The sequence below is a fragment of the Cervus elaphus genome, chromosome 33 (assembly GCF_910594005.1).
Source record: "Cervus elaphus chromosome 33, mCerEla1.1, whole genome shotgun sequence".
NCBI lineage: Eukaryota > Metazoa > Chordata > Mammalia > Artiodactyla > Cervidae > Cervus > Cervus elaphus.
The window spans coordinates 3,084,163-3,227,037 of record NC_057847.1 but is presented as its reverse complement, the minus strand read 5'-3'; the positions used below and the strand labels follow the sequence as shown (position 1 = coordinate 3,227,037).

Below are 142,875 nucleotides of genomic sequence, written 5' to 3'. Positions count from 1 at the left end.
TCTTCAGGAGTTCTTCTTGACCTAGGGATTGAACCCATATTTCTTGCATTGGCAGGTGGATTCTTTACCACTGAGCCACCAGAGAAGCCCAAAATAATCATTACAGCCCTCATTTTACAGATAAGAAAAGTGAGGTGAGGAGGTGAACATGCCAGGGGGCGTCAGAGCTCAATAAGGTTTCTGAACAGCAGTTCACCCACGGCTTTCATATGGCCTTGCTGATCACGCTGACAGCACCTTCACATTCCTGTGACTGGACTTAATAAGATCTGCATTTGGAGAAAACCAGTGGAAAAATTGCTCTGTAAATTGTGAAGTGCTACCAAAGACATAAGACCTTATGATGCAGGGCTTCAGAACACTATGGACTCAAGAATCCCTTCACTGTATATAATAAGATGCTTCCAGAAGGATGCTTGGCATTACAAACAAAATAAATGGAGTGGTTTTTAGTTAATTATTTGTATATTTATAATTTAATGATTTGTAATAAAATCAAGCTAATGTAAAATTAAGTTTTCTTTCAGGTAAGCTACTAAATTTAGCTAGACTTCAGTTTTTTAACCCAAAAACAGTAGACAAATTGTAACACAGCTAAACAAAACTCTATTAGAGGCTTCTAGGTACTTTCACCCAAAGCATTTTGCTACAAACATTTTTGCCTCATAGCTAACAGGCCATAAGGCAATTTTTCCATGAAAGATAAAATAACTGTTTGGCAGTTTAGTTTCAACTGGTTGAAATCCATTAGCCTTTCTTCCAGTTAATGACATTATTAGTGGTTTATCAAGCTGACAAATGACAATGATCTGCCCCAGAAGCTGGTTTACTTTGAAACACACTACACTGCATGAGAAAGAGGCCAAGGGTCTTGAAGGCACAGAGTTGAACTCACATTTCCCATAGAACTTTCGAACGTCTATCAGCAAACATATGACAACCTGTCAAGAAAAAGCACCGTAGACGAGCCCACAGTGCAAGACCGAGGATGAGCAGGCATGCGTCCTAGTGTTTGGGAAAGGTGCCTCTCCTGAGGAGGGAAGACATCTCAGTGAAAATGTGCAGGGACAAATCAACAAGTGAAAAACACACTTATAAAACTCTGTGAACCAAAGACCTGGAAGATAAGTGCTTAGGTGCAATCCACAGAACAGGATCAGTTATTTGTGCAGTGTTGCCATGGATACATACACTGTTTACTTATTGTTACTTTAACTTTTAAGGTAAAATTGCCTTATCAGTTATTTGACAAGAATGTTTGTGGCAAAGATGTTTACAACAGCAACAAAAAAAGATGCTTACAGTAAAGTACTTACCCAGACAGGACATTAGAGATCCCAAACCTCTCAATTCTCACCTGGGGTTCTGGTAGTAGGCCACATTGTCAGAACTTTGGAAGTCATGGAAACACAGATGAGGAAACAAAATCTCCTGACTGGTCATCGTCTAGTACTTTCTAAGTAAAACTATATTCCTTGCCTTTCTGAGAATGACTGAAAAGCCGAGCTTCTCACCTTGGTTCTCACTGGCATCCTCTGAGTGGGACTGGCCCAGCTTCCAGAGGTCCTGGTTAGTTGGTCTGAAGTGCTCCCTTCAGTTCAGTTCAGTTCAGTCGCTCAACTGTGTCCGATTCTTTGCGACCCCATGGACTGCAGCACATCAGGCCTCCCTGTCCATCACCAACTCCCAGAGTTTACTCAAACTCATTTCCATTGAGTCGGTGACACCATCCAACCATCTGAGCCTCTGTTGTCCCCTTCTCCTCCTGCCTTCAATCTTTCCCAGCATCAGGGTCTTTTCAAATGAGTCAGTTCTTCACATCAGGTGGCCAAAGTATTAGAGTTTCAGCTTCAGCATCAGTCCTTCCAATGAATATTCAGGACTGATTTCCTTTAGGATTGACTGGTTGAATCTCCTTGCAGTCCAAGGGACTCTCAAGAGTCTTCCAACACCAGTTGGAAGCAGCAGTTCTTCGGTGCTCAGCCTTCTTTATAGTCCAACTCTCACATCCATACATGACTACTGGAAAAACCATAGCTTTGACTAGACAGACCTTTGTTGGCAAATGTGGGTGTTTTTTTAAACAATGATCTCTCTAGACAATTGTAATCTGCATCACCTTACTAAGCCTTGTCTGCCCCCTTTCCAGTGGCTCCCTTCCATCCGAAGGAACTCCCCTGTAAGACAGTGCAGAACAACTTCATTTTTAATCTGGCAAATCCATGATTCTGAGTCAGGACATGTTCATGGGCTGACTTAACTGACAATCTAAGAGGTACAATCTGGGCCAGGGAGGAGACCAGGAGAGGAAGGAGAGAGCAGCTGCTCACTGCCCTAGCCTGTGGCCTGTAGGTGGCTTCCTGGGTTTCAGGCAGGTGTGGAGGGTAGGTGGTGATCTGACACAAGACCCCATCACTTTGGAGAACTCGTTTGAAAAGATGCAGTGTCCCTTAGGGTATCAAAGGCTCTTGTGTTTATTTGAAAATAAACTTTTCAATAGAAAACTTCATTCCTGTTTTTCATGTAATAGGAATTGACATCTGTAGTAGGCAAATTAATGGCCCTCCTAACATGTCCCTGTCTAAACCCTGGAAGTTGTGAATATGTTAGGTTGTACAGCAAAGGGGAAATTATCCTGGATTATCTAAGATATGGAATCACAAGGCTCCTCAAATGTGGAAGAAAGAGGCAGAGAAGGAGCTATGAGGATGGAAGCAAGGTCAGAAAGAGATCTGAAGATGCAATGCTTCTGGCTTTGAAGCTTGGAGATATGGAGGAAGGGGCCAAGACTCAAGGAATTCGGGCAGCCTCAAAGCTGGAAAAGGCAAAGAAATGGCCCTCTAGAGCCTCCAGAATATAACACAGCCCTGTTAGCACCCTGATTTAGCCTGTGAGGCCAATGTCAGACTCCTGAAGTACAGAACTGTAAGATAAGTTGTGCTGTTTTTAGCTACTAAGTTTGTGGTGGAAACTCAAGCAACATCCTACATGAGGGAACACTGATCTACAGCATACTCTACCTAACATCCCAATCAAAAAGCAAAACAGATACCAGGCCTGTGTGACCCTGGGTCCTGGTAGCCATCACTGCTCTCTGAGCATTCACAAGCCACCCTTCATAACCCCTGTCTGGGATCCTGCCTTCATGTCCCTTGGGTTCATGAAGAAAGCCTGACTCATCTTGGTTAGTGCAAAGGTCACATTTTACATAAAAAACGACGAGCATAGAATGCCTCAGTTGTTTAAACAAGAGGGTTATACATACAATTTGTACACACTTGAGTATTTCTGAAAGGATGATTAAGAAGCTTGCTAAAGAGAGGGCCTCGGTTTGGGGTCTGAACTAGAAGGGAGATTCTTTGTACTGTACACACTTTTGTGTGTGTGTCTTTCAGTATTTCTATAGTTTTATCTGGTACCACTTCTTTACATGATCATGTGCTCTTTCCCTACAAAACACAAAGAGCTAAAGAAAGAGGAAACATGCAGAGCACAGGTGGAGGCATGTGGATCAGGTGCAGCATACGCGAAAAAGCCTAGGGGTATCCTCACTCAACTGTGGGTGCTGCCTGGGCCAGTGTGGCAATCTATCTGTCACATTTCCACTGGGAGTTTCCCTCACTAAGCCATGCTGTCCTTTGTTGGAAGACAGGATATTCAGGGTTCTGCAGAGGCACCGTGACTCACATAAGCACAGTGGTAACTGACGGAACGGCTCCGCTCGGCAGCCCCCGTGAAAGAGATGAGGTGTGAGAATCCAGACGGCACACTCTGCTGTGGATGCGCCTTCACAGACAGACAGTTGTGCCGTCTTAGGCCTCCAGCTTCTTACCTCAGCTCGAGAAATGCTGGATATTCAACATCAAGTTAGGATGGAAAATAAGACCAGACAAAAAGACCAATGTGAAAGTTTCTGGTAGTGAGAATTTTTCAGCATTGACCAAAGTCACAAAAGGAAGTGGTGAAAACTCATTTCAAAGGAACTCAGTAGCAATAAGGTAGAACTTTGCCTGCTGGGACTCTCAGACCAACGTGTGAGGTGGGTCATCCCCACAGACACCCTCTACTGTGTCGTGGAAACATCTACAACAGCTGTTGTTGACAGACAGTCATGAGCTGTGCTTGCCATTTCCACAAGGGAACTAGCTTCATCACATTCACTTCTTCTTCATCTCAATTTTAACATCACTGGGGAAAAAAAGTTGTCAGTGAAACTGTATGCTAATGCAAACAAATGGGGGTGGTGGGAGGTAAAAGTAATAAGTAAAATCTACTGAATGATATTTGATTGGAGAAGAGCCCATTTATAATGATTTATTCTCCAGGCTAACATATCCCTGGCTTTCTGTATATCCACTAGTTTTCTAAAGGAAAAGAGTGGAGCCAGATAATGTAGAAATAGAAGACAGGACAAGTATCCTCACCTTTAGCATTAAATAGTAATTGTGAGATGGTTGGATGGCATCACCGACTCGATGGACATGAGTTTCAGCAAGCTCCAGGAGTTGGTGATGGACAGGGAAGCCTGGCATGCTGAAGTCAATAGGGTTGCAAGTACTCTGGATACTGGGGTAACTGCAGCCAAATTTGGATCCTGCATCTAAGAGCTCTTTGCTTCTAAGTGTTCTTCCAGAGTTGGTGTTTTGGTCCAGAATTCCAAAGGATTATTACCCAAAAAATCTTACCCAAAAAATTATTACCAAAAAAATGTCACCCTATACTTAATTTGGGCTAACAGTCTTTATAAGGAAAGAACGAACCTCTCCCATCCTTGTGAATAAATTCTTGCTAGCCTAACTGTCATCTCTAACTGTTAGGAGAAGCACACGGACTGAAACCACCCACCCTGGCGGGAAACCACAGTAACCATTTGCATGAGTTATTTTATGACAGGAGAGTCTGGTAAGGAACACGTAACTAACAAGCCACCACCAACTGGAAGAATTCCAGAGAGGTCAAAAGAAGATGCCACCTGTCCTACCACCTCCCAGAACCTTTCTTGCTGGCATCCATCTTGGCTGAGCCATGTGTGTGCCACCAGGAAGGACCCTGAGTCAGATTGACTGGCCAAAGAAAACCCAGAAACTAACCCCATCACCATAAAAACCAAGACTAGGAGCCACATGACGGAGCAGTCCTCCTGGGTTCCCTTACCCTCCTGCTCTCTACCCGGGGGCCCTTCCCAAGAAAGTCTTTGCTTTGTCAGCACATGTGTCTCCTTGGACAATTCATTTCTGAGCATTAGACAAGAGCCAATTTTTCGTCCCTGGAAAGGGTTCCCCTTCCTGCAATGTAACCCCTGGCTTTTCTGGCTGATGTCTGTTGCTGAGAAGCATGCCAGAGCTAGAGGGCCAGCACTTGTTCAGTGCAGCTTCTAGCCATTTGCAGTCTTGCTAACCCAGCACAGGGCTCAGAAGCAAAGCCACAAAGAGGTTGTGTCCCAGAAATATCTCTGCTGATTAGAATCTTGTCTAAACTTAGTTTATTAACAGAATCAATGTTTCAAGCAAAAATGCAGTTCCTCTAGTCTCCTGTGTTCCCTGGTCTGTGATGTGTTCCTGGAGGTGATGAGTTGATTACAGAGACTCTGATGAAAAGTTTTTTATATTAATAGTTTGCTATTAATTTTTATATGCATTTAAGAAACTATTACTAGCAAAATATTGCTATTAAGCAGCCAAGTAGAAGGAATGATTATATTCAAAGTCAAATCAGAAAAAATATTAAGAAAAATAGAATTAAAACATAGATAGCCATGAAAAATACCATGAGTCATAGGCCAGTGACTGATGCTGGGAAGTGCAAGGTGTGTGTGAGGGTGGTCTTTTGCGGGTCTTGCACAGGCCAGTACGTCAAACAACACACAGCAAGCTCCTTCACTCTGAAGACCCTGCTTCACCCTCTCCAGCTCCTTAGACTTTATCCCTTGATTTGTTCACTGTTTTTCATTGGAAGAGTCTCCTGCAATTTTACCTCTCTTACACACCATTGTTTTCACTTTTCCACATTCTCTTCCAGGAAGAGGCCATTTGCATGAAACTATTTGCATGCATATTTTTCCATGGTTGTTTTTATCATGCAGATAGTTTACATTTTGGCTTTATTTCATTCAGTATTATATCAGAATCATTTTCCATTTGCAAATAGTTTTCATTTTTAAGGGTTAGTTGTTTCCATGTTTTAGAAATGAGTATCATTGGACACATAGCTCTTGCCTTCTACTGAACTTTTAGGCTTTCTTAGAGAATAAATTCGTGTAAGTGGCATGAATGAGTCAGAGCATATACGTTTTCATTGGTCGTTTTTTTCCTGTTTATCTGATTTCTTTTATTATTTAAGAAAAATATAAAATCAAAGGTGCAATTTTCATTCAATAAATATCATTTGATCCTTTGGCAGTTTTGTTGCAGAAAGTGAAGTCCATGATTTTAGAATGATGGTAGCAATTCATCAACCAAGTAATCAGTTTTCACACAGTTTAAAAAACTGCAGCAATTTACTTGAACTGTCTGTAGAAATCTTGACACTGTGGAACTGTCATTTCAAAGGACTTGTTCTTTACTTGGCCTGAATGATCTGCCACCTTGAGCATCACTGTAACATAAGGATACTTATGTGATCTGCAGCTGTCCGAGCTCACAGCCATACCCAGCTTCCACTGAAAATCTACGAGTTGGCTGGTGACCTTGGACTTAGTATCCATCCGTAGCTCACTAGACCCCTCCATAGTAGTGTCCAGGGCTCTCACCACTAACTCAGGTGGAAGCTCCTGAAGCCATCTCATTATCAGTTCTGAACTGTCCACACCTTTGAGTCTTCTTAGACCCTAAAATTAATGATTGCCTTTGTTCTTATAGGCAAAGAACATTTTCAGAGAAAGGGGTAAAATGTTCAGTGGAAAAGTGACAAAGGATATGAATGTTTTCTCAGAGAAGAAGGAATACACTTGGCTATAAGCATATGATAAATTCTCAATCTAATCGATCATTAAAAATGTGCAAATTCAAGCAAAAAAAGATACCTAGCAAGGTCTGAAAAGTTTGAGGACACATCCTGAATATAAGGTTGGGGAAACAGCTAGTTTCATTAAATTTCTGCAGATAAGTTAACTGACAATATTTGGGGGGAGGATAATTTGATAATCACTGCCAAAACTTAAAATGTAAATGCTTTCTGATCCAACAATTCTACTTCTAAGACTAGATCTTGGAGACTCACAAAAGTTCACAAGGGTAAATAAACAACTGTATTTATGTCAATATAATGTTTAATAGTGAAAACTGGAAGGATTTGTTCCTCCACCCACAGAAGACCTGGTTGAATAAATCATGATACATGTACCTCAAAGCACTGCCACTGACAGAGGAGAGGTCTGAAGCATAGTATAGACATCTGCCAGGGTCGGTCCCAAGGGACACAGTTGATGTGAACTCTTAGTTGCATGATGTAGGATCTAATTCCCTAGCCATGGATTGAGCCTAGGTCCCCTGCATTGGGAGTGTGGAGTCTTAGCCACTGGATGACCGGAGAAGTCCTCACAGTATTTCCTTTCTCAATAGAACTTGCCAGTGAGTTCATTCTTTTTCCCTTAGTGAGTCTTCCAGTGACCAAAGTACTAGCCTAGGTATCAGAAAACTAGCATTCAGCTACTTTCACTGAATGAGTCACTGGATTCCACACTGTGCCAGAAGCTGACTGGGAAATAAAATCTTGTCATTTATGGATGAGAAAAATTGCAGCACAAAGAATACAGATAACTGCCAGAGGTTGTTGAAAATGCAATCTGAGAAAACTGGCCAGCGCTGGGTCCAGGACTTCTCTAGCCTTGCTCTCTGCTGCATGGAAACAGAACTTGCGTCACAAGCCCAACTTTCCATGCATGACAGCGTCCACATTCTGACCACTGTCCACAGAGGTTTGATGCAAGCCCACATGCAAACACTGCTGTGCCTTTGTCCTGAGAGCTACTGCTACACCTCTGACTGACCCTACCCAGATCCATACCTGCCAGAGGCCAGCCTCCAAGCAGGCTTCTGGCCATGATAGAATGTTCTAGACATGCACTCACCACACCACCACAAACCACAGATGCTTACTGAGCACTTGAAATGTGACTGCTACAACTGATGGACTAGGTTTTTTATTTTATTTAGTTTAATGAACATACCTTTAAATAGTCATGCATGGTTACTGGATACTGTGTTGGGTAAATGACACTCTAAAAGTACAGCCTTTTAGAGTGTCATTTAAAAGTACAGTGTCATTTAAAAGTACAGCCTCTTAGAGTGTCATTTACCCAACACAGTATCCAGTAACCATGCATGACTATTTAAATGTATGTTTACTAAACTAAATAAAATAAAAACCTAGTCCATCTCCTCCAACTAATAAAAATAAATGAAAAATAAAAAAATAAAAGTACAGCCTTTGCTTTAAGAACTCTGACAAATCTGACTACAACATGTTGGACTGTGGTTAGCTGGACTGTGTAAATTACTTATGGGGAATTTTGTGTGCAATACAAGAAGGAAGAATAGAAAACAAAGAAAGCAGGAGAAACAGAAGAAAGGAATGAGAGTGCCTATTTTTGAAGTGTGGCAAAATGATGGGGCCGCCAGGGATTGTGGTTGCATCTGAATGGCCATGGTCAGTGCCCCAGGCATGCGTGAAGTCTGGCTTTGCAGCCACTAAGAGGGGCTTTGCTGCTTCCAGCCTCTGAGTATCACCTGCCACAACCGGAAGCTCATTTCTGTGCCTTGCTATGGGATCAGCCTAACCAACACTCTCTGTACCTACATATACAACCCAAAATGCTATTGGATATGATGGCTTACAAATCTCGATATACATAGAATGGATTGGCACAAAAAGAAGCATAGCTTAGCTTCTCCATGATCCGGTCTAGTGTAGAGTGGGGTTGAGGTTTGCAATACAACAACAGGCTGACCCGCTCTGCCAGTCCACTCTCATTTCTCTCTTGGGTTCCTCTACCATCTGTGGGATGCATCAATATTTCCCAAAATGAGCAATAAAATGGACCATTTTCAAGGCAAGTACTCTTAAAAACACCTGCAAATTCATGTGGGGACCCCATTTGGGATTAGACTTCTCCAATTTCTTAGAGCATCCAATTGTAAGTCAATTTCAGTTTACATATTTTTTTCACCTTTAAAAAATATATCCATTCTTTTTCATTTGTTTTAGTCACATATGTAACTTACAAATACAGTGATAAACTAAATGACAGGTATATAGATAGCTATTTTCTACCCCAAAGGTATATAATATTCCCCCATATTTTCTAATATACCTTTATAATTTTTTGAATATTTAATTTTTTAATATTTGTGAAATTTAAATTTGCTAATAATGAGAAAGAGAGCTGCCAAATATTTTTCCAAATTTTTAATCAGTTCTCTAAACATTAATATATTTCTTTTTTTCCACCCATGTAAAACACTTTCTTCAATATTTACCATATTCCGAGATGTACATCAGCTTTTTCTAGATCTGAGATTTTTGTTTCTTGTTCCACCTATCTCTATCAATTTAATTAATACAGTTCTCAAAATTCCTAAAATTCTTCTTAACTGTTGCTGTACATTTTCTCTTCTAGATGAATTTTAGTATCAGTTTGTCAAGTTTAATTCTAAAATCCTTTAGGTAACTTGATTGCTTATTTTCTAAGCCTAAACAGTATGTGCTGTGCTTAGTCACTCGGTCATGTCTGACTTTTTGCGACTCCATGGACTGTAGCCGACCAGGCTCCTCTGTCGATGGCAAGAACACTGGAGTGGATTACAAAAGATCCTCCTCCAGGGGATCTTCCCAACCCAGGGATTGAACCCAGGTCTCCCACATTGCAGGAAGATTCTTTACCAACTGAGCCACCAGGGAAGACCATGAATACTGGAGTGGGTAGCCTAACCGTTCTCCAGGGGATCTTCTTGACCCAGGAATCTAACCAGAGTCTTCTACATTGCAGGCAGATTCTTTTCCAGCTCAGCTACCAGGGAAGCCCAAGCCTAAACAATATGGTGGGAAGTTAAATGTTACCCACTATGAATCTTGCCTCCTCCCTGCCCTTACCAACCATATTTCCATACCACACATTGCTGGCAGAAAACAGCACTCCTCACACAAAACATATCCTATCTCCACTCATCCTGTGTTCTGCCATGATGCCAGGCCAACCCCTACACGTTATGGCTGCTGTGGTCTTTCTTATTGCCTTTTAACCCAAGGAGTCCACTTTGGAGGATCAATCCAAAGCAAATAGACATGCATTCAAGTGAAAATGTATGTATACCTCAGCATTATTATTAATAGAGAAAATATCCCTAACTATGGGCATAGAAAAGATCTGTGAAGCAAATACATGCCACTAGCCATGCCAGGTAGACCAAGTTTGGACTAGCTAGTAGAGTGCTCAGCCATAAGTGGCTACTGTCAGTGGAGCTTGGTGCTACCCTCATAGTGATGTCTACAAAGACTTCAGGTGGCCTGGAGATACTTCAAGAAAAATGTTAAATAGAAAAGTGAAGCATATAGCTATAGGTATAAATATATATAATCTTAACAGCAATGTAAAAGGAACTTATATATTCATTCAATGAATATTTATTGAGTATTCTCCCTCTAGGGGAGATATCCACTCTTAATCTATCTTTTTCTCCATGACTTACGGTGATGTTGAAGGGGGATGACACAGTATATCCTTAAGGAGAGGCTAGCTAAGCCCCTGGACAAGGCTTCGAAAGATGTTACCACACCTGTTCAGGTCCAGAAACTGGATTTTTCCCCCAGATACCCAAAATTGATGAGGCTTATGAGGATCAAATAATGATGATAATTTATAAGTCAATTGCCAAGATGCCTGTGTACCACTTTCTTCAATGCCAATAGGGATAGAATTCTCCAATAAGTGGAGAATTCAGTGATCCCTCAGGGGCTTTCTGATCCCAGAAGAACCTAACTCAGCCTTGAAGGAGAACTGGCTGACCCAGAATTGGAGCCAGATGTGTGTCTTGGAGAAAAGCCAGCCAGACCCCAGTGAGAGAGCCATGGCAAGGCTAAACGGTCCACTTTGAGGGGGTTCCAAACAGGCCACATCCTATCAGCTAACATTTTGTGTTTTACCTCTACTGTGTAAAGCAAATTACCGAAACTTAAAAGCTTAAGCAACAACTTCCTGTCTCAGTTTTCCCGAGTTAGGAACCTGGGTGTCGCTGGGCCAGGACAGGGTGGCTCCAGTGGCTCAGGCCACAACCTTGGGTCTGTGTCCACACATCACCTACAATGTGCATTTTATACTTTGCATACTTATTTCCAGCAAAGCCTTTCTATGACTAGACATCTAAGCACAGGAATTTTCAGTGCCAGCTTTTAAAGTCTGAGTATTCAAATAACTCCTGACCTGACCACTGGATTTGATGAGATGAGACCACAGAGGAGGCAGGTGAGCGGTGGGGCCACACACAGTCTGTCCAGTGGGGTCTGTGTGGGTGTGCTGAAGTGGGCCCCCCCAGCCCTCTGCACAGCACCATCTTCCTCCCAAGCTTCTCTGAGACAGGAGAACTTGCTCCTGGAGTGTGCCTCTTGCTTGAGGCCTTCTTTCTTTTAATGCCAACACCCCCTCCTCACCCCGACCCCTGACCCCCCCAAGCCCCAACCTCATCTTACAGATCAGATGCCGGACTGGATCAGGGGCTGAGCACCGTGCCCCTGCCCCCACAGCTTCACCGCAGGCGTGAGGACCGCACGCCCAGCCCTCCGGTGCCTCCTCCTAGCGCCCGGTGATTCAGGCACTGGCCTTGTGCATGTGAATGTGGGGACAAGACAGCGTGGTCAAAGCCCCTGAAGCAAATTCTATTCCTTAACCTAAAGTACACCCCATGGAACCAGATACAAAGCTGGCGACTCGGACACTGCCAGCCCTTGTGACTGCTCTGCCGTCCCTCCGCTGGGGCTCAGGCGCAGCCTTACTGGGCATACTACAAGAGGCCACCAAGGATGGGGGCTTCTCGCCTGTCATGTGCTGGGAACTCTTCCCTGGTCATCCTCAAAACACACACGAATGGCAGTTCTATAAAGAAGACTGTATTAATCAGTCAGACCTACTAGTCCTGGACGCACAGGACCATAGTGCCTGCTCTTTCCACCGGAGGGACAAAGATGGTCTCTTGAGAAACACACACTGCCTCTATCAGTGTCCGCTGCCAGGAACTCAACTGGAACCTGCTTGCCTACAAGTGAGCTGGTAAAGCTCGGGGAAACCAGGCTCCTTCCCAGACTGCATCTGCACTCCCACGGCTGTACCTTCATCTTTGTTCACAATGGTTGATGCCTGTCTCCCAAATGATGTTTGTCACCTCTACCTTCTTCTAGAAAATATGGTGCTTGCTATTGATAGTTCTAACATACCATGATTTTTTATCTTTCCCTTCCCCAAACACCATGCCCTCAATTCCACATTAGAGCTAAAATTATCTCTTCGTCTAGAATCAGAAAACTGCACTGGGAAGACCCAGAGGAATCGGGTGGAGAGGGAGGTAGGAGGGGGGATCGGGATGGGGAATACGTGTAAATCTATGGCTGATTCGTATCAATGTATGACAAAAAAAAAAAAAATAGAGTCAGAAAACTCAGTTGCTTAAAAGAAAACATAACATGGGTCTCTTTGAAAAACTAAACATATGAAGAAATTTAGAATACGGGGGAAATGCAGAAAACTAATATTGGGAAAAGTGTGTGTACATATGTGTGTGTGGGTGGGGGGACTAGGGGAAAGAACCAAAAATTGGTAGGGAAAAGCCATGAGACATATTTTATCTTCTTCCAGCAAATAGTAAAGGCATTCTACAAATGTACTCATTGTTCTCCAAGAGGACATTCAGTCCTGGGGAATCTAAACTTCTCTTAATGCACCCTCAAATGAAGCATTTTGTAGACATGAAATTGTCTAGACATCTAAACCTATCTTTTCAAAAAAAGGAACAATTATATAATTGAATTCTAATCTTGTATAGGAAGACAGGTGCTAACGATGAGAGCTGGGTGTTAATTTTAAATTGCATAAGATCTGGTTATATTAGTGCAATCAAAATTTTCCTCAACTCAAACATCTATTGTTCAGGTCCCCACCAATCATTAAACTCTCTGAAAAGCAGGGAAGTTCAGAGCCACTTAGAGAACATTTCTTAGATATTTTATTCTGTGGCTGACATGTGTACTGTGTGTGTAAGGCACATAGTTTGATCAAATAAGTGTGCTTATGTGGTTAAGATCATCTATGTGAAACAAACAAATAAATAAAGGACTAGAAGAATAGTTGCCAGAGGCCTACTCTTCCCACCCAACTTCTCCCGCTGCCCACCCAGCTCCGTGGCCTGTGTTCCTGAATAGCAGGGTTGGGGTGGGTCCTGCCCAGTCTCGGTGAGAAGGCCACACAGCTGTCCCAAGTTCAAGGAGCAGAGTGTGAGATGCCCCCATTTTCCAAATATACATGCTGGGCATGGTGCATGTGTAGTGGGCACATCTGGGGGGAAGTCAGGTATTGCAGGGAGAAGCCTTGAAGTTTCTATACGGAAAAGCACTCAGCATCAATAAATGAGGGAACATCACCGTGTTTCAAACGCCACTTCCTGGTCATTCATTCTTACCTGTCCCCGCAGTGTCCTGTCCATGCTCACAACTTTGCCCATAAAAGTAGAACACAGCCATAGAAGGACACTGTGCAGGTCTTAGCTCCTTGTCTGAAACAGGCGAGGAAAGTGGGGAACAAGCAACGGCGGATTCAGCACACTCGAGTCTCCCCAGTGGGCCGCCAGCTCACACAGACGAGTCTGCCTTTCACGATCCTTCCAGGAGAGTTTTATTTTATCGCTTTTAATAATCACACAGCACTATCCCAGAGGGTGATACCCCTCTTCACAGACAGACGGCCCCCCTCAACTCCAGAGAAAACCATGTTTAGTGAACTTCTGAGAATATATCCAGAGAGTAGACTCCTAGTGAACTGGTTTGCTAAAGGGCAGCCATTATCAAATAATTAATGCAAACTGTTAGTTCAGTATATTTTCCCATTGGCAATACATGAAAGGACCAGTTTGCACGTTACGGGGTCTCTGTGGTTCTGTTTCCATGACTCCAGGAGAACATAAAGGTCAACTCTCACTGGTAATTAGCTTAGCCACAAGAAACTGAACTCAGTGAGTATAGCTCTGTCAAGGTGTCATTTCCTGAGAGGCCCCTCCTGACCCCTCCTTCCTCATTTGTTACTGGACCAAGACACACCCACCCTTGCTCCCCACGGCATTGTTTATTGTACTTTTCACCTAGATAGGAGAGTGCTTCCTTCTCTTTCTGCTCCCCTCCTTCCTCTGTCCTGTGCAAACTATAGTGGTTTCCCCAATATACTACCCATGTTGGTGTCCTTTTGCTCATATCTAAATACATCTGCCAAATTTGATAGAAACAGAAATATGGCTGAGTCTTCTCTCCTAAACTCAGATGTCTTGATCACAAACATTTCTCCCACTGCCAAAACAAACCCAAATTAAGGAATACGAAGCTGAATAGAGTATTCAAAGCAACTGTTTCCAATGTGTTTTTTCCAACCCCACCAAATAATTCTGCAATTCTCAGTAGACAGTGACTGCGTGCATGCTAAGTCACTTCAGTCATATCAGACTCTTTGCAACCCCACAGACTGTAGCCTGCCAGGCTCCTATGTCCATGAGATTCTCCCAGCAAGAATACTGGAGTGGGGTTGCCATGCCCTCCTCCAGAGGATCTTCCCAACCCGAGGAATAGAACCTGAGTCTGTCTCCTACATTGGCAGGTGGGTTCTTTACCACCAGCACCACCTGGGAAACCCCAGACACTGATTAGGTGTTCCACAAATTAAGCTCAATTTTGACATCTACTTGCAGAAGGCATCAGATCCCACAGGTTAAGTCCTACCTAACCAGTCCTACTTTGTGTTCTCCTAGGGTCATAACTTGGCTCAGTCCTACCAAGACTACCCCACTTTAAATACCAGTGCAAGGCCAGGTTGTTACCTGTGCTTCTGACCAACTAGCTATCAGTTGAAGGTTCCCCCAAACACCTATGATTATTTGCTACAGTGCCTTACAGAACTCGGGAAAACAGCTTACTTAATTAGGTTACTGATTTATCACAAAGGATAGGAATGAAGAGTCAAACAAAGAGATACACAGGGTGAGATCTGAAAAGGTCCTGAACACAGGAGCTTCTGTGCCTGTGGAGTTTAAGCTGTGTCACTCTCTCAGCATGATGATGCATTCTGGTTAGCCAATCCAGAAGCTCTACAAAGTCAGAAGTTCAGGGATATTTATAGAGGCTTCATTACATGGGCATGACCAATTGAATCTTTGGCCATTGACAACTGAACTCAATTTCCAGCCATCACCCATGACCCCACATGACCTTCCCAGGTGGGAAGTTGGTGCTGAGTGTTCCAACCCTCTAAACATCTTAGTGTTTTCCCAGACAACCAGCGTCCAACCTCGGTTGCATGCAAAGCTGCTTCAGTCATGTCCGACTCTGCGATCCCATGGACTATAGCCTGCCAGGTTCCTCTGTCCAAGGTATTCTCCAGATAAGAATACTGGAGTGGTTGCCACTTCCTAGTCCAGGGGAATCTTTCTGACGCAGAGATTGAACCCATGTCTCTTGTGTCTCCTACATTGACAGGCGGGTTCTTTACCACTATTGCAACCTGAAAAGACCTTGGGGTTTTCCAAAAGTCACCTTATTAACATAAATTCAGGTATGGTAGAAATGGGTTTGTTACAAATAACATGACACTTATTTCACCTTTATGGCTCTGAAGCACTTTCAAAAACTGAGGACAAAAGATCATATATTATAACAAAAGTGCTCCCCTTGCTCTTACTGCTTAGGAAATTCCAAGGGTTTGGGGAGCTGGGAGCCAGGAACAATAGATGAAGTCAAAAATAAATATTTGTTACAAATCACAACATCCCATTGTTGATACTTTTTATATTGCTTGATTTTAAAGCGTCCACTGTATACATAAGGCAAATTTGAACCAGTTCCTGGTAGCTATAGAGCTGCTGATCCCACACTCTTGTGGGGGCTTTGACCTATTTAAAGGTCAGGGTGGAAAAAGTTCAACTTTAGGCTTTTAGGCATGATCACACTGTAGTGCTCTTTCTCACCAACAGTTTCCATTCTTATTAAATGCAATAAATATTTACTAACCCCAAACTCTGCTGAACCCATGGAAGAAAACAAAGATTTTTGAAACTGGTGTCTTGCTTACCACAATAAGTTTAACAAGATAAGGCAAAAATTCCTACTCCTTGGGATTTCCCTGGTGGTCCAGTGGCTAAGACTCCATGCTGCCAATGCAGAGGGCCTGGATTCAATCCCAGGTCAGGGAACTAGATCCCACATGCCACAGCTAAGTGTTTTCATGCTGCAACCAAGAGTCCGCATGCCACAACTATGGCAAGACTCAATGCAGCCAAATAAATAAATATTTTTAAAAATTTCCTACTCTTGGCACTTGAAAAAAAGTCATGGTAGTCACCCTGCTGACCTTATCAGTCATCAATCCCGAAATAGCCAATCAGATACATAGACTTCTTAGGGAAGTCATCCTCAAAGAGGAGGCTGCAGGCCATAGGCTTACTTGAGACCCGTGGAATCCACTGAAATCACTTCTCAAGCGAATTTTGTATTTATGTTTGGACCATCTTCTTAGCTCCTAAGTCTCTGAAATTGCTTAGAATGCTGATGTGGCTTTTACAAACAGTTGTCTTTCTCATATTTTCTTAAGGATTCGTATCCTCTGGAGCAGTATGTATATTCTACAAGAAATCTGCCATAAAATAAGTAAATAAAACAATTACCACTTACTAGATAATTTATTCATATGTTGACCTTATATTTGGACTAAATTTCAGTTCAGTTCAGTTCAGTTGCTCAGTCGTGTCTGATCCTTTGCAACCCCATGAATCGCAGGATGCCAGGCCTCCCTGTCCATCACCAACTCCTGGAGTCCACTCTAACTCATGTCCGTCGAGTCGGTGATGCCATCCAGCCATCTCATCCTCTGTCTTCCCCTTCTCCTCCTGCCCCCAATCACTCCCAGCATCAGGGTCTTTTCCAATGAGTCAACTCTTCACATGAGGTGGCCAAAGTATTGGACTTTCAGCTTCAGCATCAGTCCTTCCAATGAACACCCAGGACTGATAAATTTAGCTGTTATCAAACTTTGACCAATGAACAATAGATGCTTAGTGATTTCTTTCATGACTTTCACTGAGGCTGCAATTGGCATTCTGCAGGCTTTCCAACAAGACCATTTTGCAGGAGTCTCCAAAATTACAAATGCCTTATGACAGGTAATAGCATCAACACAAACAACCCACTTAAAAACTGGGCAGAAGAAAACCTGAATACACATTTCTCTAAAGAGGACATACAGATGGCCAATAGGCAAGTGAAAAGATGCTCAACATCACTAGTTATTAAAGAAATGCAAATCAAAACTACAATGAGATATCACCTCACACCGATCAGAATGGCTATTATCAAAAAATCCACAAACAACAAATGCTGGAGAGGGCATGGAGCGAAGGGAACCCTCCTGCACACTTGGTGGGAATGTAAATTGGTACAGCCACTATGGAGAACAGTACAGAGGTTCCTTGAAAAACTAAAAATAGAACTACCATATGACCCTACAATCCCACTCCTGGGCATATATCCAGAAAAAAACATGGCTGAAAAAGATACATGCACCCCCATGTTCATTGCAGCACTGTTTACAACAGCCAAGACATGGAGACAACCTAAATATCCATCAACAGTGAGTGAAAGTGAAAAATCACTCCGTCGTGTCTGACTCTTTGTGACCTCATGGACTATACAGTCCATGGAATTCTCCAGGCCAGAATACTGGAGTGGGTAGCCTTTTCCTTCTCCAGGGGATATTCCCAACCCAGGGATCGAACCCAGGTCTCCCACATTGCAGGCATATTCTTTACCAACTGGGAAAGATGTGGTACATATATACAGTGGAATATTACTCAGTCATTAAAAAAGAATGACTTAAGGCCATTTGCAGTGATATGGATGGACCTAGAGAGTGTCACGCTTAGTGAAGTAAGTCAGAGAAAGAGAAATAGCATATGACATGCCTTATATGTGGAATCTAAAAAGAAATGATACAAATGAACTTACAAAACAGAAGGGGACTCACAGACTTAGAAAACGAACTCAAGGTCCTGGTGGGGAAGGGATAGTTAAGACTTTGGGAAGGTTGTATATACACTGCTATATTCAAAATGGATAACCAACAAAAATCTATTGGATAGCACATGGAACTGTGCTCAATGTCATGTGGCAGACTGGATGGGCGAGGCATTTGGGGGAGAATGGATACATGTATATGTATGGCTGAGTCCCTTCACTGTTCAGCTGAAACTATCACAACATTGTCAATTGCCTATACCCCAATACAAAATGTTTTTGGTGTTAAAAAATTAAGTTAAAATTTTAAGGAAAGACCATTTTGCAGGACATGACTGAGCAATTCCACTTCCTGAACTGAAATCCACATGTACTGAGCAGTGCTGTGTACAGGGTATGCTCCAAACACATAGGCAGCAAAGAAGAGCAAGACACATCCCTGACCCAGAGAACTACCCTGCAGTCCCAGAATCATGCCAGCCAGGGAGGGATATGACAAGAGCTAACACCAGGTGTTCTGGGAAAGAGGCCAAAGGGCAGGGCAGGTGAGTGAATGCTCCATCCTTTCCCTGAGCAGCTGAGATAGGAGCTGGGTCCTGTGGGGCGAGGGAAGCCGCAACTGAAGGAGAGCAAGGAGCTTTGAGGAAGGCAGTGCATTTTGCTGGGAGCACTGGCTTTGTGTGTGAGGGAGAGTAGAAGGTGGGAAAAAGAAGTGGGATGGGGCCAGGCAGCCCAGTTACCCAAGGCCATTAGATTCTTAGCAGCCCCAGACCTCAGAGACTCCCTTCTATGTAAGATCTGAGAAGTTCACTGAGGACCTGAGACCTAAATGGAAATTCTTCACCTCTTCCGGCTGCATGAGATCAGTTATCAATTGCCCAATGTCCAGCAGCATCTTTTAGTACCACGCTTTGTTTCTGAAGGTAATGAGATATAGTATATGGGGTGGGGGGCAGTGCGGAGGGAGGTGAGCAAAAAGAGCATTGAATTAAGAGTTAAGAAACTGGGACTTCGCGGGCAGTCCAGGGGTTAAGACTGTGATGGCAATGCAGGGGACATGGGTTTGATTCCTGGCCCGGGAACTGAAATCCCACGTGCTGTGTGATGTGGCCAAAAGATAGAGTTAGGAAACGAAAATGAAGTTTCCATCACTGTGTAAAATACCTCTACACCGCTGGGGTTAAAAAATAACACATGTGACGAATGGATAAGAAAGCTGTGGTACATATACACAATGGAATATTACTCAGCTATTAAAAAGAATGCATTTGAATCAGTTCTAAAGAGGTGGATGAACCTATTATACAGAGTAGTATAGGATGTAGTATAGTATAGGATGTAGTATAGTAATAGGGTGGAGCCTATTATACAGAGTGAAGTAAGAAAGAAAGAAAAACACCAATACAGTATATTAATGCATACATATGGAATTTAGAAAGATGATAATGATGACCCTATATGTAAGATAGCAAAAGAGACACGGATATACAGAACAGATTTTTGGACTCTGTGGGAGAAGGCGAGGGTGGGGTGATTTGAGAGAATAGCACTGAAGCTAGCACAGATCGCCAGTCCAGATTCGATGCATGAGACAGGGTGCTCAGGGCCAGTGCACTGGGATGACCCTGAGGGATGGGACGGGGAGGGACCTGGGAGGGGGATTCAGGATGGGGAACACATGTACACCCATGGCTGTTTCATGTCAATGTATGAAAAAAACCACTACAATATGGTAAAGTAATTAGCCTCCAATTAAAACAAATTAATTGATATTTTTTAATTTTTTTTAAAATAGCACATGTGGTCACAGATAAGGCCTTATATTTTCTCAGAGACATCACAATCTAAAACAAGAAACAAATACTATACATAGAGGAGGAGTAAAGTCAGAAGATGCTGAACTCAGAAGGGAGAGAGGAATCACTGAGGGGAGAGTGGAGGGAGTGTCACCTGATACCACCCTACTTAAAAACAGACCACAACTTGTCCCTGTTTCATGGGTGCTGGCAGAAGGCACGAGATTACTGAGTCAACGACCACGGGGTACCCATCATTCTTGCATCTCCTGCCATGACATCCCACTGGAGAGGGATGTGTGAGAGACGGGTGCCACGAACACAAAGAACTGAATCACAGCTGAGGAGCACTGAACGCAGGCAACATTCCAGAGGGAGCCATGGCCTCTCTGAAAATTTCCTGCTGCAAACACAACTCTGAGGATGGCCTGGGGAAAGAATGGTCCAGTCTCACATTCTTGACACACCCAGTATTTGAGTTTCTGGTGGCTACCATAACAAATGATCATAAACTGGTGGCTTAAAACAACAGGTCTGGGATCCAATGCTTTTCAATGGAGGTGTTAGCAAGGCTGGTTTCTTCTGGAGTCTCCATGGGAAAATCCACTCCAGGTCTCTCTGCCAGCTCCTAGTGGTTTCCTTTGGTGTTGCTCAGCTTATAGATGCATCAGTTCAATCTCTGCCTCCATCTTCAATGACCTTCTCTCTGTCTCTCTGTCTCAAATCTCCTTTCTTTTATAAGAACATCAGCCAATCCTAAATCCAGGATGATCTCAGGGTGCTTAACTTAATTATGCTAGCAAAGATCCTTTTTCCAAAAATATCAACTTCACAGGTTCCCAGAGCTAGGAATTAGACATTCTGGGAAGGAAGGGCAATATTCCACTCATACCCAGCAAAGATATTCAGGAAAGGAAGAGGCCCACAGAGGATCGCTCTCTCGATGCTGAGTACCTTCTCAATGAGAGAAGGGCTGTATGTCACCCTGAAGCAATCACTATTGTGGAAAGATTTAAGGCACATTCGAGACAAAGCGTCATATTTTACTAAAAATTGGGAAGCTATTAGGTTGGTGCAAAAGCAGTTTTGGTTTTTCAGTTGTTGAAATTTTCCATTTGACATAGGAATACATTCTTATAATTCTTATATAAATGTGGCTATGTTATACATTCTTTTAATGCACATTTCTCACTATCTTTACTTGCTAATGACTTTTTGCTGTTTCTTTTATATACATTTTAGACTATGGAAATGATATTAGACAAAAAGCAAATTCAAGTGATTTTCTTATTCAAGTTCAAGACTGGTCACAAAGCAGCAGAGATAACTCTCAACATCAACAACACACTTGGCCTAGGAACTGCTAATGAACGTACAGTGCTGTGGTGGTTCAAGAAGTTTTGCAAAGGGAATGAGACCTTTGAAGGTGAGAAGCATAGTGGCCAGCTATTGGAAGTTGACAACGACCAATTGAGAGAAATCATCAAAGTTGATCCCCTTACAATTACACAAGAAGTTGCCAAAGAACTCAGTGTCCACCATTCTATGGTTGTTCAGCATTTGAAGCAAACTGGAAAGGTGAAAAAGCTCAATAAGTGGGTGAAAAAAATCATCATTTTGAAGTCTTATCTTCTCTTATTCTACATAACAATGAACCATGTCTCGATTGGATTGTGACATTCCACAAAAAGTGGATTATATACAACAACCAGTGACCACCAGCTCAGTGAGTGGTTAGACTGAGAAGAAGCTCCAAAGCACCTCCCAAAGCCAAACTTGCACCAAAAAGAGGTCATGGTCACTGTTTGGTGGTCTGCTACTGGTCTGATCCACCACAGCTTTCTTAATCCTGCCTGATGAAACCATTACATCTGAGAGGTAAGCTCAGAATATCAATGAGATGCACCGAAAACTGCAACACCTGCATCCACCATTGGTCAACAGAATGGGTCCAATTCTTCTCCATGACAACGTCCAACAGCACATCACACAACCAATGCTTCAAAAGCTGAATGAATTAGACCACAAAGTTTTGCCTTATCCACCATCTTCACCTGACCTCTCATCAACTGACTACCACTTCTTCAAGCATCTCAACAACTTTTTGCAGGGAAAACATTTCAACAACCAGCAGGAGGCAGAAAATGCTTTCCAAGAGTTCACTGAATCTTGAAACATGGATTTTTACACTACAGGAATAAACTAACTTATTTCTCATTGGCAAAAATATATTGATTTTAATGGCTCCTATTTTGATTAATAAAGATGTGTTTGAGCCTAGTTATAATGATTTAAAATTCACAGTCTGAAACCACAATTATGTTTGCACCAACCTTAATAGGAATAAACAATGGTTCAAAATTGGGAAACAAGTATGTCAAGGCTGTATATTGTCACCCTGCTTACTTAACTTAAATGCAGAATACATCATGCAAAATGCTGTGCTGGATCAAGCTGGAATGAGGTTGCCAGGGGAAATACCAACAACCTCAGTTATGCAGATGATACCACCTTAGTGGCAGAAAGCAAAGAAGAACTAAAGAGCCTCTTGATGAAGGTGAAAGAGGAGAGTGAAAAAGCTGCCTTGAAATGCAACACACAAAACACTAACATCATGGCATCTGGTCCCATCACTTCAAGCAAATAGATGGCGGGGGTGGGGGGAGGGAGCGGAATGGAAACAGTGACAGACTTTATTTTCTTGGGCAGATGGTAACTGTAACCATAAAAACATATCTATATATGTTCATATAAAAATACTTTTCCTTTTTTAAACATAAATTAAATCACATACTCTTTTCTTTTTTCTTCCATTTTACAATGTGATTTGGAGATTCCAACACACCAGGGCATAAAGGTACTTTCACTCCCTTTTTTAAATAGCTGCATAAAATTCCATCACAGCATTTATTTAACCATGATCCCAGGGAGAACAAATGTTTCCAGTCTTCTACTACTGTCAGGCAAGTGTATGCTCCTCGGTTCTGTCTCGTCACAACAAAGATTTGAAGTGACGGACATTAAAGCCCTCGGCGTGTCACAGCTCTCGGACAGACTGTGTTATAGCTCTTAGACAAATCAGTGTTACAGCTCTATTTTATTTAGAAAATAGCAAGAGAATCCATCCTCCAGGCGTGAGGGCATGCCGACCCAAAGACGCGAACCAGCGCAAGGGAGGAGGGCAGGAGGGAGAGAGAGAGAGAGAGAGACCTTTGTCCTCTTTTTATATGTTTTTCCCTCCCCCTGGGCCTGCCCTGTGCAAATTGGGCTTAGCCAGGAATGCTGTTTGTTCTACCTGAAGTCCTCACTCCGGTCCTCGGACCTTCATTTGACCTGCCTTTGTTCTATTTTCGCGGGCTTTTCCCTTCCTTGTCTTTTAGCCACCGCCATTTTGGACCCCTTTTTCCTATTCTAACAACCTAACATTCCTCCCTCAAGAGATGGGAGGCCCAATTCTTTGGGAATAGGGGCGTCGAGGTCTTTCGGCTACTTCCTGCTGAACTGGGACAGCCAGGGGTATTGGGCCTCCCCCTCTTGCTAGTCTCAGGCCTCAGAGTCCTCATAGTGGTGTCCATCTAAGGGTGAGTGATATTTTCCATGGTCAGCTGTAGCTTTGTATCTTTGTTGAACTGGCACCGCATGTTGTAGCTTGTTGACCCAGCTATTCTTTTATCATCTAAGACAAAGCTGCTTCCATCAGTGTACCAGATTTCCTCAGGATGGGTCAGAGGATCTTTCAACAATCCCTCTCAGGGTTTTGTCCAGTGGTCCAAGGTTTCTAGACAGGATCGAAAGGGGAGAGAGCCCTCAGGGGTAGGCAGGAGGATGGCTGGGTTAAGAACCTCACAACAGGATATAGTGAGGCCTGGATTTTCCATCAGCGCTACTTGATATCTGAGGATTCTTTGATCAGACATCCATAAATGGCCTCTCCCATTTAGGAGTTGTTTTACTTGGTGGCTGGTAAAAATAGTTTGCCCCCAAAGGAGAGTTTTAAAGCATCTTCTATCATGATTGCAATAGCTGCAAGATTTCAAAGGCAGGGGGGCCAGCCTCGGGCAGTTGGATCGAGCCTCTTGGATAAGTAAGCTACAGGCTGGGGCTCCAATCCAAACCTTTGAATTAACACTCCCAAGCCTATTCCCTCTTTCATGGACATAAAGTTGGATTGCTTTTTCTGGGTCTGGCAACCTCAAGGCAGGTGCCTGAGTTAAGGCTTGTTTTAATGTAGCCTCTGCCTTCTTTTGAGGGGTTCCCCACATCAGTGGGATTGAATCATCTCGTCCCTTTAACCTTACATATAAGGGATGGGCAATTAGACCATAGTAAGGTATCCAGATTCTACAATACCCAGTTAGCCCCAGGAAAGCTCGCAATTATTTTTGAGTCGTGGGGGAGGGCAACTGGAGGATTCCTTGTACCCGATCAGAGGACAGCCTCCTAGACCCATGTGTAATCTGAACTCCCAGGTAAGTGACCTTTGTCTTGACCATCTATGCCTTAGCACAGGAGACTTTATATCCCCTCTCTGCCAAAAAGTTTAGAACCTGAATTGCATATAGTTGGGCATTTTCCTCATCTGGAGAACAGATTAATAGGTCATCTACATGTTGTAATATTTTTCCATTAGGTCCCAGGTCCACATCTAGGAGATCCTGGCTAAGGACCTGTCCAAACATGGGGGCTACCTCTGAACCCCTGAAGTAATACTGTCCAAGTCATCTGTTGGTGTTTTTCTCCTGGGGTCTCCCACTCAAAGGCAAAAAGATATTGGGATTCTTTAGCCAGTGGTATGTGAAAAAAAATGCATCTTTTTGAGATCCAAGACTGTAAACCACTTGGCACTGGGTGGGATTTCTCCCAAGATTACATAGGGATTGGGTACTGTGGGATGGAGGGGGACTACAGCTTCATTTATGATCTGGAGGTCTTGAACCATTCACCAGGTTCTGTCCTTTTTCTTTACTGAGAGGATTGGGGTGTTACATGGCAAATTGGTGGGGACCAATAGCCCACAAGCAAGAATTTATTTATTAAAGGCTGTAGTTCCTCCCAAGCCTCTCTTTTGACGGGATATTGTTTCTGGTTAGGAAACCGAGTGGGATCTCGGAGGACAATGATGACCAGTTCAGTTTGGTGGGCTCATCCATGAATTCCCTGGTCCCACACCTGGGGGTTTATTTTGTCTTCCCATAGTTTTTGGTCCCTCTCTATTGGAGAAGGTGTAATGGGTTCTTCAGTAGTAACCAGGAGCTGTAGAGCTCTAGGGGCTGAAAAACTTCCCATCACAAGGGTGGTCCCCAATTTAGTGAGTATATCTCTTCCCAATAAGGGAGTAGGACACTCAGGGACCACCAGAAACTGGTGGGAAAATATTTGTCCATCCCAGCAACAAAGAAGTGCTTGGGTGAATCTTTTAGTAGTTGTTTTTCCTGTAACACCCAAAATGGTACAGGTTTGGGAGGAGAAGGCTCCAGAGTAGGAGATCAAGACAGAGTAGGTAGCCCTGTGTCAACCAAGAAATTATCGGACCTACCTGCCACATCCAGCTGTATCCTTGGCTCCAGCCAAGGTACATGATGGTTATCTGTGACAGGCGGGCTGGCTGGAGCGGGCCTCTTCAGTCCTGTGGAACCATCGTGAGGGAAGGCTTGGCGCTTGACCTTGAGGCTCTTGGGTCCTGAGGGCAGAGTGCCGCCCAACATCCCACTTGATGGCATTTGTGGCAAGCTGTTCTAGGAGACTTGTCACAGTTCGGAGTTCTTTGGCCCAATGCCCCGCCTGTCTACAGATTAGGCATTTGCCTCTTGCTTTGTCCTTCAAGGAATCGGGGTGTGCCATAGTGCTTCCGGAGGGCGGCCAGCATCTGGGCATGCCTTGTCTCTTTCCTTCTCTCTCTCCTGGGCCTTGGCCTCCTTCTCCTGTTCTCTGTTATAAAAGGTATCGGTGGCTGTCTGGATCATCTCATCTAAAGAGGCAGCAGGGTCCTGCTGCTATAGCTGTTGTAACTTAATTCTGATATCTGACACACATTGGGACAGGAATTTGTCCTTTAAAATCACCTGTCCCTCGTAAGAGTCTAAGTCCAGATTGGTTAACTTTTGGAGGGCCTCTTTTAGCCTTTCCAGAAAGGCAATGGGGTTCTCGTTGGGATCCTGAGTTATTGCTGAGACCCGGCATAGCTGATTACTTTTTGCTGGGCTGCTTTCAGTCCTGCCTTCACACAGATTAGAAAATGATCTCTTCCCCAGATGTGCTCAGGGTCCTTATAGTTCCAGTTAGGACCTGAGGAGGGGACTGCAGTTTCCCCTCCTGGGTATCTATCCCTTGACATATGAAGCCCCGTTGGATAACTTTGGGCTTCCTTTAAGACCCTAGTATGTTCAGGGTCAGATAAAGTTTGACTAAATATGACCATGATGTCCTTCCACGTCAAGTCAAAGGCCAAGGTAATATGTTGGAATGTATCTATATATTTGCCTGGGTCATTTGTATAGCATCCCAGGTCTTGTTTGATCTGTCTTAGTTCTAAGAGGGAGAAGGGCTTATGGACACGGGTTGGTCCGAATTCTCCTCCAGTTTCAACTAAGGGACATACTCAAACTGGCTTTTGTGGAGGGGGTGCTCCCGGATATGGGGGCACGTTTGGATACAAGGAAGGAGCACCGGACAACTCGAGAGCAGCGGGAGGCTCCAGTCTCTTTGGGGGCATGGAAAGTGAGCCTTCACAGGGGGTTCCCCCTCTTGGTTGCCTGTGCCAAACACCATCTGCCTAGTAGGCTCACTTTTAGGGCGTACAACAATCCCATACTTAAGGCATAGTTCCTTCATATCTCTTACTAGAAAGAAAATTTGGACATAGGGGATCTCTGTACATTTTCCTTGTCTTTTGCAGAATAATTCTAGCTACAGGATGGTATTGTAATTTAAACTCCCATCCTCAGGCCAGTGTTCCTCAACCCCCAGTGGATATTGTGGCCACACAGTGACACAAACGAATTTTTAGCGAGTCCTCCTCAGAGTTAGAGGATCAAACAGCTTCTAGTTATCAAGGATGCATCTCAAGGGCACCTGCCAGGAAGTGGATTGGTTATTTCCCATCTGAAAGACAGTCATGACAGGGAGGAAAAGAAAAAGAAGAAAACTAATAGGCCTCCTTCAATTTTCATGGGTGGACTTCCTTAGGGGTGAGTCTTTCTGAAGCTTATCCTACCCAGTACTGTCGCAACCTGAGAGCCAGGCGTCCCCAGGTCAGGATATTATACAGTATTTCCCTCCCAAGTCCAGCTATTTTCTAGTTGTCCCTCCAGATGATTGTAGAGGCAACATTGTGGGCCCGGATGGGGTTAAGGAAAGGAGCATGAAACAGGAGGGAAGGAGGCAGAGCACAACCTTTGAAAGAATGATGTAGCACAAGGGCATAACATAAACCAATTAAAATCAATTGGGTCCAAGATGACAAGTCAAATTCAAGTAAACCTTAACCCCCAATCTATAAGCCAAAAGACACACCCAGAGGTGGCAGGACAGCTCTAAGGCACTGTCAAAAGAGGGAGGAGTGGGTGGTTCCCCAATGGTTGGGATGATCCTCCCACTCATTAGCATAGGAATCACCCCACTAGCAAAACCTAGCCTGGACAATTCCATTTCCCCAGCCCTTGCCCTCGGCAATGGCCAACACCTTGAAGAGTGGCTTCTCTCTGAATCCTAACAAATCCATCTCTTACTTATAGCTTTGTCTCTTAATGAATTTTTGCAATGAGACAGCAGAGCCTGAGCTTCATTAGGTCCTGAAGCTGGGTATCCTGGGTTTTGGCTGGGCTCGAGTCCGGGAGAGAGCTGAAGGACAGGAGGAAAAAGCAGTGGGGAAAATGTGCCAAGGAATCCCCTTCACAGCCCGCCAGAAAATCTGCTAAATATCTGACAGGTGCTCACAGTTTTCATTGGCCTGATCCTTGGCAATGAGAAGATTAAGGACAGAGAAACCCCCGCTGGCTCGGGTAACAGCTACTGGGGCCCAGCAGATAGTGCCTTTGGGACATACCAAAGAGTAACCTCTCCAGAGTCCCTCAGTTGGGCCCACTGCCACCCACCTGTTTGCTGGGAGTTCAAGGAAACAAGAAACGAGAGATTGTAAAAGAATTAAAATTTTGTTAGGCATATTAGCCATAGGAGCAAGGACCTCCTACCTTAACTGGAGGTCTTCTGGAACCTGAGGCTGAGCCGTGTGAGCTTTCTGCTGAGTTCTTTTTTCACTGTCCTGGTCTCCAGCACGATGGGCCTCTTGTCAGTTCCCTTGCTCTGGGTTTTCTTCGTGTTCTGCTGCTACCACGGGAGCTTTTGCTGAGTTGGGCTCCTGCTGTGCTTGCCCTCCACCTTGTGGGGGCCACACCGAGGTTGTTTCAGCCAGGTTAAATCCGAGTCACGGCACCATAGATGTCAGGCAAGTGTATGCTCCTCGGTTCTGTCTTGTCACAGCAAAGATTTGAAGTGATGGACATTAAAGCCCTCGGCGTGTCACAGCTCTCGGACAGACTGTGTTATAGCTCTTAGACAAATCAGTGTTACAGCTCTATTTTATTCAGAAAATAGCAGGAGAATCCATCCTCTAGGCGTGAGGGCATGCCAACCCAAAGACGCGAACCAGTGCACAGGGGTGGGGGGTGGGGGTGGGGAGAGAGAGCGCGCGCCCTTTGGCTCCTCTTTTAATATGTTTTTCCCTCCCCCTGGGCCTGCCCTATGCAAACTGGGCTTAGCCAGGAGTGCTGTTTGTTCTACCTGAAGTCCTCACTCCAGTCCTCAGACCTTATTGGACCTTCCTTTGTTCTATTTTCGCGGGCTTTTCCCTTCCTTGTCTTTTAGCCACCGCCATTTTGGACTCCAGTTTCCTATTCTAACTACCTAACACTATGACAGTAAATAACATGGTGTAACAGTCATTGTGGAATTCTGTGACTACCTACATAAGATAAACACCTAGAAATGAAATTTCTGGTTCAAATTGCATGTGCATTTTAAATTTTAATAGCTATTGTTACAGTGCTCTCTGTAGAGGCTGTGTGAATTTATATACTTTCTGGCCTTGTATGAGAACATGTTTTCTCACATCTGAGTCAACATACTTCATTAAACTTTTTCATCCTTGCTAACATAAGTGAAGACAGTGATCTCAGTATAATTCTAATTTTCATGGTTTTTATTACACATGAAATCTCTGCACATTTTTTAGTTTGGGGACTTTATTTATTGATTCATAGAAACTTTTTACATCTCAGAAATTTAGCCTTTTGTTTTACCTCATTTGTAATTTTTTCAAGTTTGTCATTAATTTTCTGACTATGCTTATGGCAATTTTTGTGAGGTTGAAATCTTCATTAAAATTTATCAGTATTTCTGGGCTTCTGATTTACATTTCCATAGCTAGCAAGAGGTGTTGCAGTCCAAAATTATATAGAAATCTTCCCATAATTTATTATAAGATTTTTATGGGTTAATATTTTACATTTAAACCTTTGATGCATTTGGAATTTATCTTGCCATGAAGCATATGGTTCAATCTTGATTTTCCTAAATGGCTCACTGCACCCTGCTCACTGCTCCCATAGTCTTGCTGTATCTAACTGTTGGCTGAACCCAGGGTAGGCAAACACAAGTGGGGAAGCTGGAAGAAAACTCAAAGAACTGTAGAACTGCAGAAATGTTTATTCTCTCTGGGCTGGACAACAGCCCTAGTGAAGTAGAAATTGCTAGGCAGTCAGTATAGAACACTGAGACCTCCGTCTTGTTTTCAGTAAATATCTTGCTGCATTAGCATAAAATTATATCCTTTGTCTAGAATTCCTGGAATGTGTCTTTGATCTGATAACTCAGATCCAGAGAAGGGCAGTAATTAGTTTCTGTTCCATATGCTTGAGGGAAAAACAACTGGTGATCATTAATCTTAAACCTATACATCTGATCCATTGTAAAATGGCCAGGAGGCATGAAAAAGGGTGAGGAGAGAAGCCATAAAGATGTTAAGTTAAGCATCTTGACCTTTAAAGTGATTGGTTAGAAATAACAGGATTTAAGAACAGGAGCCAATCGAAAAAGGAAGAGATTAATACTGGTAAAGATACAAAACTGCTGTAATCCCCACATTTTGGGGGACCCTTTACCCCCCTCAGTGTCTTTGCTGAGAGCTTTATACTTTCCTCCTCTCTAATAAATCGTATTCGCTTGCTACCATGAGTGTTTATGTGTTCCTCGAGTTCATACTTCGGCTTCATGAACAAGAACTCAGATTCCCGTTTCAGTAGCAGCAGATACAACACAGCACACAACCTCCAGGGCTTTCCAGGTAGAACTTAAATATGCTTACTGAACAAAAGTAGCCTGTGGCCAAGTACCTCCTCATGCATACGCACAGTGCTCTAAGGGGTCTCAGCTGTTACATAATTATTATTAACAGGAGAGGGAGGGTGTGGTGTGAGAGAGCCTGACCCTGCCATCTTGGCTAATTTGCTCTATCCCTGCTGCTGCTGCTGCTAAGTCGCTTCAGTCGTGTCCCACTCTGTGTGACCCCATAGTCGGCAGCCCATCAGGCTCCGCCATCCCTGGAATTCTCCAGGCAAGAACACTGGAGTGAGTTGCCATTTCCTTCTCCAATGCATGAAATGAAAAGTGAAAGTGAAGTCACTCAGTCCTGTCCGACTCTTAGCGACCCCATGGACTGCAGCCTACCAGGCTTCTCTGGCCATGGGATTTTCCAGGCGAGAGTACTAGAGTGGGTTGCCATTGCCTTCTCTGGCTCTATCCCTATAGCTACTTAATTATATCAATCACCTATATTGAATAAATGATTTTTCTGCCCACTGATTTAAAATGCAACAGTTATTGAAGACTAGAACCACTAGATTTTAAGCAGGAGAATGTATAATTAAATTTACTTTCATTTATTTTTATCTTAGGTACATGTTTTTGGTTTTGTTTTTGTTTTTGAGGATCATAGTTCCCTGACCAGTGATCAAACCAGTGCCCCCTGCAGTGGAATTCTAACCACTGGACCACCAGGGAATTCCCATGACTCAAGTAGAGCGTTTGATATTATCATCTCAACTATATGGAATTCTTTTTTATTCTAGGGATAATAAAAAAAAAAGTTAAATATTCCTGTGTCTATTGTAAAAATCCAGATTCACAGTGTAGGAGCAAAGTAGCCAAGATGGCATGGTCAGGCTCTCTCACCCCATTATTTTGTAAATAATGATTATATAACAGCTGAGATCACTAATAGCACTGTGTGTGCCCATCACTGTGAGGTACATGTGAGGTATTCTCTTGGCCACGGGCTACTTTGCTCTGTAAGCATATATAAGCTCCACCTGAAAAAGGCCTTCTGGCTGCCTTATGGTGGTGAAGATGTATTATGGTTGTGTCCACTGGGTCAACCACGAGAGGAGAGAATATAGCATGTCTGCCGCTACAGTTGCTGTGCTAGTCGGGGAGAATAAATACATTTGCAGTTCCTAGAATCCTTGAGTTTTCTTCCAGCCTCTTAGCCCGTGCCTTGCCTACCATGGGTTCAATGAACAGTGCACACAGTGAGGAAGAGTGAGACACACAGTTATGTATGTAGCAGCAATATAATAAATATAATTTTATTGTCCCCATTTTATAGACTGGAAAGCTGAAGCATTGAGAAATTAAGACGCTTGCTCAAGATCACACTAGTAAGTGACTGACTCCAAGCTATTCTTCATTATGATATAGCCCAGCTTGGTTTAAAGAAACAATAAAATGATGGAAAGACGCCTCTTCCTTCTGCCATCGGCCCCCTCTCCCAAGACACTACTTTTTTCCCCTTCTGGTCTCCAGAGCACAATGACAATGTTTCTGGCTTTGAGGTTGGTTTACACTCTAAACAACACCTTCAGCCTTCTTTGCTATTAGCAACTCCAGGGCCTCCTTTCTGTCTATTTAAATCAAGATTAGCTCCAATTTTCACCTGTTGCCTGTTAAGCTAGGGACTCCCTAGTTTCTCTGCAGTTCCTAGTTTCTGCTGGTTGAACTGCTTCCTGTGCATAGACTATACACACTTGAAAAGCTGAGTCACTGTCAACGAGCATTGTTGTGGTCAAGGAAGACAAATTTCATGCTCCTTCCACCAACACTCAAAGGGCAAATGACTTGTCTCGGTGCCTGTAGTGAATGCAGGGGCCTGGACTTAATTATGGTTGAACATTTCTTGAGCAGAGGCTAGGCTGTTTATATTACCGTTCACTGAATTCTCATAGTTACTGTATGAGGGACGTGGCCTGGTTAGGCAGGTGGAACGTGGTGGTAATGCTCATCACAGACACAGGATAGCTTTCCAACAGCTTGGGGGACATACTGCGCTGGGGAGGAATAGCTGGCCATCCACCTAGATAAACCTAATATTGTTGGACAGACACTGCCAGAAGATCACGTCAGGAGGGAGCCTCACAGAGCAGGATCAGGGTTTTGGAGGATCAGGTGTAAATTTACTCACCTTTTTGTTTACCTTGTGTTCTGTCTGGTTTGACAGTTTTATATATCTGGCTGGATAACCCATCTGTCTGTCCAGCTAGAGCTTTGTGCGGCTCACTAGGTGTCTGCTGTCTTTCTGGCTGGAGGTCTGCATGTCTGTGCTATGGGTTTGCCTGAGGATCTTTTCAAGTTGGCAGTCGGTCTGTCCGAGGTTTTTCCAGCTGAGTCTACTTGGAGGTTCACCAATCTATCAGTCTGAGGTCAGTACATCTAACTGTGAGGCTAGTGGGCTGTCTTGCTGACTGCAGATTTGTCTGCCAAGCTGGTGATCTGTGTGCATCTACTGGCCAGTTCAAGGGCTGAAGCTTGTGTGGCTAGCAGCTAGGGGTCTGACTTGTTGGAGTCCTTTCATCTGTCCAGATGGGAGTCTACCTGTTCATGTGGTTCTGGGTGTCTCTTCACCTAACTTGGGATATAGCTGGCCAGTTGCTTTGGGATCCATCTGTTTCTCTGGTTGAGGATGGTGTCTCACTGTGGCTGAGAATCTTATCTGTCCAACTAGGGGTCCATCCAACCAATGGGATCCTATGTATCTGAGGGCTAGGAGCCCATCTGGCTAGCAGGGAGTCCATTTACCTGAAGGATTTGCAGCGTATGTCCCACTGGCAGGTGGTCTGTATAGTGGGGGGGGGGGGGGGGGGGCGGGGCAGGGTCCATCTGACTCATGTTACTTTTTCTGAGAGTCCATCTGCTTATCTGACCAGCTGACCACCTGGGAGTCCACCTGGCTGTCTTCCCAGCAGGAGATATATCAATGTGTCTGCCAAAATATGGATTCTGTATAGTTGGTGAGTTGGTAAAGTCTGTCCACTTGTCTGCCTAGTTGGAAGTCTGCCTGGCTAGGTGAAGTGTCTGTGCAATCAAAGGTCTGTGTGGCTGGTGTCTGCCTAACTGGGGTACATTTGGCTACCTGGGAGTCCGTGCGATTAGGCCTATCAGTCTGTCTGCCCACATGGTAGGTCTGTGTAGCTGAAGGTCTGTCTAACTCAGAGGACATCTGTGTCTATTCAGCTGGGGATCTGTTCATGGCTGTCTGGGAGTCTGTCCAGCCAAGGGTCTGTCTGGCTGGCGTCTATCTAGCAACCTAGCCGGAGGAGAGGGTCTGTCTTTTTGCTGATGTCTTTTGCAGGGGGTGGTCTGTTAGGCTGCTGGTGGGTCACTCTCCCTGACTGGAGGTCTACCCAGGGAATGGACTGTCCCTCTGAAGCTCTGGCTGTCTAGGGGAATGGCTATCTGCCTGTCCCAGTTGGAATTCTGTCTGCTTACCCATCTGGGGATCTCCTTACCTGTCTGTCTGAAATCAGTCTGCTTGGCTGTTGTTACGCCTGGCTTCCATCTGTCTGAATGGTAGTGGGGGGTGAGGGTCCATCCATCTCTTTGTGTTGTAAGCTGAATGTCTGAGTGAGGGAGTCTCAGATACTGAAATCAACCAATTTTTCAAGTGGTCTCCAGAAGTCTATCTATCCATCATCCCCTTCACAACGGGGACCCGACCCTCAACGGGGGTTGAGTTTATTCTTGAGTATGCTCAGTGTAACCTCACTAGCCATCATCACCCCACTACCTCCCCAAGTCTCATGGTGTTGCTGAAACTCGGCCTCTGTTTACTGGTGCCAAACAGAAATGCAGAGACAGTTTTGGGTGAAGTAGAAAAGGGTAGCTTTTATTGTTTTGCCAGGCCTAGGGGGCCACAGTGGGCTAATGCCTTGAATACCATGTGGCCCACCCTAGAGGGGGTGGTGAGGAGTGTTATAGTGTTCAAGGAGCAGGGGGCGATCGTGGACCGAGCTCGTGGACGGCCCTTGGAGTGGTTGGCATCAAGGTTAAGTTTCAGCATCTTCACCTTCTGGTTCAAACAGTCTATAGGGTCTATGTTTTTGTTGTCAGCACTTTTTATCTTGTGGGGATCTGCTTCCTGTAAAAACAACTTAGGAGGGAGTTGAGTGATTCTACCATGGGGTAGAATTATAGTCTAAATTGTTACCAGTTCCCTAGCTCAACAACTATTCTTTGTTTCTACATCTTCACATTTCCAAATCATTAACTCTTGAGTCAGCATTTTACTTCAAAAGACAAGGACACAGGGACTTGAACATGGTTTCAGTGCCTTGAATGCTATAACCACCAAGGCAAAGCCCCACATCTTCCACGCTAAGAAACATTTATTTTGATTCAGCCCAGCACCCCCATTCCCAACACTTCCCAAAGCAGAGCATGACCCTCAGCAGTCCAGGCACCCATGTGGAGCAACAGACAGGCAGGGGCGCAGCACTCACACCCGGGTCCACTCAGCAGGCGGATCTCGGGGTCCTTTAGGCCTCCCGATGCGCAGGTTAAAGCCTGGAAGAGGAAGGGCACCATAAGGCTCATAAGAGAAGCTGAGGTGTGGATAGGAAGACAACCGGTGGAAAATCATTCTCAGGCCTCCAGGCCCTCCTGGTTTGCTGCAGCCACATCCACAGGGCTCTGAGAATGTGAGCCCCCTGCCACCATCCCTGCCCCACCCCCGTCGCAACTGCAAACGGCCCCAGGAACCCAGGTTATCTGACTTACCTAGCCCACCACTCTGAGCTCCATCCGCCACGTCCTCATAGGCGCCAGGCCCAGCCAGGCCTTCGTCAACAGGAACTGCAGGCAGAAAACCACCCCAACAGGTCAACTCAGACGGCCCTTCAAACTCGGGCATCCTCCCTGCCCAAGAAGTCGGGCTGTGGGCTGCGGGTCCTGGCCCAGCGGGCAGGGGCGTGGCCAGGGGCGTAAGCAAGACGGAGCCCTCTGCCCAGACCAGGTGACCGGGTCAGAGACTGCGGCGGGGCCAGAGACCACAGCGTGGCCCGAGACGCTTCCGGGCGTGACCTGAGGACAGGCAACAGTCCTAGAGGCATGGCCGGGGAAACCCGAACCTCAGCCTTCCAGGGCGTGCTGGCCAGACTCGAGCTGGGGGGAGGGGAAGTCAGCGCGGCCTCCAGGCTCTCCAGAACCTAGCCGGAGAGGATCGGGAGGAACAGGTGGGGGACGATCCAACCCAGCTCCGCCCCCCGGCCTCCTAGACTTACCGCGGCCCGGCTGCGCGCCGCGCGCGTCCTCGGATGGCGCCTGGTGCCGCCAGGCGCGCGGCGTCACCTGGCTGTAGACTGGCGTGTCGTCCGTGCCGTGCGCCCGCGCGCCCGCGCCTGCCCCGGTGCCCACGGGGGCCGCACGCTTCTGCACCACCGCGTAAGTGTCGGCCATGGAGAGGGCCGGGGGCCCGGGCACCGAGATGCTCCTGCGGGTGCGGAGGGCGGGGAGGAAGTGAAACTTCAGCGCCCGGGCGGGGGAGGGAGGGGGCAGCTCACTGGGCGAGCGAACCACCGGCTTCCTTCCCGCCCGAGGCGGCACGCAGTGAAGGAGCACTGAGACGCAGGCGGCTGCTCTCTGGGGAAGGGGCCTCGTTTGTGTGTCCCTATGGGCCCAGCAGGTTGGGCGGATGAAGGAAAGAAGGGCGCAGCTGGCAGGTGAATGGGGCGAGATGTTATTGAGGAGTGGTCATTTCTGTGTAGTTGTTTATTGAATAAATGAATGAGGAAGTGACATCTAAAGGGAAGGAAGGGAAAGTCTCAAAATGGAGAGCTGGTCTCAGACCAAGGGCTGAAGTCCGCCGCACCAGATGTGAGGCCTGACAGTTGGGCAGCATCAAGAAATATCTGCTGAATTAATGACTTGGGGGGAATGTAGGGGTAGGGGCAGATGCAGTGTGATCTCGGTATTAAAGAATCATCTTCGGAAAGGTTCCCAGAGCTCAGTTCAAAGACAGGGCTGGTGAATATTTGCTGAACTGAACGACAAGGATGGCGCCAGTGTTTCAAGGGTGAGGAAAGGGCTAGCCTCCAAGAAGAAGAAACTGGAAAGGGAAGACTCCAGGAATGGGGCTAGGTACCTGAGGACTCCGCTGGATGGGCGGGCGGTGGCATTCAGGGTCTGGGAAGTCCAGAGGGAGAGGGCGTCATCGTAGAGTGGGACACGATTCTGGGGGAAAGACAGGAGGGGAAGGGCATGAGGCTTCGGAGGACACTGTCCAGGCTCCTAGTGGAGATCACTGTGGTCTCTGTGGGGGGAGCTTAAGAGGAGACACCCTGATAAGGAAGCGAGGAGGATGACAAAGGGAGATATCAGTCAGTCCCTGCTACTGGAAGGAGTCCAAGGGCTGGATGCTGCCATAGTGGTGGCCGTGGAGCTCTGCTCTGGGTCCTGGTCTCTGAGGGTTGGAAGGGGGCCTTGGTACCTCCTTGAGGTTCTGGTAATGACGGCTGGCATTCTGTAGCGCTGAGAGAAACATCTGAGCCACTGTGTGGTACAGGAACCTGTACTGCTCCTGGGATAGTGGGTAGGGGGGAAGACAGGTCATTGAGAAGGGAAGACAAGAGCAGGAGGGATGTGTCCTTGGAATGGGGAGACCCTGCTCACACCTCTGTCTGTATGGCCATAGGCCGCTGCTTCCGAATCTCCAGGACCACACTGAAGAGGCTGAAGTTAGGTGGGATCATCTAGGGCAGAGAGACAGGCACATGAGAAGGACCTCGTGGGCACAAGACGCACGCTTCACGTGCATGCCCTCTTCATACCTGGGTCAGAAGCAACTGTCTCACATAATCCACAGTGCACAGGACACCTGTTCGCCCGCAGCCAGCACTGACAAGGAAGAATCAGAGTGAGCTCGATCAGGGCCTTCCTGCAGCCCATTTTAAAGGGGACATTTGGGGTGGGGGTGAAGGGCTTAATTAATGGAGGGGCCCCTGCAGCACTTTTTGGTCCCCAGTATCCAGGTTATAATTTGAAAGGAAAAACTTTTTAATTGCTGATATTTGTTTAGCATCAGCTGTGTGCTTATTCCCCAGCAGACAGTCTGTGCTGAATAAATACTGACAATTTAAGTTGCAACTTTAGCAAGTGTGGCCTCAAGTTTCTCAAAATAGGCATTCAAGAAACTACAGGACTGGCTTCAAGTCCTGCACTATTCTTCCCTGCCTCCCTCCCCAATTACCATCCCCTCTGTCTCACCAGATCCCCATAAAGCCCATTTATTAAACCTGCAGTGGACGCAGAGGGGGTTGGGACCAGATCCCTGGAGGTGCCGAGCTTCCTCAACCATGGCGAGTACGTGGTCAGGATTGCTGGGGACCCCTCTGTCTGGCCAGGACATATACTGCAGCTGGGACACTGAGCGGGATTCCTGAGACACAGAAAATGAGAGGCAAAGAATAAAAAAAGAAAGAAAAGCATATATTGAGCAACTCTTTCATGTCAGCCCTATTCTCCACACCTTCCATTTAAATGAAACAGATGCTAACTAAAGAGAAGGGCACTGTTGTTAATGCCCATTTTACAGATAGAAAAGTGGAGACAGGAAGCTCTCACCATGCGGGAGTCCCCCCCTCCCTTTTCAGTACCTTCTGGAAGGTGACCTGCAGGGTCCTGAGTGTGATGTCTGGGTTCAGCCACATCTCCCTTGTCTGTGGATATGGGGCATGTGGGAAGAGGGCAGAGAAAAAAGATCACAGGTGCCAAAAGACACATTTTCAGGAAACAGCATTTCTGATTAAAAATTTTAAAAAAGGAGTTCCCTGGTGGCCTAGCGGTTAGGATTCTGGGCTTTTACTGCCATGGCCTGGTTCAGTCCCTGGTCAGGGAACTGAGATCCTGCAAGATCGTGCAACACAGTCCTCCCCCACCCCCCACCTCCCCTCACCAAAAAAAAAAAAAACACCTATTTCTAAAAATTCATTTAGTCCAAATATCTCCCATGACTTATGTGAAGAAAACAGTTTACATAAGGGAGAAAGAGAAACTATGAGCTAGTTCCAACAAGCTCATTTACAGTGAAAGAAAGAAATGTCTTTTGTTTTAAAACAAAAGTTTGCTTGTATTTTTCAGTACCAATTGTTTTTATAACCTATGAGAGATTTTTCTGAGTTCTTTTGAAATGGTAAGGGAAATAAGAATTTAAAGACCCTAACCAGGTACATTTATATTTACAGAGATAACCATGATAGTAGTTAAAATGCAAAATCAATATATAATGAGTTCTGACTTTTGCATGCTAATACCAGAGAGCTCCCTGCAGTGTGAGGGGGACTGTGGGGAAATTGTTCATCCTTTCAAGCCCAGCCCAAAAGCTTTTCACTCAGAATCTTCTGTGAAAGACAAAATCCAAGACTCCATAAAGTGCTGTTCCCACCTCTGCCCCAACTCACCAGAGTGATGCCGAAAGGCCCAATCTGCAGTGGTTCCTGTTGTAGGGCCCAGTAACGCTCACACTTTTTCTGCAAAAGACAAGGGGAAAAGGGCAGGGACTGAAGAGGGGAAGTCTGCCTCAGAGTTCATATTAACATGTGTACAACCTCTTGGGCCAGCCCAGCTTGCAGGTGGAAGCACAGAGAGCAGCAGAATCTCATCAGATTAAACACAGACTCAGTGGAGATGTGAGGTTCTGACTGTGCAGGAGGAAGACAGTCCAGAATATTCTACTGTAAGCAACTAAAAACCTGGAAAAAAATGTATGAGCCACTATTTTCAGACACTGGTCCGCATGCATTTGCAGGACTGTGATCACTGAACAAAGGGAAACACATGAGTGAAACCCTATGAGTTCCCAAGCTTACTGCCTAGAGGCAGTAACCAGGCTGCCATGAAGGGTCTGATGATCCCACTAGTTGAGAAACCAGAAATCTTGGCTCAGGGAGGCCAAGACAGAGTTCTTGAAAGAACAGTACTATGCAAACAAAAGCAAAGAACTCCAGAAGTCTGAATGGGGTCCCCTTGAGTCTGATAATAATCTGGGCACATATGATATGAAACCCCATGAAGCTAGGAAAGAATAACTTCCCATGAAAGCATAATAGCTATGGAACTATAAGATGAACATTTCCTAGAGCTCACAATGGAACAGAAGTAATTTACATTTCCTCCAGCCAGAGTGGAGACCTGATTGATTAAAAAGAACATTCAGTAAGGAACAAGACACCACACATTAGTAAGTAGGATGAACTTATTTCTAGAATAAAAGCTTCTTTAGACGCACCCTTAAAAAGCTTAAAAATAAACCTTAAAATGATCAAATATTCAAAAATAACTGCCTTCCAAAAAAAGTTCCAACACCTTTTTTAAAAAGTTCCTTTTTAAAGGAAAATAACAAGATCTAAAATTTATCAATACTTGTGTAAAATCTGGGCTTCCCATGTGGCACTAGTGGTAAATAACCTACCTGGCAATGCAGGATACATAAGATATTCAGGTTTGATCCCTGGGAAGATCCCCTGGAGGAGGAAATGGCAACCCACTCCAGTATTGCCTGGAGAATTCCCATGGACAGAGGAGCCTGGCAGGCTACAGTCCATAGGGTCATAAAGAGTCAGACATGACCCAAGCAACTTAGCAAGTGTAAAATTTAAAATATTAAGCATCCAATAAAAATTTACTAGACATACAAAGAAGCAAAAAATATGACCTACACCCAGGAGATAAGTCAGTCAATAGAAAAAGACCCAGTACAGATGAGGAAAAAAGTGGACAAAGACTTTAAGACAGCTTTTATAAATGTTCAAAGATGAAAAGGAAAAACATGAATGTGATGGAAAAAAAAAAGATATAAAAAAGACCTAAATGGAACTTATAGACAGGAAAAATAAAATATATGAAATAAAAAATTCATGTCTAAGGTACATGAAAAGATGTTCAACATTGGTAATTATTAGAGAAATGCAAATTAAAATTACAATGAGGTACCACCTCACACTAGTCAGAATGACCATCACTAAAAAGTCTACAAATAACAAATGCTGGTGAGGGTGTGGAGAAAAGAGACCCCCCCATACATTGCTGGTGGGATTATAAACTGGTGGAGTCACTATGGAAAACAGTATGGAGGTTCTTTAGAAACTAAAAAGAGTTGCTATATGATCCAGAAATCCTACTCCTGGGCGTATATGTGGACTAAACTTTAATCTGAAAAGATACATGTGTTCATAGTAGCAGTACTCACAATAGCCAAGACATGGAGACAACCCAAGTGTCCACTTACAGATGAATGAGTGAAGGAGATGTATATATACACACACACAATATCCTCATCCGTAAAAAAATGAGATAATGCCATCTTCAGCAACATGGATGGACCTAGAGATTATCATACTAAGCAAAGTAAGTCAGAAAGAAAAGACAAATACCATATGATATCACTTATATGTGAAATCTAAAATCTGACACAAATGAACTTATCTACAAAAGAGAAACAGACTCACAAACACAGAGAACAGACTTGTAGTTACTGGGGGTATGGAGTGTGGGATTAGCAAATGCAAACTATTATATACAGAATGGATAAACAAGGTCCTACTATATAGCACAGGGAACTATATTCAGTATCCTGTGATAAACCATAATGGAAAAGAATATGAAAAAAAATTCACTGCCTAATCGCAGATTAGGGGCTTCCCTGGTGGTGCAGTGACTAAAACTCTATCTCCCAACACAGGGGGCCTGGATCAGGGAATTAGACCCACATGCGACAACCTGAAGATCCTGAGTACCGCAGCTAAGATCTGGCATAGCCAAATAAATAAATTTTTCTTAAAAAAAATAGCAGATTAGATACCAGATGATCAGTGAACACAAAGGCATAGCAATAGAAACTATTAAAAATGAAAAAGAGAGAGAAAAAGTGGAGGAAAAAAACTAACAGAATCAGATATCTGTGGAAATATATCAAGTGGCCTAATGTATGTGTACCTGGAGTTCAGAAGGTAGGAGAGGGAAGAATGGAAACTATTTTTGAAGAAATAATAGCTGGAAATTTTTCCAAATTTCATGAAACTATGAACCCACAGACCCAGAAAGGTCAATGAACCATAAAGAGAATAATCTGAAGATTATTAACACCAAGTTAGATCATGATCAAATTGCTGAAAAATCATAATAAAGAAAAAAAATCTTAAAACCATCATACACAAAAAGACATTAAATTTGAGAAATAAGAATGACAGCAGAATTTTGTCAGAAGCTCACAAGCCAGAGGTCAATGGTGTTATGCCCTAAAAATGCTAAAACTAAAAATTCAGACAAAAGCTGAAAGACTTCATCATAAGCAAAACTGAAGTATTAAACCAAGCTTTTCAGGAACTTCCCTAGTGGTCCAGTGGTTAAGACTCTGCACTTCCACTGCAGGGGGCATGGGTTTGATCCCTGGTTAGGAACTAATATCCCACATGCTGCGTGATGAAGCCAAAAGTAAATAAATAAAATTCCGATTTCTTCTTTAACAAAAAAAAAGGTAAGCTTTTTATACAAAAGAAACATGATACCAGGTGGGATAATGACCTACACAAAGGGATGAAGAATAAAGAAAAAGGTAAATATGTAGCTAAATATAAAAGGTATTTCTCATTTTTAACATCTTTAAAAGATAATCTAGTGAATTTTACCAAAAAGAAGGAATAGCAATCCTTCACAAATTTTTCCAAAAATTTGAAGAAGGACTATTTTATGAGACCAGTATTACTCTGGTATCAAAACCAGACAGATAGCACAAGAAAACTATTCAACATCTCAAGAATATAGACAGAAGAATCATTAACAAAAGATTATACACAGTACACAAGATTGGCTCAAGATATGAAAGTCAATATATGAAAGTCAATCAATGTCATATACCATAATAACAAAATAAAACAGAAACACATGAGGAACTCAATAGATGCAGAAAAAATGAACAAAATCCAGTACCTTTTCATAATAAAAACATGAAAGGCACTAGACATAGAAAAGAAATTCCTCATTTTAAATTAAAAAGCAAAACCAACAAGTATCTAAAAACAACCTACAGGTAACATTTAATGTTGAAAGGCTGAATAGTTTGTGCTTAAGATCAGGAACAAGACAAAGATGTTTGCAGTTTCTACTTCTGAACAATTTTATATTGGAAGTTGTAACCAGTGCAGTTAGGAAAAAAGAAATGAAGCAAAGAAAGGAGAGGAGGTGGGAGGGAGGAAGAAAGAAAAGGACAGGAAAGAAAAAAGATGGGAAGGAAGAAGAAAGAAAGGGAAGTTACCCAGATTGGAAGAGACAAAACTATCTCAACTTGCAGACAGCATGATGTTATATATAAAAGTGATATTAGATGAAGTGTTAATCACTCAGTCGTGTCCAACTCTTTGTAACCCCATGGAACGTAGCCCGCCAGACTCCTCTGTCCACAGATTTTTCCAAACAAGAATACTGGAGCAGGTAGCCATTCCCTTCTCCAGGGGATCTTTCTGACCGAGGAATCGAACCTGGGTCTCCTACATTGCAGGCAGATTCTAGCCACTGGGAAAGCCCTATAGAAATCATATATAAACAACCCTGAAGAATACACACACACACACACACACACACACACACACACTATATTAGAGCTAAAAAGTGAGTTCAGCAAGGTTCAGAATACAAAATCAATACAGAAAACTCACTTGTATTTTCATGTAAAGAAAACTGTTGTTTGCAATATCTACCCTGAATTGATAGATTCAGTGCAATCCTTATCAAAATCCTAGGCTTTTTGATAATATTGGCAAGCTAATCTTAAAATTAATATGTTAACATCAACAAATGTGTTGTGGACACCCAAGGCTGCCCTCAGGTTTGATGATTCAATAGGAGGATTCACAGGACTCTGTACAGAGTTGTACTCATGGCTACAATTGATCACAGTGAAAGGATACAGAATAAATTGGCAAAGGAAAAAGGTGCACAGGGTGAAGTCTGCAGAAAATAAGGTGCCAGCTTCCAAGGGTCTTCACCCAGTAGAGTCACTTAGGATGTGCTCAACTCCTCCAGCTATGAGTTGTGACCACACTCGTGAAATGTCCACAGGGAAGCTCCTTAGGAATTCAGTGCCCGAGGTTTTTACTCGGGGACTCTATGTGGTATGTAGGCACCTCTGACTAGCATGGGCCAAAACTTCAGACTCCAGAAGGAAAGCAGGTGTCATATAAACCTACTGTCACTTAGACACATTGCTCATATAAATACTTCAGGCAAAGTGGGCCACTCTTACTGGAAATCAGATTTCCAGTTAAAAGCCAACCTTACAGGAAGGCCTTTCTAAGCAAAAGCCCTTATGCTTGCTATGTTAACTCTTTTCTGCACAGCAAGTGACCAAGAATAGACAAAACAATCTTGAAAATAGAACAAATTTGGAAGACTCATACTTCTTGATTTCAACACTTAACTACAGACCTACAACATGTTGTAGTACTGGCATAGTACTACAATCAATGGAATAGAATTGACAGTCCAGAAATAAACCTTTACATGTACAGTTGGTCAATTGATTTTCAACAAAAGACCAAGACCATCCAGTGGAGAGAACAGTCTTTTTAACAAGTAGTACTGGAACAACTGGATATCTATAAACAAAAGAATGAATTTGGATCCCCTACCTTACACCATATACAAAAATTAACTCAAAATGAAAATGAATCAGAGAACTAAGCATAAAACACTTAGAAGAAAACATAGGAGTAAATCTTTTTGACCTCTGGTTAGACAGTGACTTGTTAGAAACAGCCCCAAAAACACATCAAAACAAGAGATTGGAAGTCTTCAAACTTATAAAATGTTTGTGCTTCAAAGGACACTGTAAAGAAAATGAAAAGACACCCACACAATGAGACAAATATTTGTAAATCATATACTGATAAGGGACTTGTATTCAGAAGAATTCTTCCAACAATAAAAAGACAAATAATCCGATTTAAAAATGGTAAAGGGGGACTTCCCTGGTGGTCCAGTGATTAAGACTCTGTGCTGCCAATGCAGGCAGCACAGGTTCAATCCCTGGCTGGGGAACTAGATCCCACATGCTGCAATGAAAGCTCCCACACACAGCAACTAAGACCTGGCACAGCTAAATAAATGAGTAAATTCTTTTTAAAAATGGGAAAGGACCTAAACAAATACTTGTCCAAAGAAGACATACAAATGGAAAAATAAGCACATGAAAAGATATTTGGTAAATCCACAGCATTAGGCAAATGCAAACCGAAACCATGAGACACCACTTCCCACCCATTAGGATGGCTAAAAAACAAAAACAGAAAGTAACATATATCTTGGTGAGTGTAAGGAAAAAAATGGAACCCTTGTGCATTGTTGGTGAGAATATAAAGTGGTGCAGCCACTGTGGAAAACAAAACAAAAACATTAAACACAGCATTGCCACATGATCCAGTGATTAATTCTACTACCCAAAAAAATTGAAAACAAGGGCTCAAAACAGATACTTATATATTAATATTTATAGCAGCATTATCACAATAACCAATAGGTAGAAACAACCCAAATGTCCATCAACAAATGAATGGATAAACAAAATGTGATACAAATATAAAACAAAATGTTATTCAGCCTTAAAGAGAATGAAATTTTGATACGCTCTGCAACATGGATGAAGCTTGAAAACATGATAAATGAAATAAGTCAGACACAAAAGGACAGGTATTATATGATTCTACTGATATGAGGTACCTAGAATAGGCAAATTAATAAAGCCAGAAAGTAAAATAAAGGCTACCAAGAGCTGCAGGAAGAGTAAGGGGGAAGTAATTATTAAATGGATAGAGTTTCTCTTTTGGATGATGAACAAGTTCTGGAATTGGATATTGATAAATGGTTTGAAACATTATGAATGTACTTAATGTTTCTAAATTGTACATTAAAATGGCAAAATTTATGTCATGTATATTTTACCACAACCGAAAAAAGAAAGACACAATGAATACCACTTCATATCCAACAAGGATGGCTATAATGAAAAAGACAAAAATAACAAATTTTGGTAAGAATGTAGAGAAATTGGAAGACTCATACATTGCTGGTTGAAATGTAAACTGGAAAACAGTTTGGCACGTCCTCAAAATGTTAAAAATAAAGCTTACTGTATGACCCAACAATTCCACTTCTAGGTATATACTGAAGAGAAATGAAAACATACTTCTACACAGAAACTTGCACATGAATGTTTGTAGCAGCAATATTCATAATCACCAAAAAATGGAAATAGCTCAAATTTTATAAAGTGATCGTGCTGTGTGTGCTTAGTCACTCAGTCATGTCCAACTCTTTGCAGCCCCGTGGACTGCAGCCCGGCAGACTCTTCTGTCCATGGGGATTCTCCAGGCAAGACTACTGGACTGGGCTGCCATGCCCTCCTCCAGGGGATCTTCCCCACACAAAAATCGAAGTCAGGTCTCCCCCTTTGCGGGCAGATCCTTTACCGACTGAGCCATGGAAATATAAAACAGAATGTCATCCAGCAACAAGGACTGAAGTATTGACATGGGCTTCCGTGGTGGCTCAGTCAACACATGCTACACTATGCATGAGCCTTAAGAACACTACCTTAGTGTTTGAAGCCACTCACCAAAGACAATGTGTCATATGATTGCAGTTATATGAAAAGTCCAGAATGGGCAAATCTAATAGAGCAGGTAGATTAGCAGTTGCTTAGGATGGAGTTTGGTAGGAAATGGAGTTTGACTGAAAATGGATATAGGGTTTCTTTACAGGGTGATGAAAATATTCTAAAATTTATTGTGGTGGTGGTTGTATAACTCAGGAATATACTAAAAACAACTGAATTGCATACTTTAGATGGATGAATTATATATCTCAATAAAGTTTTTTTAATCTATATGAAAATAATAGCAGTATGTTGTGTAGTATATTTTAAATTTAGAACTAAACCTGTGGCAACAAGAGCCTGAAGCATAGAAACAGAAAATTGAAATATGCTGTTGTAAAGTTCTCACATTTTACCTGAAATGGTATAATAATAGTATTTGAACACAGACTGTGACAAGTACATATTTCACTAAACACACAAGCACACAACACAGAGATAAAACTAATAAGGTAATAATGACTATGAAATGGAGTCAAAAATTCTCAGTAAAAAAGACAGAAAAGAAGAAATGTACAAGAACAGATGGAACAAAGAGAAAACAAATACTGACACATTAAACATGGTGATGGTTTAGTCACTAAGTCTTGTCCAACTCTTGAAACCCCATAGACTGTAACCCATCAAGCTCCTCTGTCCATGAGATTTTCCAGGCAAGAATACTGGAGAGGGTTACCATTTCCTTCTCCAGGGATCTTCCCAACCCAGGGATCAAACTCCTGCATTGCAGGTGTATTCTTTACTGCTAAGCCACCAGGGAATCCCCCAACACATTAAATACTACACCAATTAAAGGCAGAGATTGTCAGATTGGATTTAAAAAGTAAGTATCCACAATATGATAGCTATAAGGAACAATTTAAAAATAAAAATGAGGAATTCCCTGATGGTCCAGGGGTTAGGACTCCATGCTTCCACTGCAGGGGGCACAGGTTCAATCCCTGGTTGGAGAACTAAGATCCCTCAAGCCTCACAGTATGGACAAAAAATAAACTGAAATTGAACACAGATTTTAAAAAGTAAAAGAATAGGAAAGATAATCACGCACACACTGAGGAAGTTTAAATGGCTATATTAATACCAAAGTATACTTCAGAGAAAGGGTCATAAAAGAGACATTACATATTGAAAACAGGCTTGATTCATCAGGAGACATAATCCTGACTGTATAAGCACTCAATTGTAGTTTTAGAGTACGTTAAGCAAAAACTGACAGAACTGAAAGAAAAAATAGATAAATGCAAAATTACAGTTAGAAATCTCAACACTCCTCTCTCAGCAAATAATAGGACAAGTAGACAAAAAAAACAACTATTTCTGCTTTATTGACTATGCCAAAACCTTTGACTGTGTGGATCACAATAAACTATGGAAAATTCTGAAAGAGATGGGAATACCAGACCACCCAACCTGCCTCTTGAGAAACCTGTATGCAAATCAGGAGGCAAGTTAGAACTGGACATGGAACAACAGACTGGTTCCAAATAGGAAAAGGAGTACGTCAAGGCTGTATATTGTCACCCTTCTTATTTAACTTATATTCAGAGTACATCATGAGAAACGCTGGGCTGGATGAAGCACAAGCTGGAATCAAGATTGCCGGGAGAAATATCAATAACCTCAGATATGCAGATGACACCACCCTTATGGCAGAAAGTGAAGAACTAAAGAGACTCTTGATGAAAGTGAAAGAGGAGAGTGAAAAAGTTGGCTTTAAACTCAACATTCAGAAAACTAAGATCATGGCATCTGGTCCCATCACTTCATGGCAAATAGATGGGGAAACAGTGACAGACTTTATTTTTGGGGGCTCCAAAATCACTGCAGATGGTGATTGCAGCCATGAAATTAAAAGACGCTTACTCCTTGGAAGGAAAATTATGACCAACCTAGACAGCATATTAAAAAGCAGAGACATTACTTTGCCAACAAAGGTCTGTCTAGTCAAAACTATGGTTTTTCCAGTAGTCATGTATGGATGTGAGAGTTAGACTATAAGGAAATCTGAGCACAGAAGAATTGATGCTTTTGAACTGTGGTGTTGGAGAAGACTCTTGAGAGTCCCTTGGACTGCAAGGAGATCCAATCGGTCCATCATAAAGGAAATCAGTCCTGAATGTCCGTTGGAAGGACTGATGTTGAAGCTGAAACTCCAATATTTTGGCCACCTGAGGTGAAGAGCTGACTTATTTGAAAAGACCCTGATGTTGGGAGTGATTGGGGGCAGGAGGAGAAGGAGATGACAGAGGATGAGATGGTTAGATGGCATCACTGACTCAATGGACATGAGTTTGGGTAAACTCCAGGAGTTGGTGAGGGACAGGGAGGCCTGGCATGCTGCGGTTCATGGGGTCACAAAGAGTTGGACATGACTGAGCGACTGAACTGAACTGAGACAAAAAAATATGAATAATACAATTTGAGTAATACTATTGACAAGCTTGTACTAATTGACAGTTATAAAACAGTTGAAGGTTTCAACACTCCTGTTGGGAACTGACAGAACATTTAGAGAAAAGAAATCAGTAAAGATATATAAGATACAATAAAGATATAAAAGATTAAAGTGTCTTTCAAAAAGACACAATCAATTTGACCTGATATTTATAGAATACTCAACCAAGCAGAATACACATTCTCTTCAAGTGCACACAAAACATTTACCAAGACCGATCGTTTTCATGGCCACAAAACAAGTTTCAATACAAAGAACAATATAAAATATAAAAATATAAAATTGTTCTTTGACCACAATGGAACTGAAATTTAATAACATGAAGATATATGGAAAAGTCCCCAATATTTGGAAATTAAGCACAGCCATGGTCAAATACCATGTCAAAGAAGAAATCACAAGGGCAACTAGAACACATGTTGAATTAACTGGAAAAAAAAAGACAACATAGTTTATGAAATGTAGCTAGAGCAGTGTATAGAGAAAAATGAATGACATTACTTACATGTGATAAAAATCACAAATCTATTATCTAAGCTTAAAGAACTAGAAAAAAAAAGAACAAGTTAAACCTAAACCAGAAGAAAGGAAATGATAAAGATAAAAGAAATTAATGAAATAAAAATTTAAAAATAGAGAAAATAAAATTCAAAGCAGCTTCTTTGAAAAAATAAAACTAATAATCCTCTAGCCCAGAGATTGGCTAACTTTTTATAAATGGACAGATAATAAATCTTTTAGACTTTCTGAGCCATACAGTCTACCTAACTTGCAACTACTGATCTTGACAATTGTGGCATGTATACACTATGTATACCAATGAGCATGACTATGTTCTAATACATTTTTATTTACAAAATCAGGCAGCAGGACAGATTTAGTACAACAGCTAAAAGTTTGCTTCTTTATTCTAGCCAGACCGAATAGCCAGGAGAGAAAGACATATCACAACTATCAAAATTAGGGATGAAAAATGTACATAACTACAGATTGCATAGACTCCATGATCAGCCAGCTATCCCAGCAGGCCAGGATGCAGAAACCATGTGCCTTCAATGTTGATATACATTTACTGAGTAACTAATTTATGCTTATGGGCAAAACAAAGATCCCTGCTCTCCTGGAACTTTGCTTTTACTCAGGGAGACAGAATAAACAATATACATAATGCATTTGTAGATTACCTTATATTTCATTCAGAAGTTGGTAAGAACTGTGAAGAAAAATGAAAGTAGGACCAGGAAAGGAGAGTGGGAGTTTCAAATGGGGTGAGGTCCAGGAAGATCTCATTGAGGAAGGAGCATTTGAGCCAAGACCTGAAGGTGGTGATGGAGCAGCCCAAGGGGGAAAATGTCCCAAGCAGAGGGAACAGACAAAGCATAGGACCTGAGGCAGAACAAAGGCCCCAGTGGTTGGAGCATAGTGAATAAGTGGGAGAAACGTGGGGAAAGACATCAGAGTTGTACTGGGGAAGCCAAAGTTATAGGGCCTTGTGGTCTATGGGGCAGGAAGATCAGCAGGAGAGGGTTGCCAACATTGGAGGGATGAGCCCCACGAATAAAAGAAAAAAGATCATAAAAAAAATTAAAGCCAGTAATAGTGGGCTTGGCAGAGCTACAGTGCGGGTCACTCCAAGAACCAGTCCCTTGAGTCACAGGATCAGGGGAGAGCTAGTGAGATTTCTCCTGTCTCCTGCACAAGGACATGCCCCTGAGAGTCTAAGCACACCTACCCGTCCATTCTCCATCTCCTGACAGGCCATCAGGATGACCTAGACATGGGGTAAGGGAGGAGAATCAGTTTAGGGGGTGCAGTTACCAGGGCCAGGGGAGGACCCAGAATACTGGCCACACCTCCCCCTCCCCCAAAGCTGACCTTGACCCCAAATTCCCAGATGAGGCGCCAGAAGTCCAGCAAGGTGTGAGGCAGGGGTCCTTGCGTGGCGATGTAGGCCTGGCTTCCGTCTGTGCCCTGGTAAAGGCTAAGTTCACTATCGAGGCTCTGCTGTCACCTCCACCGCCTCTGCCCCTTTCCTGACTCCCAGCCTGACCCTGATGAAGTTGCCATTGATGTAGTCGCCATGTCCCTCTTCCTGAAGCAGCGAAAGGATCACTCGTGTCTGATCGTCTGCCAGCAGGAGGTGAGAAACATGGAGTTTGTGGGTGATGGGGCCCTGATGGCCTCCCAGATGAAAGCCAGCAGGGGATGGCACACCTTGGGGGATCCCATCGAGGTGCACGGGTGCGATGCTAGGGAGAAATGCAGCCACTGCAAGGCTCTGGGACGGAGAGAGTTCTGGGAACCCAGCAGGACACAGGGACCCTGGCCAGCACCTGGATCCCACAGGGTGGGGGCACCGACTCCTCCGGGGGCCCCACCCCACCCCCGACTTACAAGGCACCACATCCTTGTAGCGGTTCTTCCTCACGTTCTCGGGTCGACTGCCGGCCTCTGTTGAGCGCACGCTTTCCGTCTTCCAGGCAGCTGAGCGGGCCCGGATGTCCTGGTGGGAAGACCGCAAGAAGACCCGGGGTAGGAAGAGAGTGAGAGGAGCCAGATCAGAGTCCTGGGACACTGAGGCTCTCACAGGGATATGCGGCACGTGGCCGATCGAAGGTGAGAGCTGCGTCCAGATAGTGTAGAGCCTACTAATTACATTGATTCAATAACAGTAGCCATTCAGAGTGCCCTCTCTAGGCTAAGCCCTGTGTAAGGGCACTGAACTATCTGCAAGGTCCCTCCGAAGTGGGTATTCCTGACTCCCCATTGTGTAGGTAAGAAAGCTGAGGCACCACATGTGTGAGTGACTTTCTGAAAGTGTCACCCAGGAAGTGGGTGAGTGAGTGTTGAACTTAAACCTCTGAGCATCTGTCCCTGTACCCTCAGTGTGTATTTACATCTTATCGTGAACAATAATTGTCATATATTATGTACTTAATATAACAAACATGATACACAAGAGGATAATATACAATGTATATGAATTAAATGTATAATATTACTTATGTAGATACTATTAGGAGCTTTAATACTGTTAGATTATTATGATCAGTGAATAGTATTGCCATCATCATCAGGTATTCATAATCATGACAATAATAAATAACACCTACCAAGCCACCGTGAGTGCAAGCCACCATTCTAAGTGTTCTTACACCCATCACGTAGGTCACTTAAGTCTTCATGGACACATTTCTGCAGTGGGTACCACTATGGATATTTCTACTATGTAGATGAGGAAACCAAGGCCCAGAGAGGCCTTGGAAGACTCCTGTGAGTGCAGGAGATTGCAGGAGGGTGGCCTCCAGCGACTGGCCCCGCTCACCGCCCAGCTTCTGCATAGGGGCCCTCAGCACTGCTCACTGTCCCAGACTGGACCCAGACCTGGATGGACATGATGTCATGTACTACCTGGGTATTATATGTTTACATTTATTATGCACATTTTCATATTGAATAAATTATATATTCTGCATTTATTACACATTTCTTATATATATTTATTATATATTTGTGTAAACAGATTTATCTTATACTTTTATCTATTACATTGTTTCTTAGAAACTTGAATAACTGCTCATTTTATAAATGATTATTTATGTTTATTCTACTGTTCTGTGAAATTAATGTATAAATTATAACTTATGACCATATTTATACATATACACTATATATTTTATATTTACTAATACAATTATTTCATAAATCTGTTCTCTATTTCTATTGTACTTAATAATTATATAGTCATTTATTACTTACATATATTTATCAGACATTTCTAAATTTGAGATGTCACCATATATGATTCTAACACTATGTTATTATATTTAAAATATCTCAGTACTTGTACAGTGTGATGCCTACGACGCTGCCGCATTAGCACTCCTTAAGTATGGCTTGCACTACCCCACTGTAAAGTTTAGGATTATTTATAACTAGTGACAAAGGCGCCTATAAAGTAAGCGCTCAAGATGTGCTAAGCGGTCTTTACCCACAGTGGCTATTTTAATCCTCAGGTCAGTTTCGTCACATCTCACCCTAAGAGAAACAGAGGCCAGAGAGACCGGATAAAGCGCCTCCGGCCACATCGTCTGTAAGAACTTATACTCCATATCCTCACCGCAGCGGGGCCTCTTGCCTCTTGGTTCCTCTTTTCCCAGCCCCTTCCTCCCCAGGACCACAGTAGTGGCAGTGACCCCCGGGTCGTCTGGAGCGGCCGGGCACCGCGTGAGCGCCCGCCTTCTGCGCTCAGCCACCGATGATACCGGGAGCGCAGCTAGGGCGCAGGGACCCGAGGGCGTGTGCGGCTCCGCCCGGGACGGCCGTGGACTTCGCCCTCTGGGACTCTGCAGGCAGAAGGTGAAGACAGGCAGGGAGAGAGTGCGACAGAGAGAGGTGCTGGGGAGAGAAAAACTGAGAGATCTCGAAGTGAGAAGACGACCCTGGACGCCGAGAGAGAAGCAAAGTGCAGCAGGGTGCACAGAAGAACAGGCAGAGGTCCGGACTGTCCAGGGCGAGGAGCAGGAGCTCGGCAGTCCACACTCGCCCACTCACGCTGAACTCGCCGGCGAAGACCACCCCATCCCTGCCGCCCAGTGCCTCCAGCTGCTCCAAGAAGCTCCGCGCAGCATCCAAACTGCGGCTCATGGCGCCGCCTGGGAGTGAGGTGCAGTCCACCTGTGGCGCTCCGCGCACTCTGCTGGGGTAGACTCCGCTGAAGGCAGCCGAGGCCCCGCCTCAGATCCCGCCAGCCAATGGGAGTGCGCAGCGGCAGACGGGGCGCGCCCCTCGGCCAATGACACTCAGGGCGCGCCCCAGCCCCGCCCACAGGCTCCCGGACTTGGGGCGCGGGGCTCTTCTGGCTGCGCGTGGGGTGAAAAACTGCTCCGGCGCTACCATTATTTTGTCTCCGCGGGCTGACTGAGTCCCTATGGTCATATGGACATCTCCTCTAGCTTGGGCCCGAGGTCCACGCCCTAGCAGGCCGAATGGCTGCACCCTCGCCCGGCCTCCAGGGCCCGGTCTTCTGGGAGCTCGACTGTGTCCGGATCCCAACCAGGGTGGCGTGTCAGCTGTGAGTAAAGACGGCTGCCTAGATCGAGCTAAAATTCCTAACCGGGAAACCCTGTATGGAGACCTTACCCCGCTCTGCGCTTGGGCGGAGTCCAAGGGAGGTTGGAAGAGGTTGGGAGAGGTAGCCGCGGGGGGAAATGACACCAGGGCACCTGAGCTGTGGGAAAGACAGAATTTCTTGAGGTTCCTTCTTTTTCTGGGTCGGGCCAGGAGGAGCTGAGGGAGCCAGGATCATCCTAATTTGAGCATCTCAAGCCGTATAAAACTTCCAGGAAACAAAACTGAGGTTTTGGGAGTGGGTTCCAGGGGTCTAGATGTTCTCAACGCTTTTTAAGGATTTTTTTTTTTTTAATCCTCATACTGTCGTCTTCAGAAAATGGGGAGAAGGCCAGAGGACAGCTGCTGCCCTAGGGCCACCAAGGGGAAGGCTGAAGAGTAGGGAGGAGCCAGGGGCCCCTGCCAAGGGCCGGTCAGTGTAGATGGGCTAGCCCATCCTTCACTTTGGAGGTAAGGAGTGTGAACCTAATTCATTGGGCTGTTATCAGAATGTTGTCACAGACAGGCAAACTGTTTCTTAAAGGACTCGGGTCTCTGGTTCTTATCCCAGCCACTCAACTTCGACAGGCAGGGCGAAAGCAACCATAGGCCATATGTAAAGGGATGAGCATGACTATATTCCAAACTTTATTTGTGGACTTTAAATTTTAATTTCATGTGTCACAGTTTTGTTTCTTTGGTGGGCTGCAGATTGTAGGTTGCCAATCCCGGTTTAAGTGACTAAGAAGGCAAAAAGCAGGTCAGTAGGGATGTTTCACTTATTGAGGGATCAAGTCGCTGTTGACTCAGTCATCTTTGAAAGTTCAAAGGTCAGTAGTGACCACTGAGGATGGACGTTGTCAGTGAGTTCATTGCAGGCCAGTGAGAGTTCCTTGGATGTTCATGGAGACTGTCAGTAGATATCAGTGACAGTTACTGGGAGGTCAGTGAGAGATTGAAAATAACCGGGGAGCCATTGGGACTTGGAATGTTAGTTTACTAAGTAATTGAGGGGTCAAAAGAGTCAAGGAAGTTCATTGTGGACCCCTAACCAGGGCTCTATAGTGAATGTCAGTGTAATCATAGAGAAATCTTGGATGGTCTCAGGACTCAGTTGTTGGACTCAGGCTGGTGAGGTAAAGAAGCATCAGTGAACTTTTGAGAAAATATGGAGGTCCACTGGAGGAGTCACAGAGGTCCTTGAGCCCCTGAGTAATCATGGACACTAAGGGCAATCATTTGGGGATAGTGGACACCAGAGTAAAGGGGGAGCATCCACTGTGGATCACAAAAGGGCTTTCTGAACCCTGCTAGTAGTGAATGTCATTGGATGTCAACGGTCACTGGAAACTGGCAACCTGGAGAGCAGAGGCAACACTGAGGGTCAGCGAGCCCTGCGTATCTGTGGTGGTGACTGGGAGGCAGGGCAGCTAATGCAGCAAATGGGTTCTGGCTAGTTGGGGGAATCTCTGTTCCACTAGGGGCTGGGGGTGTGTTTGTCCAACAGTATGGGGTATCTCTGTCTATCTGTCCCCCTGGTTTAGGGGACATCTGTCTATCCTTAGCACCTTTCTGATAGGCTGGGGTCTTTCTTACTGGCAGAGTTAAGACTGTCAAGCTGAAGGTCTGGCTGGAGAGTTGACTGGGTAGGAGGATGTCTTTCCACTGACTGTCTCTCTGTCCAGTTGTGGTGCTTTGTCTATTCTTGAGGGATTCTATCTTTCGGTTGGCAGATTAAGTCTCTCAGTTGGCAGGTGGGAGGGGTGTCTGTGTGTCTGAACACAGGTCTCTCTGGATGCCTGGCTGGTCATCTTCCCACCTCTCTTAAGAATCTGTCCATTTGTTTGGCTATCCTGCTATGTAATCTGTCTCTGCCTGGGATTTTATCTAGAACTCTGTCTTACCAGGGGTTTGTGTGTCTGTCTGCCTGTTTGGGGATCTATCTGCCTATCTGGCCTGTGAACAGAGTGGCTGAGACTTCAGTCCACCTGCCATGCTTCCACCATGGTTCACTGTTTCTGGCTGCACATTCACCCACAACTGCATACCCTCTTCCCTGCCCCACTCTTATGTCCTCCTCTTGTTAAGCAGACTGCCATCCTGACACTGGCCATCCCTCCATGTCTCTTCAACATCCAGATTCTCCTGGCTTGCCCTCCACTCAGCTCAGGCGTGGGGGGTGGGAAGACCACCAAGACCTCCTCCAGCAGCCCCAGCTCACCCCTCTCCATTCTCCCAGAGAACTGCAAGCTGTGTTCTTGCAATGGGACTCACTGCTGCTGCTGGCCTTCTTGCACATACTCCTGGTGGCCAGCAGTGGGCGCAGCTGACACTGTCCTGCAGGTCCTGGGCACTCCCACCCACATGCTAGTCTGCCGCCTGCTTGCCAGCTCAGAGGCCAGCAACAGAGCCGAGTGGACAGGGTGCTAGAAGGTGCTCAGGGAAGTTTTCACAATACTGTGCAGAGCCCAGCCTAGGCTGTTACAAAGGGGAAATCGTAACTTTTAAACAGGAGACATCACCTTCACCTAGAAAGCTTGTGAGGAGACAGTCTGAGACTACTGAAATCCCCACTGAAAAGTTCTTCTCTGACTTCCTTTTTTAACTAGGCCACAAGAGGGAAGAAGAAATTTGAAAAAATTCTCCCACTGCTGTACTCTGTTAAGAACCTTTGGTTGGGTGGGCTTACCTATTGGCCCAGTTGGCAAACAGAAAAATGCCACTCACTCCAGTTATAAATGGCAGTTTGCATTCACCAGTGACTGGCGGTAACTGCCTTTGGGAGGGCTTTTATTCCAGACTCTGGAAACTCTACAAGACAAACCAATTTCCTAAATGAATAAATTACAAAGAAAAAAGTTTAAGAGAACACAAATGCTCATAGCAGCATTATTCAAAACAGTCCCAAAGTGAGAAACCAACTTTCATAAACTGATGGATAAAGAAAATATGGTGTACACTGTTAGGGTCCACAGGGGGCTCATGGCATATTGTTAAAAAAAAATAGCCCATTGTGGTGACTTGACAAACGAGATGAAGTCACAGTGACCACAACGCCCTGGTGGCATGCTGTTTTTTTTTCCCTGCTGGTGCCAGTGTCTCAAGACTACATGACCACCAGTCTCTGTGGGGTCTCTGGTCCTGGTGCACACAAGGTTTATTTGAGCCCTCTGAGCATCTCTGGTGAGAATGGGGTTTGATTCTAAACATGATTTTGCCCTCCTACCATTTTACTGGGGCTTCTCTGCCCTTGGACGTGGGTTATCTCCTCACAGCCGCTCCAGCACCTACTGTCTTGCTGGGGCTTCTCCGACCTTAGACATGGGGTGAGTGTCTGTCTTTGAGTGTCTCCAGTGGAGGTACAGGTCAGCAGTGGACTGCTGCAGGGGCAGGGCTCTGGGTGCAGCAGACTTGGGTATGGCATAAGCCCTCTTGGAGGAGGTGGCCATTAACCCCACCATACAGCTGCCAGAACTTACTTACAAAGGCCTGGGAAATAGACTCTTGGAGGGCACAAACAAAACCTTGTGCATACCAGGACCCAGGAAAAAGGAGCAGTGACCCCACAAGAGACTGACCCAGACTTGCCCGTGAGTGTCCAGGAGTCTCCGGCGGAGGTGTGGGTCAGTGCTGGCCTACTGCCGGGTTGGAGGCACTGAGTGTAGCAGTACGTGCCTGGGGCCTTTTGAAGGAGGTCACCATTATCTTCATTACCTCCACCATAGTTTGGCCCCAGGTGAACAACAGGGAGGGAACATAGCTCCACCCATCAACAGGAATTTGGATTAAATATTTACTGAGCATGGACCCCTCCATCAGAACAAGACCCAGTTTCCCCCTCAGTCAGTCTCTCCCATCAGAACGTTTGCATAAGCCTCTTATCCTTTTCCATTTGAAGGCAGACAGACTGAAAACCACAATCACAAAAAACTAACCAATCTGATCACATGGATCACAGCCCTGTCTAATTCAATGAAAATATGAGTCATGCTGTGTAGGGCCACCCAAGACGGACGGGTCATGGTGGAGAGTTCTGACAAAATGTAGTCCACTGGAGAAGGAAATGGCAAACCACTTCAGTATTCTTGCCTTGAGAACCCCATGGACAGTATGAAAAGGCAAAAAGACAGGGCACTGAAAGATTAACTCCCCAGGTCGGTAGGTGCCCAATATGCTACTAGACATCAGTGGAGAAATAACTCCAGAAAGAATGAAGAGATGGAGCCAAAGCAAAAACAACACCCAGTTGTGGATGTCACTGGTGATGGAAGCAAGGTCTGATATAAAGAACAATATTGCATAGGAACCTGGAATGTTAGGTCCATGAATCAAGGCAAATTGGAAGTGGTCAAACAGGAGATGGCAAGAGTGAATGTCTACATTTTAGGAATCAGCAAAATAAAATGTACTGGAATGGGTAAACTGAGCTCAGATGACCATTATATCTACTACTGTGGGCAAGAATCCCTTAGAAGAAATGGAATAGCCACCACAGTCAACAAGAGTCTGAAATGCAGTACTTGGATGCAATCTCAAAAAATGACAGAATGAGCTCTGTTCATTTCCAAGGCAAACCATTCAATATCACAGTGATCCAAATCTATGCCCCGACCAGTAAGGCTGAAGAAGCTGAAGCTGAACAGTTCTATGGTTCTATGAAGACCTACAAGACCTTCTAGAACTAACACCCAAAAAAGATATCCTTTTCATTACAGGGGACTGGAATGCAAAAGTAGGAAGTTCAAGAGATACTCAGAATAACAGACAAGTTTGGCCTTGGAGGACAGAATGAAGCAGGGCAAAGGCTATAGAGTTTTGCCAACTGAACGCACTGGTCATAGCAGACACCCTCTTCCAACAACACAAGAGAAGACTCTACACATGGACATCACCAGATGGTCAACACTGAAATGAGATTGATTATATTCTTTGCAGCCAAAGATGGGAGAAGCTCTATACAGTCAGCAAAAACAAGACCGGGAGCTGACTGTGGCTCAGATCATGAACTCCTTATTGCCAAATTCAGACTTAAATTGAAGAAAGTAGGGAAAACCACTAGACCATTCAAGTATGACTTAAATCAAATCCCTTACGATTATACAGTGGAAGTAACAAATAGATTCAAGGGATTAGATCTGATAGACAGAGTGCCTGAAGAACTATGGAGGTTTGGGACATCATACAGGAGGAAGGGATCAAGACCATCCCCAAGAAAATAAATGCAAAAAAGAAAAATGGCTGTCTGATGAGGCCTTACAAACGGCTATGAAAAGAAGCGAAAGGCAAAGGAGAAAAGGTGAGATACACCCATTTGAATGCAGAGTTTCAAAGAACAGCAAGGAGAGATAAAAAAAAGCCTTCCTCAGTGATCAGTGTCGGAGAAGGCAATGGCACCCCACTCCAATACTCTTGCCTGGAAAATCCCATGGACGGAGGAGCCTGGTAGGCTGCAGTCCATGGGGTCGCTAAGGGTCGGACATGACTGACTGACTTCACTTTCACTTTTCACTTTCATGCACTGGAGAAAGAAATGGCAACCCACTCATGTTCCTGCCTGGAGAATCCCAGGGACGGGGGAGCCTGATGGGCTGCCATCTATGGGGTCGCAAAGGGTCGGACATGACTGACTGACTTCACTTTCACTTTTCACTTTCATGCACTGGAGAAAGAAACGGCAACCCACTCATGTTCCTGCCTGGAGAATCCCAGGGACGGGGGAGCCTGATGGGCTGCCATCTATGGGGTCGCACAGAGTCAGACACAAATGAAGCAACTTAGCAGCAGCAGCAGTGATCAGTGCAAAGAAATAGAGGAAAACAATAGAATTGGAAAGACTAGAGATCTCTTCAGGAAAATGAGAGATACCAAGGGAACATTTCATGCAAAGATGGGCTCAATAAAGGACAGAAATGGTACAGACCTAACAGAAGCAAAAGAGATTAAGAGGTGCCACAAATACACAGAAGTATACAAAAGAGATCATCACGACCCAGATTATCATGATGGTGTGATTACTCACCTAGAGCCAGACATCCAGGAATGCGAAGTTAAGTGGGCCTTAGGAAGCATCACTACAAACAAAGCTAGTGGAGGTGATGCAATTCCAGTTCAGCTATTTCAAATCTGAAAAGATGATGCTATGAAAGTGCTGCACTCAATATGCCCGCAAACTTGGAAAACTCAGCAGTGGCCACAGGACTGGAAGAGGTCAGTTTTCATTCCAATCCCAAAGAAAGGCAATCCCAAAGAATGCTCAAACCACCGCACGACTGCACGCATCTCACACGCTGGTAAAATAATGCTCAAAAGTCTCCAAGCCAGTATGTGAGCCATGAACTTCCAGATGTTCAAGCTGGTTTTAGAAAAGGAAGAGGAACCAGAGATCAAATTGCCAGCATCCACTTGATCATCGAAAGAGCAAGAGTTCCAGGAAAACATCAATTTCTGCTTTATTGACTATGCCAAGCCTTTGACTGTGTGGATCACAAGAAACTGGAAAATCCTTAAAGAGATGGAAATACCAGACCACCTGAACTGCCTCTTGAGAAATCTGTATGCAGGTCAGGAAGCAACAGTTAGAACTGGACATGGAACAACAGACTGGTTCCAAATTGGGAAAGGAGTACGTCAAGGCCGTATATTGTCACCCTTCTTATTTAACTTATATTCAGAGTACATCATGAGAAACGCTGGGCTGGATGAAGCACAAGCTGGAATCAAGACTGCCAGGAGAAATATCAATAACCTCAGATATGTAGATGACATCATCCTTATGGCAGAAAGTGAAGAACTAAAGAGACTCTTGATGAAAGTGAAAGAGGAGAGTGAAAAAGTTGGCTTTAAACTCAACATTCAGAAAACTAAGGTCATGGCATCTGGTCCCATCACTTCATGCCAAATAGATAGGGAAACAGTGGAAACAGTGACAGACTTTATTTTGGGGGGCTCCAAAATCACTGCAGATGGTGACTGCAGCCATGAAATTAAGAGATGCTTGCTCCTTGGAAGAAAAGTTATGACCAAACTAGCCAGCATATTAAAAAGCAGAGACATTACTTTTTCAACAAAGGTCCATCTAGTCAAAGCTACAGTTTTTCCAGTAGTCAGGTATGGATGTGAGAGTTGGACTATAAGGAAATCTGAGCACAGAAGAATTGATGCTTTTGAACTGTGGTGTCAGAGACGATTCTTGAGAGTCCTTGGACTGCAAGGAGATCCAACCAGTCCATCCTAAAGGAAATCAACCCTCAATATTCATTGTAAGGACTGATGCTAAAGCTGAAACTCCAATACTTTGCCCACCTGATGCAAACAAGTGACTCTTTGACAAGACCCTGATGGTTAGAAAGATTGAGGGCAGAAGGGAACGACAAAGGATGAGATGGTTGGATGGCATCATGGACTCAATGGACATGAGTTTGGGTAAACTCCGGGAGTTGGTGATGGACAGGGAAGCCTGGCGTGCTGCAGTCCATGTGGTTGCAGAGTCGGACACGACTGAGCTGAAAACTGAGACATGACCACCCGACCATGAGACCCCTCCGAATACATGATCACAAGACCCCAGCTGTGAGCTAAACTAAGGACCCGATCCTTCAAGGCACAATTTTCTACCGACAGGGTATGAAGGCTGGGCTGTAAAGGGAGAGCACGGGTGTCTAAGGTCACCCTCTCTCTTCCCAGAATGTATCTTTCTCTGCCTGATGCCACGGTCACCTTACACACATAGAATAGAGTACTATCTAGCAACAAAGAGGAATGAACTAGTGATATATACTACAACATAAAGTTTGAAAACAAGAGAAGTATGAAATATTTCCTGCCATTATCAGCGGGCAAGAATATCACCACCATCAGTGATTTCAGGCCTCTAAACATGAATGAGCTCCCAAAAGGGAAAATAATGCTTGTGATCCACTAGATGCTGCTGCCCCGCCCCCCACAGTGATTACTAAGGAGCGTGGAGGTGGGGGGGGTGCTGGATGTGAGCAAAAGCAGCAGTCTTCTGCCACACCTTTCGGTGAAAGAGGAATTAAAGATGTGAACACTCAAAAAGCAAGATTGCGGGATTTGGTCCCAGAGAGCAGAAGTGCATATGAAAGGAAAGACTTCAGTGAGCCCAGAAATTTGCATCTTCCCATATACAGAAGAGCAGTAAGTTCCTTGAGACATCTGGTTTTCCTTAATTAACAATAATCTTTGATGTTCAGACTGCCTGCCCTCTTTGTTGCAAACTTCTATATACAGCCTGCCTCCCTCTCCAGCCTCTTCAGAGCAGCTCCTCGGGGCTGGCTGAGATGCTGTTTCCCAGGCTTGAAGTCCTAAACATTCCCACCAAATAAAATAACTTTTTACTCTCAAGTTCTGACTATTCTTTAGTGGACAGAAGCCAGTCACAAAGCACTACAAACCATACAATTCCATCCCGTCACCGAGTGTAGCTCATACATACTAAGCTTGCTGCACAACAGGCGGGCTCGAGATAAGTCACTCAGACAAGGAACAGAGACTTCATTCAGAAAGCCAGCAAACCAAGATAATGGGCTTCAACCATTTTGCCTGAGTCTCAATTCAGGCTCCTTTATACCAAAAGGGGAGGGAGAAAAGTCAAACACTTCCTGGTTCCCTTTCGCCTCCAGAGGGGATGTGTTAATTTCCTCCTTCCTGCAGTCATTAACAGCTGGGCCTGGTCAGGATGTTTCCTGGAGCTAAACAAAGGTATTTTAGCCTAACACTCATTACCCGGAAGCAAGGTTCCCAGAGACTGGCCGTTATGTATAATTTAAGCTTGGAGGCAACATCCCTTTAGTGAATAACTTGTAATGGAATACAAGATTCTTCTCTATCACAGTTCTTATGGAATGTCCAGAGTAGGCAAATCTATAGAGACCAAAAGTAGATTAGTGGTTACAAGGTGCTGAGAGTTGGGAGAAGATTGGAAAGGAATGAGAGGTGACAGCTAAAGGGTATGGAGTTTCTTTCAGAAGGGACAAAAATGGCCTAAAATTAGATTGTGGTGATGACTGTACAACCCTGTGAATATAATAAAAAAAAATTTAATTGTATACTTTAAACAAATGAATGGTGTTGATGTGCATTATATCTCAATAAAGCTGTTTTAAAAAGGACAAGAGAACTGTCAACTATTTGCAATGAAATGCACCTAAGTTGCATCCTGGTTCAAATGAACATACCATATCAGGGAAAACTGAACATTAACTGGATATGTAGAGTAGAATCTGGAATAACTGTTGATTTTTTTTTAAGTGTGACAGTGCTATATTATTTTTGTTGAGTCTTATTTTTTAGAGCTGTATGGAAATATTTTTGGATTAAATGATATGGTATCTGGGGTTTGCCTCAAAATAAACAGGTGGAGCAGATATAGGGAGAGAGTGCAGCCACAAAGTGGGTTGTTGTTTAGCTGCTAAATCTTTCGCAACCACATGGACTGTAGCCGGCCAGGCTCCTCTGTCCAAGACATTTCCCAGGCAGGAATATTAGAGTGGGTTGCCATTTTCTTCTGTAAGGGATATTCCTGGCTCAGGGATCAAACCCATGGCTCCTGTGTCTCCCGTCTCCTGCACTGGCAGGCGGATTCTTTACTGCTGAGCCACCAGGATACTGGTGGATGAGATGGGCTTCGTGGACTCACTGTACAGTCCTCTCTGCTCTTATTTTGGAATTCTCCACAATTAAAAGACTTAAAACAATCTATCAACATAGAGGTAAACAACTTTCTACAAAGAGCTAACAGGTCACAGAGAACACACATATAGTCAATGAATATTTGAAGATGTCTATCTGTTACAAGCTTCCCTGGTGGATTAGATGGCAAAGAATCCGCCTGCAATGCAGCACACCCAGGTTCAATTCCTTTGCTCAGAAGATCCCCTGAAGGAGGGCATGACTATCCACTCCAGTATTCTTGCCTGGAGAATCCCATGGACAGAGGAGCCAGGTGGGGTACGGTCCATGGGGTTGCAGAGTCGGACACGACTGAGCAACTAACACTAAGATCTGTTATAATTTTAAAAATAAATTCAACTGAGGAACACTTTTGTGCCTAGAGCTTGGCCAAGTCTGACATTCCCCAGTGCTGACTAGGACACAGGAAACACTCAGATCTACTGACAGTGGCTGGAAGAGAGCCGCTTGGAGGACAATTCAGCAGCATCTATAATCATTTTCAAGACACAATTCCACTTGCAGCAGTTTACTCATCAGATATACTTAAATAAATATGCACAGACGTTATGTTCGGTGTTCCTGAGGCAATGTTTGATTGTAAAAACAAGAAACAAGTTGAGTCTGTGCCCAACAAAAACTGGTGAATTCACATACCAGACATCCTAGACAGCTTAAGAGATATCCTCGGTAATCTAGGGAGATCCTAAAGAGATCCTTACAGGGAAAGATGGCCATATGCTTCCCACTGCTGGTGAACCCAAGTGCACTGGGTTCTCTGAGGAACTTGAATTACACTCAAAAGAGACCACAATGAAATGAATAAATGGTTTGCATCTTGTTTATTTTCTGCCTGCCCTGGCTGAAAGCTGGTCCCCAGGGCCAATCTCCGCTGTGAGACTTTTGCACTCACATTTTTATTCCCATTCCCAGATGATGAATGTACAGGGTCACTAACAGCAGCACCAGATCTCCCAGGGTAGCACCAAACCCTCCCAACAGCCCAGGAGCTTGTCACCCCCATCAGGTCTGCCTTGTCCTACACACGTCACTACCGGGCCCGAGGACGTCCCGGAGCTGTGAGGTCCGCACCTGAGGAGACCCCACACCTTTCACACTCAACAGACAGACCTGCCCTGACCGCTTAGGAGGTAAACAGCGTGCTGTGGCAACCAGACTTCATCTGACCTCTCCCCACCTCCGGGTGCAGGGCCACATCCTGACTGGTGCGTGGGCTCACGCAGCACTCAGGAAGACTCTCTTGTGTGCGGTGTTGGTGTAGGGGTGCCAGCGCCACTCTACGTCTGCAGTGGCCTCCTGTTCCAGCGTGCCCAGGCGGATCATGTACACTGGGGCAAGGGGATGAGATATGGTCACCTACATATCCAGCACTGCCCACCACCAGGCGTAGGAGAAAGCCCCAAACTCACACTTCAGCTCAAAGCGCGGCCCAACCTCAGTCAGCTCCACACTGCGGTGGTTGGTCTTCTTGTATACGTGGTGCCTGGGGCAGAGGGGACAGGGCAGGGTTGAGGGGAGGCAGGGAGCGGCTGCAGGATGAACAAGAAACAGTACAGCGACATAAAGTTCAGGACATCACTTGAGCCCGGTCAACACACTCACCGGAAGGAGATGTAGTCGTCCTGGTTGGCGAAGGTGATGACCCGGTGGCTGTCATCTTTGGGCACAGGGAACAGGTAGCGGAGTATGTCAGAGACCTAGGGCAGCACGAAGTAAAGCCTCAAACGCCTGGCCTGGAACCCCCCAGCCCCCAGCCCCCAGCCCATGGCCTCAGACTCACCCGCTTACCCAGGCGGGAGGAGAATCCATGCATGATGAGGTGAGGCTTGGCCTCTGATGCAGTGCCCAGGTCAGGGATGTCATGCCTCATGACTACGTTGCACAGTGTGAAGTACGCAGTTGGGCCAAAGGGCAGGTGGCTGACAATGAGCCCCACTGGCAGGGCCACGAAAGCCGTCAGAGACCCTCTGCTCCTAGCCAGCCACCCTCGCAGCACCGAGCTCCCTCCCACCAGCCTTACCGGGTGTGCCTCGATGCTCATGGACAACCAGCAGGTCAGTGACCCCATTGGCTTTGCAGGCTCGCACCAGAGCTCCTACCTCATGCCGGCCACGGTTCATGCGCTGGGCACCAGGGAACACCAACTTCAGCTCCTGCATGTGAACTCCCTCTGGTTAGGACTGGGGCTCCGAGTGTCTGAACACCTCCCACTCACGCCTGTCGTCATACCTTTGCAAACATCTTAAGGCGGGAACTGGGATCTCGGGAGGTAGTAATCATGATCTTGGGATCCTCAACCCCTGCCCATCGATATTCATCATCTATATGGCTGGTCACACCTGTTAGGAGGATGAGGCACAAGAACACGATATTGCTGAGGAAAATGAAATGCTAACTTGCGGAGGTCAATCCACCTACAACAATACTGTCTGACAATACCTTCAAGGATGGAAATGCTCTGTACCTGCTCTGGGCAGCAGGGTGGCCCCTGGCCAAACTAGCTACAAGCACAAGTGTGATCAAGGAATTGAATCTTTCTATTTACTTTTAGTTCATTTAAGCTCTGGTAATCACATGGAACAAGCAGCTACCATGTTAGCACAAGTCCAGACTCTGTTAAGGCCAGGAGTAACAGACTCCTTTGCCTCACAGCAAATATTTATGCTGTGATTCCTTTCATGTTTGTTGAATGATGCAATGAATCACACATCTGGACACCAATGAAGTCCTGGCAGCTGAGGACACAGGAAGGAACAAAACGGACACTGTTGTGCCCCAGCAGAGCCTACGTTCCCAGTGAGAGGGCCAATCAACAGACCAAGTACAAAGTGGGTAGTACTGTGTCATGTGAGCACAACGGGGAGCACTCGGTGAGAGGCCCCTGAGGCGTCATCTGTGCACGGCCACGAGCGTGCCTGGAGGACAGTCTCAGGATCAGGCGCTTCACAGCCTTTCTTCAAGGTGTCTCAGGAATGACATGGGAGTTAGTGGGCTCAAGTGCAGCAAGAGAAGCTGGCCCATAGAGTCAGGGAAGTTCACCTTCACCGCCGGCATCATCAAATTCCAGGGACCCCTGTAAGGCCAGAGCTTCCCTGCGTAACTCGGTGGGAATCAGGCGGTTCTCTGCAGAAGGAAGACAGAGAGGTTGAGACAGACATGCACAGAACCTTCAGTTTTTACAACACTGTACAAACTTGATGGAAATACACCCCTTTACTCTGCTCTGAGCAGAGAGCTGATATGTAATCAGAAATGAAGGTGGAAATGAAATGATTTATTTTTGGCTATATGCCACCTTGTTAAGAGTGTTTATAGGTGATTTCATTTATTATGGGTCCTAAGTGTCAAGACTTGAGAGGTTTCTAAAATATCTAACCACAAGTAAGCATTCCCTGTATAGTCAGAAAAAAATTAACAATGTTAAAAAAAAATAAATGGAAACTACTCATTCTATACGAAGGTGGATCAGAAACCCTCAAACCCTCTGACATTAAAATCATTAATCGTGATGCTCTGTCAGAGGTTCCCTCTGTGAACTAAACCTAGATTTGGCAGAAGAGCTGGGCTGTGTGGCCATGCCCACTTTGAAGTATGTCCTTGAACCCAGCCCTTCTCTCTAACATACCCTGGACAAACTCTTGCACACTGTAGACAGTGTTCACAGCAGCAGGGCTGACCCAAACTAAAGATAAGCTGTCCACTCCCCACAGTGAACTGGATGAAGACCCTGTGGAATATGCACCTGCAGGAGCCCCACCTACATTCAATGGATCTTAGAAACGATGCCAAAAAAAAAAAAAAGGTGGCAAAAGAATATACAAAACCTAATACTACCTAAAATCAACCAATATGATTTAATATTACAAACAAGCATGATACAGGCAAAAAAGAAGAGGAAGGAAATGGCTTATTTTTAATCAATATTCAATACTGTGGTTCTCTAAGTTGGGGGAAATATTTCTGAACTTCAATATATTTATCATTGTTCATTTCTTAAGGTGAGCAGACAGGTCATTACATCAGGAGCTCAGTCGCAACGGACTCTCTACAGGCTCCATGGGCTGTAGTCCGCCAGGTTCCTCTGTCCCTGGAATTTTCCAAGCAAGGATACTGGAGTGGGCTGCCATTTCCTACTCCGGGTTCGAACCCACACCTCTTCCATCAGCACGGTAGATTCTTTTACCACTAGCGCTGAGAAGCTGTTTTACATTATGCTTGACATAAACATACATACACATACTACAATACTTTACATGCCTAAAATCTAAGACAATCAAAGTGAATTTAAAACGGAGGTATTGAGTTGATGTACTATCAGGAAACAGAGCTCCACCAACACAGGAACCAACAAGATACATATAATTAAAGCATTTCCAATCAGGCATGTGTGACAGACTCTTAACAGTAGGACAAATGGAAAATGGGCAAAATATTGCAACTTACAACGCAAATAAAATTAAGTTCTACACAAATTAAGTTTTCAAATACAAGGGACTTGTAACAGCAGTAAAAGACAATCAGATATTACCTTGTAGTGAAAATAGGGAGCAAGAACAGAAACGACGCAGGGGAAATATGTACAGGACCACGTGAAATGTTTAAATCTGGAAAGGCCTAGACACTGCAACTTAGCGACTAAACAACAACAAAGACACTGTAAATAAAATAAGCAAGCTGTAAAATCTGGATACTGTAACATAAATGACAAGCAATTCATACCATCTTGAAAGGAACATTTGCAAACCATGAGGAAGATCAAACAGTTAAGGGAAATGACCAGTAAATACGTGAAAAGCTACTCACCACACTAACACAAGTAAATGCTAATGAAACGCGTTTTACAGCATTGGGGCCTGTTTCCCGTTGGGTTTTAAAACTAAGGTCTCTAGAAAAGATCAGAGAGCGGGGGACACACGTACCCTCAAGCGCGCGCCGAACCTTGTCCTTCCTCTCCTGGGCCGTTCGCTCAGCCTCCTCTCGTGCCTTGCGGTACAGGTACTCGCGGCGAAGGCGGGCCTCGCGGCGCAGCTGGGAAACAGCGGGCCCATTCAGACACCGGTTTTCGCCAAGCAAAGCGGGCTCCAGAAACATACGCCCAGACCCCACCGGCCACAGCCCCAGCCTCCAACCAGTCCCCAACCTCCAAAACAGGAGTTTAAAACATCCCTCCTACCATCCTGAGCGCAACTTCCACGTGGGTGCAGGAGAATCTTTGGATACCGCTTGCGCAACGCAGTCCTCTCTTCCGCCGTCCTCGCTTCCGCCCTTAACCAAAAGTCGGTACAGACCTCACTGGATTCCGCTGATTCCGACAATGCCCGAAGTTAAAATGGCGAACAGAGGGTGGGAGTCGCAAAGCGATTGGCCAGACTGAAGCGCGTGCTCACTGAAGCAACCAATAGGCAGGATATAGGGTGGCAAGGTGCTGTCACGTGGCTTAGAACGGCAGTTAATAAAGGCGACAGCCTGCGGCTTCACTAGCTACCGCGAGGAGATGAATGTTCGGTTTGAAGGTGAGGAGCCCCTAAAATAACCATAACTGTAGGCTCCAGCAGCTGTAAAAGCTGTACAGCGATTGACCAGATGATCGCCTACCCGCCCATTCTGAAATCAAGGCCGCCCCTCCTTTAAAATGGACGCCTCGTTTCATCACCACTCCGACAACCCTGCATTTAAATCGCGGCCTCTTCCAGAAGTGATTCGGAGATACCCACAGCTCTTGCCGACTGTCCGGGTGGCTGGTCTCCTTCGGATGCTTGTCTGCCGAAGGTTATCACTTCCAGGGTCGCAGCTCTGAGGGCGCTGATCCTGAAAAGCGCAAAGCAGGCAGCCACAATCCACCCACGACTAGGAACGCCCCCGAGAGGGCGGGCCTCTCACGCCTGTTGGCTGTCCTGCTAGGACGGCGGACACTCACTGGGACACTCACCTGTCAGGAGCCGGCTCTCGACTCAGCCGAGCAGATGGCTTCTCGGGATCTGCGGGCCGAGCTGGACTTTCTTCTCCTGCAGCTCCTCGGAGACCTGGAGCAACTGGAGGCGAAGCGGCAGGCGCTAAACGGCCGGGTGGAGGAGGTGGGAGCTTAGGGCGGGAGGGCGGGCTGGCACCCGCACGGAAGTTACTTCGTTTCACCTCTCTCTTCTCTCTTCCCAGGGCTGGCTCTCGCTCTCCAAAGCGCGCTATGCCATGGGTGCCAAGTCAGTAGGGCCCCTGCAGTATGCCTCCCACATGGAGCCCCAGGTCCGCGTCTGCACCAGGTCAGGAGCCTTGCATGCTGCAGCGGGTGGGCGGGCAGAGGCCCGGCTAGGGCCGCCAAAGGTCCAATCTCTCTTCTCGTTCTGTAGCGAGGCTCAGGACGGACTCCAGAAGTTCTGGATGGTGAGAGCCGGGACCCAGACTCCAGAGGAGGTGGGGTCCCGCGAGGCAGGTGAGCTCCCCCTCTTCTTCCCATAGGGTCCCTTCCCATATAAAAGACAAAATGCATGGGACGTCTGAGGAGATGATTTTATTTCGGCTGTTGCGATAGAGCGCGCCCCAATTCTGAAGATCAGAATATCTCAGTAGAGCAGTTTTGTTGTTTTTTTTTTTTCAATATTGCTTCCGCTTTATGTTTTGATTTTTCGGCTGCAAGGCATGTGGGATCTTGGCTCCCTAACCAGGGATTGAACCGGCACCCCCTGCATTGAAAGGCAAAGTCTTAACCACTGGATCGCCAGAGAAGTCCCCATGCAGAGCGGTTTTTTTTGCCTTAGATTTATAGGGGGAATAGAAAGTTATGGGTGAGGTCCTTTACCGTTAGAATTGTTTTGCAGGCAGAGGAAGTCTCAGCTGAACAGAAGATGTTTATTTCTGTGTCTAGCTAGTTTCAGGGGGACAAATTTCGAATCCCAGTTAATCATTCATGAGACAATGGGGAGTTGAAGGGTGTGTCTGGCCTTTCAGCAGGTTCAGGCAAAATGGCAAAAGTCTGTGTGCCTTTTTCACAGGTAAACAAGGGGGGTCATTTGCTGGTTTTATGGCAGTCAGTAAAAAGGAGTGGACAGACACAAGGGGGAGGGTGGTTCTTTGTAATAAGGTATTTTCCGAAACATAAAACGGATTTTCCAACAGTTGGTATTTTCTGGGATCTTGAGCTTAGACCGAGTTTAACATTGTCGCCAAGAAGACGGCCAGGTATTAATAACGAGACCCTCAGCCTTTCTTTCTTCAGCTCTGCGCAGGCGCAAGGGTCTCCCAAGGACCCCAGAGCCAGACTCCTCCCCAGCTCCCCAGAACCCTTTGAAATGGTTTGGAATCCTGGTTCCTCACAGTCTTCGACAAGCTCAAGCCAGCTTCCGGGAGGGTGAGTGACCCTGAAAGGGACCTTCTATTTACCGGGAGTGCTAATGCCAGGCTTGGGATTAGTCTGCAAAAGGCTTTGCAGGTTTTCTCCATTTCAGACTTGTTGCACACCTACAGTTTTTTAAAAAAGCATTTATTGGCTGTTGGCAGAGTTCAGGTTCATAGGAGGTGCTGGGGATACAGCAGGAAACAAAAGGTATAACACCCTCATGGGATCTTTATTGAGTGCAGAAACATGCATGCAAACAAATAAGTAGGCCCTAAATAAAATACCAGGCAATGAAAGTTGCTGTGAAAAAATAAGGTAGAGAGAGTGCAATGGATGGCATAGCCTAGGGGAGCTGTTGAATATTTGGAAAGGCCTGGAATATTTGGAATAGCCTGGAAAGGCCTCTGAAGAGATGAAGGAAAGACCTTTGTTGGTGATCTGGGGGAACAGTGTTCTAGGTGCCAGGGACCAGCCAGGGCAGATCTCTGAAGTGATGGTGCGTCTGTCTGGTATGGCAGAGAGGAGGCCAGTGGGCAAGAGTGGAGGTGGTGTGGACAGTGGCAGATAGGATAAATGGGGGGAAACTGCATGTTTTTTCCAGTAGAAAACCACAGGACTTGCTGATAGATCAATTCAGGAGTAAGGGAGGGAGAGCAGTGAAGGATGCGCCCAATCTGTAGTCAGAATGCCTGAAAAAGTGAGGTGGGAGGGCCACAGAGCAGCAGCTGAGGTAAAGTCAGAAGTGGTGTTGGGCTATGTTCCTGGTGTGGTAGAGATTTTGAGTGGATGGTTGGGTACATGGATCTGGAGTTTGGAAGAGGCCTGGACTGGAGAGAGAGGTTTGAGAGCTCACTGCATAACACTGGTTTTAAATTCCCAAGTTGCTGACACAGCCACAGCATTAAAGTTGAAATGGGATGAGGTCAGCAGAGGTCCCAGGAATGTGAACAGGAAGTAAGGGGAAAAAGAAGGAAAGAGGCCAGTCAAGAAGACTAAGCAGTGGGGCAGAAGCAACATCAGGAGGGTAAAGTGTGATCTGGAGGGAGTGATCAGTAGGACCAGGCAGTATGGCAGAGGACAGGACTGGCCAGTGGACTGGGTGGTGTGGAGGGCCCAGAGGACTTCACAGCAGCTATTCAGGAGAGGTATCAAGTGGAAGCAACATAGGTGTGGATCCAGAGTGCGGGCCACTCTTGAGGGCAGAGAAAACAAGTAGAAGGAGAGAGGGCAAGAGTAGTGAGAGCCTGTGATAATGGAGAAAAGAAGGAATGATATAAGGACACGAGACTATGTTATGATCTGTGAATTTTTAGTTCCTGGTGGGTGCTATAAGAGGGTCAAGGAAGGGAGGGGGGATCGGGATGGGGAATACATGTAACTCCATGGCTGATTCATGTCAATGTATGACAAAACCCACTACAATATTGTAAAGTAATTAGCCTCCAACTAATAAAAATAAATGAAAAAAAAAGAGGGTCAAGGAAATCTGAGGAGGAGGTGACATTTTAGCAATGACCTGAAGCACCTGAGAGTATGATGAGTCCAGTGAGGTTCTCAAGGAGTCAATGCCAGCTGTACCTGGAATGTTTTAGGAGTAGTTTGAAGGCCAGAGGGTGTCCAGAGCCCCTTGAGTCATGTGGCACCATAGATACCATGGTGACAATCTCTTCTCCTCCTCTAGGTCTGCAGCTGGCTGCAGACATGGCCAGTCTTCAGAGCCGCATCAACTGGGGTCGAAGCCAGCTCAAGGAACTCCAGGAGAAACTCAAGCAGCTAGAACCCAGGGCTCCCTGACCTGTCCCCACAGAAGCAAAGCAGTGGGAACAGCTGTTCTTCGATGTGGCTCCCTTATCAGGCCTTCCTCCTTCACGGATTGCCCACCACCCCAACTAACTCCTGCTCCTTAATACTCTTCTGGTCTGCATGTTTCCAGCTTTGTTAGGTGGGGAAGTCTGAAGAGGCAAACTGCATAATGTTCAGAGTTACTACTGTGAAACCACTTGTAAACTTACATTGTTCCAGGACACATCCATGTGGAGCAGTCACAAAGTTGTTAGGTTAGTTCACATCATTGAACAATAACAACCTCACACATCAATTAGCTGTGGTTTTTCATTACTGGATGAAATACTACACAGCAAGTGGCAGGGAAGGACAAGAAGTAGGTGCTTCAGTTTCTCTAGATCCTTAAAACTGATTTTAATGGAGTGGAAAAAACATACATAGCTACACAGATCAGGACAGAATGATTCTGCACTGATAGAAAAACACACATACCTGAGTAGATGCAGAATGCTTAGCAGGTTTTAAGCCAGAAAGTAAAAAAGGATCTGACCTAGATTTTCAAGGGAACTCTTTCAAGAGATCTTTCAGGTTTTTAAAAAACTGTTTTTGCCTTTCAAGTGTGAATCTTTTAATTTGTTGAGGGGCCAGAAACTGTGTCCGGGCTTCATTTTTCTATGGGCTTGTTGATATTTTTAGCAGTTTCTAGGTGCTTATGGGGGATGTTAGTTTTTTGTTCATAATATGAGGTGTATTTTTCCCAGTTTTTGTGTTTTAACGTTATTTACTCTGGTGTTTTTTTAAGCTTTTTATTGTAAAACACGTTACATTAAACTGCACAGAACAGTTGAATAGCTTAATGAGTAAAGTGAAACCTCTCTCAGCTCTTGTGTGTTTAAATCAAGTTTCTTAGAACAGTTGAAATTATCAGGTAGCTATTTTATGATTTCTGGCTTTGAGATTGCAGTTGACGGGATAATAAGGGAATTCTCCAGTGTTTTCCTCAAGAACTTTTGTATTCAAGTGAAGTATGGGGTAAGGCCTGCACTCAGCTTCCTCTTTTCTACCATAGTTCACATACAGTGGACCATCCTTAGCACTGATTTGAAATGCCCCTCTTTTCTTTCAATTAATCCCAGTGTTGTATACCCCTACCATATTTTGGCATTTCCATTTTTTTCATTGATCTTAATGTAAGTTAAGACACAAGTACCACAGTGTTTTAATTCTTGAGCCTTTAATAAATATATACTTTAATCGCAGTAGGGCAAATTTTCTGGTTGGATTGGGGAATTTTGGAGAGGGGGCACCCTACCTTTGTGAAAAGCTTAACTGAAGCACTCGAAACAATGTGACTGGAGGAAAAAAGGGCATCCCTCCGCCAACACAAAGGCTGCATTTCAGAGCTTCTCAAGCCAAAATAAGTGAAGGGGAACACGCTGTTTTTGCTTTTCTAAGAAAAGATTCTGGGAACCTGGTCCTGAGGCGGGTGTGCAGGGAGGCGGGTGGCCACGGGGAGAGAAGTCTTTTGTTTTAGACGTCAGTTGACATCGAAGGTCAAGCACTAGCCCTCCTTCATTTACTGTTTGAAACTGGGCTTCGGGGGCGCCCACGGTCCAAGGGGGTTACAAGCGCCTCCTCACCCACCCTCGGTCGGGTTCTAGGGCGCGCTTTCCGGAGTAAGAGTTCCTTCCCTTCATGAGAGGCCGGGATGTGCCGACAAACACTACGTAGGCAGACCCCGCTCGCGCAGCCGCAGTCAAGCAGAAATGCTGCAAGCGCGCGCAAAGCCTCAAGTGCGCAGGCGTGTGGCTATGCTGACGACAGGCTGACGGAGATAATATATATACGAATAAGGGAGATGTACTTTCAGTGGTTCCCATATGGTCTAGCGGTTAGGATTCCTGGTTTTCACCCAGGCGGCCCGGGTTCGACTCCCGGTATGGGAACTGTCAGTACTTTTTTTTGAGTTGGAGTTATTTGCCAAAGTTTTAATTTTTTGCCTTTAGTACATCTCAAGTCAAATTAAACGCTTCTTTCCATTTAATCCTAGCGAAATCGAGGCCCAGGAAGCTCCAGGACCCATTCTTAAATGTTTTAAATATTTTAATCATTGTCAATTTTCATCACATTATTAGCTAGTTGTTCTCTACCACTGAGTTACATAAGATACATTATATACTACAGATGTGAATAATATTAATATTTACATATTAAATATTTAATTTTTTAATATTAAACCTCCGCTGCGCAGGGCGCCCCTGCTGTCCGGCTCCTCCCGGAAGGGCGGTGCGGCAGTCGGGGGTGGGGCCGACCGCTGCAGATTGGCCCTTGCCGGCAAGCCCCAGGGTGAGCTGCTGCTGACCTGTCCGCGGAGGGAGGAGCGACGGGCTGGGTGCCGGGAGGAGCTGGAGAGTTGCCTGACAAATTTAACTTTCTTAACCCTGTGGCTGCTGTGTTCCTCCTGTGATCCAGTGGCTGGGATTCCTGGTGAGAGGGTAACAGGCAGGAAGGCTAGGGGTCTCCAAAGAGAGGAAATAGGCTACAAGTGTCAGGCGTTTTTCTCTCTTAAGCGGCAGAAGGAAGCAAACTACAAGTGTCAGATTTTTTTCCCTTCTCTATACAAATTTAAAAGCAGGCTGCTCTTAAAATTCGGTGTTGCCATGATGGAACCTCGTTCCACCTGAACTTAACTTTCCTCAAACCTTGAGATAACCAATGCGTATTTCTTATGTAAATGTTTTTCTTAAGCTACGTTAATGAACTATGTGTTTACTTACCCTAGACTCTATTTTCAAGTAGTTACGCTTAAGATGCAGAACCAATAAGGGCTGAACAAACCAGTATCTTTTACTCATACACTGTTCTTTAATCTATGTTCAGTTCAGTTCAGTCGCTCAGTGATGTCCGACTCTTTGGAACCCCATGGCTATAGCCCTCCAGGCTTCCCTTTCCGTCACCAACTCCTGGAGCTTACTCAAATTCATGTCCATTGAGTCCGTGATGCCATCCAACCATCTCATCTTCTGTTGTCCCCTTCTCCTCCCGCCTTCAATCTTTCCCAGCATCAGGGTCTTTTCCAATGAGTAAGTTCTTTGAACCAGGTCGCAAAACTATTGGAGTTTCAGCTTCAGCATCAGTCCTTCCAATGAACACCCAGGACTGATTTCCTTTAGGATGGGCTGGTTGGATCTCCTTGCAGTCCAAGGGACTCTCAAGAGTCTTCTCCAACATCACAGTTCAAAAGCCTCAATTCTTTGGTGCTCTTCTTTTTTTTTTTTTTTTCTGCTTTCTTTATAGTCCAACTCTCACATTCGTACATGACTACTGGAAAAACCATAGTTTTGACTAGACGGATATTTATTGGCAAAGTAATGTCTCTGCTTTTTAATATGCTATCTAGGTTTTTCTTACAAGGAGTAACCACCTTTTAATTTCATGGCTGCAGTCACCATCTGCAGTGATTTTAGAGTCCAAGAAAATAAAGTCTGTCACTGTTTCCATTGTTTCCCCATCAATTTGCCATGAAGTGATGGGACCAGATGCCATGATCTTTGTTTTTTTGAATGTTGAGTTTTGAGTTTTAAGCCAGCTTTTTCACTCTCCTCTTTCACTTTCATCAAGAGGCTCTTTAGTTCTTCTTTGCTTTCTGCCATAAGGATGGTGTCATCTGCATATCTGAGGTTACTGATATATCTCCCAGCAATCTTTATTCCAGCTTGTGCTTCATGCACCCTGACATTTTGCATGATGTACTCTGCATGTAAGTTAAATAAGCAGGGTCTTTGCATACACTTTCAGAAAGTTTATCTAGAGGCCATTCTGGAGGACTGCATTGGCCTAGACCAGCAAAGGACGTGTGGTAGTGCACCCAACCTGTTTGCTGTTCTTTCTTTGCATATTCTTTCCAAAAGTATTTCCATGTCCCCAGCCTTAGAGGCCCAGTGGTATTCTGAATGAGGCTCCAACTTCTTTTCTTGAAAGGGAACATTGGCCTATGCCAACCAGGGAGGTGTGTGAGAGTAGCTCAGTCCCTACTGGGTCTAAGTCATTGGGAGCACCCTATGGAAAGTTTCTAGATCTCCCTCCAGAGGTCAAGACCAACTGGCTGGTTAGGGAGTCAGGAGAGACACATGTTAAGTGTATATGTTTATTTCTGGAAATGTACAATAAGCAATTTTAGACTTGGAGTGCTAAGAAAAATGTGGGTTGCATACACAAATCTGAGAGTTATAAACACACAGATGATAGTTGAGACTGGAGTAGAAAAGACTGCCCCAGGGAGAAGGTATAAATTTCCTTTCACAGAATCATTTCTACTCCTATGATTTCCCCCTTCTTACGGGATTTGTTCAGTTGTGTGCAGTCTATGTTTTAGGTAGTTGCTATACTCTGGGTGTTTGTGCACCCTCAAAATTAATAATTTGAAATCTTAGTGCCCAACATGCTGGTATTTGAAAGGTGATTATAAAAGGATGGTGGAGGTCTTGAGAATGGAGTTAGTGCCCTTATAAAAGAGACCCCAGCAAGTTCCCTTGCCCCTTTCACCCAGTGAAAACACAACCAGAAGTCTGATTCCACGAAGAGGGCCCTCACCCAATCATGCTGGCACGTGGATATCAAACTGATGCCTGCAGAACTATGAGAAATATTTATGTTGTTTACAAACCACCCAGTCTATGGTATTTTGTTATGACAGTCCGAACAGCTAGAGGAATGCAATGTAACAAACCGCATGAAAACCTAGTAGATCCCTAAAAGAAAAAAAAAGTTAAACGTTTTATGCAACAAGTCTTGAAATGGTGATGAGCAATCCTTTACATAAACAGTTTAAAAGTACAGTTTTAATTACGAACAGCAACAAAAGCACTACTCCACTTTCAGGCAGTGTTGCTGACTAAGTCCTCCTTGGCCCACTGGGAGTCACTGGGGGGAGCAGGAGGCAAGGCGCTCGGCCTGCGTGCGCTTTCTTTACACCTGCTGTAGTGTGAGCCACGTAGTGTGGCCCATGCAGGCAGAGCGGAACCCAAAGATCGCTGGATATCACCTCTAAGAGAAACCGAATGACGGGCAACTGACGAATCGTGGTACGAAAAAAACTGCGCAAACCGGTACATCGAACGAGAAGTGCCTGCTCTCGAAACATCAGACGTTAGGCCATCAACCAAAGTCAGTCAGAGGCTATTATCAATAAAATTAATAACAACTGCTTCTCCTTTGATGATATTCCTAAATTTAATCAGATGAGACTGGAGAACACACACACAACCCTGCCACCGACGAGAACCAGACCTAAAGCTCAACTTGACTGCAGCGCGAACTCTCGCGAGGGCGACGCGCAACGCGGCGGCAGCTCGAAGTCGCGCGAGAGCTGGCGCGACCTCGCGAAGAACGGCGGGAGCGCGGGAGGTATGGCGTCCCTGCCGCAGTCCTGGAGTCGGCTGGATAGACGACAAGAGCGCGACGTGCGCGAGCTCGTTCGCCTTGTGGCGGGCGTCCAGGACGAAGCGGACCCCAACTTCCAGCTCGCGTTGCACTTCGCCTGGTCCAACTTCAGGTGTGGACGCGGCATCGCAGCCGGGGAAGGGAAGGGGTCTGGCGAGTTGTGTTGCACGACCGGCAGAGTCCCCGCGCTCTTTGCCGCTCCAGCAGCTTAACGCCTTCGTGCCTGCTGGGTGCCCGAGACGGTGATCAGTTCAGTTCAGTCGCTCAGTCGTGTTCGACTCTTTGCTACTCCGTGGACTGCGGCACGCCAGGCTTAGCTCAAACAATGGGTTGTGGGTTGCTGAGGGTCGTCCTCCGATCTTTCTCCTAGTGAAGAGTTCTGTCGATCCGGTTCCCTGCTCTGCCCACTGCGCTTAGCTCGGGCCCCTGCCCATCAAACAATTTTTTGAGTGGTTGATGATTAAAATTTTAGAGCAAAATAATGGTCACACCCTATTCTCACTGACTCCTTTTCTGCTCGGACCACTCCGTATTTCTCTTACCCTGCTCTTCTCCAAAACGCGAAGCATAACACATTGAATAACTTATTTGTTGTTACTGTTTGTCTCCACCCCCACCATCAGGCAGAATACAAGCTCCACCAGAGTAGGGATCTTCGTTTGTTTTGTTCGTTTTTTATGCCAGCACCTAAAACAGTTCTTGGCATAGAGTATTCGAGGCCATCTAATGCAACTTTTAATACGGTTTTTTACTTAATTAATTTTTAAAGATTTACTCAGATTAGGTACTTAGGTGAAATCAGAGCTATCATTTTTCTTATGGGACATGTAAATCAGTTATGATCATTATCTGTAATAAAATTATTATTAGAAGAATGGTAGTCATTGTTAATCTTCTGCCTGTTTAATGTCAGTAGAAGTCTTCTTGAATGGTAAACAGTTTTTCAAAATCGGTAATCTTTTTATCAACCTTAATGATCATAGGTAAAGTGCCCACATGGTTTATAATAAGAATAGATGAGTATAAATGGCCCCGTTTTTGAAATAAAATACTCAATTCTTAAGTGTAACAAATATAACAATTCCTTAATAGATGATATTCAGAGAATAGGTCATGTTCAGAGAATAGGTCATATTAAGAGAAACGTAAATGTCCTATCCCAAATAATTTTTTCTATTAGTATATCTAAATGACAGTAGGTAAGCGGACATCATTTTAGAGTTAGGAGAGACATTAGCAGTTACTAACTCTTTTTACACATTGAGAAACTAAATTTATAGGTAAAATAGTATTCCACTCAGCCATTTGCTAGGTTAGAATTAGATATTTTATTTAGTAGTGTAATTTACTTCTTTTAAGTACAGGTTGTGTGGCTTCCACTAAAAGATGGAAAACAAGAGTTGAGTGAGCTACACTGTAATTTTGTGATGCTTTAATCCATCAGAAAAATGAACAATTCATATTTATATTTTAAAAAATTGAGACCACATTCTAGGCCTTAGAAATTCACAGACGGGTGCAATACAGCTTCTACTCTTAAATAAGACAGACAGAAATTATTACATATGATGTAGAATAGGACTTCTTAACCTGAGGGTCTGAATATATTAACAGTAGAATTCAGATAGTACAGATTTGGACAAGAAGAAAATTACATTAACCTCTAGGTAAAAAGTAGCATTTCCTTCAATTATGAGTGAAAGCAACAAGAAGTAATAACTTATGTATGACTGTGTCACCAGTAGAAATCACATATTTCACTGTCATAATGTAGTTACTGCAGGTATTTCTAATAAATCTTCTTTACTGTTATGTAGTTATGAACCCACTTCTAGATCTTGTTATTTAATGTTTTAACAAAGAAATATGTCTCACTATATCACAGACTTCAAATAATATTTAAAAACTATTTCAGTATGCTTGGCTTCCTTTCTGTTTCATTTGATCCTGAGACAGGATCCCTAGGATTCATGGGCCTTCGCAATGGCATAAAAAGATTAAGAAACGCTGCTAACAGGGATGTGCCATGCTGAACTCACACACAGGGCGTTATGGAGAGACAGAGGACCAGGGGACAGTTGGGAAACTCAAGGGAGTCTGTGTCATAAGGAAAGGACGCTTGAGCAGTCTCAGATTCACTTGTTTGCATGGATGGCAGAGGTGATACAGGGAGAGAGGTGCTCTCACTGGAAACATACCTGAGTATAGGGTGTTTGAGGGGGAATGTGTTGGACTGTGAGACTAATCTACTTAGCTTTATGACACAATTGATATAAGAATCACATTTTCTCTTTTAGATTTCATCGTTTCTTAGACGTCAATAGCCACAAAGTAGAAAAGACAATAGAAGGGTAAGTCAGTTTATATGTATATATATGTGTGCATGTTCAGATATCTATGTATTTCCTTACAGACTTTTTTATTAGTATAGCTTTAGAGTTACTAGTTGATTTTTTTTTTAACATTCTAGGATCTACGAAAAATTCATCATTCATTCCGATCTCAGCAAAGCTGCTAGTTGGAAGAGATTAACTGAAGAATTTCTAAATGCATCACTTCCAAGCATAAAGGAACTCAAGGTATGCTATATTGTGAAATCTCTGCTGTATTTTACTGTTTCTAATCTGATTATTGTCAGCCAATATCTAATAACATTTAGACATTCATTCTGTTTTACAGTTGTCCACCAAGTAGAATCACCATCTCATGGAAATTGACATAAAATCCACTGTGTCTCAGGCTTGTGATTAAAGAAGTATATTCTTGTTTAATCATGTTGGCCCCAACCTACTGTGGAAATTGAGATCAGAGATTGGAAGAAATAATAGTATTTCTAGCTTTCTTAAAACTTTTCAATGACTTCTCAGCACTTTGCAATATAATTATTGGTATATTGCTCACTAGATGCCAGGTGCTGTTCTAAGCTCTTTTATATTCAGTCATGTGTCCCTAAGACCACCCCTTAGGCTCAGTGATTCACTAGAATTCACGGAACTCCAGAAAGAAAACTGCTATCCTTATTGTATGGCTTATTGTAGTGAAAGAATACAGATTTTAAATGATCAAAGGGGAAAGGAATGGGGCAAAGTCCAGGAGAAACCAGGCACAAGCTTCCAGATGTCCCTTCCCAGTGAAGTTGCATAGGGATGCACTTAATTTTTTCAATGACAAAATGTTGCAAACCAGGGAAACTCCCCTGAGTCTTGATGTTCAGGGTTTTCTTGGGGGTCAGTCACATGAATATGCTTAGCTACTCAATCTCCAGCACCCCCAGAGGTCAAACCAAGGACTTCAGGCCTGCAAAATTATTCACCATAAGTCACATTGTTAGCATAAACTGTCTGGTCAGACTGATATAGTGTGGCCCAAAGACTGGCATACAAATCCACTGTACTAGCAGGGTATTCCAAGGGCTCAGAGGATATCTCAGGAGCCAGTCAAGTGCCAGTCCTGAAGATCTTTGAGATGTGCAGGGTTTGGACAACCCAGTCCTCCCAAATTAACTCTTTGTGCCTACATATATTAAGTCAGTCTTCACAGTCGTTGGGGAGTAGTCTGTTACTGATAGGCTTTCCCTTTGTTTACACTGAGTTGGTGACCTAAGAAAGAGCCTTAGATAATTTTTAAAACTGTCCATCAAAAATAAATAAATAAATAAATAAATAAACTGTCCATCAATTTTAGGAAGGGCTATAAAGGTATTTCTGGAAGAGAGAGAACTGCAGTGCTGTGAATCCATGCCCTAAGGATTAGTAAAACACTTCCGTGTATTGTTCCTGCAAGGACCATCTTAAAAAAGGAGACACATCTTTTTTTACGTCTCTTCTTGATTCACATTGTGTAGCTTTCTGGGTGGACTGTAGAGCTTAATAATTTAGGCACTTCTTGTTGTTCAGTCCCTAAGTCATGTCTCACTCTTTGCAACCTCATGGACTGCAGCACGCCAGGCTTCCCTGTCCTTCACCTTCTGCTGGAGTTTACTCAAACTCATGTCCATTGAGTCAGTAATGCCATCCAGCCATCTCGTCCTCTGTCATCCCCTTCTCCTGCCTTCAATCTTTCCCAGCATCAGGGTCTTTTCCAATGAGTCGGCTGTTCGCATGTGGCCAAAGTATTGGAACTTCAGGTTCAGCGTAAGTCCTTCCAATGAATATTCAGGATTGATTTCCTCTAGGATTGACTGGTTTGATCTCCTTGCAGTCCAGGGGACTCTCAAGAGTCTTCTCCAATACCACAGTTCAAAAGCATCAGTTCTTTGATGTTCAGCCTTCTTTATGGTCCAGTTCTAACATCAGTACATAACTACTGGAAAAACCATATCTTTGACTGTATGGATCTTTGTTGGCAAAGTAATGTCTCTGCTTTTTAATATGCTGTCTAGTTTGGTCATAGCTTTTCTTCCGAGGAGCAAGCATCTTTTAATTTCATGGCTGCAGTTACCATCCACAGTGATTTTGGAGCCCAAGAAAAGAAAATCTGTCATTGTTTCCACTTTTTTCCCTTCTGTTTGCCATAATGTTGGGACCAGATGCCATGATCTCAGTGTTTTTTGAATGTTGTGTTTCAAGCTAGCTGTTTTCACTCTGGTCTTTCACCCTCATTAAAAGGCTCTTTAGTTCCTCTTCACTTTCTGCTATTAGAATGGTATCATCTGTATATCTGAGGTTGTTGATATTTCTCCTGACAGCCTTGATTCCAGCTTGTGATTCATCTAGCCCAGCATTTCCCATGATGTACTCTGCATTTAAGTTAAATAAACTAAGTGAAGCATATAGCCTAGGCACTGTGACACCATAAATGAAGAGTAAACATAGTGGCAAGTGTTTTTAGTGCATTTACTACATGCCAAGTCCTGTTCCGTTAGCCCCATGAGACCATCAGTACCTGCTGGTTCTGTCATTTTTTTGCCAGGCAGATCTGTTTCGTCTGTACCAGTGAAAATACCAAAGTGGTGCAGAAAATTAAATGAAAAGCTGAGTGTCACTTCTGATTCCTATTTTGAACTTTTCATTGGCCATCTCTGATTATTTTTCTGTACACCCCGACCTTAGGGCTCACTGAATACAGTGGAACCATATTCCCTCATTCTTCTGTGGCACATCCTGTGTCCTGTACCTGACTTTCCCCTTCTGCCTGAGGAATCTCATCATTGATTATCAAAATTCAAATACTGTCTATAGATTCTATATATTTAACTTTTTATTGTGTTTGTTATTGTTTATTTCCTATCTCCTCAATAGTTTTACAGGTGTGGGGCTTTGCTTCTGATTTGTTCTCAGCACCTAGAAGAGAGTAGACAATAGATACTGTGGGAATAATGTGTCTATTCTTTTTGGCCTTGCTATTCATCTCTGTCCTTGGCTCCTGCCCCACTTTCACAGGCAGAGTTGATTGCCCTTTTCTCCTTTGCTGTGGCATTTCTGACATGTATGTTGGAGTGGAACAATAGCTTCGTATTTTTTTTCAGCTTTACTGATATACAGTTTACCTTAGAATTCTTCCATTCTGAATGGAGGAATTTATTTTTGGTAAATAAACAGTTATGTAACCACAGTTCAGTTTTAAAACATTTCCATCATTCCAAAAGTTCTTCTTAAGTCAGTTTGGTTTTTTTTTTTTTTTTTGCAATCGATGCCTGCACCCCAACCCCAGACAACTACTGATCTAAGGATTTTTTCACATGTCATTTATATGCCTCTGTGATGTTGATTCAGTTCTTTTAACCATTTTAAAATTGGATTGCTTGCCTTATTAAATTGTCAGAGTTGTTTGTGTAGTTCTCATGCAAGGTCTTCATCAGGAAAATGATGTACAAATATTTTCTTCTAGGCCCTACCTTGTCTTTTATTTTATGGGTGGTTTTTTTGAAACTCAAAAGTTTTTAATTTTAGTGAAGTCTATTTTACTTATCATGCTTTTGATGTCATATCTTCGCCTAACCCAAAGACATAAAGACTTTTCTTTGATGTTTTCTTCTAGTAGTTTTAGCACTTGCATTTAGATTCATGATCCATTTTGAGTAAATTGTTGCATATGTTGTGAGGATAGGATTTACAGTTTTTTGGTTTTTGCCTGAATATATTTATCCATCCTATTACCATTTGTTGAAAAAACTATTCTTTTCCTTTTGAATTGTCTTGGCAACTTTGTCAAAATTGACACGCAATTTTGACACACAAATTGACCGTGTGTGTAAGGATTTACAAGTTCTCAATCGTTTCATTAATCTGTATACCTATCCTTACACAAATACCATACTGTCTTTGTTACTGTATGTTACTCCAAAGCCTTTAAGCTTTGGAATTGGGTGATAAGAGTCCTCCAATTTTTTTTCTTTTTCAAAATTGTTTTGTCTATGTTAGAGCCTTTGAATTTCCATACACATTGTAGGGTCAGCTAAATTTCTGCAAAAGCCAGGTGGATTTTGGCAGGGATTGCACTGAATCCACAGATCAATTTGGAAAGTATTGTCATTTGTTAGGTTGAATTGTGTCCCCCAGAAAGATGTGTTCAAGTCTTAGCCCCTGATATCTTACTGTATGGTCTTTGACAATGTCAGCAAGTTGAAATGAAGTCAAACTGGATTAATTCAGTGATTGGTATCCTCATAAGAAAATAGAAATTTTAACACAGAGACGCACATGGTGTTTGTTACACTATGCAATGGAAGAGGCAGAGATTGGAACAATGAGGCTACAAGTCAAGGAAGGCCAAAGATTGCCAGCAACCATGAGAAGCTAGGAAGAGTCAAGGAAGAAATCTTCCCTTGAACCTTCATAGGGAGCATGGACTGCCAGCACCTTGTCTAAGACTTATAGCCTCCAGAACTGAGAGAGAGTAAAATCTCTTTTGTTTTAAGCCACATGATTTGTAATATTTTGTTAAGGAAGCCTTAGGAAACTAATACACAATCTTACCAATATTATATCTGTTAATCTGTGAATATGGACTGTTCATTTACTTAGATCATTTAAAACGTTTTTCATCAGTTTTATTTTTTCACATACAAATCTTGCATTTCTTTTACATGTATTTCTAAATATTTTATTCTATTTGGTGCTATCATGAACGGAACTTTTCTTCTTAAATTCATTTGCAGTTTGCTTATTATTATTACACCTAGCCTTTCTAAACTCATTTATTCTAGTAATTTTCTTCTGAATTCCTTAGTATTTTCTACACATAGGATTGTGTCGTCTCTGAATAAAGACAGTTTGACTTCTTCCATTCCAGTGGGAGATTTTTTTTTTTGTCTTATTGCAGTTGGTCCAATACAGTGCTGCCCAGAAGACAAAAGTCCACATATTTGCCTTGTTCCCACTTTAAAGGAAAAGCTTTAGTTTCAGATTTTTCATGGGTGTGCTTTATCAGAAAGAGGATATTCCTTTTTATTCCTAATCGACCACAAGGTTTTTTTGTGTGTGTGTGAATTGTCAAATCTTTTTCTATGTCTTTGAGATATTCCTATGTTTTTTGCCTTGAATTCTATTCACATGCCTTAATAAGCTCAGACTACCATAACAGAATTACCACACACTGATCTTTCAGTGACTTAAAAACAAAATTTATTTCCTTACACTTTTGGAGACTGGAAATTAAGAGCAAGGTGTTGGCCAATTCGGGATTGCTGGTGAGGACTGTTCCCAGTTTATAAGTGGCTGCCTTCTCTGTGTCCTCAAGTGAAGAGAAGGAGCTCTCTGGTCTTATCCCATTGGACCAGTGCTCCACCCTCAGGAGCTGATTACCTCCCAAAGGCCCCTTCTCCAAGTACCATCGCGTTAGGAGTTAGAGTTTCAGCATATAAATTGAGGGGGATATTGAAGAAGTTTGAAGTGAAGTTGCTCAGTCATGTCCGACTCTTTGAGACCCCATGAACTGTAGCCTGTCAGGCTCTTCTGTCCATGGGATTTTCCAGGCAAGGATACTGGAGTAGGTTGCCATTTCCTTCTCCAGGGGATCTTCCCAACCCAGGGATCGAACCTGGGTCTCCTGCATTACAGGCAGACTTCTTACTGGCTGAGCCATGAAGGAAGTCATGGGGGATATAGTCAGTCTTTAATATATAATATATTACATTCAATGAGTTTTGGGTGTTAATCTGATTTATTTATGTGTGAATTGAGAAGTACATTGCTACTTACGGTCTTTTTCAAGACTATCCTGGCTTATACTTTGTGTGATCTCTCATCTTTGCCCATAAACTCCATTGGCTCCATTGGCCAAAAATGTGTGGTTGTCTTAGGCTTACTCTAGTCTCTGCTGTGCATATCACAGCCTCTAGTCAGCCCAAGACATGGAGATTAGCAAGCCCCCTTTTATTGTCTTGCATTCAGGAGCTCCCTGATAAACCCTCGACTGTTCTGCTGGCCCAGTGCTTGCCCAGCTGCAGGCCTGCAACCACTGGCTCCCCCACTCACTTGCCCCTGCTATGGCTAAGACAATGACAACAAAGCTGCCAGCTTTCACTTGTGTCCAGCCCTGGCTGAACTACGACTTGATAGAGCTGGTGGGAGAGAGGAGACAGCTTTAGGCATGTATGTATCAAACTCATTCTGTTCTTACCTGAGGTTATTTTCACAAATAAGCACTCTACATTTGTATGCCTGTGCTTGACAAGAGCACTGAAATGGTTGTCTCTGGTAATTGGTCCAGACTTAACATTACGTTTTGGGGAGGGGATTGAAGGCAACTTTCCTCCAGGCTTCCCTGGTGGCTCAGACAGTAAAGAGTCTGCCTGCAGTGCGGGAGACCCAGGTTCAATCCCTGGGAAGGGATTGGGAAGGTCTCCTGAAGAAGAAAACGGCTACCCACTCCAGTATTCTTGCCTGGGAAGTCCCATGGCCAGGGGAGCCTGGCAGACCACACACAGTCCATGGAGTCGCAAAGAGTCAGACATGACTGTGTGACTTCATTTTGCCTCCATCATGCCAGAAGTGAATCTCTAACCGCACTTTATTTAGATTTTAAGTAGGTATACATATAGTTTCCATAGGCGTTACTCAGTAAATGACACTTTACCATCGTCTAGGCTTGAAAAAATGTTTGGCAAAGGAGAACTTCCGATTGTTAATTATAGAAGAAACAAAGACTTCGGCATATCTGGAAAAAAACCCACTGGAACTAAGAAATCTGGCTCTTTGTAGCATTGCATTTCAAAGGATGTGAAAGTGGGAAAGTTATTTCTGATTTTGAGACCCAGGATCACTTCAGCTGTAATAAATGTGCAGCACATGGGACTGCTTCTTTCCGTGTATATGTATTTCCTGACTTCCCATAGAGTAGCAGGGATTGTGCAGGTTTTCATAAGACAGACTGTGAAGGAACATGTGACTAATACAGAGATGGAGCTCCAGCTCTTTACTTTCATCTGTTTCTGAAGAGGTAGCATTGTTGTTGTTTAGTTGCTTAGTCGTATTTCATATCCGTACGTAACTGCTGGAAAAACCAAGCTTAGAATATACAAACCTTTGTGAGCAAAGTGATGTCTCTGCTTTTTAATGCGCTGTCTAGGTTTGTCATAGCTTTCCTTCCAAGGAGTAAATATCTTTTAATTTCATGGCTGCAGTCAACATCCATGGTGATTGTGGAGCCCAAGAGTGTAAAAGCTGAAACTGCTTCTACTTTTCCCCCATCTATTTGCCATGAAGTGATGGGACCAGATGCCATGATCTTAGTTTTCTGAATGTTGAGTTTCAAGACATCTTTTTCACTATCCTCTTTCACCTTCATCAAAAGGCTCTTTAGTTCCTCTTCACTTTCTGCCATTAGAGTGGTGTCATCTGCATATCTGAGGTTGTTGATATTTCTGCCAGCAATCTTGATTCCAGCTTGTGCTTCCTCCAGCCAGCGTTTCTCATGATGTACTCTGCATATAAGTTAAATAAGCAGGGTGACAATATACAGCCTTGACGTACTCCTTTTTTTTTGGAACCAGTCTGTTGTTCCATGTGCAGTTCTAACTGTTGCTTCTTGATCCACATACAGGTTTCTTAAGAGGACAGGTAACGTGGTCTGGTACTCCCATCTCCTTAAGAATTTTCCACAGTTTGTTGTGATCCACATAGTTGAAGGCTTTAGTGTAGTCAATGAAGCAGAAGTAGATGTTTTTCTGAAATTATCTTGCTTTTTCTATGATCCAACAGATGTTGGCAATTTGATCTCTGGTTCCTCTGCCTTTTCTAAACTCAGCTTGTACACGTGGAAGTTCTTGGTTCATGTACTGCTGAAGCCTTACGTGAAGGATTTTGAGCATAATCTTGCTAGCATATGAAATGAGCACAATTGTATGGTAGATGGAACAGTCTTTGACATTGCCGTTCTTTGGGATTGGAATGAAAACTGACCTTTTCCAGTCCTGTGTCCACTACTGAGTTTTCTAAATTTGCTGGCATACTGAGTGCAGCACTTTCACAGCATTATCTTTTAGGATTATAAATAGCTCAGCTGGAGTTCCATCACCTCCACTAGCTTTGTTCATAGTGATGTTCCTAAGGGCCACTTGACTCCACACTCCAGGATGTCTGGCTCTCAGTGAGTGACCACATCAGCGTGGTAATCCAAGTCTTTAAGACCTTTTTGTATGATTCTGTGTAATCTTGCCACCTCTTTTTAATCTCTCCTGTTACTGTTAGGTTCTTACAGTCTCTGTCCTTTATCATGCCCATACTTGTGTGAAGTGTTCCCTTGAATATGTCCTGTTTTCTTAAGAGATCACTAGTCTTTCTCATTCTTTTGTTTTCCACTGTCTCTTTGCATTGTTCATTAAAGAAGGCTTTCTTATCTCTCCTTGCTGTTCTCTGAAACTCTGTATTCCATTGGGTATATCGTTCCCTTTCTCCTTTGCCTTTCATGTCTCTTCTTTCTTCAGCTATTTGTAAAACCTCCTCAGTCACTTTACCTTCTTGCATTTCTTTTTCTTTGGGATGGTTTTGGTCACTGCCTTCTGTACAGTGTTACAAACCTCCCTCTGTATAGTCCTTCAGACACTCTGTCTACCAGATCTAATCTTGAGTCTATTTGTCACTTCCACTGTATAATCATGAAGGATTTGATTTAGGTCGTACCTGAACGGTTTTCCCTACTTTCTTCAATTTTAGCCTGAATTTTGCAATAAGGAGTTCATGATGAGAGCCACAGTTAGCTCCAGGTCTTGTTTTGGCTGACTGTATAGAGCTTCTCCATTTTTGGCTGCAGAGAACATAATCATTCTGATTTTGGTATTGACCATCTGGTGATGTCTATGTGTAGAGTCATCTCTTGGGTTGTTGGAAAAAGGTATTTCCTTTGACCAGTGTGTTCTACTGTTAGCCTTTGCCTTGCTTCATTTTGTACTCCAAGGCCAAACTTGCCTGTTATTCTGGGTATCCCTTGCCTTTCTTCTTTTGCATTCAAATCTCCTATGATGAAAAGGAGATCTTTTTTTGTTGTTAGTTCTAGAAGGTATTGTAGGTTCTCATAGTGTAGTAGTAGTCCTATTTGCTCAGTCATGTCCAACTCCTCGCTACTCCATGGACTGTACCCTGCCAATCTCCTCTGTCTGGAATTCTCCAGGCAAGAATACTGGAGTGGATAGACATTCCCTTTTTCAGGGCATCTTCCTGACCCAGGGGTGGAACTGGGATCTCCTGCATTGCAGACAGATTCTTTACTAACTGAGCCACCAGGGAAGCCCCAGTGGGTCTTCATAGAACTGATCAGCTTCATCTTCTTTGGCGTCAGTGGTTGGGGCATAGGCTTGGATCACTGCAATGTTGAATGGTTTGCCTTGGAAGTGAGCTGAGATTATCCTGTTGTTTTTGAGATTGAACCCAAGTACTGCATTTCTGACTCCTTTCTTGACTATTAGAGCTACTACATTTCTGTAAAGGGATCTTGCCCACAGTAGTAGATAAAAATGAGATTCCCAAGTGGCTCAGTGGTAAATAATCTGCCTGCCAAGCAGGTGATGTGGGTTCGATCCCTGGGTCAGGAAGATCCCACAGAGAAGAAGATGGCAAACAACTCCAGTATTGATGCTTGGGAAATCCCAAGGACTGAGGAGCCTGGTGGGCTACATCCCATGAGGTTTCAAAGAATCTGACACGACTTAGCAACTAAACAACAAAAGTAGATATAATGGTCATCTGAATTAGATTCTCCCTGTTCCCATCCGTTTTAGTTCAGTGATTCGTAAGATATCAGTGCTCAATTTTGCCATCTCCTGCTTCACCACGTCCAATTTACCTTGATGCATGGACCTAACATTCCAGGGTCCTATGCAGTATTGTTCCTTACAGCATCAGACTTTAATTTCACCGCCAGACACCTCCACAGCTGAGTGTCATTCCCACTTTGACCCAGCTGCTTCACTCTTACTGGAGCTACTAGTATTTACCCTCCACTCTTCCCCTTCATGAATCACAGCCTTGTTGTTTTGAAGTGACTTGTATAACTCAATGAAGCTATGAGCCATGCTGTGCAAGGCTACATAAGATGGAAGGGTCACAGTGAAGACTTCTGACAATACAGCATCCCCGGGACAAGGAAATGGCAACCTACTCCAGTATTCTTGGCTGGAGAACCCCGTGGTCAGTATGAAAAGCTTAAAAGATACGACACCAGAAGATGAGCCCCCCTTTTTTGGAAGGTATCCAGTATGCTACTGGAGGAAGAACAGAAGGCAGTTACTAATAGCGTCAGTAAGAGGGAGCATAAAAGAACAATTAGCCCATGTTATAATTAATTGAAGTGCAGTTAAGCTATAACACTGTGTTAGTTCCAGATGCACAACACAGTGATCTGGTATTTCTAGTTACCATGTGTCACCATACACAGTTATTGTAATATTATTGACTGTTCCCACTAGTATTCGTTTCTTCCCCGTGATGACTCATTTATTGTGTAAGTGAAAGTTTGTTTCTCTTACTGTCCCTCACCTATTTCACTCATTCCCCATCCTTCTCCTCTTTGGTTAGCTGCTATTCTCTGTATCTTTGACTTTGTTGCTGTTTTTTTATATTTGATTTGGTTTTGTTCATTTGTTTTGCTTTTTAGATTCCACGTATAAGTGGAATGGTGCAGTCTTTGTCTTTGTCTCTCTGACTTATTTCACTTAAGCATGTTATTCTGTAGGTTCATCCCTACTGTCAAAAAAGTCGAGATTTCATTCTTTTAAATGGCTGAATAATAGTCCATTGTATTTATGTGCCACTTCTTTTTTATCCACTCATCTATCTGTGAGCACTTAAATTTCTTCCATGTCTTGGCTGTTGTAATTATACTACGATGAGCATAGGGATGATGCATATATTCTTTCAATTTAGTGTTTTTGTATTCTTCACATAAATACCAAAAGAAGTGGAGTTGTTGGATCTTATGGGGTTGTTTGTTTGTTTTGGCCACACCATGTGGCTTGCAAGATGTTAGCTCTCCAACTAAGGATTGAACTTGGGCCATGGCCATAGAAGCCCAGAATCCTAACTACTGAATCCACCAGGGAACTCCCTATTTTTATTTTTTTAGGATGCTCCATACTGTTTTCCGTAGTGACTGTACCAATTTTCATTCCCACCACCAGTGTACAAGACTTCTTTTTTTTTTTCACATCTTTTCCAGCACTTCTAGTTTTCTTTTTCATAATGACCATTCTGACAAGTGTTAGGCAATATCTCATTGTGATTTTAATTTGTATTTCCCTTATGATGGCTGATGTTGAGCATATTTTCCTGTGTCTGGCCCTTTGTGTGTCTTCTTTGGGAAATGTATATTCAGATCCTTTGCCCATTTTTTAATCTGATTTTATTTTTTTATGTTGAGCTATGAGTTCTTTGTGTATTTTGGATATAAACCCATTTCAGGTACATTGTCTGTAAGTATCTTCCCACATTCAGTAGATGGCCTTTCACCTTGTTATTATCCTTTGTTGTATAAAAGTGTTTAAGTTTGATGTTGTCCCAGTTGTTTATTTTTCCCTTTGTTTCCCTTGCCTGAGAAGCATCCCCCGAAATATTGCTAAGGCTGCTGTCAAACAATGTACTACCTGTTTCTTTTTCAGAGTTTTATGGTTTCAGGTCTTGTATTTGATTTTTAATCCAGTTTTAATTTACTTTTTGTGCATAATGTAAGAAAGTTGTCTGCCTTGATTCTTTTGCATGTAGTTATCCAGTTTTCCCAACACCATTTATTGAAGAGGCTGTCTTTTCCCCATTGTATATTCTTGTTTTCTTTGTCATGGAATAATACACCATACAAATTTGGGCTCAGCTCTGAGCTCTCTGTTCTGTTCCATTGATGTGTGTGTATTTTTGTGTCAGTATCATGCTGTTTTGGTTACTGTAACTTTATAGTGTAGTTTGAAATAAGGGAGTGTGATACCTCAAGCTTTGTTTTTCGTTTTCAAAATTGTTTTGGCTGTTTAGGATCTGTTGTGTTTCCATACAAATTTCAGAATTATTTGTGGTAGTTCTGTGAAAAGTACCATTGGTATTTTGATAGGTGCATTAAATCTGTAGATTGCTGACTAGTGTTGTCATCTTAACAGTATGAATTCTTCCAGTACTTAACAACCGTAGATCTTTTCATTTCTTTGTGTCATCTTCAGTTTCTTTCACCAGTGTGTTTTTTCCAAGTATAGTTGTTACACATTTTTAATTAGAGTCATTCCTAAGTATTTTATTCTTGATGCAGTTGTAAATGGGATAGTTTTCCTAATTTTTCCTTCTCATAATTTGTTGTCAGGGTATAGAAATGCAACAAATTTCTGTATATTAATTTTGTGTACTGCAACTTTAGTGAATTCATGAAATAGTTCTAATAGTGTTATTGTGGCATCTTTAGGATTTATATATATATATATTATCATGTCATCTGCAATAACAGTTTTACTTCTTCCTTTCCAGTTTGGATTCCTTTTATTTCTTTTCCTTTTCTGATTGCTGTGGCTAAGACTGTGTTGCATAGAAATGACAAAATTGGTCATGCTTGTCTTTTGTCTGATGTTAAGAGAATATGCTGTCACCTTTGAATACGATATTAGATGTGGGCATATCATATGTGGTCTTTATTATTTTGAGGTGTATTCTTTCTATACATGTTTTTTTTCACGAGTTTTTATCATAAATGGATATCGAATTCTGTCAAAAGCTTTTTTTTTCTGTTGAAATGACCATATAATTTTTATTTTCCAGTTTATTAGTGTGATGTATCATATCAATTTGCAGATTTGAGTCATCCTTAATCCCTGGGATAAACTCCAGTTGATCATGATATATGACCCTTTTAATGTATCATTTGAATATTTTGTTGAGCATTTTTACATCTGTGTTCATCAGTGATATTGGCCTTTAATTTTCTTTTTTTGTGTGATATTTTTCTCTGATTTTGGTATCAGGGTGATGGTGGCCTCCTAGAATGATGTCAAAACTGTTCCTTCCTTTGTAGTATTTTGAAATAGTTTCAGAAGGATAGATGTTGACTCTTCTTAAACATTTGGTAGAGTTCACCTGTAAACCCATCTAGTCCTGGGCTTTTGTTTGTTGGAAACTTCTTGATTACCAGTTGGATTTGATTACTGGAAATTGGTCTGTTCATATTTTCTATTTCTTCCTGATTCACTTTTGGGAGACTGTACATTCCCAGGAATTTGTCCATTTCTTCTAGATTGTTCATTTTATTGACATATACATCTTTGTGTAGTGTCTTATTACCCTTTGTATTTCTGTGGTATGGGTTATAACTTCTCCATTTCTGATTGTATTGACTTGGGTCTTCTTTCTTTTTTTGATGAGTCTGATAAATTATTAAATTTGTTTATTTTTTCAAGGAACCAACTTAGTTTCATTGATCTTTTCTATATTTTTGTCTCTTTCATTTATTTTTGCCGTAAATCTTTATGATTTTTTTCCTTTTACTAACTTTGGGTTTTATTTGTTCTTTTTCTAGTTCCTATAGTGAGGTTATGTTGTTTACTAGATATTTTTCTTTTTTCTGAAGTAAGATTGTATTGCTGTAAACATCCCTCTTAGAACTGCATTTGCTGTGTCCCATAGATTTTTTAATCATATTCTTTTTTCATTTGTCTCTAGATATGTTTGATTTCCTCTTTGATTTCATCAGTGACCCATTGGTTCTTTAGTAGCATATTATTTAGTTTCCCATGGTTTTGTTTTTGGTTTTCTGCAATTTTTTTTTTATTGTAGTTGATTTCTAGTCTCATAGCATTGTGGTCAGAAAAGATGCCTGAACTGATTTTTAGTCTTCTTAAATTTACTGAGTCTTATTTTGTGTTCTAGTATGTGATCTTTCCTGGAGAATGTGTATTCTGCTTTTTTTGGATGAAATGCCCTACATATATCTGTTAAGTCCATCTGACCTAATGTATCACTTAAGGCCAGTGTTTCCTAATTTATTTCTGTCTAGATGATCTGTCCATTATGGATGGAAAGACGTCCCCTACTATTATTGTGTTACTGTCATTTTTTCCATGTTTGTTATTTGATTTCTGTATTTAGGTCCTCCTAAGTTGGGTTCTTGTGTATTTACAGATGTTGTATCTTCTTGGATTAATCCTTTGATCATTATGTAATGTCCTTGTTTCCTTTTGCAATCTTTGTTTTAAGGTCTCTTTTGTCTTGTTTAAGTATTACTACCACAGCTTTAATTGCCATTTGTATGGAAATCCTCTTTCCATTTCCTCACTTTCCATCTGCATGTTTCATCTTTAGATCTGAAGTGAGATTCTTAAGAACAGCATCTATATGGGTATTGTTTTTGTATCCATTCAGCCACACTTTGTCATTAGATTGGAGCCTTTGGAGTCTGTTTATATTTAAAGTCATTGTTGAGGGAATTCCCTGTTGGAGAGTGGTTTTGCTTTCACTGCCCAGAGCATGGGTTTAGTCCCTGGTCAGAGAACTAAGATACGGCAAGCTGCACAGCACAACAAATAAATAAGTGATAGGTGTGTTCTCATTGCCATTTTGTTAATTGTTCTGGGATTTATTTTTGGTTGTCGTTCATTTCTTCTTTTGTTCTCTTTTCTTGTGATTTGATGACTATCTTTAGTGTTAATATTTGGATTTCTATCTGTGTGTGTATGTGTGTATTATAGGGTTTTGGTGTGTGATAACCATGAGATTTTTATATAGCAGGCTTTATATATTCATGATTATTTTAAGTTGCTGATCTCTTAAGTTTGAACACACTTCACAACCCTGTGTTACCCCCCAACATTTGTTTTTGATGTTTTAATATTTTCTATATTTTTGTTTTGTATATCCCTTAATTACTTATTGTGGATATAGATCATTTATCAGAGGAGCCTGAAGAGCTATGTTCCGTGGGGTCACAAGGATTTGGACACAGCTGAACGACTAATACTAATTACTTATTGTAGATATAGACCATTTTATTATTTTTATCTTTTAACCTTCCTACTAACTATATAAGTGGCTGATTTACTACCTTTAATGTATATTCATCTTTACCAGTGAGACTTTTCCTTTTGTAATTTTCTATCTCTAGTTGTGGCCTTTTCCATTTAAAGAAGTCCCTTTAACAATTCTTGAAAAGCTGGTTTGGTGCTCCTGAACACTTTAAGCTTTTGCTTATTTGTAAAACTTTTGATCTCTCCTTTAAATCTGAATGTAGCCTTGCTGGGTAGAGTATTCTTGGTTGTAGGGGTGTTTTTTATTCCATCACTTTAAGTGTGTCATGCTACTCCATTCTGGGCTGGAAAGTTTCCACAAAAAGCCAGCTGATAGCCTTAAGGGGATTTCTTCAAAAGTAACATTGCTTTTCCTTTACTGACTTTAAGATTCTCTCTTTAGCTTTAATTTTTTGTATTTTAGTTACAGTGTATCTTGGGGTGGATCTCTTTGGGTTGATCTTGTTTAGAACTCTGTGTTTCTGAGCTAGATGTCTGTTTCCTTTCTCATGTTAAAGAATTTTTCAGCTATTATCCCTTCAGATAAGTTCTCTGCCCATTTCTCCTTCTTCTTCAGGGACCATCACCCCCATCCCCCCTCACCCCCCCACCCCCGCCATAATATAAATGTTAGTATTCTTGACATTGTCCCAGAACTCTCTTGAACTATACTTGTTTTAATTTTTTTTCCTGTTCAGCTTGCATGATTTCCAGTACTCCATCTTATACTTCATTGATCCATTCATTCCTCTATATCATCTCATCTACTGTGAATTACTTCTAGTGTATTTTTAATTTCAATTATTCATCACCTGTGTTTGGTTTTTCTTTGTGTTTTCTTTTTGTTATGCTTCTCATTGTGTTCATTCTTTCTTCTCTCAAGTTTGGGAAACTCTACCAGGTAGATTGCTTATCTCCGCTTTGCTTTTTTTTTTTTTTGGCATCTTGTTCCATCATTTGGAACATATTTTTCTGTCACCTCATTTTCCCTGATCCTCTGTTTTTATTTCTGTTCATTAGGTAGAATGCTCATGTTTCCCAATTTTGTAGAAGTGGCCTTATGTAAGAGATGTTTTGGGTCCCCGGCAGAGCACTGCCCTCTGGTCAGCAGAGCTGTTTGCTCTGTGAGTATCCCCCCATGGGCTACATGGACCCTTCCGTTGTGGGCTGGCTGTTGTAAGCACAGTAGTACATAGGGCTGATCCTTAGCACAGTTGGCTGCACGAGCTGGCCTCATCTAGGTCTGCCAGTTGCTGGGGGGCAGTGCTGGCGCCTGGCACAGCTGGCTTCAGGACCCAGGAAGGCCTGTGCTGGTCCACTCCTGGGTGAGTCTGGTCCTGAACACACTCCTCGTTGGGCCTTGGTCTCCACATGGCTGGCAGCCTGCCTGGGGGTCCTAGGATTGTTGCTGATTGGCTGTTGGGCAGGTAAACCCCTTGGGCTAATAGGCTGGAGAAATACTCCAAGGTGGTGCTTGCTTGCACTCATGTCCTTGCAGCTCTCCAAGATGGCTGCCACCAGCATCTGTGTCCTCAGGGTGCTCTCCAAGATCAGCAGGTGGGTTTGACCGAGGCTCCTTTCAAATTGCTGCTTATGCCCTGGGTCCTAGAGCATGTGAGATTTGTGTGTTCACCCTTTAAGAGTGAAGTCTATTTCCCATAGCCTTCTGGGTCACTTGAATATAAGCTTTACTGGCCTTCACAGCCAAAAGTTCTAGAGGCTCATCTTCCCAGTGCAGAGCTCCAAGGCTGCAGAGCCAGATGTGTGGCTCAGACCCCTCACTCCTTGGGGAGAACTCCCATCTGTTGGAGGATAATTTTAACTGGGTGCATGGATCTTGACTATACCATGTCCCCACCTCTTACCCATCTCACTGTGATTCCTCCTTTGTTTCTTTAGTTGTAGAAGATGTTTCTGCTAGCCTACAGGGGTATAGGGGTATTCTCACCAATCGTTGTTGTCAATTGCTAAACCATGTCTGACTCTTTTGCAACCCCACGGACTGTAGCCCATCAGGCTCTTCTGTCCATAGAATCTCCCAGGCAAGAACACTGGAGTGGGTTGCCATTTTCTTCTCCAGGGGATCATCCTGACCCAGGGATTGAACCTGCCTCTCCTGTGTTGGTAGGCAGATTCTCTACCACTGGGCCATCATTCTCACTATTAGTTGCTCTGTAAATAGTTGCAGTTTTGGTGTGACTATAGGAGATGAGCTTCCCAATGCACCATCTTAGACAGTCTCCTGTATCATCTAAATATTAACTTCCAGAATCCTAACTGTTAGCAGCAGTCTTTTTTCCTTAATTCCATCAGTATGTTGTTACTAATACATGAAACTATAGTTTCAGGTGTACAGAGCCCTTTCAGAATAAGCAATCTGATGGAAGTGATTACCACAAAATAATAGATTTATGTATTGGGAGTTATTTTCTTCAAGTATTTACATTTTAGACCACTTTTCTCTATGGAATTTAAGTTTCATTTTTGTTTTTCTCTTTTTGGTTAAAGGAAGTTAAGGCATTTCCAAGCAGAGAAATTATCTAAAAAAAGACAGCTCTTGCAATCCTACTGGCCATACATTGCCTTATACCTAGGAAAGTTTTCCAGGTGTATTCTGTGTCCCCAGCATCATTGGGTTGTAGGAATACAGAATAAGCAATACATGATCATCACTACCCAAGTAGTTATTGAATAGCTACTTAGTTATGATAAATCCTATGAAGATGTACATGAAGTACCACACATTATATAATAGGGAGAGGTCACCTGAAACTTCCCTTCCATTCCTTGAATTTAATTCATCTCCTCTCTCCTTTCCATGCATAGTTTAGAGTACATAGTTTCCATGCATAGTTTGCTTATTTGGAGTGTTTTTAACTTTGACACCTTTTTAAATGTGATTTTTATAAATGCAATTTAAGTTTTGAAAAAGCATAGAAGTTGAAGAATAGTAAGAATGTCTGTGTACTTTTCAGGTTCACCGGTTGGTATCCTTTGATCCAGAACATTCCTCACCATTTTTTTTCTGACCTTGACATTATTGAAGAGAGCAGGCTAATTATTTGGTAGCTTGTCCTTCAGTTTAGGTTTTTCTGACAGTTCCTCATTATGATTCAGGTAGTGCATTATTGCACGGGTTCCTCTATCTGTATATGTTTGAACTATAAAAGCAAGTTTAGAGATTGAAATTTATTTAGGTATGATTGTTTTCTTGAAGCACACACAAAAAATTGAGGACATAATTATTGTGAGGTAATCTGTTTGTTTTTTTTTTTTGAGGGAGGGGCCTGCACCAAATTGGCATACAAGATCTTAGTTCCTCACCCAGGGATCAAACCCGTTCCTCACCCAGGGATCAAACCCATTCCCCTGGCAGTGGAAGTTCCAAGTCTTAACTACTGGATGTCCAGGGAAGTCCCAGGGTGAAGTTTTGTTTACTCAAACTAGTTTAGAAAGCTCTTACCAACCTCAGTGATTCATATTTTTTATTTCTTGTTTTAAAGACAGATGTACATTATTCCATACTATCACTTCTTCTGTCTCTGTCTGATTCTCCTTCGAACAGCAATTATGTGGAAACACCAAGAGATAAAGAAATGGGTATGTTACCAAATAAGAGAGAAATTGGTTTTATGATATAATTACTAGACATTGAGAGTTTATAAAAAGTTGTAAATAAATGTATGAAATAAATATTTCTATTGTCTTGAAATGCAATTGTAATTGTAAATTTTCATATAAAATATAAATTATGACTTTTAAGTTAAACTGCTTTCAATTATGTAAAGAGAAAAATCGGAACTGAAGATAGAATGTCAATTTATTGAGTGTTTCACTATTTTTGAGCTTTCATTTCTCAAGTGTGTTTTATTTTGAGTTTTGCTAAACTTTTTACTATAATTTGGGGTTTCTTTCCCATATATTTCTTTTTTTTTTCCCCATATATTTCTGATATTTCCCATATATTCCCGATAAAACTGATGAGATTCTTCTGTTATATTTTAGAAAAGAAGGATGATTTTGACTGGGGAAAATACTTGATGGAAGGTGAAGAAATTGACCTTGGCCCAGATGTACACACACCGGTGAGTGGCAGTCATTTTGCTATGTAAATACATCCCAGGTTTTTTAGGCTATTTTTATGGGTCCTTCTGCCCTGTAGTAACTTACCTAAAATAGGAATACTCTTCACTAAATTAAAGTGGTTTATTATGGAATTTTTATTAAGATTTTGCACCAAAATACTGGTACTAGAAAGTTGATCAGAATGAATATATATATCCCTTAAGGAGCTATAAATCTAGGGATTTTTGCCACCAGAAATAATTTCATCCTGTAATAGTAACTTTCAACATGTATAAAGTTTCATTTGATATAGTTTTTGCTTTTCTTCTGAAATTTTCATAATCTTTTAATCTAAATAGGTCCCATTTGTTAGATGCTCTAAGGTTAAGGTATATTTCCTTCTTTTAATCAGAATTGGTCTGAAGAAAGTGAAGATGAAAATGATCAACAGTCCTTAAGCAGAGAGGACTCTGGGATTCAGGTGGACAGGACACCGTTAGAAGAACAAGATCAAAACAGAAAACTGGGGCCTCGAGTCATCTGGAAAGGTACTGTGTGTTCTCGAATGCTGGCATCTCTCTAATAGAATTCTCTTAAGAGGAAAGGCAAGCTTTGAGAATCAGCCCCATGTGATTTATAACATTGGTAAGCTCTGCCTTCCTAATAAAACAAACCTTTTTAAACCATCGCAGATCTTCTGTAATGCATTATAAGTATTATAACTCTATAGAATTAATGTTGAAAAGGCATTTACAGTGCAATTTTGGTCTTTTTTAATAGGTCTGAGAACTTTGTTAGTCTTAAATGGTTTGTTTATATTTATACTGAAGAAAGATTGGCTTTGCTAAAGTTGTTATTCAGTTGCTCAGTTATGTCCAACTCTTTGTGACTCCATGGACTGCAGCATACCAGGCTTCCCTGTCCTTCACTGTCTCCCGAAGTTTGCTCAAACTCATTATCCATTGAGTCAGTGATGCCATCCAACCATCTCATTCTCTATCATCCCCTTCTCCTGCCTACAATCTTTCCCAACATCGGGATCTTTTCCAATGAGTTGGCTCTTTGCATCAGGTGGCCAGAATATTGGAGCTTCAGCTTCAGCATCAATCCTTCTGATGAATTTTCAGGATTGATTTCCTTTGTGATTGACTGGTCTGATCACCTTGCAGTCCAAGGGACTCTCAAGAGTCTTCTCTAGGACTACAGTTTGAAAGCATCAGTTCTTCAGCTCTCAGCCTTCTTTATGGTCCAACTCTCACATCCATACATGACTATTGGAAAAACCATAGCTTTTAACTAGACAGATTGATGTCTCTGCTTTTTAATACGCTGTCTAGGTTGGTCATAGCTTTTCCTCCAAGGAGCAAGCATCTTTTAATTTCGTGGCTGCAGTCACCCTCCAGCAGTGGTTTTGGAACCCAAGAAAATAAAGTCTGTCACTGTTTCCATTGTTTCCCCACCTATTTGCCATGAAGTGATGGGGACAGACGCCATGATACCTAGTTTTTTGAACGTTGAGTTTTAAGCCAGCTTTTTCACTCTCTTTTCACCTTCATCAAAAGGTTCTAAAGTTAGTGATCAAATAAAAGAAAAATATCTTACACAATTTAATTTTACATTTTAATGCTTTTTCTGTTTTTAGTGAAAAAGTATGATTTGGTAGAATCTAGAAAGAGCGAGAAACAACCTTAGAGATTAGAACATCTAACCCTACTTCTCATTCTATAGATAAAAAACAAAGATGTGGTTACAAAGGTTTTATCATGTGCACAGCTGTGAAGCTGACTCCAGAAGCTGGGCTCTCTGACCTGGCCCTGGTCATTGTGCCTGAACCTTGCCAAATGCACATGAAGTAGTTAAAACTGACTTAGCGTGCTAACAATTTTCTGGTTTCTTTTCTCTTCCCTTTCTTTTCATTATTGAGTTGGACCTTTAGGGCAGAATGTGGATTAATCAGCTCAATGTCATGAACAGCAGCCTGTGCAGGGCCTTTTGGTTTAGCTTATTTCTGCTCATCTGCTCTTTCTGATTCTCACTCCACTTTCTCTGCCAGCCCAGTGACAGGCTCTTCTAATGTATTTGATATCTGTTCTCAAGCACATTGAGGTTTTGTAAAGTACATTGTGTCAATTGGCTGTATTTTATTTTAAAATTACATGCTGATAATATGCTGTGTGTAACCTCTGTTCTTTGGGCTATTTCCATTTAACTGTTTTTTTTTTTTTTTTTTCATTTTTTTTTTTTTTCATTTAACTGTTTTAATCTGTCCATGTTGCTCTAATGGCTACATAGGATACTGCAGTTTGCAACACCACGCTTGTGTTACTGCTTCTCTTGTTGATAGGCCTGAGCTGCCTTCTCCCCATCTCCCTGGTGCCATGACCATTTTGTGGACATGGCCCACAGTCTCATCCCTACTGATGAGAGCACCCACTTTGATTTGGTTTGCTATTTTCATCTGTGTTTGTCTGACTACTCAGGATAAGTTCTTTGGATCCCTTGGCTCCCTCAGGCTTGCCCCTTATATGATGTGTCCACTGATGTCCTTTCCTGGCTTTTCTTTGGAGTTTCAGGTCCTTCCTGCCCATCCCCACCAGTCGGAGTTCTTGGTATATGTAGATAGTAATTCCAAGGTTTTATACATCCCTTGGTCACCTGTTAATATTTTCATGGTATCCTTCAAACAGAATCTGATTTTTAAAAGTATTTTATTGTACTTAAATCTGTAAATTTTTCATGATATGAATTTGGACCTTGGTATTTTTCTTTATGAAAACATTCCCCTGTATTTTCCTTCTCTTTGCTCTTTTATAGCTTTTGTGTAGCTCTTCAGTGACCACCAGATCTTCTCTTATATATGAAGTGAAGAACAGCTTATTTTTCTCCAATGTCAGGAGCAAATTTCCCAGCAGTGTCTAGTGAACAGTCAATTCTTTCCACATTGCTTTGTGGTTCTAAAATTATTGTATATTGATACACTTATTTCTGAATATTCAGTTCTCTGTCCTGAGTGTGAGTTGTGGAAGCACAGACTGTTTATATGTCTATGTAATGTGTTTCAACCCACAGAAGGCAAGTTTTCCCTTCACCTCCTTTACTCTTTTTCAAAATTGGCATAGCTATTTGTAGGTTTTTACTCTTCTGTAGACATTTTGGGAGCAGTTTGGTAAGTTCCTTTTTAGAAATCCAGCTGGAAAAAAAAAATCTACCTGGAATTTTTATTGGGATTGCATTGAATTTATAGATTTAGCTTGGGGAGATTTGACATCTTCTCTGTGGAAATATGTATATTTACTCTAATTCTTTTATGTCTTACTATATTTTAGTAATTTTCTTTGTTAAGATCTTGAGTGTTTGTTGACTTCTATGTGTGTTAATAGTTGTTATGGTTAATAGTGTCATTTTTTGTTTTATTTATTGCTGATGTAGGGGAACACTTGGTTTTTGTAAATTGGTTTTTTTCCCAGCATTCTTACTGAACTCTTGTATTAATTATATGTTGTTAATTCCCAAAATATTGGGTTTTTTGAATACATGATCAGTCTTCTTTGCAAATATCGACAGTTTTATCCACTACCAGTTCTTATATCTTATTAATGAAATGTTAACCATGTCTCTTTTCTGGCCAACCCTCTAGTCTGCAGAGGAAGCAGTAGCAATGGGTGTGGATTTCCTGGAGTGGTTTTTATCCCAAGAAGGTTGCCCATGAAATTCCTTAGTTAAGTGTGATGGTTTTGGTGTAGGTTCTGGATATGTGGCCTTTGCAAAATTAAGACTTCTATTCCTGTTTTTCTGGGAATCTTTAATCATAAATAAATATTAAACTTTATCAAATGCTATTCTTTATCTGTGAGGTAATTCTATAATTCATCTATTTTGCTCTACCACTTTACTGATAGATTTTTTTGATAGTGAATCGTAATTGTATTCCTGAGCTAAACTTCTTTTGACTACATCGTGGGATTGGGTTATTAGCTTTTTTTAACTGGAAATTTTTAATCTTTATTCTTTGATGAATTACTTTTTCATATTATGTCTTCATTTGGTTTTAGAAGCAAGGTTATATTAGCCTCATAATGTTAGGTAGCTTTCCCTTTTTCTGTTTTCTGCACCAATCTGTATAAGTTGGCTAATCCTTCAAAGCTTAGTACTAGTCCTAAGGCTTTGGGGGTGCTTGGAAACATGTTTAGTTACCATTTCAATGTCTTTCATGGTTATTAAACTATTCAAATATACTGTCTGTGTTTTTTTATTCATGGGATCATTTTAAGATTGAGTAACTTTTTTAGTTTGTAGCAATGACATTAATTAAATTTTGTATATATGTCTCTTTATAGTTTTAACTGATTTTATATGTATATATATATATAGATGTTGTCAGCTGTTATTTTAAAGAGCTTTTTTCAATTGAATATTTGAATGGAATCCTAAGTCTAGGTATCATAGCAAAGTTGATCAAGTATTCTTAACTCTTATAACTTAAATGTAACTAAATTTCTTTCCACTAGATGAGCCAGATGCCCGAAGCTGGTTGGAACAGCATGTAGTTCATCAGTACTGGACAGTCAGGTCCTCAAGATTTCCTCATAGTTTACATTTGCATTCCAATCTAGCTACTGTCTGGTAAGAAGCTAGTTTTCATTTCATGTGTTGATAGAAGAAACTTTGATGTTTTAATATTTGGTTTTGAGTTGTGATTTAAGTCAAGTAGTTCCTTAAGCTTTTTAAAAATTGAAGTATACTTAATTTACAGTGTTGTATTAGTTTCAGGTATACAGTTATGCATACATACATTACATGTGTATGTGTATATATTTTTTTCAGAGTCTTTTCCACTGAGTTATTACAAGATGTTGAATATAGTTCGTTGTCCTATGCAGTAGGTCCTTGTTTACCTGTTTTATATATAGCAGTATATATGTTAACCCCAAATTCCTGATTTATCTCCACCTGCACCCCTGTTATCCCCTTTGGTTACTATAAGTTTGTTTTCTATGCTTATGAGTACATTTCTCTTTTGTAAATAAATTCATTTGCATCTTTTTTTTTTAGATTCCACATATAAGTGATATCATATGATATTTGCATTTGGCCTTCTTGCTTCCTTCGCTTAGTATGATGGCCTCTGGGTCTGTCTACGCTGCTGCAGATGGTGTCTTTATGGTTGAATAATATTCCAGTTAGTGTGTATGTGTACCATTTCTCTATCCATTCATTTGTCAATGGACCTGTAGGTTGATTCCATGTCTTGGACTATTCCATGTCTTGTACTACTGTAAATAGTACTGCTATGAACATTTGAGTACATGTATCTTTTCAAATTAGAGTTTTCTATGGATATATGCCCAGGAGTGGAATACAGGATTATATGGTAACTCTGTTGTTAATTTATAGGGAACCTCTATACAGTTCTCTTTAGTGGCTGCAGCAGTTTGTATTCCCACCACCGGTGGAAGAGGGTTCCTTTTTCTCGGCACCCTTTCCAACATTTATTATTTGTAGACTTTTTAATGATCGCCATTCTAAGTGGTATGATCTGATGCCTCATTGTAGTTTTGTTTTGCATTTCTCTAATAATTAGCAGTATTGGGCATCTTTTCATATGTCTGTTGCCCATCTGTGTATCTTCTTTGGAGAAATGTCTGTTTAGGTTTTCTGCCCATTTTTTGATGGTTTGTTTGTTTTTTAATACTAAGGTATAGGAGCTGATTATAGACTTTGGAAATCAATCCCTAATCAGTTGCTTTATTTGCAAATGTTTCTTCCCAGTTGCTCAGTTACCTTTCTGTTTTGTTTATGGTTTCCTTTGCTGTGCAAAAGGTTTTAAATTTAATTATGTATCATTTATTGGTGTTTGTTTTTATTTTCATTACTCTAGGAGACAGATACAACAAAATATTACTGAGATTTTTGTCTGAGAATATTTCAGTATGTTGTCTTCTATGAGTTTATGATGTCATATCTTATACTTAGGTCTTTAATCCATTTTAAGTTTATTTGTGTATATGGTGTTAGAGAATGTTCTGATTTCATTCTTTTACATCAGCTATCCAGTTTTCCAAGCACCACTTATTGAAGAGACTGTTTTTCTGCATTGTTTATTCTTATCTCCTTTGTTGTAGATTAATTGACCATAAGTGTGTGGTTTCATTGACCTGTATGTACATTTTTATGTTAGTACCATGCTGTTTTGATTACTGTACCTTTGTGGTATAGTCTGAAGTCCTCCAGCTCCATTTTTCTTTCTCAAGATTGTTTTGGCTATTTTGGGTCTTTTGTGTTTCCATACAAATTTTAAGACTTTTGTTCTGTGAAAAATGCCATAGGTGATTTGATAGGGATTGCATAGAACCTGTAGATTGCCTTGGGTACTGTGGTCATTTTAACAATATTGATTCTTCCAATTCAAGAACACTGTATATCTTTCCAGCTGTTTGAGTTGTTTTAAATTTCTTTCATCAACATCTTTACAGTTTCAGAGTACAGGTCTTTTGCCTCCTTAACTGGGTTTATTCCTAAATATTTTAGTCTTTTGATGCAGCGGTAAATGGGATTGTTGCCTTGCTTTCTCTTTCTGACATTTTGTTGCTAGTGTATAGAAATGGAACATATTTCTCTATATTAATTTTGTATTCAGCAACTTTACTGAATTTATTGATAAGCTCTAGTAGTTTTCTGGTGGCATCTTTTAGATTTTCTATGTATTGTATCATGTCATCTGCAAACAGTGACAGTTTTACTTCTTTTCCAATTTTGATTCCTTTTATTTTTTTCTTCTCTGAATGCCATAGCTAGGACTTCCAAAACTATGTTGAATAAAAGTGGCAAGAGTGAACATCCTTGTCTTTTTCCTGATCCTAGAGGAATGCTTTTAATTTTTCACCTTTGAGTATAATGTTAACTGTGGGTGTGTTCATAATATGACTTTTATTATATTAAGGTGTGCTCCTTTTATGCCCACTTTCTGAAGAGTTTTTTATCATATTTTGATGTTGAATTTTATCAAAGATTTTTTCTTCAGCAATTGAGATGATCATATGGTCTTTATTTTGTTTGTTAATGTGGTGTATCACATTGACTGATCTGCAGATACTGAGAAATCTCTTGTATCCCTGGAATAAATACTACTTAATCATGATATTTGATCCTCTAAATGCATCGTTCAAGTCAGTTTGCTAATATTTTGTTGAGGACTTTTGTATTAATAATCTGCATTCATCACTTGATGGCCTGTAATTTTCTTTTTTTGTGGGATATCTTTGTCATGTCAGGGTGATGGTGGCTTCATAGAGTGAGGTCAAAAGTGTTGCTTCCTCTGCAATTTTGTTGGCATAGTTCCAGAAGGATAGATGTTAACTCTTCTCTAAATGTTTGGTAGAATGCACCTGTGAAGCCATCTGGTCCTGGTCTTTTGTTTGTTGGGACTTTTTCTGAGTACTGATCCAACTTAATTACTGGATGTTTGTTTGTTCATGCTTTCTATTTCTTTGTGATTCAGTCTTGGGAGATTGTACATTCCCGGGAACTTGTCCATTCCTGCTGGGTTGTTCATTTGGTTGGCATGTAGTTGCTCATAGTATTGTCTCGTTACCCTTCATATGTCTGTGGTGTCAGTTTTAACTTCTCCCTTTTCATTTCTGACTTTATTGATTATGGCCTTCTCTCTGTTTTGTTTTGGTTGTGTGTGTGTGTGTGTGTGTGTGTGTGTGTGTGTGTGTGTGTGTGTGTGTTTCCCCCACTGAGTCTGATTAAATAGAGGTTTGTCAAACTTGTTTTCTTTTCAAGGAACCAGCTCTTAGTTTCATTGGTCTTCTTTATTTCTTTGTCTCTATTTCATTTATTTAAAGTCTCCCATCGTTATTGTGTTACTGTCAATATCTTCTTTTAGATCTGTTAACATTTACTTTATGGTTTCTTTCCTTCTACTAATTTTGTGTTTTATTTGCTCGTCTTTTTCTAGTTCCTTTAGGTGCAAGGTTAGATTGTTGGAGATTTTTCTTTCTTCCTGAGTTAGGTTTGCATCACTGTAAACATTTGTCTTCGAACTGAAATGTCCAGTAAATAGACTTTGGATTAATATGTTTGTGTTTTCATTTGTCTCCAGGTATTTTTTTATTTCCTCATTGATTTCATCAGCGACCCATGACCCACTTTTTTTTTTTTGCCGCTTTTTTTTTTCTCATTGTTGATTGCTAGTCTCGTAGCATTGTGGTTGAAAAAGATGCTTGATATGATTTCTGTTTAATTTACCGAGTCTTGCTTTGTGGCCCAGCATGTGATCTGTCCTGGAGAATGTTCCATGTGCAGTTGAAAAGAATGTGTATTCTACTGCTTTCAAATGGAATGTTCTATAAATATCAGTAAGGTGATCTACTGTAATGTGTAACTTAAGGCGTATGTTTCCCTGTTTATTTTCTGTCATGATGCTCTGTCCATTAATATAAGTGGGTATTAATATCTCCCATTATTATTGGGTTACTATCAATTCTCCTTTTAGATTTGTTAACATTTTAGTTGTACATTCAGGTACTTTTATGTTGGCTGCATATATGTTTACGCAGCCATTATATCTTATTGGATAGATCTTTTGGTCGTTGTGTAATGTCCTTTGTCTCTTGTAACTCTTTATTTTAAAGTCTGTTTTGTTTCACATAAGTGATGCTACATCAGCTTTCTGTTGATTTCCATTTTCATGGAATACATTTTTGCATCCCATCACTTTTAGTGTGTGTCTCTATATCTGAAGTGAGTCTCTTGTAGGCAGAATGTATATAGGTCCTGTTTTTGGACCTGTTCATCCAGACTGTGTTTTTTGGCTGGAGCATTTAGTCTGCTTACATTTAAGGTAATTATCAATATGTATGTTTCCATTGCCAGTTTATTAACTGTTTTGGATTTGTTTCTGTAGGTCTTCCCCTCCCCTTTCTTTTGTTCTCTTATGATTTGATGACTATCTTTAATGTTATGTGTGGATATCTTTTTCCTTGTTTTGTGTATGCCTATTATAGATTTTTGTTTTGCAGTTACTATGAGGTTTTTGTATAGCAGTCTGTATACATACATGCTTGTTTTAAATTGCTGATCTGTTCATTTCAAATGCATTTTAGATACCGTGCATTTGTATTCTCTTCCCTTCTGCCTTGCAGATTTTCTGCTGAAAAATAAGCTGATAGCATTATAGGAGTTCCCTGTATGTTATTGTTGCTTTTCCGTTGTTCCTTTTCTTACTCTGTAAGTTTTTGTCGCTTTGATTACAGTATGTCTTGGTGTGTTCCTCTGTGAGTTAATCCCGTATGAAACTCTGTGCTTCTTGGACTTGGGTGACTATTTCCTTTCCCAAGTAGGAAAGTTTTCAGCTATTACCTCTTCAAATTTTTTTTTTCAAGCCCTTTACTCTCATCTCATTTCGGGGCCTCTATCCTGTAAATATTAGCACACTTGGTGTTGGCCCAAAGGTCTCTTAAAAACTGATCTCCTATCATTTTATTCTTTTTTCTGTCCAGCAGCAGTGATTTCCACTACTCTGTCTTCCAGCTCACTTATCTGTTTTTCTGCCTCATTTGGTCTACTGTTCATTCCTTCTAGTGTAATTTTCAGTTACTGTATTTCTCAATTCTGTTTGGTTGTTCCTTATATTGTCTCACTTTTTTCCTAAAAACTTCTAATTTCTTTCTCTGTACGTCCATTCTCCTTTCACATCCTTTGATCATCTTTACAATCATTACTTTTAACTCTTTCTTGGATGAATTCTCTATCTCTATGTCACTTACTGTTATGGGATTTTATCTTATTCCTTCATCTGAAACATAGTCCCTCTATCACCTCATTTTGTTTAAATTGCTATTTATATTTTTATGAACATGGTAGGTTAGTTACATTTTTTAACCTTGTAGAAGTGGCCCTCTATAAGAAATGTCCTGTGTGCCCCAACGGTGCACTCCCCTCTTAGCATACAAGGGCCGGGGCTAGCTGGTCCCAGGGTATTGTCTGGCTTGCATTTGTGGACTCAGTCTACAGGCTGCAGGACTGTGATTTTCTTGCTTGTGATGTCTGTCCCCTGGTGGGTAAGGCTGGCCTAGAGGCTTGTGCAGGCTTCCTGCAGGAGGGGCTGGTGCCTGCCCCCTGGTGGGTAGAACTGGGTCTTGTCCCTCTTGTTGGCAGGGTCATATCTTAGGGCAGGTATAGAAGTGGTATGGGCTCAGGAAGTAGAAGTCTTTGGGTGGCCTGCCTCCTGGTGGGTGAGACTGTACCCCTGCCCAGTTTGTGACTTTGCTTGAGGTGTCCCTGCACTCCCTGGAGTCTGTAGACTGTTGGCTAGGGCCAGGTCCTTGTGCCAAAATGTCAGCTTCCACGAGAGCTTATGCAGGTGAACATTCCCTGATATATCCACCACCAGTGTCTGTCCCCAGTGTGAGCCACCAACCATCTCCCACCTCCCCAGGAGACCCTCCAAGACCAGCAAGTAGGTCTGGCCCAGGTTCCTATCATATTGCTGCTTTTGTCCTCAGTCTTGGTCTGCTTGAGATTTTGTGTGTGTCTTGAAGAATAAGTCTCTATTTCCCTCAAGGCTACGGATATCCTGCAGTCATGCCCCACTAGCCTTTGAAGCTAAACGTCCTCCTCTTTCTGGTGCCAGGCATCCGGCAGAGGCTCACGTGTGGGAGGGCCTCTGTAATAATTCTCCAGTTTGTGGGTCACCTACCTGGGGGTTACATGGATTTGATCATATTGCAAATCTACCTCTCCTACCTGTTTTGTGGTTCCTTCTTTAATATTTTCTGGTAGGTTCCAATGTTTTTCATCAGGTTTTCTTTCTGCAATAAGGTGTCATTTTGGTGTGCTTAGGAGAGGATATTATTAGCTTAAGTTCCTACTCTGCCGTCTTGGTGACTCTCCTCAGTCACTTATTCTTTATAACACTTGCCACTCACTTTATAACTCACTTTATAACACTTGCCACTCACCCTGCGGTCATTTCCTCTACTGTCTAGGTCTATTTGCCTAATGAGCAGCAAGCCAAATTCTGAAACACCAAGGTTGCAGCAGAGAAGGGTTTAGTCCCAAGGCAGCCAATTTAGAGGGGAAAACAGATCTCAAATTTTCTTGAAATTTTTGTCAATTTCAATTAAATTGATAAATTTAGCTTTTAATTAATTATTTAATTTAATTTCATAATGAAGTTATTATTTAATTATAGTCTGTCTTTGATTTGTTTATTTTCAAAGTGGATGGATTGATATACATTAGGCCATTTATTTGATTTCTGTTTTCATGCACTTACTATAAAAATAGTTAACAATTTTTCCCAAAACAACAATACATAATTTAAAATATTTGCTTAAGTCAGCAATAAACAACAGAAATACTCTGAAAGTGCTTCTCTGAGAGTATTTCAGTTGACTTGTGAAAATCAATATGGGAGGAAATTTAAAGCATGTGTTATATTTATTAGCTTATTGAGTACTTATTAAATTGCTAGTAAATTACTTATATTCTTTGAGACTTCTAACTTCACTTCATGAGACATCTTTTCATTGGCATTTGATGTTTGTTATCTAATAGGGACCAACATTTGTACAGCAGTGACCCGTTATATGTTCCAGATGACAGAGTTTTTGTTACTGAAACACAGGTTATTCGGGAAACCCTATGGTAAGATCCGTTAACCTAATTCATAATCTAAAGACTTTATTAATGAGAAGTAGAATTTTGGTTTTTTAAAGAAAGGTGTTTGAGGGTATTTCACATGCATATTAAAAATAGGCCTTTGGATTTGAACCCAAAACAGGTCCTTAGGCCTAATCAAGTGCTGTTACCTGCTGAGATTCCCAGGTTCTGGTTCCCAAAAGTGGGAAGATGTGTTTTGACCATCACCTATGTGGGGAAATGCTTTAACAACACTGTTTTGGACTTTTTTAAAGATGAAATTAGAATATGTTGAGTCTTAAAATAATCAGATAAAAAGATTGATGTCTTTTATTTTCTAATTATCTTACCTCTTTGCCCTCCCTCCCCTTTCTCTTCAGAATCTTTATTTAAATTCCCTAGACATTACTGTAGTGAATATTTTTTAGACTTATATTCATCTTTTTATTTCATTTCAGGTTACTTTCAGGGGTAAAAAAGCTCTTTATATTTCAGTTGATTGATGGAAAAGTAACTGTAAGGAACAATATTATAGTAACTCATTTGACACATGTAAGTTATTTGTGCTTGTTGTAATTAAGATTTATATAAACCATAGTAATGTAATTTTATAACATTTTGCAATATTGAAATTAACTACTAAATATACTTAAGTTTCAGAAGGCAAAATTAAGTTTGTGTCTTTAGAGTGCTTGGAGAATTCTTTAATATTGTCTGTGGTGTTCATGTTTAGTTTTGTGTTTTCTGTCATTTCGTGTTGGGAAAGCTGTCTGCTGTAATTTTTTGCCTGTAGTACGTATACCTTTTGTTTGTGTGTTTTGAAACAGTGTAAGCCACAGTTGTATATCATATAAAATTTAATCCTGTGCTGTTTCCTCTGAATGTAAAGCTAGATATTCACTGTGTCACTGTGTCTGTTGATGCACACACTGTCTCAGGCAGTCAGAAGGGGACACCTTGTGGGGAGGGGAGCTCTCACTGGAACCCCCGCGGAGTCGGACTGTAAGTCTGTGGTTTGCTTCTGTTGTAGAGCTGTTTACAGTCAGTACTGGAGCAGATCGCGGCATATGGCCAGGTTGTGTTTCGACTCCAGGAATTCATTGATGAAGTCATGGGGCACAGTTCTGAAAGCATGTTACCTGGAAATGGTTCTGTTCCTAAGAAGTCAACAGAAGCGCCTTTTAGAACATACCAGGCTTTCATGTGGGCCTTATACAAATACTTCATTAATTTCAAAGAGGAACTTGCAGAAATTGAGAAGTGCATCATCAATAACGGTATTTAAATATTCTTCCTTTAATAATTGATATAAGATTTGAAATTTGCATGGCAAATAAGTAATTGTCCTGAATACACTTTTTTTTAAATTATTTTAAATTTGTATTTTTAAGCTGTTCATATCTCTAAAAATCCAAACAGTATAGAAAGATTTACAGCAAAAATTTTTCCTCCTGCACTGGTTCTCCAATCCAGAGGCAACCAACTGATCCATTTCTTGAGCATCCTTCCAGGTATAATTTAGACATATGAAAGCAATACATATTCATATCCACAGTCTTGTCACTACTGTCTTCAGATTGTTTTCTAATTTAAATTTTGAGAATTAAATCATACAAGTATTTAATTAAAGAGCCTCCTCATTCTGTTTTTTTTTTTTTTTTTCACCAACTGAGCATTTTGTTGTGTGGATGTATCATAGACCAGTACCCTTTTCACAGACATTTGGGCTGTGTCTGATCTTTTCCTCTTGCCAGCTTCAGTGATAACCACTTCATATTAGTGATTGTACACATGTACAGCAAGTTACCTATAGCACAAATTCTAAGAGTGAAATTGCTAAGTCAGAAGGTATGTGATGGCATATGTGGTTTTAGTAGTTATTGTCACATTGTTCTCCGTGGAGGTATAGATAAATAACTTTACACCCTTACTGGCAAAATATATGAGTGTGCATTTGTTCAGTCTTGTCAGCAGTGTTTTCAAACTTTTGGATCTTCACCAGTGTGTTAGGTGAAAATGGTAGCCCCGTGCAGGTTTTTCTCCGTTAACTTTTATATGCAATTGTTGTAAAAAATAGTACATCAAGGTCCCATGTTCACTTCACCCAGCATCCTTCGTGTTGACACTTAAAATACAGTAATCAAAACTAGGAAATTGACATTGATACAATACCATAACTAGTCTGCAGGCCTGAGATGGGTTTCACCAGTTTTGCAAGTGCTTGTATTTCAAGGAGGTAAGTCAATCTTTCTCTAGTAGTTCTTTGGCATTTTACCACATGTGTAGATTTGTATTACCACCTCCATATTTAGGATTCAGAGCTGTTCCTGACCAGGGAACTCGCTCTTGCTGCCCTTATTAATCACCCTTTTCTGCCTCCCCTCACTGAAACAGTAGCCCGCTATAGTCTGTTTTATTTGCCCAGTATAGTTTTATTTTGCAGTCTTTTTTTTGTGAGGTTGAACATCTTTCTGTATGTTTAAGACTCACTTGAATTTCCTTTTCTGTGAATTGTCAGTTCCTTTAATTATTTTTCTGCTGAGTTGTCTTTTCCTTCTTTTAGGGAGTTCTTTCTTGGGGAAATTAGTTCCTTGTAACATGAGATTAAAACCCACCATCCTGGACTCACCTCATGGTCCAATGGTTAAGAGTCTCCTTGCCAGTGCAGTGTACACAGGTTCAGTCCCTGGTCTGAGAAGATCCCACATGCTATGGGGCAGCTAAGCTGGTGCTCGCTAGAGCCGTTGCTCTGCAACAAGAGGAGACACCCAGTGAGAAGCCACAACTAGAGTAGTCCCTGTTTAGCGCAACTAGACAAAGGTTGCATTCAGCAACAAAGACCCAGTGCAGCCAAAAGTAATTAAAAAAAAAAAATCCTCCAGTGTTCCATGCGCTTCCATAAATGGCTTAGCATTTATATCACATTTCGAATGCAGATATTTTTCCTTGCTAAGGAGTTTGATTTCTTGATATTTGCAGATACTACAATAACTCTTGCAATAGTGGTGGACAAGTTGTCACCTCGACTGGCTCAACTCAAAGTTCTGCACAAAGTGTTTAGTACTGGAGTTGCAGAAGTTCCACCTGACACTCGAAATGTTGTCCGAGCATCTCATCTGCTCAACACCCTGTACAAAGCCATTCTTGAATACGACAATGTTGGCGAAGCCTCTGAGCAAACTGTAGGTGGGACCCTTGTCTAGTCCACTGTGTGTGACTCACTCTGCTCTGCATAGGAGTGGTGGATAGCCTGTTGTAGATCTTTGTAAAAATGGTGTGTCAGACAGTTGTGAGTTTTTAAATGAGCTTCTAAATTTGAGGCTGCATAAAACTAGCTTTTCAGCTGTAATTGCCAAGCTCACCAGATGAATGTGGCAAAAATAGAGCAAAACATAAAAGCAAGATGGGAAAAATACCTAGATGACTTCGATATAGATATTCACCATACCCTTTGTTAAATACAAATACAGATTTATTATATGATGTATCTAGAGTAGCCAAATTCATAGAAACGGAGAGGAGGATGAGAGTGTTGGTTACCAGGAGCTGGGGAAGAGGAGAAAAGGGGATAGGTAATGGGTACATAGCTTCAGTTTTGCAACATGCAAAAGATTAGAAAGGTCTATTTTCACATCAGTGTGAATATACTTAAAACTGCCAATCTGTGCACTTTGGTTAAGATAGTATATTTTTTTACTGTAATTTAAAAATGCAAATCTAACTAGAGACTTTGATGTAGATAGCTGCAGGTTTGTTTAGGCACATAACTTAGGTGTTTCTAGTTTGTTGGTGTGAACCTTTTTTCCTCACCATTTTGGTACATTTCAATTAAAAGGAAGTTGATTTCTTTCATCTCTGTACTTTCTTTTTTATTAATCACTATAGTAGAATGAAATCACTTCCTTGTTGTTAATGGACATTTTGCTAATAGCACTATTTGGGTAGAGTTTGAATTGTCCAGTTTAGAACTGTTGTGCCTGTGTAACTTTCACTACTAAGAAAGTACTGTTGTGGACAGTATGGTTTCTCATATTTAGGTGAGGTTTTTCATAAGGATTTTATAGCATGTATTTTGGATTTTTAATTTCTTACTTTGTTTCAAAAAACATAGATGGATTTCCCTGGTGATCCAGTGGTTAAGACTCTGTGCTTCCACTGCAGGGGACGTGGTTTGATCCCCAGGTGGGGAACTAAGATCCCACGTGGCCAGTGTGGCAAAAAAAAAAAACCCAAACAAGAATCACTTCTTAAAAGGTGCTTCAGAAATACTTGAGCCTCATCTTATCCAAGGACGAGGGAGTTCTGAGAATGGATGTGCATCTCCTCAGGTCTCATTGCTGTTCTCCCTCTGGGTGGAGACCGTGCGGCCCTACCTGCAGACTGTGGATGAGTGGATCGTGCATGGGCACCTCTGCGACTCTGCCAGGGAGTTCATCATCCAGAGGTGAGGGAGGTGCACCAGACATTGTCTCTTCTCCCCAACATTTCCATTAGCTTCAGATGATATGGGGGGAGGGGGGCAGTTCCAGTAATAGAGCTGTATTGTCACCATAAGTAAGTTCTCTTGCGTTTTTATATAAATAGAAGACATCAGGTACCAGCCGCCAGAAAATTTTTTTCCAAGTTTTATGTCAACTCACAGCTTTCTGTATTAGCAAATTGCATTTTTTGAATTATAGTATGTTTATGGATGGCTGGTATGGTGAAAGGCACACTGAGTCCTTTGAAATGAATTGTTGTTCAGTCACTAAGTCGTGACTTTGCCCCATAGACTACAGAACGCCAGGCTTTCCTGTCCTTCACTATCTCCGAGACTTGGCTCATATTCATGTCCCTTGAGTCAGTAACCCTTGATGCTAGCTAACCATCTCATGCTCTGCCGTCCTCTTCTTTTGCCTTCAGTGTTTCCCAGCATCAGGGTCTTTTCCAATAAGTTGGCTCTTCATATCAGGTGACCAGAGTATTGGAGCTTCAACTTCAGCATCAGTCCTTCCCATGAAAATTTAGGGTTGGTTTCCTGTAAGATTATTGGTCTAATCTCCTTGCAGTCCAGGGGGATCTCAAGAGTCTTTTCCAGCACCACAATTCGAAAGCATCGATTCTTCGGCACTCAGCCTTCTTTATGGTCCAACACTCACTCACATCCGTGCATGACTACTGGAACAACCGTAGCTTTGACTAGAAAGACCTTTGTCAGCAAAGTGATGTCTTTGCTTTTAAGTACACTGTCTAGTTTTGCCCTAGCTTTTCTTCCAAGGAGCAAGCGTCTTTTAATTTCATGACTGCAGTCACCATCCACAGTGATTTTGGAGCCCACGAAAAGAAAACCTGTCACTGCTTTCAATTTTTCCCCTTCTATTTGCCATGAAGTGGTAAATTAGGTGATGTCAAATGGCTTCATTAGTGGGAATCAAGGAGAATAAATTAATGCTGAGATAAAAGATGTGAAAGTATTACCAAATATACCTCTAATATATTTATTTCTCCTAGTTGCTATTCTTTTTTTTAACCTTTTTAGTATATTATTTAATAAAACAATTAAGGAAAATCTTAATCATCATGAAATCCACTTGTGATGATTCCCCTTCACTTAATCAATTTTTCTGAACAGAATCATAGAAGCTGCAATGTAGAACTGTTTGCACTCTCTTATCTCAGTCTTAAGTTCTGCACTGTGTAGAGGTATGTGTTTTAATTAATGGCTATCCATTTAACTCATCAGGGAAAATAGCTTTCTTAGAGCTACAGAAAAGTAGCCCTGTTTACACAGTCCTTATATAAAATGAACTGGCCGTTCTTTTATCTGAATCTTCAGTCTCTCATAATGTCCTGGTTCTTCTATTACACACGAGGATTACTATAAAATCAGGATTCTTGCTCTCCTTAGAAGGGGATGAGTAACCCTCATTTCATTGTTAAAACAGTCCAGCTAGGAATCTATGTGGAAAAAAAGATATCGAAGTCTGGAGTTTACTTTCATAGGAGATGGCAAAATAAGTAATTTATTCTATCTTTAAAGAAAACCAAATTAATCAAATTTTGTTTAATTCCAATTCAGGAAACTTTCTGCTTGTTAGATTTTACCAATGCCATTCAGAATATTAATCCACTTTTCTATGTTAAACCGAGTCAGGTAAGTCCCATTTTATCTAAAGATTGCATCATTTTACTAATAATTGATATTACTGTATTTTGGAATGTCTGGAAAACATGCATAAGTTAGAGCAGGTATATTGTTTTTAAGAAAGAAAGGTTAAAGTTTAAAATTCTTTTGAATCCTTGTAGAAACAAAAATGTTCCAGTCAATCACAGAGACTTCTGGTATGCAACCTACACACTGTACAGTGTATCTGAAAAGACAGAAAATGAAGAAAAGATGAGTGATAATGCTAGTGCCAGTTCTGGCAGTGATCAAGGGCTCTCCAGCAGGCAGCACACCATGGTGTCCTTCCTGAAACCCGTCCTCAAGCAGATCATAATGGCTGGCAAGTCCATGCAGCTGCTGAAGAACCTGCAGTGTGCAGAGAGCACCACACGCCAGGCCACAGCCAGAGGTATCCCTTAGCGGTGGGGCAGCAGTTCCCTCTTCATGCTTGCCATCCTGAGATACGTCATTGTTTTGCACTTTGGAAATGATCCAAGCCTTTTATTTTCATGGACATTACCACCATGTTCAAATTAATAGAGCATGCTGCTCTTGGCTGAAAATGGATCATCCTCATTGGAGACTTTGAGCATGGTGTTTGAAAGGCAGTGATGATGTGTTCCACATGCATCTTCCTTATTCTTGTTGCTTTAGGACTGGTCCTTTATAGTAATTCTCTGGCATTTCTTAATGCAGTGTAGCATTTGGCGTCTGAGGACATGAACTCTGGCAGATAGGAATTTGTTGGTGAGCAGTTCGGACTTGACCATAGATTTTGAGGAAATCTTGATATTCTTTTTTATGTTATATAAAATTTATATTATATATGGTCTTTTTTGAGCAGTAGAATTTTAAGCTGGCAGATAGGAATTTGTTGGTGAGCAGTTCAGACTTGACCATAGATTTTGAGGAAATCTTGACATAATTTTTTATATTATACAAAATTTATATTATATGTGGTCTTTTTTGAGCAATGTAATTTAAGCAATCTACTGAAGGTTTTATCAGTTGACTAAAAATTAGGCTCTGAGAGGTATAAGTGTGACCTTACTTGTTTTGTTTGTAAATCACCTTAATGCTGTGTTAATTATTTTGAATTATTTTACGTCTCCTATAGTATTTTTTCACTTTGTGGAATATATCCTTTCTTACTGAATAGTAAAACATAAAGAACTTTGCAGGGCCACTGTTGGAAGTGTTTTTCCCAGTGAACTGTGACTCCTGTTAGTGTTAGCATAGTGCAGTCTAGTATGGTGGCAACTTAACTTTCAGGCGTCCTGTTTGGTCTGTTACTCTGTTCAGAAAAAAACAAGCTTGTATTTTGAATGTTTGACCATGAACTTTCCGGTTGTCTCACAGAGGGTATAAAAATGTTTAGTTGTACTAGAGGTCCTATACTGTAAGGGTAACTTAACAAAACAGGGCTAGACCTTCACAGGCTGAAGGAAAAATGCCAGGCTATATTTATATAAGTTTACTTAATAATTCTTATAATTCCTTATTTACTAAACCATAGTTCACCTTACACATTTTTGTTTCAGATGCAGAAAGAAAAAGTCTGTATACCCTCTTTTTGGAGTCTGTACAGTCTCGTCTTCGACACGGAGAAGCCTTCACTGCACAGGCCCTCACTGAGCATCAGGCCACCAGAGAGACCCTGATAAAGATGCAGTCCATCGCCGAGCGGCATCTCGAGCTGGATGACGTTCACGATCCGCTGCTGGCAATTAATTTTGCAAGGTGTGATACATACCTGCCGGGTTTCTGATGTTTGAAATGGCAGAATCTGTTTATTTCTGCCAGGTAGGGCTTTCCAGCCTTTAAAATAGAAACCTTTATTCTCTCCTTTCTAACGAATGAAATACAAGAATACATTGTGTTCACTTGTTTCAAACGTATGATTTGGCATCCTTGTTATCTGTGCAAGTCCACAGGCTGTCCTGTGCCCTGAGCCCATGGCAGCATCGCCAGTCACATGGAAGCTGCTCATAGAAGTTGCAGTCCTGGGACATGCTGAGTCAGACCCTCCCTGTGTATCTTGGCACTTCAAAAAGTGTTTTTAGGCACTTAGCCTGTGGAAATAGGTTTTAATACCCACACAATAAATAGCCTGTTTATTGTCTAGTGGCCATCATTCACTGTCTTCAGCCTAATGACTAGAAAGACCTCCTCTGTACTTGGTTTTTTAGGGCGAAAGCAACTGTGTGTGGACTATTTCACACAAAGAATATTTTGAGGATAAAGATTTCTATTTCTTTAATAATTGGCATTTTTAAGACTAAATATAAAAATGGGACTCTGGAGTTTTGATTAAAGAGAATTCTATTGAAATGAAGGTATAGACAAGATGTGGTATATTAAAAAGAATGAAATTTTGCAATTTGCAGCAGCATGGATGTAGTTAGAGGGTATTATACTTTAGTGAAATAAGTCAGGGAAAGACAAATAATATATGACATCACTTATATGGGAAATCTAAAAAATACAACAAACTGGTGAGATAACAAGAAACAGACCCATAAAGAACAAAATGCTGGTTGGGGAGGCGCTACATAGGAGCAGGGAGTTAAGAGGCACAAACTACTATATGTAACATAGACAAGCTGCAAAGATACACTGTACAGCACAGGGAATATGTCAGCATTTTATAATAGCTGTACATGGAATATAACCTTTAAAAACTGAATCGCTGTGTTATACACCTGAAACTTACATTAAATCAACTATACCTCCATTGAAAGGAAAAAAAGAACTGAGTGTTTTGTTTTTTTTTAAAGAGAGAATTCTGTTGACAGCAGCTCTTAAAAAGAAGACTCATGTTTTTATATTAAAGGTTGTATTTGGAACAGAGTGACTTTCATGAGAAGTTTGCTGGTGGAGACGTATGTGTGGATAGATCATCAGAATCTGTGACTTGCCAGACCTTTGAATTAACGCTGAGATCTTGCCTCTATCCCCATATTGAGAAGCAATATCTAGATTGCTGTGGAAACCTCATGCGGACTCTGAAAAAAGATTATAGGTATGAGGACTGGTTAAGTTTGGGAAGTAGTTGGTAGTTTTTTATACTTGAAAAATAGTTGAAATTATTTTTAAACCTAGATTTCGAGCTAATTTTTATTAGAGTAGGGAATGGATATGCAATGAACACTTTTCTTTTGAGAGGATCAATTAATCATCAGTGTTTTCTTAACTTTATGTGAAATTTGTTTCTGAGAATTTATCCCAAATGAACACAGAAAAAGCTTGTTACACAAAAAGGCTTGTCACAAAGTTTGCTATCAGAGGGAAAAACATGAAATTGCTTAGTAATGGATAACTTGTATTTTAAATTATGGCATATCCATGTTAAAATATGGCATATTCATCTCCATGTATGAACTTTGTAAAGTTCATGTAAATTATGTTTATATAGAGTTTTAAATAATGTAAAGTTTCTTAAATTGTAAAAAAAATCAAGGATGTATAAAATGGTAAGAACTCTTTTTTTTTTTTTTTAATACATAGATAAAAAGACTGGGAAAAAAATGCCCTGAATATTAACAGTGGAAATTCATCATGATTTGGATTAACACTTTAGTTAATTTTTTGTAACACTTTAGTAAGTTTGCCAGATTTTTTCAGATACAGGAAAATAACTTACCTCTCTGATTATTAAAAGTAAGCTATATACTGTTTTATTTTTTGAAAGTCTTTAAAATATTTTAGTATTTCTGATTTTAGTAAATGTAGTATATAAACCTGTTTCACTAAAAATGATGTACGAAACCTGGACTGGTCTAGAATCCTATTTTATGAGCCTAAGATCTTTCTGTGCTCTTCATTCAGGTTGGTGGAATACTTGCAGGCCATGAGGAATTTCTTCTTAATGGAAGGGGGAGATACCATGTATGACTTCTACACATCAATTTTTGATAAAATAAGGGAAAAGGAAACCTGGCAGAATGTGTCTTTTCTTAATGTCCAGCTCCAAGAAGCAGTAGGACAGCGTTATCCTGAAGACAGTTCACGGTAAGATATGGGAGGCACCTTTTCTTTTAAACGTTATAAAATAGCCCATGTGCCCAAACTCTTCTATGACTTCTTTATGCTATCTTATTTTATCCTCACACCGATCCCTGTGAGTTTTATTAATGTTATTTTACACTTAGAAAACCGAGGCAGCAGCCGCTTGCCAGCTGAGTGAGAGGAGATGTGAGATGGGAGCGTGTGGTCTCTCAGGATCTGATGACCTTGCTCACGTGGCTGGAGTCCACGCTGGCCGGCTCCCTGCCCCGTGGTTCTTTCTCTCCAACCAGCTGTACCAGCCTTCATGGTGGTGTCACGGCAGTTTTCTGAGAGGGTGAGAGCAGAGCCCTGGGCACTGCCCGGGCCTGAACTGCAGGCCTCACAGACCCTCACATCCACCACAGACCACGTCAGAGTCCAGCCCAGTTAGGAGGGGGAGAGAGATTTCACACTCTTCATAGGCAGGGTTGCCTGTTTTCACAGTGTTGCACTGGCTTTCCCTTAATCAGGGAGCTCCCCTTCCCTCCTCCCTGTCCCTGCTCCTGCCTGCTGAGCGACTTGGCCAGGTTGGCGCCGGTGAATACTCAGATGGCAGAGACGCATCTTCCATCCTGTTTGGTAGTCCTCTTTCCCATTCTTTGTCCTGACTTGGCTGGCTTTCTTGGCACCCTCATTGGCCTTTGAAAAGTTATAGTGATAATAATTAACATTTGTTTCATGCCACTTAGAACATTGTTTTCCCCACAGTCATGCCAGATTCTACTTCTTAGCAGTACATAAAATAATTCCTTTTATTTTTATGTAATGTATTACCTTTGATTTTTCCACAAAAGCAGAATTTTCATCAAAAACTTTGGTTAGTAAAAAAAAGCAGGATAACTGCTAGATTCTTTTCATAGTAAAAAGTTAATGCCCAGTAGTCCCCAGAGGGGGCCAGGGTAGGTTAAGGTTATATTTTCCAATACCAATAGAAACTCGTGAATTTTGTTATTTTTAAAATGCTTCAATCTATTACAATTACTCCTTTTTCTTGCTTTGACTATCCCATTTTTACCCAAAGGGAACTCCTTCACTTGACCCGTGTAATCTTGGAGAGCATCCTTGCTTTTAGGACTGGATACCTGGGCTTGTCCTGTGCACTTACTGCCCCAGGCAGATACACCTCCCCCGGAGCACCGGTCCCATCTCTTCTGTGACGTTATAGGCTCAGTGTCCCAGAGTGTGTGTCTATGCTGGATTATCAGTACTTCTGGACTCACTCATCGGTTAGAGCTAGGAAATACGCAGAAAAAGGAAAATGAATCAGAAGCTCATACTGATATTTCCAATTTTTCTTTTGTATCTTTCCCCTTGAGTAATTACCAACACATTAATATAAATATTTACTGAATTTATTCTATAATAAATCATAATAGTTCCACAGTAACAATAGCAGCGACAAACCCTCGGAGAATTTAAAACATGCTTGTGACTTTATTCTCTTCTTTGTACTTTCAAGTCATCAGAATCCTGTCTTTCAAGGCCACTTGGACTAATTCTCCATGTGATTATAGCACTGATACAGGGTTGGGTTCATTTATTTTATTTTTTACTTTTAGCAATTGCCTTCTTTTTGTTTTTCTTGATTTAATTGTATAAAACAGTTATATTTTTTAAGTTAAGATCATTGATGGAGTGGACTGGCTGCTAGTCCACTCAGAGTCTTAGCCAACAAACCACCAGGGAAGTCCCTAGAAAGGCTGTATATTTTCTAACTCCCACCAATATAGCTTTTGCCACAACCTCACTAACAGAATATGTTGTCAGACTTTTGGATTTTTGCTAGTCTGATGATGAAAAATGGTGTCTCAATATAGTTTTAATTTACATTTTTCTTAGTCATTTTTTCATATGTTTATTTTTGCATTTGTTTTCAAGTGAACTATCCATATCTTTTGCCACTGTTTCTGTCAGTATCAAGTTATTTGTTGATCTCTGTCCTCTTTGTTTTTAGAAGCTCTTTTTTTTTTTTTTGGCTGTGCTGTGAGGCTTGTGGGATCTTAGTTCCCTGACCAGGGATTGAACTCATGCCTCTTGCAATGGAAAGCACAAAGTCCTAACGACTAGACCACTAGGAAATTGCTTAGAAGCCCTTTCTGTAGGTTTCCCAGTTTGACATTTGTCTTTTTGTTCTGCTTATGGTATAATAGTTTCTTATTTTGTCATGCAGTCATTTTTTAGTGTATGTATCAGGTATCATAGTGTGTTTACCATGTATCAGTCTTTTCCTTTACTACTTTTGGATTTTGAGTCATAGTTAAGAAAGTTTTACTCTTTCCTAGTTATAAAGAAATTCCACCCAGGTTTTCTTTTAATGCTTTAATGGATTTTTTTTAACATTTAGGTGTTGATCCATTTAGAGTTTACTCAGCTAAAAAACATGAGAAATAGATCCAGTTTTATCTTTTTCCAGATGACTGATGGGTTGCCATTGCTTATTTCTTTTTTAAAAAAATTCTTTTCCCTATTTATTTGATTACCCCTTTGTCATTAAATTTTCATATGCACTCATATGCATTGTGTCTCTAGATTTTTCATCCTGTTTTACTGTTCTTTTATTCACATTGCTAGTAGCATTCTGTTTTAGCAATAGGGTTTTCTTGGCAATTCTTGCTTATTTATTTTTCCAAATGTACTTTATCATTTTGTCTAATTCTACCCAGCAAAATGAAAGCAAAAACCTTGGTGGTATTTTTATTGAGTTTCTCTTTCATAGATTTAACTCAAGACAGACGAGCCATCACTTTGGGACCCTTCTCCTGTGGCTTCCGTGTGTTCTAGGTGCCTGTCTGTGCCCTCACGCTTCCTGAGTCTGAACCCATGAGTTTCCTGGGCTCCAGGCTCCCCTGCCCTGCTCACACCCCTGCCATGTCATTGGTGCTCCATCTGCAACTTCCCTGTGGGTCCTTTGGCCTGCACGCACCCTTGGTGCAGCTTCTTGCTCTCCTGCCTTGGGCACCTTCACTCCATGTCTGTGGCATCAGCAGCCCTGACGACCTGCAAATCTGTATTTTTGGCCCAGGCATCTGCACAACCAGCACTTCATGACCACACTCGAATGTCATGTTTACATCACTGAGCTCATTTTCTGAGCCCTTCTTTTCTCCTGGATGGACACTGCTGTTCATCCCAGTGCTCAGTGAAGTTCTCCTTAGATACATTTCTCTGCCAGCCTCCACACACCCCTAGTCCCTCAGTTCTGCCTCCTAGATAATATCCCCCATCTCAGGGCACCTCCTAACCAGCTGTCTCAGAGTCTCTCCCTCCCACTCAGGACCTGAGTCACCCCACTACCATTCATGCTCAGGCTCCTTGGTGCCTCAGAGCAGATGGGCCGAGCTTTTCATGAGGGAGAAGACTTTTCACTCTTTGGCTCCCCACCTTGTTTCTTGTATACACAAAGGTACAGACATACTGTGTACTTTCTCCACCATACTCTCCATTGCAGAGATTTGGAAATTAAGAGATTTCTGTTTCAGGAATATTTCTGGTTTCTTGAGAACTGTACCGTCTCCCCCAGGAGCCTTCCCGTTCTTCTGTACTCCCCAGTTACTTACGTTACCTGCTCTCCCGTGGGCATGGCCAGCAGTGATCTGCCCCTCTGGCTTGATGCAGCACCCTTGTCTGCTTGGTGGCAGGAGGGTGACTGAGCATTTGCTCTGGGCTGTGAGCCTCTGGAAGAGGGGGAGGGATTGGTTTTTTATCACCTGCTTGCACAGCACTTGACAAATAAGGTATTCAGTAGGTGCCTACTAAGTACTTAGTGGATGCACATGTGTCCTAAAAAATTCTAACTATCCTGTGATACGGAATGAATTGGCTAAACTCATAAATCACACACTGCCCTTTGTATCTCTGGTTGTAAGGCCTTACAGGTAACCTTTTGTGGGCTGCGTGACAGGCATTGTCAGAGGTGCTTTGTAATCGTGGGAGAGTCTTGTCATTGCTCAGTCCACTGACAGAACTGTCCTGAGGACAAGTGCCTGGCTCAGGGACGTTTCCATGCCCTACGGTAGCTGCATTTTATTGAGAGTTAGACTTATTAGGAAGGAGTGGATAAAGCAGTCTATGACACCTTTGCTTTAGAAGCAGACTCCATGCTTGCTCACGCATCGCCTGTGTGCCCTCCAGGGTGAGGAGAAGTGCCCCTCCCCAGACACACACTCCCGCACCCCCCTCAGCAGAGGGTCTGTCTCCTGACCCTGTTGCTGAGCTCTGCAGGGTTTAAGCACGTGGCAGGTTAACCTTCCCTGACTTCGTCTTTTTTCCTAAGTAGGTTTACTCTATGTCGTTCTTTATAGTTAAACCCATTATTTTAAAATTTTGCCCCCTTTCCCTATTTCTAAAACCTGATTTCTATTCTGCAGCATATGCTTAGAAAATATACTTTTATTGGAATATTTGTGTTCCTTTTATGAAATATCTTTTTGTAATATATAAATTAAAATGCTAAATAGTTAAAACTGATATTTCTTCATCTAGTCTGTCTATATCTTTTGAGAATGTTGACACAGCTAAGAAGAAACTCCCTGTCCATATCTTAGATGGTCTGACCCTGAGCTATAAGGTATGTGCTCATATTCTTTGTAAGAACATTTTCTGTTAAAATTAAAACATACAAGTAACAGGTTACTTTCTGAGTCTAAACAGTGAAAATTCTGTTTTTGCTTTCGTAGGTCCCATGGCCTGTGGACATTGTTATAAGTTTGGAATGTCAAAAAATTTATAATCAGGTGTTCCTTCTCTTACTGCAAATAAAATGGGCAAAATATAGCCTGGATGTTTTATTATTTGGTGGTAAGATGTTTTCAGCAGATAAATTATAATTTAATTTTAGCTCTCTTTCAGAGAGGTTGGTGGTCTTAGGTCATTTTTTATGTATACACAGGTACCAGAATGTCATAAATTTATAGCATTATATAATAGTTTTACAGACATCAGAATTAACTTCCTTGAATCAGTACAATTAATCTGAAATACAATAACTAAATTAGGAATTTAACCAGAATTAAAATTTTGGGGTTACATGAAAAAATTTAATGACAAGTTAATGGGACTTTGTTTTTACATTTTTGATGACATTGATAATCAGAGCGATATGGCAGCTTTTATTGCTTCACCTTCCGGATAGGGAAGGTAGTGTGCCTGCTGTGTATCCACACAAGTGCTCTTTACAGGGCCAGTGATCACACCATCACAAGTCCTAGGGCAGTGGTGCAGGTGAGGTCTGAGCAGGTGCTCCTCCCACCCCCTGTCCTCTTTGTTCCTTTACAGAACTAGCCAATCCTGCTGACAAATCACAACTTAAAGAAGGACTTTTAGGTGACCCAGACACAGCTGCTCATTTTGGCCCACAGAAGGAGCCAGTAAGACTGCAGATTCATCGTATGTTCCTCTTAAGAGTGAAGCTCATGCACTTTGTGAACAGCTTACACAACTACATCATGACCAGGGTTTGTGTCTGTTCATCCGTTCAGTGTTATCACCACCTGTGCATATGTTCATGGAGAACATGTATTACTTGTAATATATTTATAAATACAAAGAGCATATGTATCCAGAGACTGCTCTTTCTCTTGTCTAGTGACCCCTTGGGACAACACACCAGAGCTCCTCTTTTGGAATTGCCATCAGAACTTGCCACGTATTCCTTTAAATTTCACCAGTGGTCACAGGGCTTTCCCTGGAAAATGGCTTCAATTTTTAGTAATGGAAGCCTAAAATAAAGTCTGTCAGGCTAGTATGAAGTGTAAGAGGGAAATGCAGCCAGATTATGTAATTTTTTCTTAAGTATAAGAAATAACTCATAGAGTAAATAAAATTGCTTTTCTTACACATATTAAAACCAGTTCTAGAGGAAGTTTTGAAGAGAAAAATCAGAAACTTGGAACAGTGACATTGTTATTAGAGGATAATATTCACTTGGGGTTTAAAACGGTTGCTAAAAAAATGTGTAGTCACTCTGGCAGACAGGTTCTAGAGCCCACTTCTGTGTGGGTGAAGTGTGCCTTTGAAGCCTCTGATTTAGACGTGCAACCCATGCAGAGGTGCTCGCTGTTTCCTGTGCACTAGTGGCCTCAGAGGGCAGCCTTAGTCTCGTAATTGTTCAGTCTTTTTTCTCAGTTTTTTTTTTTGAGGTATAGTTGATTCAGTGTTGTGCCAATCCTTGCTGTATAGCAAAGTGACTCAGTTCTACATAGATATTCATTCTTTTTTTTAAGCTGTTAATTGTTGAGGGTAAATGGTGAGAGATTGGTTTTGTTTTGTTTTGTTTTCTACTTAAAGTACAGTTATGCTCCTTTTAAAGAAGGACCATTATGTAAGTAGTGGAGTTTATTGAAACATGTAAATTCAGTTTACCTGATGACTTTTAAAAAATCAGTGCGTTTTCTATACAGTTTTCTATACTTGTCCCTCTGTGCAGGAGCAGTCTGTTAGTCCAGAGTGAGGCACTCCCTCCCTGTGCCAGTGAATATAGAAGAAGTTGGTAAAAAAGTTTTTGTGTGTTGCATACAGATTCTCACAGAAAAGATATGCTGATTAAATTTGTCATCTTTCTCTTTGAAGATTCTTCACAGTACAGGGCTGGAGTTTCAGCATCAAGTCGAAGAAGCTAAGGATTTAGATCAGTTGATTAAAATTCACTATAGATACCTATCAACCATCCATGATCGATGTCTGCTGAGAGAAAAGGTACATGAACTTGGCCATTGAGGCAGGAGTGAAGCCAGCCAAGGGAAATTGTCTGTGTCCTTTGGAGTTTTATGCTTAGTAAGCTTCTGATATGCAGAATATTCTTTTAAGGAAGCACCAGATCCAGTGAGGTTATAAATGTGTGCCATATTTTATCTGCTGTTATGGAATAGTAGTACTTTGTTCAGGAAGTGTGTCCAGTTTGATGTGAATATATGGGATTAAGTCATCATACGGCCGTTGGAATGACTTGCCCCGTTTCACTGGTGAGTTTAAATGCCTGTCTCAGGAAATGGTAGCTTACTGGCTCTGCTGGTCAGATTCCACTGCTGATGTACCTTTACGTGGGTGCAGTGGACGTGGGCCCAGTTCCAAGCACGTTGTATTCAGAGCCTAGCACCCTTCCTTATACTTCATTGTCATTGTTCAGTCATTAAGCTGTGTCCGACTCTTTGCAGCCCCACAGACGGTAGCCCGCCAGGCTCCTCTGTCTCCACTGTCTCCCAGAGTATGCTCAAATTTGTGTCTGTTCAGTCAGTGATGCTGTCTAACCCTCTCGTCCCCTGCTATCCCCGCCTCCTTAGACTTGGAAGGCAGCTCTTGCACTAATGCACTTTCTCTGTGACATTTGCATTCGGTAGCAGTGTTAGAGTCTGTTTTCAGACACGGTCACAGTTTGTGTTCTTCCATGGCTCTCTCTCCAGGTCAGCTTTGTGAAGGAAGCCATCATGAAGGTGTTGAACCTGGCGCTCATGTTTGCAGAGGGCTGGCAGGCTGGCCTGGGGGCATGGCAGTGAGTATGCAGCTTGTGGGACTCTGTGCTGTGACCATTTCCGTTTTGCTTTAGGCTGGCTTCGTTCTGGCAGTCTTGTTTTCTCATTGTGACAACATATCACATACACTTACAGTTATGGAAAGAATTGAAAATTGTCTATTCTAAAGAATAGACAGCATCAAAAATCACGCAGTTAATTTCTGACTGGTGAAACAGTAAGAAAAATCTGAAGTCTCTATTGGCAGAAGCAGATATCTTTAAATTACATTCCTGTTGTAGAGTAGTGTTAGTTGCTCAGCGGTGTCTGACTCTTTGCGACCCCACGGGCTGGAGCCCGCCAGGCTCTCTGTCCATGGCTTTCTCCAGGCAAGGATTCTGGAGTGGGTGGCCGTTTCCTGCTCCATCCTGTTGTATAGGGTTGCTAATTTTTTGTTACGGTTGCCTCCAGACAAACACAGAAGTGGGTGGGGGGTGGTGGAGGGAGGCGTAACAGACCCTGGGGTCCCTTACTCACCTCAGCAGGGGACAGTGACACCCAGTTTTGTTTCGTGTTTGCTGCTCACTCGCACTCACTCAGTTATTTTAAACCAAATTCTGGACATTATGCTAGATTGTAGTCCAAAATCGTATCTTAGAGAGCCCTAAAAGAATGATTGTATGTTTTACTGTTAGGGTGTTTATTATTCACGCCTATCACGTAGAAAGTCAAAGGACACTTGAAAACCCAGGAGCTCTTTCTTCCTATCCAGAATACCATCTTCTACTGTTACCTTGAAAGGGTAGCTCAACAGCTTGTCCTTGTCTTGTTTATAAAATTAATTAATGTTATGCTGCCGTTGAAGCTGAAATTCCAATATTTTGGCCACCTGATGCAAAGAGCTGACTCATTTGAAAAGACCCTGATGCTGGGAAAGATTGAAGGCGGGAGGAGAAGGGGACGACAGAGTATGAGATGGTTGGATGGCATCACCGACTCAATGGACATGAGTTTGAGTAAACTCTGGAAGTTGGTGATGGACAGGGAAGCCTGGCATGCTGCAGTCCATGTGGTCGCAAAGAGTCGGATACGACTGAGTGACTGAACTGAACTGAAAATCCTAACCTGTAGGGCTTTATCAGAGTGCTCTCAATGAAGAAACTCTGCTGGTAGATTAAATCCCTAATTGCAGGGGTGAAAACAGGAGTCTTACTTGCTTTATTGCTGCTGTTTCCAGTGTGTGAAGCAGACTTCTCCGTCCATGTCACTATCAGATGGAGGAGAAGGTAATAATACTGTTGTGCACACATGGCTAAAGTAGAACTGTTTCTTCAACAAGTAAATTGTAAGAAAAAAAACAGGACGTGAAGAGGACTTAAGCATATTAACTGTCACAGTTTGTGGAAATTAATTGATCCTGAGTCACATTTAAAGCAAAAAAGTGAAAAAATTTTAAAGATAGGTATAATTTGAACAGTATTATTTCATGATATTTTTTAAATCATTAAGAATTTTTAAACCAGTGGTATTGTGACTATGGATTTAAAGGAGTCTTTGTGTTTAGTGTGATACTGAAATATTTATGACTGAAATGCTGTGATGTCAACTTTGCTTTTGAAGATGTGAGGCTGGGTTATCAGTATTGAGGGGTGACTGCTGAAACTGGATGTGGGTGTTTGCTATCGCCCTTATTAACAAGTTTTTTAGTAATTTTTAAACAAACTTTTTATATCTTTAATGTGTTATTTATTTCAAAACAAGGTATGCTTATGAAAAGTAAAAATATGGAATATATTTTATTTTAGAATCTTTAGACTTAGAAATCTAAATAAATTAAACTGAAGCACATTTGTAATTACTCCAAAGGTATGTTATAACCTGCTTAGTAACTCCTTATACACTTACTTAAATTGAAATTTGCTCTTTCCTAGGATGGAATCTATAGAGAAAATGGAGTCTGATTTTAAAAACTGCCATATGTTCCTTGTAACCATTTTAAACAAAGCTGTCTGTAGAGGATCCTTTCCGCATTGTGAGTATTACGTGAAAACATTACTGCTTTTATATTTTCTGGTAACTCGGTCTGTTACTGTTGTGTTACTGGTCTCATGGAGATTTAGAATTTTTCACTACTTCAAACCTGGAAAGTCCCTCAGCAGTGGATGCCCAAGTAAGTGGGGTGAGTGAATCAGATATAAAATATTGAGACTGAAGATACTGCTTTCTAGTATATCATGTGTAACACCAATGGATTTCTAAAACCGTAAGTAAAGCCGATGGCAGAATAGGTTTCAGTCACATTTCACTATCATGCATAGCTTTTGTAACCATTCCTTTCAAAAGATAGGGTTTGGAGGTCGGTTTGCTTTGTTTTATTTGTTTGTTTTTTAAGCAATTTTAAAACTCCCAAGTCTGCCTCTTACACAAAGAAATGCAAGCCTGACAGTTCAAAATAGCGTGAAGCAAACAGAGGTCTGTGTGGCAAGTCACAGGAACAAGAGAGCTGTGTGTTTATACACACAAAGGACAAAGTAGTATTTCTTGCACAGCTTTTTTGGAAAAAGTATGCTGGGCTTATTTTTTCCCTATTTCTGTATATTCAGATTGTGGTATGCTCATTAAGAGTAGGTGAACATTTTTAAAAACACTATTAGAGTTAACAAGAGAGAACACTGGGAATAAACAAAAACGTATCATCAAAAAGTTATTAATACAAGGACATCTAAGTAAATTAAGTTCTAGTATGAGCTGAGCCTTTCAGTGCTAACCTGCTATACCCACAGAGCAGGTAGGTGGGGCGGTGACTGACTGGAGGCACATAGACTCTGCCAGAATAGAGAAACCCATTGTTGGTGTAGCAGACTGGAGTCCTAGATGCCCCCACAGAGAGCCAGTCTTCCCCACTCCCAGCCTGCCCTGAGGACTCTATGTAAGCAGTGATGTGGAAGCTGGGGGCCAGCAGGGCTGGAAGACAGTTCTCCTCTCACAGATCCCTAATTTCCTGTGTTGAGTTGACTCTTCTGCAGTGAAAAGAGGCTTTCATCTATTATGCAGGTATATAAAAACTAATGTTGTAAACCCCTACTGCCTCCTCTTAGCCTCCCCCATTTATACCTGTGGCCAAAAAAAAGTACTGTGTTAAAAATGTGTTAAAGGAAACAGATTCCATTCATAGCTTAGAACGTGGTGTTCTGTTATGAAGTGAGTCCAGGTTTTATGACATTTCAAAAAATATGATTTGTTCAGTGTAAAGCCCAGATGTTTTTTTTGTTTTCAAAACTAAAATGTTATGAAATAGAAGTAAATCATAGTTTGTAAATTTGCATTTAATAAATGAAGATTATTGTCCAGTATATGTTAAAAATAATTAGTATTTTTGTTAAAAATAGAAAATGTCTAATACTTTTTGAGACATTGATTAAAGCTTATTCAGCCATTGTCATTTAAACCTATCTTTTTAACCTATTTTTATTCTTCCCACAGTGGAATCTCTAGCACTATCACTCATGGCTGGCATGGAACAAAGTTAAATATCTTCAGCATAGTAAATACCTCAGATTTAATCTTTATACATATACATTTCCACCATATGGAGCTAAGAAATGGGACTCTTATTTTGGTTTATTTTTAAACTGTTGTCTAAACAAGCGGGTTTTATGTGTATTCTCTTAGGATTGTTGATTGGTATATAGAGTTATGTGTATAAAACTTTATCATTGCAAAGTGTATACAGTCTGTATACACTTCTGTTTCCTACTGTAAGCAATAGCTTTATGGTACTGATACCTTTAAATGTAAAATATATCATTTTTGAAAATGTAATTAATATTAAAAATAAAAGCACTTTATTCCCCTTTTGCTTAGTCACAAAAGTTTTTTATACAGTTTTGCATGCTGTCTTCCCTAAAGGTTGTCGTAGATTTGGCAGTCTGAAAAATGTATTTTTATATGCTTGGAAAGTTCCAAGATAGAAAACAGTTTCAACCAATGTCAGTAAATGTAAAAGCCAGCTGTGGTACAAGAATCCTATTATATGGACTTTGTGAGCTAACTATAATTGATTAAAACTATATTTACTGTTCAATGTTCCCACATTTTCTTTGCACAGTTGTATTTCTCTAGCAGTTATGACTCGGCACTATATTTACTACTTATTTTTTGAAAACAGCTACTGAAGTCCAAATAGCCTCAGAGCTGAGCATCAGGGGCCCCTACCCTATGCACAATTTCAGTCATTTTACAGCATGCTGGTGGCAAAGTCAGCTAACAAGACCTCCTGGGAACCAGCCCAGGTCTCAGACTTTACTCTGAAGTCTTGGAAACAATTCGCTGAGGAGGCCTTCAAATGCCAGCAATGAATAGCTATTACTTCCAGGTCTCAAGAAAAGACTACAGTATAACCTAACAACTATAAAATGTGAGAAGTATTTCTTAATCTGGCCCTACAAGTCAAAGCTGTGGAGACTGATGGAAGTACATGCTCGTATAAAGCAGTTATGATGGAGTCAAGGTCCAAACAATGATGGCCTGGCTGTTTTGGTACAGTTTTTTTTTTTTTTTTTTAATTTATTTATTTATTTTTTCAGTGTTGGTACAGTTCTTTATGCATAGCAAGAATCACCATATCAAACATACCAACACATAACTTCTTTTTTTTTTTTTTTTCCATTTATTTTTATTAGTTGGAGGCTAATTACTTTACAATATTGTAGTGGTTTTTGTCATACATTGACCTGAATCAGCCATGGATTTACATGTATTCCCCATCCCGATCCCCCCTCCCACACATGACTTCTTTCATAAACTGACTTACATTTATTGTCTGTGTCACTAAACCTGGAATAGAAAATACATTTGTTTACAGGATACTTAGGAAATATTTTCACTTTTTAAAAAAATGAAATGAATTTAGAATTTGTTGTTGCCACAGACTGGTTTTATACTATATTTGTTCTTTTCTTATGACTTAAGAGTTTCGAAGGGAAGATTAGCAAAGTTTAAATTGAGGGAAGGATAGACTTTACAACTGTCACCAATTGGTTTCTTTGGGAAGTAGCCTCCACAAAGTACAGAGTGCCCAGTGAAAAGAAGGGAAAGGGAGATGGACTTGCCAGAGAGAAAAGCTGTCCCAGCTGGTTGTCCCTCGTTGGGCTGAGTTAATTGGCTTCTCTTCCCCACCTCCATCAGTCATTTTGTTGTGTGACCCTTGGGCAAGCATGACCTCTGCAGCTGAGGCCACCCAAGGAGCAACACTGAAGCTGTCTGCTGGAAGTGCATCAGCGTGTCAGCTACACTCACCTAGTGATTCTTGAGTTGCATGGGAAAGTACATGCTTTGATGTACATTAAACTGCCTTCTCCTATACGTGGAATTTGATGGGATCTCTTAATTTTTCTGCTGGTTCTGTTTGGACCTTTAATCTTACAGTTTTCCAATTGAGCATTTTAGGAGCTCGGAAGTCATTATTCATCTTTTGCAGGAACCAGAACCAGGCTAAGGGAACTTAAATTATAATTGACAAATCGCTAGAGATTCAATGTGGATGAAACGCTTAGTTAAAGACTCCAGGGGACCTGGACATAAGGGATGAGGCACACTTTTGTGAGTATTAAGACCACTGCCAGTTTCCCACGGTGAAGATCAGAGAGAAGTCCTCTTGTGCTTCTGCCATGAGGAAGGGAAGAGTGTCCATTTCATAATATGCCCAGAGAACTCTGTTTTTAGCAGGCCTCAGTGAGGGAAACTGTATGAGAGCCTGTTCAGCTTGGAGGAAGCAAAATACTAATAGTCAACTCCAGCCCCTTCTAGCCTTCATGTGTCAATCTGTGTGTGTGTGTGTATGTGTATGTGTGTGTAGGAGCAGAGGGAGGAGATAACCAAGAAGTATTTGTAAAGGTCATAACACAGGGGCGCAGACTCACTGCAAGAGTCACAGTCATACTACAAAGTGCTCTCCCTCCCCTACAACCAGTGCCTCTGCCACACCAGTAGGGCTCCTGTGTAACTGAGGAACACAATAAATTACCACAACTGTGTGCTAAAACCTTATTTAGCAATAAATCTAAGGAAACCTGACTATAACAGGACACGAAAATCAGAACACCAGAGGAAGTTTTAGCCTCTGACACCTACAGCTATAGTAAACAGTAAAAATCTAACTGCCACCCAAATAAACTTAAATTGTTACCCCAGAGGCCTGTTTGACTCATTTCCTTTTAGCCAGCACATCATGTCTAGCTTCTATCAAAAAAAACTTACACAGCATGCTAAAAAAAACCAACGGTTTGAAGAGAGCAAGCATCTGAACTGGATTCAGAATTGGCAGAGATTAATATGCTAAGGGCTATTAATCAACTATGATTAATAAGCTAAGGGCTCAGACTTACCTGGTGTTTCAGTAGTTAAGAATCCACCTGCCAATGCAGGGAACACATGATTCATCCCTAGTCTAGGAAGATCCCACATGCCACAGGGCAACAAAGTCTGTGTGCCACAACCTCTGAAGCCTGAGCGCTGCAACTAGAGAGTAGACCCCAGCTTGCCACAACTAGAGAAAGCCCGTGTACAGCAACAAAGACCCAAGGCAACCAAAACAAAATTTTCAAAATATGCTAAGGGCTCTAATGGAAAAGGTGGATACTACAGATAGGCAGTTTATAAATAGAGAGACTCCTTCAAGGATAACAGCCTTGGCCTGCTGACAGAACTTGTAAAACTCACTGAGGCTATACCATGCAGGGCCACCCATCATGGACGGGACATAGTGGAGAGTCTGACAAAATGTGGTCTTCTGGAGAGGGAGTGACAAACTGCTCCAGTATTCTTGCCTCAAGAACCCCATGAACAGTATGAAAATGCAAAAAGTTATGACTCCAGAAGATGAGCTTCCCCAGGTCAGAAGGTGTCAAATATGCTACTAGGGAAGAGTGGAGGGTAATTACTAATAGCTCCAGAAAGAATGAAGGGGCTAGGCCAAACTGGAAACTGCTCAGTTGTCAATGTGTCTGGCAGTAACAGAAAAGTTCGATGCTGTAAAAAACAGTATTACATAGGAACCTGGAATGTGAGGTCCATGACTGAAGGTAAGTTGGATGTGGTCAAACAGGAGATGGCAAGAGTGAAATCCAAATCTTAGGAATTAGTGAACTAAAATGGACAGGAATGGGCAAACAACTCAGATGACCATTATATCTTCTTCTGTGGGCAAGAATCTCTTCGCAGAAGTGGAGTAGCCCTCATAGTCAATAGAAGAGTTCAAAATAGTGCAAGCACTTCTCATAAAAAACAGATTGATCTCAGTTCATTTCCAAGGCAAACCATTCAATATTACAGTAATCCAAGACTATGCCCCAACTACTAATGCTGAAGAAGCTGAAGTTGCCCAGTTCTATGAAGACCTACAAGACCTTCTAGAACTAACACCTAAATAAGGATGTCCTTTCTTGGTGACTGGAATGCAAAAGTAGGAACTCAAGATATACCTGCAGGAACAGGCAAGTTTGGCCTTGGAGTACAGAGTGAAGCAGGGCAAAGGTTAACAAAGTTTTGCCAAGAAGACACACTGGTCATAGCAAACATCCTCTTCCAACAACACAAGAGACAACTCTACACATGGACATCACCAGATGATCAATACTGAAATCAGATTGATTATATTCTTTGCAGCTGAAGATGGAGCAGCTCTATACAGTCAGCAAAAACAAGACTTGGAGCTGACTGTGGCTCAAACCATCAGCTCCTTATTGCAAAATTCAGGTTTAAATTGAAGAAAGTAGGAAAAACCACTAGGTCGTTCAGATACGACCTAAATCAAATCCCTTAGGATTATACAGTGGAGTTGATGAATAGATTCAAGGAACGAGATCTGGTATACAGAGTGCCTGAAGTACTATAGGCAGAAGTTCGTAACGTTGTATAGGAGGCAGTGACCAAAACCATCCCCCAAAAAATCAAATACAAAAAGTAAAAGTGGCTGTCTGAGGAGGCTTTACAAATAGCTGAGAAAAGAAGTAAAAATCAAGAGAGAAATGGAAAGATACATCCAATTGAATGCAGTTTCAGAGAATAGCAAGGAGAGATAAGGAGGCCATCTTAAATGAAAAATGCAAAGAAATAGAGGAAAACAACAATAGAATGGGAAAGACTGGAGATCACTTCAAGAAAATTGGAGCTATCAAGGGAACATGTCATGCAAGGATGGGCATGGTAAAGGCAGGGATGGTAAGGAGCTGACAGAAGCAGAAGAGATTAAGAAGAGGTGACAAGAATACACAACAGAACTATTCAAAAAGGTCTTAATGACCTAGATAACCATGGTGGTGTGGTCACTCACCTAGAGCCAGATATTCTGGAGTATGAAGTCAAGTGGGCCTTAGGAAGCATCACTACAAACAAAGCAAAGTTTCCAATCCCAAAGAATGGCAATGCCAAAAAATGTTCAAACTGCCATACAATTGTGCTCATTTAACATGCTGGCAAAGTTATGCTCAAAATCCTTCAAGCTAGACTTCATCTGCACTTCAATCAAGAACATCCAGATGTACAAGCTACATTTAGAAAAGGCAGAGATCCAGTTTCCAACATTTGCTGTATCATAGAAAAAGCATGGGAATTCCAGGAAAATACCAACTTCTGCTTCATTGACTATACTAAAGCCTTCGTGTGGATCACAACAAACTGGAAAATTCTTAAAAAGATGGGAATAGCAAACTGCCTCACTGGCTCACTGAGAAACCTGTATGCAGATCAGGTCAGTTTAGTTCAGTCACTCAGTTGTGTCCTACTGTTTGTGACCCCATGGACTGCAGCACGCCAGGCCTCCCTGTACATCACCAACTTCCGGAGTTTACTCAAACTCATGTCCACTGAATTGGTGATGCCATCCAACCATCTCATACTCTGTAATCTCCTTCTCCTCCCGCCTTCAATCTTTCCCAGCATCAGGGTCTTTTCAGATGAGTCAGCTCTTTACAACAGGTGGCCAAAGCATTGGAGTATCAGCTTCAACATCAGTCCTTCCAATGAACACCCAGGACTGATCTCCTTGAGGATGGACTGGTTGGATCTCCTTGCAGTCCAAGGGACTCTCAAGTCTTCTCCAACACCACAGTTCAAAAGCATCAATTCTTCAGTGCTCAGCTTTCTTTATAGTCCAACTGTCACATCCATACATGACTACTGGAAAAACCATGGCCTTGACTGGATGGACCTTTGTTGGCAAAGAAATGTCTCTGCTTTTTAATAAGCTTGGTCATATGTTTTCTTCCAAGGAGCATCTTTTTAATTTCATGGCTGCAGTCACCATCTGCAGTGATTTTGGAGCCCCCAAAAATAGTCTTTCACTGTTTCCACTGTTTCCCCATCCATTTGCCATGAAGTAATGGGACCAGATGGGATGATCTAGTTTTTTGTATCTTGTCTTAAGCCAACTTTTTCATTCTCCGCTTTCACTTTCATCAAAAGACTCTTTAGTTCTTCACTTTCTGCCATAAGGGTGGTGTCATCTGCATATCTGAGGTTATTAATATTTCTCCTAGCAATCTATATTCCAGATTGTGCTTCATCCAGTCCAGCATTTCTCATGATATACTCTGCTTATAAGTTAAATAAGCAGGGTGACAACATACAGCGTTGACATATTCCTTTCCTTATTTGGAACCAGTCTGTTGTTCCATGTCCAGTTCCAACCGTTGCTTCTTGACCTGCATACAGATTTCTCAGGAGGCAGGTCAGGTGGTCTGGTATTCCCATCTCTTGAAGAATGTTCCACAGTTTCTTGTGAGCCACACAATCAAAGGCTTTGGTATAGTCAATAAAGCAGAAGTAGATTTTTTTTTGGAACTCTCTTGCTTTTTCGATTATCCAGTGGATATTGGCAATTTGATCTCTGGTTCCTCTGCCTTTTCTAAAAACCAGCTTGAACATCTGGAAGTTCACAGTTCACGTATTGCTGAAGCCTGGCTTGGAGAATTTTGAGTATTACTTTACTAGCGTGTGAGGTGAGTGCAATTGTGTGGTAGTTTGAGCATTCTTTGGGATTGCGTTTCTTAAAGATTGGAATGAAAACTGACCTTTTCCAGTCCTGTGGCCACTGCTGAGTTTTCCAAATTTGCTGGCATATTGAGTGCAGCACTTTCACAGCATCATCTTTCAGGATTTGAAATAGCTCAATTGGAATTCCGTCACATCCACTAGCTTTGTTCATAGTGATGCTTTCTAAGGCCCACTTGACTTCACATTCCAGGATGTCTGGCTCTAGGTGAGTGATCACACCATCGTGATTATCTGAGTCATGAAGATCTTTTTTGTATGTTACTCAGCCATAACAATGAAATGATGCCATTTGCAGCAATGGAGAGGGACTTAGAGAAGACTGTGCTTAGTGAAATAAGTCAGACAGAGAAAGACTAATGCTGTATAATATCAGTTACATTCAGAAACTAAAAATACAAATGAATGCATATTTAAAGTGGAAACAGACTCATAGCTGTAGAAAACAAAAGGGGATAGAGAAGAGGAGAGGAACAAATTAGGGAGGGGTATGGGATTAACAGATAAAAATACTATATATAAAATAGATCAGAAACAAAGATATTTTGCAGGGAATTATACACATTATTTTGTCATAGCCTGTTGTTCAGCCACTCAGTTTGTGTTCCCACAAACTCTGACTCTTTGGGACCCCATGGACTGGCTTCCTTGTCCTTCACCAACTCCTGAAGCTTGCTCAAACTCATGTGCATTGAGTCGGTGATGCCACCCAACTATCTCATCCTCTGTCGTCTCCTCCTCCTGCCTTCATGCTTTCACAGCATCAGCGTCTTCTCTAATGGGTTAGCTCTTCACATCAGGTGGCCAAATTACTGGAGCTTCAGCTTCAGTGTCAGTCCTTCCAACAAATATTCGGGATTGATTTCCTTTAGGATTGACTGGTTTGATCTCCATGCTGACCAAGGGACTCTCAAGACTATTCTCCAAAACCACAGTTCAAAAGCATCAATTCTCCGGCACTCAGTTTTCTTTATGGTCCAACTCTCACATTGATACATGACTACTGGAAAAACCGTAACTTTGACTAGACGGACTTCTGTCAGCAAAGTAATGTTTCTGCTTTTTAATAAGCTGTCTAGGTTGGTCATAGCTTTTCTTCCAAGGAGCAAGCATCTTTTAATTTCATGGCTCCAGTGATTTTGGAGCCCAAGAAAATAAGGTTTGTCACTGTTTCCATTGTCTCCCCATCTATATGCCATGAAGTGATAGGACAGGATGCCATGACCTTAGTTTTTTAAATGTTGAGTTTTAAGCTGGTTTTTTCACTCTCCTCTTTCACTTTCATCAAGAGGCTCTTTAGTTCCTCTTTGCTTTCTGCCATAATGGTGGTGTCATCTGCATATCAGAGGTTATTGATATTTCTCCCAACAATCTTGATTCCAGCTTGTGCTTCGTCCAACTTAGTATTTCACATGATGTACTCTGCATATAATAATGTACTCCCAATAACTTCAGATATGCAGGTGACACCACCCTTATGGCAGAAAGCGAAGAACTAAAGAGCCTCTTATTGAAAGTGAAAGAGGAGAGTGAAAAACTTGGCTTTAAACTCAACATTCAGAAAACTAAGATCATGGCATCCACTCTGATCACTTCATGGCAAATAGATGGGGAAACAATGGAAACAGTGAAAGACTTTATTTTTGGTGGCTCCAAAATCACTGCAGATGGTGACTGCAGCCTTGAAATTAAAAGACGCTTGCTCCTTGGAAGAAAAGTTATGACCAATGTAGACAGCTTATTAAAAAGCAGAGGCATTTCTTTGCCAACAAAGGTCCATCTAGTCAAAGCTATGGTTTTTCCAGTAGTCGTGTATGGATGTGAGAGTTAGACTATAAAGAAAGGTGAGGACCAAAGAATTGATGCTTTTTAACTGTGGTGTTGGAGAAGACTCTTGAGAGTCCCTTGGATGGCAAGGAGATCCAACCAGTCAATCTTAAAGGAAATCAGTCCTGAATATTCATTGGAAGGAATAACTGACTCATTTGAAAAGACCCTGTTGCTGGAAAAGACTGAAGGTGGAAGGAGAAGGGGACAACAAAGGATGATGGTTGGGTGGCATCATTGACTCAATGGACATGAGTTTGAGTAAGCTCTGGAAGTTGGTGATGGACAGGGAAGCCTGGCATGCTGCAGTCCATGAGGTCGCAACGAATCGGACACAACTCAGCAACTGAACTGAACTGAATTGAACTCTGCACAAAAGTTAAATAAGCAAGGTGACAATATACAGCCTTGACATACTCCTTTTCCTATTTGGAACCAGTCTGTTGTTCCATGTCCAGTTCTAACTGTTGCTTTTGACCTGCATACAGATTTTGCAGGAGGCATGTAAGGTGGTCTGGTATTCCCATCACTTCAAGGGTTTTCCAGTTTGTTGTGATCCACACAGTCAAAGGCTTTAGTGCAGTCAATGAAGCAGAAGTAGATGTTTTTCTGGAATTCTCTTGCTTTTTCCATGATCCAACGGATGTTGGCAATTTGATCTCTTGTTCCCTGCCTTTTCTAAATCCAGGTTGAACATCTGGACGTTCTCAGTTCACATACTGGTGAAGCCTCACTTGGAGAATTTTGAGCATTACTTTGCTAGCATGTGAGATGAGTAAACTTGTACAGTAATTTGAGCATTCTTTGGCACTGCCCTTTTTTGGGGTTGGAATGAAAACTGACTTTTCCAGTCCTGTGGCCATTGCTGAGTTTCCCAAATATGCTGGCATATTGAGTGTAGCACTCTAACAACACTATATTTTAATATTTGAAATAGCTCAGCTGGAATTCCATCACCTCCACTAGTTTTGTTCATAGTGATGATTCCTAAGGCCCACTTGACTTCTATTCCAAGATGTCTGGCTCTAGGTGACTGATCACACCATCATGATTATCTGGGTTATTAGTCTTTTTTGGATAGTTCTGTGTATTCTTGCGACCTGTTCTTAATATCTTCTGCTTCTGTTAGGTCCATACAATTTATGTCCTTTATTGTGTGTCCATCTTTGCATGAAATGTTCCTTTGATAGCTCTAATTTTCTTGAAGAGATCTCTAGTCTTTCCATTCTATTGTTTTCCTCTATTTCTTTGCATTGTTCACGTAAAAAGGCTTTCATATCTCTCCGTGCTATTCTTAGGAACTCTGCATTCAAATGGGTATTTCTTTCCTTTTCTCCTTTGCCTTTTGCCTTTCTTCTTTTCTCAGCTATGTGTAAGGCCTCCTCAGACAACCATTATGCCTTTTTGTTTTTCTTTTTCTTGGGGATGCTTTTGATCACCACATCCTGTACAATTTTATGAACCTCCGTCCATAGTTCTTCAGGCACTCTGTCAGATCTAATACCTTGAATCTATTGGTCACTTCCACTGTATAATCATAAGGGATTTGATATATCCCCTACTTTCTTCAGATTAAAACTGAATTTTGCAATAAGGAGTTCATGATCTGAGCCACAGCCAGCTCCTGCTCTTGTTTTTGCTGACTGTATAGAACGTCTCCATTGGCAACTGCAAAGAATGTAATCAATCTGATTTCAGTATTGACCATCTGGTGATGTTCATTTGTAGGGTCATCTCTTGTATTGCTGGAAGAGGGTGTTTGTTATGACCAGTGCATTTTCTTGGCAAAGCTTTGTTAGCCTTTTCCCTGCTTTATTTGTACTCCAAGGCCAAACCTGCCCATTACTGAAGGTATATCTTGAGTTCCTACTTTTGCTTTCCAGTCCCCTATGATGAAAAGGACATTGTGTGTGTGTGTGTGTGTGTGTGTGTGTGTGTGTGTGTGTGTGTGTGTGTGTTAGTCCTAGAAGGTCTTGTAGCTCATCTTAGAACCATTCAACTTCACCTTCTTTGGCATTAGTGGCTGGGACATAGTCTTGGATTACTGTGATATTGAATGGTTTGCCTTAGAAACAAACAAAGATCATTCCGTCGTTTTTGAGATTGCACCCAAGTACTGCATTTCAGACTCTTGTTGACTATGATGGCTGCTCCATTTCTTCTAAGGGATTCTTGCCCACAGTAGTATGTATAATGGTCATCTGAATTAAATTCTTGCCCACAGTAGTAGATATAATGGTCATCTGAATAAAATCCACCAATCTGAATTAAATTCACCCATTCTGGTCCATTTTATTTCACTGATTCCTAAAATGTCTATGTTCACTCTTGCCATTTCCTATTCGACCACTTCCA

At 41.9% G+C, this 142,875-nt stretch overlaps 5 protein-coding genes, 1 long non-coding RNA gene and 1 other non-coding gene across 12 annotated transcripts; 4 read left to right on the top strand and 3 right to left on the bottom strand.

Annotated features, from left to right (window-relative positions):
- Positions 1–6,496: 6,496 nt before the first annotated feature.
- Positions 6,497–6,727, bottom strand: LOC122688325 (COMM domain-containing protein 6-like). The gene has a single exon (XM_043894239.1). It carries the CDS (start codon positions 6,725–6,727, stop codon positions 6,497–6,499), a length of 231 nt encoding a protein of 76 aa, XP_043750174.1.
- A 27,499-nt stretch (positions 6,728–34,226) lies between these two features.
- PTPN18 (protein tyrosine phosphatase non-receptor type 18) lies at positions 34,227–53,230 on the bottom strand. Of its 3 annotated transcripts, none has more exons than XM_043894608.1 (15): positions 53,075–53,230; positions 50,915–51,023; positions 50,571–50,647; positions 50,396–50,491; positions 50,253–50,291; positions 38,822–38,890; positions 38,018–38,080; positions 37,658–37,800; positions 37,193–37,259; positions 37,037–37,114; positions 36,853–36,942; positions 36,508–36,596; positions 35,648–35,856; positions 35,145–35,219; positions 34,227–34,931 (listed from the first exon to the last, which is right to left on the bottom strand). In XM_043894608.1, exons 1-15 carry the CDS (start codon positions 53,165–53,167, stop codon positions 34,864–34,866), a joined length of 1,365 nt encoding a protein of 454 aa, XP_043750543.1. In that variant the 5' UTR covers positions 53,168–53,230; the 3' UTR covers positions 34,227–34,863. The 3 variants fall into 3 exon arrangements, with proteins under 3 accessions (XP_043750543.1, XP_043750545.1, XP_043750546.1); XM_043894610.1 differs by lacking the exon at positions 53,075–53,230 and adding an exon at positions 51,634–51,696; XM_043894611.1 differs by lacking the exon at positions 34,227–34,931 and having other exon boundaries at positions 35,150–35,447; positions 53,075–53,206.
- On the top strand, positions 49,298–57,102 carry LOC122688563. The gene is made up of 3 exons (XR_006339507.1): positions 49,298–50,660; positions 51,001–51,136; positions 52,537–57,102. It is a non-coding gene; the product is annotated as an uncharacterized LOC122688563 (long non-coding RNA).
- Positions 57,103–64,143: 7,041 nt separating this feature from the next.
- Positions 64,144–69,179, bottom strand: IMP4 (IMP U3 small nucleolar ribonucleoprotein 4). Its single transcript, XM_043894170.1, has 10 exons — positions 69,052–69,179; positions 68,511–68,602; positions 68,257–68,365; positions 66,377–66,460; positions 65,567–65,676; positions 65,358–65,490; positions 65,118–65,272; positions 64,940–65,034; positions 64,747–64,820; positions 64,144–64,665 (listed from the first exon to the last, which is right to left on the bottom strand). Exons 2-10 carry the CDS (start codon positions 68,511–68,513, stop codon positions 64,553–64,555), a joined length of 876 nt encoding a protein of 291 aa, XP_043750105.1. The 5' UTR covers positions 68,514–68,602; positions 69,052–69,179; the 3' UTR covers positions 64,144–64,552.
- Positions 69,180–69,275: 96 nt separating this feature from the next.
- Positions 69,276–73,710, top strand: CCDC115 (coiled-coil domain containing 115). Of its 3 annotated transcripts, none has more exons than XM_043894174.1 (5): positions 69,276–69,411; positions 69,491–69,594; positions 69,682–69,764; positions 70,548–70,679; positions 72,349–73,710. In XM_043894174.1, the coding sequence occupies exons 1-5, from the start codon at positions 69,301–69,303 to the stop codon at positions 72,459–72,461; spliced, it is 543 nt and encodes a 180-aa protein (XP_043750109.1). In that variant the 5' UTR covers positions 69,276–69,300; the 3' UTR covers positions 72,462–73,710. The 3 variants fall into 3 exon arrangements, with proteins under 3 accessions (XP_043750109.1, XP_043750107.1, XP_043750106.1); XM_043894172.1 differs by having other exon boundaries at positions 70,533–70,679; XM_043894171.1 differs by having other exon boundaries at positions 69,491–69,764; positions 70,533–70,679.
- Positions 73,711–74,326: 616 nt separating this feature from the next.
- Positions 74,327–74,398, top strand: TRNAE-UUC. The gene has a single exon. It is a non-coding gene; the product is annotated as a tRNA-Glu (tRNA).
- Positions 74,399–77,798: 3,400 nt separating this feature from the next.
- TUBGCP5 (tubulin gamma complex associated protein 5) lies at positions 77,799–132,498 on the top strand. 2 transcript variants are annotated; one of them, XM_043894396.1, is made up of 23 exons: positions 77,816–78,006; positions 80,192–80,245; positions 80,365–80,473; positions 98,799–98,895; positions 99,301–99,380; positions 99,773–99,908; positions 103,869–103,983; positions 110,923–111,012; positions 111,465–111,558; positions 112,037–112,283; positions 113,986–114,188; positions 115,335–115,450; positions 117,292–117,560; positions 118,693–118,891; positions 119,985–120,173; positions 120,980–121,162; positions 125,681–125,765; positions 125,875–125,995; positions 126,473–126,651; positions 127,766–127,891; positions 128,596–128,684; positions 130,575–130,675; positions 132,127–132,498. In XM_043894396.1, exons 1-23 carry the CDS (start codon positions 77,861–77,863, stop codon positions 132,171–132,173), a joined length of 3,075 nt encoding a protein of 1,024 aa, XP_043750331.1. In that variant the 5' UTR covers positions 77,816–77,860; the 3' UTR covers positions 132,174–132,498. The 2 variants fall into 2 exon arrangements, with proteins under 2 accessions (XP_043750330.1, XP_043750331.1); XM_043894395.1 differs by having other exon boundaries at positions 77,799–78,006; positions 130,575–132,268.
- Positions 132,499–142,875: the final 10,377 nt, after the last annotated feature.

Bases quoted from the DNA above. Each gene is read 5' to 3' on its own strand.
- PTPN18 (XM_043894608.1), bottom strand. From the start codon at position 53,167: ATGAGCCGCAGTTTGGATGCTGCGCGGAGCTTCTTGGAGCAGCTGGAG. The intron at 38,081-38,821 runs GTGAGTTGGGGC...CCATATCCACAG, and splicing joins GGCCTTTCGGCATCACTCTG to ACAAGGGAGATGTGGCTGAA. The intron at 35,220-35,647 runs GTAAGTCTAGGA...TTCTGCCTGCAG, and splicing joins CGGCGCGCAGCCGGGCCGCG to TTCCTGTTGACGAAGGCCTG.
- LOC122688325 (XM_043894239.1), bottom strand. From the start codon at position 6,727: ATGGAGGGGTCTAGTGAGCTACGGATGGATACTAAGTCCAAGGTCACC.
- CCDC115 (XM_043894171.1), top strand. From the start codon at position 69,301: ATGGCTTCTCGGGATCTGCGGGCCGAGCTGGACTTTCTTCTCCTGCAG. The intron at 69,412-69,490 runs GTGGGAGCTTAG...CTCTCTTCCCAG, and splicing joins TAAACGGCCGGGTGGAGGAG to GGCTGGCTCTCGCTCTCCAA. The intron at 70,680-72,348 runs GTGAGTGACCCT...CTCCTCCTCTAG, and splicing joins TCAAGCCAGCTTCCGGGAGG to GTCTGCAGCTGGCTGCAGAC.
- TUBGCP5 (XM_043894395.1), top strand. From the start codon at position 77,861: ATGGCGTCCCTGCCGCAGTCCTGGAGTCGGCTGGATAGACGACAAGAG. The intron at 117,561-118,692 runs GTATCCCTTAGC...TTTTTGTTTCAG, and splicing joins ACGCCAGGCCACAGCCAGAG to ATGCAGAAAGAAAAAGTCTG. The intron at 125,996-126,472 runs GTAAGATGTTTT...GTTCCTTTACAG, and splicing joins GGATGTTTTATTATTTGGTG to AACTAGCCAATCCTGCTGAC.
- IMP4 (XM_043894170.1), bottom strand. The intron at 65,677-66,376 runs GTGAACTTCCCT...TCCTCCTAACAG, and splicing joins TGATGATGCCGGCGGTGAAG to GTGTGACCAGCCATATAGAT. The intron at 65,273-65,357 runs GTAAGGCTGGTG...TGGCCCTGCCAG, and splicing joins TGAGCATCGAGGCACACCCG to TGGGGCTCATTGTCAGCCAC.